This window comes from Schistocerca serialis, chromosome 1 (genome assembly GCF_023864345.2).
Source record: "Schistocerca serialis cubense isolate TAMUIC-IGC-003099 chromosome 1, iqSchSeri2.2, whole genome shotgun sequence".
NCBI classification, from domain to species: domain Eukaryota; kingdom Metazoa; phylum Arthropoda; class Insecta; order Orthoptera; family Acrididae; genus Schistocerca; species Schistocerca serialis.
In genome coordinates, this window is record NC_064638.1 from 799,596,221 (window position 1) to 799,740,399 (window position 144,179).

General features: G+C 41.5%; 1 protein-coding gene across 2 annotated transcripts; it reads left to right on the forward strand.

Annotated features, from left to right (window-relative positions):
• The first annotated feature begins 16,585 nt into the window (after nucleotides 1–16,585).
• Nucleotides 16,586–100,120, forward strand: LOC126483902 (alpha-2-macroglobulin receptor-associated protein). 2 transcript variants are annotated; one of them, XM_050107173.1, is made up of 8 exons: nucleotides 16,587–16,899; nucleotides 36,618–36,759; nucleotides 49,198–49,371; nucleotides 49,653–49,769; nucleotides 58,370–58,460; nucleotides 81,821–81,977; nucleotides 97,119–97,333; nucleotides 99,786–100,120. In XM_050107173.1, coding segments are annotated over exons 1-8 (1,083 nt in total). In that variant the 5' UTR covers nucleotides 16,587–16,713; the 3' UTR covers nucleotides 99,787–100,120. The 2 variants fall into 2 exon arrangements, with proteins under 2 accessions (XP_049963138.1, XP_049963130.1); XM_050107181.1 differs by lacking the exon at nucleotides 99,786–100,120 and having other exon boundaries at nucleotides 16,586–16,899; nucleotides 97,119–97,334.
• Nucleotides 100,121–144,179: the final 44,059 nt, after the last annotated feature.

A 144,179-nucleotide genomic window follows, 5' to 3' on the forward strand; every position in this document is an offset into this window, starting at 1 on the left:
ACTTGCAAAAACCCAAATCACAAGGATCCTAAGTTTTTTCCACCAGCGCCGGCCGCGGTGGCCGAGCGTTTCTAGGCGCTTCAGTCTGGAGCCGCGCGACTACTACGGTCGCAGGTTCGAATCCTGCCTTGGGCATGGATGTGTGTGATGTCTTCAGGTTAGTTAGGTTTAAGTAGTTCTAAGTTCTAGAGGACTGATGACCTCAGCTGTTAAGTCCCATAGTGCGCGGAGCCATTTGAACCATTTTTCCACCAGCATGATCCAGTTGTAGAAAGATTGGGCATGTTAGACAAAACTGTCGGTCTCACAGCATTCCTTGCCTAAGCAAACAGGTGACTAAGGTGCACAAATGAATGTGAATACGGGAAACGCGTACGGGAGCGGTTCTGCCACTGCCCCTCGCTCCCCTATCGCAAAGCGAGTCCAGTAAGAGATGCAGGGTTCACTGAGGTGGCTAACGTAACTCTGGAAGGTAAAATCAACAGTAGACAGTCTACCTTTATCACTGATACATTTGCACAAGTAAGTGTTTTGTTCACTAAATCTTCTCGCGTTTACTATTAAAACCGCCGCGCTGTAGGCTGAGTGGATTGGGAAAAAAGGTAATTTACCCAAAAGGTTCACAATATGTGGAACTGGAAATAGGTGGAAGGAAGTACCAGTTCATATTCGAAGCGGTTTGGAAGGCTGACCACGATTTTGAAGCCATTTTAAGCAACGACTCCCTGCGCCATTTTCAAGCCATAGTTAACTTCCAAACACAAGAAGTGCAGATTGGGGAAATGTCTGCCATTTTGGCCGTGTTTTCGCTAGAAGGACGCGATGGGTCGAGAATGAACTGCCACTTTCTGCTAATACACTAAACGATGTACTACAGCGAAACCGAGAAAATTTTGGGTGGTAGTAGGAAAATCGTTTTGATACAAGAGAAGATATTTTCAGTGGAACCATTAACAAGAAATGAAGCTTTAGATGGTAAGCAGATGCTTGTGAAGGGCAATTTATTTCAGTTGAGTACCACAGACGACGGTACGTTTTCTCCCGTGAGTATAGATAATTTTGGAATAGATGTCAAAATTCCATGGGTACCCATGATCGCCATAGTGTGTAAAGCAGATCGAGACGTATTATCCCGTTCTAGACGAATTTGCGAGTTTGTTTGAAGAAAAGAAACAACTTCTGGCAGCCTCCTTAACGTGCCATGGGATTCATATAGGTGATGCTAAGACTATAGCCTGGAAACTTTAACATTTACATTATTTGCAGCCCGTAGTAGAGAAAAATATTTCAGATTTGCTAGAAGCAGGAATAATTTAATTTTCTTTCAGCCTCTGGTTTTCACCTATAGTGATTGTCCTGAAGAAAATCTGTAATGGAGAAAAAGCTTGTCGCATTTGTGTAGATATGCTAGCGGTCAATAAAGTCACAGAACCGGATACTTGTCCCTTTCCAAGGATTGATGATACTTTGGATCACCTAGGCATATGCAAATTCTTCACTACCGTAGGTATGTACTCTGTCTACCATCAAATACCTAGAGATACAAAATAAATGGAAAAAGACGTTGTTGTGTCCTCTGCGTGTTACAAGTTCCTAACAATGCCCTTTAGACTCCGAAACACTCCTGCTACATTTCAGTGTTTTATTGATTTATGTGGTCTTAAGCTGATCATGTGTCTAATATACCTGAATCACATAATTGTCCTTTCAAGTACGATGAGAAAACATGCAGAACGTCTGAGAAACGTGCAAACTCGTGTTAACGATGCTAATCTAAATCTAAAACTAAGAAAGTGCAGTTTTCTCAGTTACAAAGTGCTCTATCAAAGTCACATAATTACGGCAGTTGATGTGTGACCAGAGCCGTGGTAAACGGGCGCAGTGAACGATTTTCCCGCGCCAAAGAACGTTAAAGAATTGCATTCATTTCTTGGATTAACAAATTACTATCGTCGTTTCTTGGAAAATCATACAGCCATCATGAAACCGTTCACAAAATTACCAAGGAAGGGATTCATTTTGTTTGAACAGCGGATTGCAAGAGTGCCATTATAAAAGTGAAAGAAATTCTTACAAGTTCACCTGTCTTGGCTTAAATGGATTTTGCGCTACCCTATAGCTGTTGGTTACACTTTCAGTGGAATACAAGAGAGTGAAGGGAAACCAACTGGTCACGGATCGCATCAGTTGAATCAGACTGAAGAGAATTACAACACCATGGAAAAGGGACCTCTGGTACTTGTTATTGGTACGCATTACTTTCGGTGTACCTATAAGGACGACAGTTCACAGTAATTAATTTTAAAAGACCACAGGAGCAGACTTGGTAGATGGGCCTTAAAAGTTAGTGAATAGAACTACATAGTAAAGAACAAGACTGTTAAGTCAAACGAGAACGCAGAGTAGGAAAAGTAGGAACCTGAAAGTAAACGACACGCTTGTTGAGGAATTGAAAAGGTCACAAGAATCCGATGTTGAGTGTAAGTTAGGCTACTTCATCAGACTCTGTTACAAGAGATGACGTTTTATACAATGCCCAGTAGGTTCGTGACGTGTGGAACTGGAAATAAATGGAAGGAAGTACCAGTTCATATTCGAAGTGGTTTCGAAGCATGACCGCGATTTTGACACAAGCGTGTGTGTCTTTTCGAACCCTAGCAATCGATGTGGTCCGACCGTTCCCCGTAAAAGCCCAAAATAACAGAAATGCTTTATCTATCGCTGACCACAGCTTCGACAACTTATTATAATATCTGTTGAAGACATTACCGCTGAGACAGTCACGAAAGTATTTGTCAATCAATCAGTACTACCATTTGGAAGTTTAGAGGCTATTATAACAGCCCAAGGAGCAAAATTTATGTCCAATTTTACGGTACAGGTGTGTTGAATACTTAAAATAAAGAAACGGCTAACTACTCTGTTTAGCTCTAAGAGTAATGTCAGGATTCCGTTGAAACTGAAGCGGTATTTTCAACCTCTACTGTAATGGTCGGTTGCGGATGTTTCTCCAGCCGGGTTGCTTGCTAGTTGTAAAAATGTTGTGTTATTAGGTGAACAGCTCACATTCAGATTGGAATAGGCTATTGCAATTTGTAATTTCATTGTACAACACCAGGATACATGAAGAGCGAGGTTGAGTCAAAAGATTAAAGTTTCTTTGGAAGATAATTCAGCAGATCAATGCAACCATGACGCGGAGGCAACAGCTTCGTAATCAAAAGAATGCCACAACGCCATTATACCAAGTAGGAGATTATGTAATGTTAGGACAAACTGCCGTGAAATCGGACAGAACTAAGAAAGTTACGTGGCACAGGGATGAACCATTTCAGATACAACATTTCACGTTGTTCGTCAATGCCGAATTACAGCTCCCAGAACGGAAGATTGTATTTCATTTCGATCACTTAACCAAGTGTACAGGTAGCGATATACCATCAAACTTGTTTTACAAAAGCACAGACCACATTATCGCGAAGAAGACTGCCGCGTTATTTTGAAGAAGATTTGCAGAAATAAGATCCAGCTCTCCGCTGATCAGGAGTACCTACTGTTGAACCGCTGCTGAATAAGCGCAACCTGGCACCACTCCACGTGCCTGGTCTTCGAGTAGACATTGGCGACACACTTCAGCATCGCTTGTGGACTCCTCTTCCTTTTTGGATCATAACTGAAGACAGTTTCTCATTTGTAAAAAATTCAGCTGGTTCCCGCATTTACTGGTCGAATTAACGCAACCTTTGTTCCACGGCATAAGAATGGGCTAATTGTTCGCTGTCCCATATCCTATTCAGCTTTCATCTGTGCATTCAAATCAGAATTTCATTCCCCGCGCCTACCGCGCAATGCTAGATAATGCGGACTTCCATTCAAAGCATTCCGTTACTATACCGTGAGACCTAAATTTCACTTCTTTGCACAGTAGAAAGGAACTTCGAATGACACTATCAAACCATTCCTCTTATTCATCCCGCAATTTAGCTTGTCTCTCAGCGCACGTCCCACCTTATTAGTTCTTTCGGATACTAACAACAATGAATTGTTCAAGTCCTTGGATTAGCTGATGACACAGCAGCATCAACAAATTTCACTAGATCAAGCAGCCGCCCATATCACAGCATTCTGTCATAATTTACCTAATATAACTGTTCTCGTAGTTACTCCCGCCCTGCTTGTACTACGATACTGAGCATGACCATATACTGATGTTTCACACGCAATTTATCTGCCGTAGTAGACCACATACAAAAACTCCAACTGGTCAAGTGCCTTGGCCAAGTTCCAATGCAAACATTATGACAACTTTTATTCGCCTCCCCTTACGAACTATAATTTTCTAATCTCACTTAGAACTGTTTTGTTAAATTAAATCTATTTTTTGTATTTGTCTTACAAATTGGTTGCTTTTGTGACTTTCAAACAGTAGGCTTTTATTACTTGCTTATTTGTTCATTTGATATTGTTTTATTGTCATGGATTGTTTTTACAATCTGTCTATCCAGGTTAACTGGACTGACTTGTTTCACGATCAAGTAAATCTGGATAGAAGGAATCACCCTTCCGGTGTTTGTTGTGAATGGTTTATTATTTGTTTGTAAGATGCACCAATATAATGAAGAGAGTCATATTTTTCAGCTGTTAATTTATAGTTTTATTAGTCAAACCTATTTAATTTCATACGTCATTCTGGTTGAAACTTACAAAGATTTAATCAAGTAGTTGACTTGGCCGCCTCAGCACATTAGTATATTTTCTGTTTGTTTAACTTTTCTTGGGTCAGACAGATAGTTACAACGTTACTTAGAGGATGTAATCGGTGGTGATAAAGGACTCGAAATGATTTTGAATTTTGACTTACAATGCTTCCATCCTCCCTGATTATAGTTAAAACAAACTGTCTTGTTTCAAAATTCTGTTCCGTGATTTCGAGCTGCCTTATCGTCAGGTTGGGAAACAACTGGTGCCACCCTGCTGATTACCAGGTCATAAGGGTGTTCGACACTGTGTGTCATTCTAGCACCGATCGACTGCAATCTGAAGAGAAGGCCTTTCAACGTCACGTGGATTTTATTCTGAAACAAACTACATCTGGTGCACTACTTCTTCCAATAACGTTAGAAATCAATCAGTTATTTCCTTTATTAAAAGAAAAAAAACAGTAAAAGAACTTAAGAACTCGATCTGTAAACGTATACCTTGATGTAAGACTTGGAGAATCCGGGACCACAGGGAAGTTGGTACGATGACTCATTGATTGGCGGTATTTTCCGCATGGAGGAGCACCCCGTTGACGGCCACCAGTTGATGGCGGATGGAGAAGAAGAATCGGTCAGTTTGGGCGCGTGGAGGAGGAAGCGTCGGCCAGCTGCGGAGAACATAGCGGCACACCAGTTGCAGGAGCGGATCTGCGGTCGTCGCTGCGGCCACTCTCTCAGCTGTGACTGGGAATGCAGCTAAGGCATCCTGTATGTCGTCACTGACCTGAAAAATTAGGAGGTCCGACGAATCGAATGCCGAATCCTGGTCGGAGAGGAGCTGAGACAAGACACTGGCGCTGGCTTGCTGGGAGGTGGGCCAGAAATTGATGGCGTACCTAAAACGTGAAAGGAATAGGGCCCATCGCTGCATACACTGGGAAGTCTTCATAGGTAACTGGGTTGATGGGGAAAATAAGGCCCCGAGGGGCTAATGGTCAGTCATTAAGCGAAAATACGTACTATAAAGGTACAGGAGGAATTTGGTACAGGCAAACACGATGGCTAGGGCCTCCTTCTCAATTTGGGAATATTTGCATTGGGTATCTGCAAGGGATTTAGATATGTACAGCACTGGGCGTTCTGATCCATCTAGTAGACGGTGCGAAAGGACAGCCCCAACACCATAGTCTGAGGCGTCCGTAGCCAAGAGTAGAGGAAAAGATGGGTTATATGGCGTGAGACACGCCGCAGAGTGCAACCTCCGCTTTAAGGTTTGGAAAGTCGATTCACAAGCCGGGGACCAATAAAAAGGCACGTTCTTTCGGCATAGGTGACGGAGGGGCGCCGCAATGTGGGCGGCGGAGGGAATGAACTTTCGAAAGTAAGCAATTTTACCCAGGAAAGACCGCAATTGGTGGACATCGTGTGGACGAGGAAGGGCCTCTATAGTGGCGATGTGGGAGAAGGTAGGTGCCATTGTGGGAAATGATGTGACCCAGTTAGGAGGTAGCAGGTTGAAAAAAGGAGCATTTAGCAAGGTTGTATTTTAGACCCACAGTCTGGAAGTGCAGGAACAATTGTCGCAGATGACTGAGATGTTTATCCGTGGTATGGCCAGTGACGATGATGTCGTCAAGGTAGTTGATACAACCTGGCGCATCCCGCAAGAGCTGTTCCAAGTAATGCTCAAAGATAGCTGGTGCACTAGCGATGTCATACATGAAGCAGTTCAACCAGACCAACCCACACGGTGTGTTGACGACGGCCAAGTGAGTAGAAGGCTCATCGAAAGGTATTTGGAGGTAGGACTCGGCAAGATCAATCTTCGAAAAAAATTGTCCTGCTACGAGCTTGGAGAACTGGTCCTTGGGACATGGAAGGGTATAGTCTTCAGCCTGTAGCAGAGGGTTAAAAGTAGCCTTGAAGTCGCCACAAACTCGAAGACGCCCATCTGGTCTCTTGAGGATGACCAAGGGTGTCGCCCACGAGCTATAACAGACCGTAGTGACGATTCCCTCCCTGGTGAGACAGTCCATTTCTTGTTGAAGAGGTTGCTCGAGGGCATGGGGAACCTGCCGGGCGCAGAAATACTTCAGGCAGGCAGACGGTTTCAGCTGGAGTGACGCATGAAGATCTTGAGCACAGAAAATGCTCGGCAAGAAGAGGTCCTGGAATTCCATGCACAATGTATCGACTGCCAGAAACGGAATCTGAGAAGACACCAGATGAACATTGAAATCTATGCCGAAGCCAAAGGCCTGGAAGGTATCCAACCCGAAATGATCCGCCATGGCCACGTTGTTGACCATAAGGAAGATAACTTCCCGGCGAACCGACTTATACAGGATGGAAGCTGCGAACTGACCCAAGAGGGCGATTGCTTGCTTATCATAAGTAAGGAGGCGTCGAGGTGTGGGCGCCATGGGGCGAGGGGGTGGCGCCCCAATCTTTGCATAAGAGAAATAGTTGATCAGTGAGATCGCTGCTCCAGGATCCACCTGCATCTACAGCAGCTGATCGTTGACCTGAACATCGATCATCAGCTTGGAAGATTCCATAGACTGCACCTGGTTGGTGTCCATGGGTATAGGCCCCCGATGGTCATTGGCTGGATGAGGAGGGGGCTGACGATATCGGCAGACTGAACTGACATTTCCGTTATGGGTACACACTGCACAATATGCCCACCTGTCAGGGCAGTCTTCCTGTGCGTGATTCTTAAAGCATCCTGGGCAGAACAGCAGCCAGAGGGGCTGACAGCACTGGCAGGGCACGGGGGCCTCTGTGCATCGACGGTCTGAGCTGGGCCCACGGAGCCATCCAAAGGCACGAATTCCTGGACAGGGCAGCTTCCCTGTCAATGCTGTGCCGAAGAGGATGGTCGGCCACAGTCATCGGAACAGATGGTGGCAATGTCTCCGATCTCTGCCAGCGATGCTACAGGCTCTGAGGCGTTGTGGTGGTGGAGAGCCGCCACTTCTGACCAGGATACCAAACACTTGTAGGCCACCATAGAGACTTTGTACTTGAATGCTAGATCAATGATCTGGTCCAGAGTAGGATCGTCGAGTCTGAGGGCGTCTCGCCAGAAAGCCATGTCAGAGGTGGTCTGGATGAGGTGGTCGCAGACCATCTCGTCTGTGTAGGATTCTTTGGACACTCATGTGTTGAAGTGGCATTTCCCACTGAGACCCTGCAGTTCTGCTGCCCACTGGCGATAGGATTCACCAGCCTTCTTGTGTCACTGGTAAAATTCGACACGGTCATCCAACATGTGGAACCTTCGTTGGTAGTAAGTCATGAGAACCTCACACATCTGGGAGAAACTCAAAGAACCAGAGATCGAGGTTGGAGTTTCATCAAGAGAACATACACTTTGGACTGGATCCAGGACAAAACTTAGGAACGACGAGCAGCCTCTTGGACAACCTGGTGGATTTGAAAATGCTACTGTAGCTGCTTCTCATATGTTTCCCAGTCTTCAGCATCCTCGTTGAAAGAGGGAAACGGCGGGGCGGCGGAACCGGGCGGTTTTGCAACAGTCCCGTAAATAAACGTTCCTGTGTATCCTGAGATTACTTGCAATACTGTTGAAAACCTTGTAGTAAGTCGTGCACACTTTGGACCAGCTGCTGAAGTACAACTTCCGCCATGAGGAAGACACAAGCAGGCACCAACTTGTCGCCACTTGTGTTGTGACTGAAAATTCGCAATTTTTCACAAAACACTACTTTTATTTATGTAAGTTACAAAGTTGATGACTGAACAACAAAAGAAAGGTAACAATAACGATGCCAGTAAAAGTCTCCTAATTGAGGCAAACATAAATTTACTACTAATTTTCCATACAGGTTCGTGACACCACACACACACTAGTAAAACTCCAAATCCTAGACGAAAACGTAATCTTCAGTGATCGATGTCTAGGAGGTCGGCATCCAGAGTGAACTGAACTTCAGGGCTGGTTCTAGCCCCTAAATAGCTGTCTCCAGCCAATCAGGTTTTGGTGTAGTGATACTTCCTGCATGTCGTGGCTCGAGCTCCCCCTGCAGGAAGTAGTGCTCGGAATGTCTGTTTCCATTATCTTGTATGTAAATAACAAGTGTTTACCATGGTGCTTTTGGTATGCCCTGGACGTAGACAACCCCATCCTCTGTGGTGTAATATGGGTTGCCAGCCCTCACTGGCTACCTTGGCTCTAGCATGACACCACCCATCGTTGATTTTAGGTCAGTATTATTTCGTATCGCCAGCAATCGGTATTACACTTAGTAGTAGGGAGTGCGAGATAGGTTCGCCTTGAGCATCAGGCTTATAAAGTATGTGTTTGTGTTCCGACATATACAATGGAAACGACCATGTCCAGTCATAAGGAAGGTATGGATCTGACGTGCAGTACTGTGATAGCAAAGGGAGGAGTATGTCAAGTCATAAGAATGGTACCGATATTTCGATTTCCAGTCCCACAGCCGCCAGCAGGGTGTATTCCCAATACTTTGTTCATTGTCGAATTTCGTTCAACTGCGATTGCAATTGTAACATTTAGTTGCAAGTACAGGGACAAAATATATATGAGGCCAGTTTTTTCCTAGGACGATTCTGTCTATTCATGCTTGGCATGCAGCGCTTGTGATCTGTGGCAAGAATTATTCACATTTGCAATTAACTGTAGGAGCCATCCGAATGCAGAGGTCTGTTGGAGTGTAGAATGTAGCTGACTTAACTGTGTTGACCTCTAGACGGACGAATAGCGAACTAATACCTAGTATCTGTTGGATAGCTTTCGAGATCGTGTGGAAATTTGATAAGATTCAATATGGACGTGCGTTTGCGCTGGACCATTATTTCCTCCCATGTAAATTGTTTGGTTGACTGCTTCTGCATATTTCGCGCCTTTATTTAGTTGAGAGAACATCGATTGTGGTGTGTGCATCTAGCAGGTAAAAGACAGGTGGAAGGCACATTTGCTGATTCTCTAGATGTTGAGAAACACCTTAGTTGACTTTGTAAATTATAGGGATGATTTCGAATCTGTTGCATCACCGACTCTGGTATTCACAAGTGGAAATATCAGTTTCGTCTATTTTTTTCGAGTTCTCACGTACAGGTCTTTGCAGACAGGATAAGTTTCAAGTTACTTAGTGGTTTACAGCATGCTCCACCTCGCTAAAGTTTCGAGTTGTAGAGAAATAATTTCCAGTCTATATCTTCGGAATTATGGTGTGCGAGTGATCAGTAGGATACTGCTGTGTGCTTGATATCGAGAAATACCGTGAAAATGGTATAATATTATGGAAAACCATGCGAAAATACATGTGTTCTTGTAATCCCAGAGTCTGGACATGGGTGTATAAAAGCAAGTAAGCAGGTCCAGACCAGAAACAGTAATGCATTGGTGCCAAAGGAAAATGAGCCCGAATTTGTAGAACAGTTCTGAGAGTGACTTTGGTCCACTGAGGGTGCTCTGGTCTCACCTTGGGAGTGGATGACCACTCGTCCTTGTGGGAAATATCTAGTGCGAGTATACCAACAGTGCAGTCTGTCTTCGCGGTATATGTATAAGTGTCTGGTGTTGATAGCTATACAAATCGTATAAAAGGAGCGATTTTCATATGGCGCAGGATACCAATTGTATGTTTACTACATCAACACAGTACACGGTGATATATTGCTGGGTTGGAGATCAGTTTCACGCTCTAATATTCAAGCTCCTGTCCTTAGTGGGAGAGTAGTGTAATTGAGTAAGAGTCTTTCTGTATTTGAAGACATGTAGGGGCACTTTGCAGGGTTTAATTTTTGGTGCAATACAGCGATCTGTGTAAAATAGCTTTTGCCGCTGAAAGTCTTGTCTGCAAAAACAAAAAAAGGGTGGACTGTGCTTCCACACCGGCAGCATCAGTAATTCGGCGGGTAAATTCAATAAGAAACAATCATAATGCTCCATTCATTCATTGACAAAACATCCTTTGGGCCAGGACATAGGAGTCTCCATAAAGTGGTGAGAGCATTTGCGTATGTTGAAAGCAGGAAGGAAAACGTGATGGACCGGGTGCTACATTAGTACCATGGGGAAGAACGGATTCGACGTTATTCTGCGCTATTTTCGTCAACAGATTCTGTTAGAGCAAGAATTTCCATGCAGACAAGCTGAGACATCATAAAAGCTCCTACAAAAGCAAGTGTTAACTTTTTCTGGGACGCTATACAATTTCCGAATGGTCGACTTTTTTCTTATATATGTGATGTCAGTATAACATTGAGAAACTTTCAGATGGTATGTGGACGTTTCGCGGCGATGCGTCAGCCACCCTGAGCTAGACGCAGCTGGAATGTCCCGTTAGGATCGCTAGGGAGAAAACAGACTGTGCTATTATGGAAAGCAATGGAACACATTTCTGCAGCGTCTGCGAGGGTGAGTCGCTCTGCAAATAGATCTTCACTCCTGTCCTCACTGGCAGAGCAGTGTAATTGAGTAAGAGTATTTCCGTATTTGACGAAATGTAGGGCTCTTTTACAGGGTTTAACTGTCAGTGCTATATGGCGATCTGTAAAAAAGAAAAATAGTTTTTTGTCTATGAAAGTCTTGTCTGCAGAAAACAATGGCGGACGGTGCTCCCACACTGGCAGCAGTTTGACGGGAAATTTCACTGATGAACGGGCTGTCCAGTTAGGATCGCAGCCGAACATATTTCTATAGCGCGATCTGTGCTGTCAGTGTAACATTGCGAACCTTTTAGCTGCTATGCACACATCTCTCTCAGCACTTGACCCCCACCGCAGCTATGCGTAGGTGAACACGTATTTTCGACATGAATTTCTCACATGTCAAGAATGAAAGGGATGCCACCATCTCATGCTTGCAGAACTAGAATGGACACCTATATGTGGTACGGCAGCGGCGTTGGCTTGTAGCGGCGTTGATGCATGCGCGCGTTGTAGCCTGATACATTGTGATTGGCTATAATTCGAAAGCATTTTTTACCTGCGCTGAGTGTTTGTGCAGTGCATTACTTTCGGTTGTTTAAGCGTTGTGAGTGTGTTTTTCAGAGCGTTATATATGCATTATTTCGGTAATTTACGAGTTGATTTCATGTCTGTACATCAGTATACTGCATTATTTAAGAATAGTTTGCATGTCTGTGTGCTGTGTAGTGCGTTATTTGGACAGTTTAGAATTAGTCAGCGTGTCTGCAGAGCGTTTAACATGTGTTATTTCGGTAATTTACAAGTAGTTTGCGGGTCTGTACACTGTGAATTGCGACCCCAAGCACATCAGACCGTGTGTTTTGTATCAGTGTAATAAATAACCTATGTCAAATCCATCCCTAAATAAACTGTTCCACTCCTTTCTCTCTCCAGCAGCCCAGCGCAGGCTGAGTCTTTTTCCCCTCCAGACCACGATCTTGGATTACGTCACGGAACGGATGGCAGCGCCCCTGGTGACTGTACTGTGTACTAGACCCTGACCTCCTGGCGAACACACACTTTCCCGCCATTTTTCCCAACATCTTGAATTATTTCACGGAGTGGATGACAGTGCCCTCTGGTGGCATACTGTGTACTAGGTCAGTTGGATTATGGACCTCGTGGCAAACACACTGGATGGTGGTAGTGCCTCAAATTGTTTAAATAAAGACTGAATGAAAAATAAAGACTTATGTCCAGCACAAGTTGAGTCCTTTTCTTTTCTAGTTCCTCGGAAGAGGTGGCGGTCAGGTGACTTAGGTTAGTAGAGGCAGCCCAAGTGACCTGCTGTACCGCCATTTTTAAGTTTAGTAGAGATAGCCCAAGTGGCCTTTCTTTACCTCCAAAATTCAAATTTCCCTCCAATCCCTAGGAAGTGGCGGCGGTCGGATGACTTAGGTTAGTGGAGGTAGCCCAACTGGCGTATATTCCCGCCATTTTCTTATGTTAGTAGAGGTAGTCGTGGTGTGTTGCATTGTGCTGATAGAATTTGATCTTACCGCCATTTTTTCTGGGGGGGGGGACGGTTGGTTAGGTTAGTGGAGGTAGCCCACCAAAATCTTCCACCTTAGATGACGTCATCAGATGGCGTCATGACCACCTTCTAGGATGACGTCATCGCCGCCATCTTGAATGACAGTACTTGGAATGACGCCACCCATGTCCCCCTACTGCCAACAACATCCAGTATGTATATTCCTGTACAGGGAGACATTTTACTTGAAAGTCACTTGTCTGGTGTCGTGGGATAAGTACAATATTGCAGTGCCTGTGTTATTCCGAATTATGATCCAATACCCCTTCAGACAGGTATGTGCTGATTTCTTCAGCCAATTTTATTACACTCAACGTGCTTGCCTCGTCCAGCATTGCCAGCAATATAACATATCATATACGAGGTGCGACAATAAAGTAATGACACTGATGTGAAAAAAATGTTGATTACCGTTTTAGTCAAGTTTAGTGCTGTCTTCTGATTGCACACACTTTTTCCAGCGCTTCAGCCATTGATGGTAACATTTCTGGAACTGATATTCTGTAATATCCTCTAAGACCCTCGTCACAGCTTTTTGGACATGTTGTGTTCTTTGAAAATTGGTGTCCTTTGACCGCCATTTAGACTCTTGGAAATAGAAAAAAGTCGCACAGAGCGATATCTGGTGAATAAGGTGGCTGTGGTAGTTCTGAAATTTGTTTTGAGGTTAAAAATTGCTGTACTGACAGAGCAGTATGAGATAGCGCATTATGATGACGCAGAATCCAATTACCAGCAATGTTGGCAAGGACACGAAGAATTCTTTTACGAACTCTTTCTAAAATTTCTTTGTAGTAATAATGGTTAACTGTTTGTCCAGGGTGCACCCACTCTTTATGAAGAAATCCCTTGGAACCAAAGATGCACACAGGCATGTATTTCACTTTTGGCTCTGACATACGAGTTTTTTTTTGGTCTGGGTGATCCCTTTGAGCAGCATTGCGAACTTTGGCGTTTTGTCTCCGGATCATACTGAAAAAACCATCTTTCATCATCAGTGATAACACGGGTCAACAATTCTGGATTGATTTCTATTTGCTCTAACACATTGGCTGCCACATTTTTCCATGTTTCTCACTGTTGTGGTGTGAGATTTTTGGGGACCATTTTTGCACAAATTTTTCTCATACCAGGATCTTCAGTTATAACTAGATGCACCATTTCTTGATTGATGTTCAGTTCTTCTGCAATCATTTTCACGGATAATCTTTGAGCAGATCATCTGAGTTCATGCACCCTGGCCAAGTTGACATCCGTCCGTGAGGTTGATGGTCGTCCACTGCGGTCTTCATCTTCAACATTCGTTCTGTCCTCACTAAACATTTTATGCCAATGAAAAACTTGAGCTCTTGACACTGCCTCCTCTCCAAAAGCCTTCTGAAGCTTACCGTAAGTTGTCGTCGCGTTTCCACCCAATTTAATGCAAAAAAAATGGCATATCGTTGTGCAATATTATGCGATTCCATTTCCGTGACGAGATACACAAACACATGTTAACTTATTACAGCACAACTCACGACTGACCAGTTGCATCGATGTGCCGCTTGGACTAGAAGCAGCTTATAGACCAAGGTCAAAGATATTATCCCTAAGCAAGAATGCAGGGTTGCCACATCTTGCAAAGAAAATAAGTCTCATTAGTTCATTGTCGCTCCTCGTACCTATTGTTGCTCTTCTGTGGTTTCAATACAACGTCCGCGACTATAGCAGTTGCCCTAACAGAAAATGGTTCAAATGGCTCTGAGCACTATGTGACCTAACTTCTGAGGTCATTAGTCGCCTAGAACTTAGAACTAATTAAACCTAACTAACCTAAGGACATCACACACACCCACACCTGAGGCAGGAGTCGAACCTGCGACCGTAGCGGTCGCTCGGCTCCAGACTGTAGCGCCTAGAAGCGCACGGCCACTCCGGCCGTCTTTGCCCTAACATCCAAACAGTTTACCGTCACTGCGAATTTTGTGTGATTGTCCGTCACCTGGTTCTTTACAAATGCTAGGTGTTACATTGCTAACCATAATTCTGGCTTCTCTGCCAAGGACCGTGGAGTTTGCACTTTCATGTTTGACTTCACTTTTATATTGTGTTTGTCTGCTTGCCTGTTTACAGAATTTCTGCCGTTTCTCAATGATCGTGGACATGTGTCTCTGTTATCCTGCATTCCTATAATAAGAGCAGCTGCAGCTCAGACTGAGCTTGACTAAACTCTTGATAGATGATACCGCATGACTTATCATAGCATTTTTACGTTTGCGAATTTTTCTGCATTTTCGGAATCACCAATTTTGAGCTATCCTGCATGTGCATCGGGTTAGCAAAACAACTAAACGATACTTTGATTGGTTCAATGAGTTTTATCAACTCATAACTTATGAACTTACACAAACTGCCATATGATGAAAATGTGGAGAGTTATCTCTAACTCCTAAGAGTAAACTTATGACAAACTGAGTCTGTTCCAAGGGACACAAACATACACTATGAGGTTTAAGGTGGTTCCACACAAACAGAACGTCGCCATCACATCAACAGATTCTCTTGACATCAGCGTCATGTCAAGGTTTCTCAGGAAGAATGTTCTGATGGGCCACAGTGTTGCCTACTTGGCGTGCAGCTGTTACGTTAAGTACACAGTGTGAATTAATACGGAAGTATTCTCCACTGAGTGCCATCGCGAAAAGATCTTAATATGTGCTGTAAGACAATACTAAATTAAAGTATTTTGGAATAGCGAAAAGAAAAACGTGGAATACAGCTGATGCGACATGCAGAAGTTTAAAATAAGAATACTAATAAATTAATGATGAACAGCAAATAGCAGAAATATAAGTAAACATAGTTCAAGTACACTCAAACGGCCCATCTAGACATATTGTAGGCAAACCATCAGCTTCTGTCAAGGTGATACTGGACGCCTAAATCTTGAATTTATCTTCGTAATTTATATTTGTATCTTGCTTAACAGTAAAGAAGTGGTTGTTTGGACATTCTGAAATCCTTCACAGTCTCGATTTCTTAACTTTTTCGAACCCAGACTCTTTTTGCTCTATGTTACTCATCTTCAAGTGCAACAGCAATAATTGTAAACTGCTTTAAACTGAATATCGGTATTTTATGATGATCTACCATGAATTACGAAATAGCAGCTCTACTGAGTATTATATGAACCAGCTGTAACGTCATGAAGTTCTTTCGGCATTGAAGTGCTGTGTAGTGTGAATGGTCACGAATTCCTCTGACCGTCGACGTTCAAAAACGTAACGGTTACGTGACGGTGACGTTTCAGTAAGTGTGAACCCACCTTTACTCTGCCAGCAACAATTCCCATACTCATTTAGACTCTCACTTCAGGTAGACATATACACACGATCACATTATATCACACTTTTGGAAAATATAAACGCACGAACACCTGCCAACACTATATCCATCACAATTATTTCTGCAGATGACTCTCTTCTGTGAGTTAGTTCGGCACATTCAAAATTGGTTTACGTAGGAAATTTCGATAACTGTCGATAGTATTTTTGTTAGCGTGTTTGACGCTTCCAAATGATATCAACAAAGAGTGGATTTTCGTATACCATATTTGGGGGCCGTTTCCTCTGTTAACGTTATTGTAGTCTCTTGAGTCAAAGCAGCACAACCACAGTAACATCCTTGTAATTACTTCATTTATTGGCATTTTGCAAACTGTGCTGTGAGAATTTCCGACCGCACGTTTGGCACATTTTCTAACGGTATTATCACAGTGGTATTATTATGGTGACGTATTTGCTAGTTTTCCATGCCTCTGATGACGCAGCTTTTAAACGAGAACTTGTTTTTCAAAGTGTATAATGATCCGTGGAGAGTGTTATATCTTCTTACGCAGACTTTACTACTTCTGTGCACTGTTTACGATTTCGGCGTAAACAAGAGTATAGCACTACTGTACGCTTTAGGAGTTTGCGTCATCGCGGTTCTCATAAGTTGTGTTGAGGACTGTGTGTCCAACTCGGAGTTGTAGAGATGTTTTTACGGGAGTTAATAATTGTTTTAATATTCGGTTTCGTTATTGCGAGTGATCATAACAAATATTCTGCCGGTGCAAATGTGAAATCTGACATTTTAAGTGAATCAGGAAATTACTTTAGAACACTGCAAAAACCATTTAGAATGGCAAAATTAAATATGTTATGGTCCAAGGCACAATTGGTGAGTGTTGTCATCTGCAGTACTAAGATTTCTGTAGCGCTTTTACACGTGACACGAGCAAATTAATAGGAATGATATTAAATGATAGAAGGTTTTATTATAATGTCGCGGGTTGAAACGAAGTATCCACAGTTATTCGTTAAGACGTTTCTCATCATTCTTATCACATTACGGTTACGTGAAGTGGCATAAAATTATATTGTTATCATTCTGCACGTATGTCTACATTTCGTGAGTACTTAAATCGGTGGCTGATGTTCAGTTTTTTTTTCATTTAATTGGATATTGTTTGTGTCCTGGTTCATCCGATCGTTCTCCATTTGGTACACTGCTTGTGCTTTTTTATTGTTTTGCATATGTGGCTTGAAAGCAACAAATTGATTTATGCTTTACTTTTCTGCAATGTTAGTAATTACATGCAGGCACAGCTGCGATACGATGCGTTGCCCAATAAAGCCAGTCCCTGTGGATAATTTCTAGCTGTAATGAATTATAAGTAATCTTGACTAAACGAACATGTATTTTTGTCAGCACTTGTTACGTGTTGGGCGCCCTATTCGTGTAAGAATATATTGTACCCTGTATCCATTCTTTCTTTGAATCAGTAATGCTGAAGAATTTGACCTCTTTGAAAGGAAAGCCACATGCAATTGTGAAATAGTGACACTTTATATGAATCAGGATTTTTGAGTTTTCTGCACAAAAATTTGATTCTTGACTTTATAAATTTTCACGTGCAACCAAAAAAAAAGAAGAAGTAAATAAATTTACTTAGGGAACAGAATTACACTGCAGCTATCAAAATGGAAGAAACATGTAAAACCACCCATGATCACTGCAGTATGGGTCAAAGCTGATGTCTGGATTTGCTGGAGTCATTTGACCCCAAAATATTAGTTTCGATGGAGAATACATCCATCTGCTGGCAAAAGAAAAGAAAAGGTGTAGGGGCTGGGACTATCCAAAGGTGTAGTATGGAGGTCTACGAGAACTTTTGATCAACTGATAGAAAGCAGGACAGGACAACAGGAAATCATATTAAACTATATATTTCATCTTTATGGGACACCCATGTAAATAGATTAGGTTCTTTAGATGTGCTGCCACAGAGTGTTGAAAATGTTAGTGCTACATGCAATTCCAATACTGATGAATGCATCATTTAAATCTCGCTCAATGGACTCAATAAATTTCAAGAACATCTTAATTAACTTTTAAAGCTAAGATTCATCGAGTGATTTTCTGACACTGGCACCAGTGCCCTTGGTGCTTACTTCCATATTACTTGAATGTATATTTTCCCCTCACTTTCTTCACAATTTAGTTGCTTATAATTTTTAGCAAATTTTAGAAGTGATAGCTGTTTCCAAACAACAAATCATGTTCTTATTACACAATACTGTCCTATCCAGATTGCACCAATTAACACCAAGGGCATTAATCTTTGAACTCATGCCTAAAGATAAGCTCACATTACCCATTGTTTTCTCTGCAGCCCCCCAAAAGGTCTTTAATCCTCCAATACCATATATTTATCGCACTGTTTATCTCTCTGAAACCCTTACCCATTGTTTTCTCTGCAGCCCCCCAAAAGGTCTTTAATCCTCCAATACTATATATTTATCGCACTGTTTATCTCTCTGAAATCCATTTCTGTACAAATATGATGTAAATCTACAAATATTTCCAATTCCGTATAACTGTTGGTGACATTCCATTACACCATATTCTTAACATAAATATTAATTTTCCAATTTCATATTTTTTTCACCTTCCAATAATTTGGTTCTCACTGTTTTCCTCTTTCACTGCTCATGTTTTTCACTTGTATGCTTTTGTTTTCAGTCTCTCCTTCTTGCATCCTTTGTTTATTAAACTGCCGTCCATATTACTGATTCATCCTTTGCTAAGAGTTATGTAGTGTCATGGGCCGGAGTGGCCGAGCGGTTGTAGGCGCTACAGTCTGGAACCGCGCGACCGCTACGGTCGCAGGTTCGAATCCTGCCTCAGGCATGGATGTGTGTGATGTCCTTAGGTTAGTTAGGTTTAAGTAGTTCTAAGTTCTAGGGGACTGATGACCTGAGAAGTTTAGTCCCATAGTGCTCAGAGCCATTTTTTATGTAGTGTCCTCTCTCCCCTTTTGCATTTTTCATAGTTGATGTATGATGTATGTATGTAATATGCATCCAAATACTGATTGGAGATTTGTCTAAATTATACAACTCAGCGTTCCTAAATTTTAGACAAAAATGCATTTATTTAGGAATGAGTGTAGAATTTGGCCTACAGTAAAGTTCAGTATTTTACCAGAGTATTATTTTGTACTGACCTAATTGTCACTTTTAGATTTAGTTGAACTGAGTGAGGTAGCACAGTGATTAGCACACTGGACTCGTATTCAGGAGTATGATGATCTAAACCCCCCTTTTGGCCATCCTGATTTATGTTTTCTGTGATTTCCCTAAATCGCTTAAGGGAAATACGAGGATGATTCCTTAATCCAAGAGGGTGTACCATCTCTAATGACTTAGATGTAGATGGGACATTAAGCACTAGTTTTCCTTCGTTTGAATATATTTTGCAGAATTGGGGCAGGGAGAATTATTATCACACTGTAGCTTTCCTCATTAGTCTTGACCTGTTGTGTCAAAACTGACAAAAGATTCTGTGCGACTTTCTCCCTCTTACTTTATAGTCTTGTTTCCTTCAAGCTTTCTTCCTTTTAACTTGTACCAGGTGAAGAAATAAGGGTTAGTAAACATGATACCAGGTGAAGAAATAAGGGTTAGTAAGCAACATGATACCATGCTGATAGACCACCAGTGTCATCCACATGCTGGAAACAGGAGCTTGCATGGGAATATGGATTTTGAGTGGGCAAACACAAGAAAAGAAAGTCAACCTGTTGTATTAATCATATGATCTAGACCAACACAGCCTCCTCACTGGATCATCATTCCATTAGATCTGTATAGAATTAGCACACAACATGAATCAGGCCGCCACCTTCTCAATGGATTAGGCTGTAAACAAATTTTTCATGTCATCATATCCCTAACCAACATTTGTAACAATTGAAATATGAGCCTATCGCAAAATCATGCAAACACCATGACACATACAAAAAGTAAACAGCATACCTTAAACAGGTCGCACAAATGACACCTATTATAGCACTGTAAAAAACATTCACATGACTCCATACTTGAAAGAATGTACTGACTGACAGCATTGTGTGCTAGATCCCAGAAACCACGTATTATTATGACAGCAAACGTTTATTTACGGGTCTATCAGTTGACACTGCTTTGTAGCTGTAAGTTCTTCTCTGTCCCTGTTATTGTGTCATTTAGTGCTTGGAGCCATTTTTGTGGTTTGAGAATTTCCAGAGATTGGAGATCCTTCTGTGTGATTATCAAAATACTGTTAGCTTCTGTGATGAGTGACTGACCTCAGGAAAACAGATGGTTAGTGACGTATTGCCCTGACATATGCGGCCACATACATGAGGTTGTTGTGGCAATTTATCCATGTTGTGTTAGATTAGATTCATTTTTTGTTCCATAGACCCAAAAAATGAGATGATTCTTGTGGGTGTGGAACATGTCACAAAATATAACATAAAACATTTTAATATAATACTTTCTACCCTGATAATTTGTCAGGAGATTGTCAAAATAGGTGAATACAATGTGATAAACTGAAGCAGCTAATATTTACAGAATTAACACACTGTCAGGATGAAACACTGTTATGAACTGTTAATAAATTTATCGTACAGAAAATACCTAATCTTGACTGATGTTATCAAGTGCTATCAAAACTGAAATCTAACAGATATTTTTACTTAAGCTGGCTTAACAGTCTCTGTTAAGATATTCATCTATGGAGTAGCCTATCAGAAAGTCTTTCAAACTCTGTTTAAACCTTGCTTTGTCTGAACCCAAGTTTATAATGGTTGCCTTCAGTTTATTGAAAATGTGTGTTCCTGAATATTAGACCCCTTTTTGGACCAAGATAAGTGATTTTAGGTCTTTATGTAGATTGTTCTTATTCCTAGTATTGATACTATGTATTGAGCTGTTGGTTGGAAATAGAGATGTATTACTTGCGACAAATTTCATTAAGGAATAAATTTTTATTTGTATTATGTTAGTGCTGGGATTCCATACAGATTAATGTAACACACAATTAGAACTCTTAACTTTACTAACAAAACTGCTAATTGTGTGTTTGGTCAACTAAATGTGAAATGTGGTAACATAGACATACAAAGCAAAAGAGAGACTGCTCTTATTTTGTTTCACTTTTCACTTACAATCTACTAGTCACTTCACCAGCTGGTGTATTTACATTTATTCGCACATTTCGTCTCATAGATTTTCATACTTTTGCTGTATAACACTAAGCACTAAAGTTCTCAAAGATTTCAAGAACATCTTTCTCATTCTTTTATTCAGGTCGACAGAAGCGTCCGATCCCACACGTCGGCTTTGACCCGTGACGTAAGGGTGTTGTCGTGTGTGACGTCATGATGGCGCGGTTTGGTTTGTGAGTGTGGCGTGTTTGTAGATGTCGTCGTGTTGTGGTTTGTTGTGCTCTCTGTGGTATGTTCAGGGTTTTCGTTTGTGTGGTGTAATGGGCTCAGTTTGCTTTTGCTCATTATCCAGAATTGTTCGAGTGTCGGCTGTATTTGTAGTGGAATTCACTTCAGTGAGTTAACGATTTTGTGTGAAGGTTTATTTAGTGTTGTTCGCTGTACATCGTGTGGTAATTTTAGTAAAATTAATCGGTTGTTGTTTTTGTTCAGGGACGGATATGACGGATAAAATTAACAGTGCGCAGGACAAGGGAAGTGTTTGATCCCAATGTGTGGCTGTGTATGTTGATATTGGTATCAGTAGATGTTTTTGAGCTATATAGGCCAAGGGAAGTGTTTGATCCTAATTTATGGGATCAGGAGCTGCTGTTGAGCTATATAGGTCAAGGGAAGTGTCCGATTCCAGATGATATTGTGTTTAGTGGTATTTGAGGAGTTTTGTGATGTTGTTTTTTTTTTTGTCATTTTGTGTGGTTTTGTATGGGGGTGGGTGTCTAAATTTGTTTATATTTACTTTGCTCTCAAAAACACCGCATTTCCTGTGCTTGTCCCGTTAGTGTCATTAGGCTTTTTGTGGAAATGTGTGTGTGTGTTTTTCGATGTATTTTTGTCCTCATAATGTGTACGTGCCGACTTTATATGCACCATATTGGAATCGTGGTTTGTTGGTCGTTTCCGCCATATTTGTGACGTCATGGGTCAAAGCAGACGGGTGGGATCGGATGCTTCCGTATTTCCTTTTATTCTCCCAATATTTATCTTAGTATCACTCCTTATCACAGTATTAAATAGGTAAGGTGTTTGTGCTGATAATAGTACTTGTAAGCACATAAGAAGTAGGTGTTGAAAATTATTCCAACACACAGCTACCTAATTTTTCTAGTAAGAGCAAAAACTAGTCAAGTAATTAAGCAAGGAAAGGAGGTCATGGTAGAAGTTCATGGAAGAATTTGTTTCTGTTGTAGAGCCCATTGAGAAGGCTGCAGGGAAATGTCTGCAGAGCCAGTCAGTAACATTAGACAATCATTTGTCATCCCTAGTTAATATTTTCCAAATGATGAAAAATCTTGAGTACATAATTTGTATATTTAGAGAAAGGTTTTCGCATGCAGTGTTGACTGCAATTCACTTTTTGAAATTTGAAACACAGCAGATATAAAATATTCAGGGTGTGAAAGGTTTACGAGAAGTTGTATGGAAACTAGATTGAAGTTATAAGAGTTGAAACTACGTAAAAGGAAAGCAGTAGTTGCGAAGGCAATGAGACAGGGTTGCAGACTATACTCCATCTCATTCAATTTGTGTATTGAGGAGGCAGTTAATGGAACTAGAGAAAAACGTATAAACTGAATTACAGTTCAGTACGAAGAAATAAAAACTTCAAAAGTTATTTTAAGGACATTGTAATTCTGCAGGAGATGTCAAAGGCCTTGGAAGATCAGTTGAACGGAATGGACAGTGCTTTACAAAGAGATTATGAGATACTTGTAGAGAAACAGTAACAAACACAGAATATAAGACTTTGAAATTAGATTAGATTAGATTTACTTTCATTCCAATTGATCCATAGTGAGGAGGTCCTCCAGGATGTAGAACATGTCAGAAAAACAACAATACATGACAGATATTTACAACTCAAACAAGCAAGCTAATTTACCATTTCACAGGTCCCAAGTGGCATGGTCGTCATTTTTTAATGAACGCTATATGGAAGAATCATTTTACAAATACTAATGCATTGAATTTAAAATAATTATATTATTTATTTATAAGTTAACACAATCATACACACAAAATTCAAGCTTTCGCAGCAAACGGTTGCTTCATCAGGAAAGAGGGAAGGAGAGGGAAAGACGAAAGGATGTGGGTTTTAAGTGAGAGGGTAAGGAGTCATTCCAATCCCAGGAGCGGAAAGACTTACCTTAGGTGGAAAACAGGACAGGTATACACTAGTACACACACACATATCCATCCGTACATACACAGACACAAGCAGACATTTGTAAAGGCAAAGAGTTTGGGCAGAGATGTCAGTTGAGGCGGAAGTACAGAGGCAAAGATGTTGTTGAAAGACAGGTGAGGTATGAGCGGCGGCAAATTGAAATTAGTGGAGATTGAGGCCTGGCGGATAACGAGAAGAGAGGATATACTGAAGGGCAAGTTCCCATCTCCGGAGTTCTGACAGGTTGGTGTTAGTGGCAAGTATCCAGATAACCCGGACGGTGTAACGCTGTGCCAAGATGTGCTGGCCGTGGACCAAGGCATGTTTAGCCACAGGGTGATCCTCATTACCAACAAACACTGTCTGCCTGTGTCCATTCATGCGAATGTACAGTTTGTTGCTGGTCATTCCCACATAGAAAGCTTCACAGTGTAGGCAGGTCAGTTGGTAAATCACGTGGGTGCTTTCACACGTGGCTCTGCCTTTGAGTGTGTACACCTTCCGGGTTACAGGACTGGAGTAGGTGGTGGTGGGAGGGTGCATGGGACAGGTTTTACACCGGGGGCGGTTACAAGGGTAGGAGCCAGAGGGTAGGGAAGGTGGTTTGGGGATTTCATAGGGATGAACTAAGAGGTTACGAAGGTTAGGTGGACGGTGGAAAGACACTCTTGGTGGAGTGGGGAGGATTTCATGAAGGATGGATCTCATTTCAGGGCAGGATTTGAGGAAGTCGTATCCCTGCTGGAGAGCCACATTCAGAGTCTGATCCAGTCCCGGAAAGTATCCTGTAACAAGTGGGGCACTTTTGTGGTTCTTCTGTGGGAGGTTCTGGGCTTGAGGTGATGAGGAAGTGGCTCTGGTTATTTGCTTCTGTACCAGGTCGGGAGGGTAGTTGCGGGATGCGAAAGCTGTTTACAGATTGTTGGTGTAATGGTTCAGGGATTCCGGACTGGAGCAGACTCGTTTGCCACGAAGACCTAGGCTGTAGGGAAGGGACCGTTTGATGTGGAATGGGTGGCAGCTGTCATAATGGAGGTACTGTTGCTTGTTGGTGGGTTTGATGTGGACGGACGTGTGAAGCTGGCCATTGGACAGGTGGAGGTCAACGTCAAGGAAAGTGGCATGGGATTTGGAGTAGGACCAGGTGAATCTGGTGGAACCAAAGGAGTTGAGGTTGGAGAGGAAATTCTGGAGTTCTTCTTCACTGTGAGTCCAGATCATGAAGATGTCATCAATAAATCTGTACCAAACTTTGGGTTGGCAGGCCTGGGTAACCAAGAAGGCTTCCTCTAAGTGACCCATGAATAGGTTGGCGTACGAGGGGGCCATCCTGGTACCCATGGCTGTTCCCTTTAATTGTTGGTATGTCTGGCCTTCAAAAATGAAGAAGTTGTGGGTCAGGATGAAGCTGGCTAAGGTAATGAGGAAAGAGGCTTTAGGTAGGGTGGCAGGTGATTGGCGTGAAAGGAAGTGCTCCATCGCAGCGATGCCCTGGACGTGCGGAATATTTGTGTATAAGGAAGTGGCATCAATGGTTACAAGGATGGTTTCCGGGGGTAACAGATTGGGTAAGGATTCCAGGCATTCGAGAAAGTGGTTGGTGTCTTTGATGAAGGATGGGAGACTGCATGTAATGGGTTGAAAGTGTTGATATACGTAGGCAGAGATATGTTCTGTGGGGGCTTGGTAACCAGCTACAGTGGGGCGGCCGGGATGATTGGGCTTGTGAATTTTAAGAAGAAGGTAGAAGGTAGGGTGCGGGGTGTCGGTGGGGTCACGAGGTTGATGGAGTCAAGTGAAAGGTTTTGTAGGGGGCCTAAGGTTCCGAGGATTCCTTGAAGCTCCGCCTGGACATCAGGAATGGGATTACCTTGGCAAACTTTGTATGTGGTGTTGTCTGAAAGCTGTCACAGTCCCTCAGCCACATACTCCCGACGATCAAGTACCACGGTCGTGGAACCCTTGTCCGCCGGAAGAATGACGATGGATCGGTCAGCCGTCAGATCACGGATAGCCTAGGATTCAGCATTGGTGATGTTGGGAGTAGGATTAAGGTTTTTTAAGAAGGATTGAGAGGCAAGACAGTAAATCTTTGACAAGGGCTGTTTGGTTGAATCTGGGAGTGGGGCTGAAGGTGAGGCCTTTGGATAGGACAGAGGTTTCGGATTGGGGGAGAGGTTTGGAGGAAAGGTTAACTACTGAATTAGGGTGTTGTGGTTCCAGATTGTGTTGATTGGAATTTTGAGGTTTTGGAGGGAGTGGAGCTGGAAGTGGGAGATTGAGTAGATGGGAGAGACTGGGTTTGTGTGCAATGAGAGGAGGTTGAGGTTTGTTGGAAGGGATTGGAATGACTCCTTACCCTCTCCCTTAAAACCCACATCCTTTCGTCTTCCCCCCTCCTTCCCTCTTTCCTGATGAAGCAACCGTTGGTTGCGAAAGCTTGAATTTTGTGTGTATGTTTGTGTTTGTTTGTGTGTCTATCGACCTGCCAGCGCTTTCGTTTGGTAAGTCACATCATCTGGGTTTTTAGATATATTTTTCCCACGTGGAATGTTTCCCTCTATTACATCCATATCATTAATTTGAACCCAACAATTATGTTTGTTATTGTCACTGTTGCATTTCGAAATCTTTTCTGTCGTCGTATTTTCTCTCTCTCACTATCCAAATTGAACCCTGCCTGGAACAGTACCGTCCTCTGTCACAGCGGGACCCACCTCCTCTTCCTCAAAATCATCCTCTCCAAACCTTCCAGGAATTTCTGACTTCCAGCCTTGCCTCTCAGTCCTTCTTAAAAAACCTTAATCCTACTCCCAACATCACCAATGCTGAAGCCCAGGCTATCCGTGATCTGAAGGCTGACCGATCCATCGTCATTCTTCCGGCGGACAAGGGTTCCACGACCGTGGTACTTGATCGTCGGGAGTATGTGGCTGAGGGACTGTGTCAGCTTTCAGACAACACCACATACAAAGTTTGCCAAGGTAGGAATCCTCGGAACCTTAGGCCCCCTACAAAACCTTTCACTTGAATCCATCAACCTCGTGACCCCACCGACACCCCGCACCCCTACCTTCTATCTTCTTCTTAAAATTCACAAGTCCAATCATCCCGGCCACCCCACTGTAGCTGGTTACCAAGCCCCCACAGAACATATCTCTGCCTACGTATATCAACACTTTCAATCCATTACATGCAGTCTCCCATCCTTCATCAAAGACTCCAACCACTTTCTCGAACGCCTGGAATCCTTACCCAATCTGTTACCCCCGGAAACCATCCTTGTAGCCATTGATGCCACTTCCTTATACACAAATATTCCGCATATCCAGGGCCTCGCTGCGATGGAGCACTTCCTTCCACGCCAATCACCTGCCACCCTACCTAAAGCCTCTTTCCTCATTACCTTAGCCAGCTTCATCCTGACCCACAACTTCTTCACTTTTGAAGGCCAGACATACCAACAATTAAAGGGAACAGCCATGGGTACCAGGATGGCCCCCTCGTACGCCAACCTATTCATGGGTCACTTAGAGGAAGCCTTCTTGGTTACCCAGGCCTGCCAACCCAAAGTTTGGTACAGGTTTATTGATGACATCTTCATGATCTGGACTCACAGTGAAGAAGAACTCCAGAATTTCCTCTCCAACCTCAACTCCTTTGGTTCCACCAGATTCACCTGGTCTTACTCCAAATCCCATGCCACTTTCCTTGACATCTGTCCAATGGCCAGCTTCACACGTCCGTCCACATCAAACCCACCAACAAGCAACAGTACCTCCATTATGACAGCTGCCACCCATTCCACATCAAACGGTCCCTTCCCTACAGCCTAGGTCTTCGTGGCAAACGAGTCTGCTCCAGTCCGGAATCCCTGACCCATTACACCAACAATCTGAAAACAGCTTTCGCATCCCGCAACTACCCTCCTGACCTGGTACAGAAGCAAATAACCAGAGCCACTTCTCATCCCCTCAAGCCCAGAACCTCCCACAGGAGAACCACAAAAGTGCCCCACTTGTTACAGGATACTTTCCGGGACTGGATCAGACTCTGAATGTGGCTCTCCAGCAGGGATACGACTTCCTCAAATCCTGCCCTGAAATGAGATCCATCCTTCACGAAATCCTCCCCACTCCACCAAGAGTGTCTTTCTGCTGTCCACCTAATCTTCGTAACCTCTTAGTTCATCCCTGTGGCTAAACATGCCTTGGTGCACGGCCAACACGTCTTGGCACAGCGTTACACCGTCCGGGTTATCTGGATACTTCCCACTAACACCAGCCTGTCAGAACTCCGGAGATGGGAACTTGCCCTTCAGTATATCCTCTCTTCTCGTTATCCGCCAGGCCTCAATCTCCGCTAATTTCAATTTGCAGCCGCTCATACCTCACCTGTCTTTCAACAACATCTTTGCCTCTGTACTTCCGCCTCAACTGACATCTCTGCCCAAACTCTTTGCCTTTACAAATGTCTGCTTGTGTCTGTGTATGTACGGATGGATATGTGTGTGTGTGTGTGTGTGTGTGTGTGTGTGTGTGTGTGCGTGTGTGTGCGAGTGTATACCTGTCCTGTTTTCCCCCTAAGGTAAGTCTTTCCGCTCCGGGATTGGAATGACTCCTTACCCTCTCCTTTAAAACCCACATCCTTTCGTCTTTCCCTCTCCTTCCCTCTTTCCTGATGAAGCAACCGTTGGTTGCGAAAGCTTGAATTTTGTGTGTATGTTTGTGGTTGTTTGTGTGTCTATCGACTTACCAGCGCTTTCATTTGGTAAGTGACATCATCTGTGTTTTTGGCACGTCGATAGACACACAAACATACACACAAAATTCAAGCTTTCGCAACAAACTGTTGCCTCATCAGGAAAGAGGGAAGGAGAGGGAAAGACGAAAGGATGTGGGTTTTAAGGGAGAGGGTAAGGAGTCATTCCAATCCCGGGAGCGGAAAAACTTACCTTAGGGGGAAAAAAGGACAGGTACACACCCGTACACACACCCACATCCATCCGCACACACACAGACACAAGCAGACACTTCATGGCATTCAATGTCTGCCTGTGCCTGCGCATGTGCGGACTTACCTTAGGGGGAAAAAAGGACGGGTATACACTCGCGCACACACACATATCCATCCACACATATACACATCCATCCACACATTTACAGGTATATGTGGATGGATATGTGTGTGTGTGCATGAGTGTATACCCGTCCTTTTTTCCCCCTAAGGTAAGTCTTTCCGCTCCCGGGATTGGAACGACTCCTTACCCTCTCCCTTAAAACCCACATCCTTCCGTCTTTCCCTCTGCTCCCTCTTTCCTGATGAGGCAACAGTTTGTTGCGAAAGCTTGAATTTTGTGTGTATGTTTGTGTTTGTTCGTGTGTCTATCGACTTGCCAGTGCTTTCGTTTGGTAAGTCACATCTTTGTTTTTTTTTTTTTTTTTTTTTTTTTTTTTTTTTTTTTTTTTTTTTTTTTTTTTTTTTTTTTTTTGTATATATATAATCAATTGGTTCTACTGAGAAATTCATCAATGGAGTAGAAGGAGTTGGCCACCAATAAATCCTTTAGTCTTCTCTTAAACTGAATTTCATTGGTTTCATTGGTTTTTAAGATTTTTATGGCTGCTGGCAAGTTATTGAAAATGTGTGTTCTTGAATAATGCGCACCTTTCTGTACAAGACTAAGTGACTTTAAATCGTTGTGAAGCTTATTCTTATTTCTAGCATTGATTCCATGAATTGAGCTGTTGGTTTTTTTAAAAAGTGATGTATTTTTAATGACAAACTTCATCAAGGAATAAATATATTGGGAAGCAGTAGTTAGTAATCCAGTTCCCTAAACAGGCTTCTGCAAGATGTTCGTGAGTTCACACCACATATAACTCTTACTGCACGTTTTTATGCCCGGAAAACTTTAGCTTGGCTTGATGAATTGTCCCAAAAAATAATCCCATATGACATTATGGAATGAAAGTAAGCATAGTATGCCAGCCTTTTCATTTTTATATCCCCTATGACTGACACAATTCGCTTTGCAAATAGAGATTTGTTAAGACGCTTCAGCAGTTCTGTGGTGTGCTCGTCCCAGTTGAATTTATTATGGAGCTGTAATCCCAAGAATTTAACACTGTCCACTTCTTCTATCTGCTTGTCATCATATGTTAGGCATATACTCGTGGGACACCCTTTACAAGTTCTGAACTGCATGTAGTGTGTTTTTTCAAAGTTTAGTGACAAAGAATTGGCTAGGAACCAGTGATTAATGTCCACAAATATTTTATTAGCTGACCTTTCTAAGACAACACTTGATTTGCTATTTATTGCAATGTTTGTATCATCGGCAAACAAAATGTACTGGGCCTCTGGTAATGTTACTGGTGAAAGGCCATTGATATACACAAGAAAAAGTGAGGGCCCTAAAATGGAACCTTGTGGGACCCCACATGTAATTAATTCCCAGTTGGATGATGCCTGATAGATTGATACATGTCTCTTTCCTAATAACACCCTTTGTTTCCTGCCAGAGATATAAGATTTGACCCATTTTACAGCATTTCCTGTTACGTTATAATATTTTAATTTACTTTAAGGGATATTGTGATTTACACAGTCAAATGCCTTTGACAGATCACAAAATATACCAGTTGCCTGCAATTTTTTGTCTAATGAATTAAGCACATTTTCACTGTAAGTGTAGATAGTCTTCTCAATATCTGAACCCTTTAGAAATCCGAACTGTGATGTTGACAGTATGTTATTTGAGATAAGATGGTTATAAAGCCGATTGTACATTACTTTTTCCAAAATTTTTGAGAATGCTGGCAAAAGTGAAATTGGACAGAAATTTGATGCTATTTCTTTATCTCCCTTCTTAAACAGTGGCTTAACTTCAGCATATTTCAACCATTCAGGAAATATTCCACTGATAAATGACTGGTTACACAGATAGCTTAATATGTTACTTAACTCAGAATCACATTCTTCAATTAACTTTGTTGATATTTCATAGCAGCATCTACAGAACCTGACAACCCCATCTTGTCAGTAACAGTTATAAAATGTTTGTTAAAAAGTTCTGCAACACTATATACGTCTGTCACCAATGTATCATTTACTCTTAATGCTATTTGTCCCTCTTCATGTCTGGTTCCACCGGTCTCCTCCTTCACTATATCCCATATAGTCTTTATTTTGTTATCTGATATGACTATCTTTTCCTTGTAATATATTTGCTTTGATGTCCGTATTACGGTCTTTAATATTTTGCAGTATTTCTTTTAATGTGCTATAGCATCAACATCGGAACTGTTTCGGATTGACAGATACAGTTTTCTTTTTGTTTTACAAGTACCCCTATCCCTTGAGTAATCCAAGGCTTCTTTGTAGACTTTGCTCTAACCTTGGTAAGTTTTGGGGGGGAAATAATCAATTTTTGGCTTATTGATTACCCTCTTGAGCTCAGATTTAACAGATTTTATATCCTGTTCAGTATTAACATTTAACAGAAGGAACTGCATGTCATGGTCTGAGAGACCATTGACTATTGGTTTTGTAATATGATTTTGTTCATTGGACTTTTCTATAAAGATATTATCAATGGCTGTTTGTGAGCATTTGGCTACCCTAGTGGAGTCTTTTACAGTGGGAATTAAGTTGAATGATAGTGTTACTAACTCATATAAGTTCTTATTGGGAGAGTCTTTAAGGAAATCTACATTGAAATCACCAGCAACCACTATTTCTTTGTTTTTGGTTGTTAAATGAGCCAGTACAGCTTCAAGGTGGTTTACGAACCGATTAAAGTTACCTGCAGGTGCTCAATATTACGAAGGATTTTTTGTGAAATTCTACTTCTGTTGCACATGCTTCCATATGCTGTTCTAGGCAAAATTTATGAGTGTCTATGTTCTTAAATTTATGACAGTTCCTGATGAAAGTGGCAACTCCTCCTTTCTCCATTTCTGATCTACAAAAGGGAGATGCTAAACTAAACCCTGTAACACTTAAAAGTTCTATACCAGTGGTCACCTGATATTCAGAGAGGCAGATTATGTCAGCTGGGTTTGAAGACTCTAATTCATCTATGCAGATAATTAATTCATTAATTTTATTTCTCAGTCCTTGAATATTTTGATACAATAAAGAGAGCTGACATTTCACATTGACTGAGTTAAAATTGGGTAGAGTTAAAATATCTGCTGACTGTTGTAAATTCTTAACCAATAGCTGTTTGTGCTGATGTAATAAGCTAGAATTATGCTTTTTGGTTTCTTTCTCAAACTGAAGGTTTGTCTCAGTTCTAACCTCTCTTAAAATTTGGTTTCTTTCTGTCCTTGCTACCCTAAAAAAGGATCTTTTCTGAACCCTATAACCACTGGTATTTTATCACTCATGACAGTGCCTCCCCCCTTTAACTTTCCTGCTATTTTCCCAGCCACTTTACCCTTCCCCTTCCTGTTGAGGTGAAGGCCATGCCTAGTATAATCCCACCTATTGAGGGAAGCAACAGGAACCACACCAATGTGTGACCCTGCGCCCAACATAAGCAGCCGTTCCAACTCAAAATTAACTCTCTTGACAGAAGAGTTCAAATGAGGTCGGTCATGGGGCCCAAGAACAGATACAAACTCAACACTAGTATGCTTCGATGCTGTTGCAATCTTTGCCTGGTCACACTCTATACTGTACCCAGGATCTCTGTCAATACTGTTACCTGCCCCACCCACTATAACCACGGTGTCTTCCTTAGTGAAATCTTTGCAGAGTGATCCTAAATCCTCTGTCACCTGCTCCGGTCCAGCACCAAGTTTAAAAAAAATTGGTGACCTGGTATTCTGATACTAGTTCATCCTGCAAAAGTTGGCCAACACCTCTTCCATGGGAACTACCTAACAACAACACTTTCTTTCTCTTTACTGATTTCCCTACATTCTTACTTTTCAATTTGCTGCTGAAAGTTTGTTGTGCCCTGTCTATACCTGCAACTGCTTGAGGCTCACCAGCGTCTAACTGAAGCAACAGGTCAAATCTATTTTCCACATTCACCACAAAGCTGTCAGACAAAGTTCTAGGCCTGTTCCTCCTGTTGCCTGTTGCCACTTCCCACCTCTCCTTACCCTTCTCCCTCCTTTACCTATCAATATCTCCCCTGGCCTTGTCTAACTCAGCCTGAAGGGCGGCAATTTTCCTCTCCTGTTCTAGTATCTTCCTGTCTCTACTACAAATCCTACAAAACCACTGATGAGTCTCATTTACTTTCCCTATTCCCACGCCACTACAGTCGCCCACATGGAAAAAAACTACAGCACCCATTACACCAAAGCCCCGACCTAACCATTCTACGGCAAGTTGAGCACTTTTCACTCATGATAAACATAATAGAGTATTAAGAATAAGTCAGTTAAATAACACGAAAATATGGTTCCACAAATTTGGCCTATACGCAACTGTGTGTAAACAAAAACAACAGTGCAAAGTTGCTGGATTGACAACTTAAACTTTACGCTACTTTCCAGAACTGCTAGTTAAATAATGAAGAGGTATGCTACAGTTAAATTGCTGCAGAGAGCAAAGAACAACTAAATGAAACTCTATCGATTTACTGTGGCAAAACTTAAACGGAAAATATGACTGTAGATCTTTTCGCGTTTTCTGCTAAATTACGTAAAGAAAAATGAAACCTTTAATGGTACACTTAAAAGGCACATTAATACACCTATTCACCAAGTAATCAGTAGTAAACTATATGTTTTATAATCTAAAATGACTTAACTTTAAGAGAACATCAAAACTCGCGCTAGTCGCCTGGCTGCAGGGTTGCAGAAGATAGGCTGGCTAGTGTGGCTAACTCAAGAAGACGTATTGAATCAAATCATGGAAAAAAGATTTTTATGGCACAACTTATCAATAAATGAATTGCTTGGTAGGCCACATCCTGAGACATCAAGGAATACTCAGTTTGCTGATGGAGGGAATTGTGGTAGTTAAAAATTGTAGAGGGAGACCAAGGCTTGTCTACAGTGGCAGGTTCAAGTGGATATAGGGTGAGCTAGTTATGCTTGCACAGCATAGACTAGCATGGAAAGCTGTATCACACCAGTCTTTAGATCGAAGACCACAAAAACAACCCCATTGAATGACAATCAGAGCACCACATTCGACGTCAGAAGACTTACCACAGAGAAGGAAACTTACATTTTACTTCAGAAAACTAAAAAGCTTGTAACAGCCCTATTTCCTTCAGAGTCAGTGTCTTATTTATCGCATATGATATGGCATGAAGAACAGATTGGCACTGGATATAAATTACTACTACACGGGACGTCAGATCAACAGAGACAATCCCCGATATTTAAATGAAATATGGTTTGAAGGGCTTCATAGTGACGTCTGTTGGAAGATCATGATGATTCCATTGCTGCTATATTACATTCATTATCAGGTGTCAAAGAGTTGGTTTCACAAGTAGTGTAGGAGAGACCATTAAATGGAATACCAGCCACTATTCTCTTTTAGGGGCTGCATTGATGAGGACCCTATTTTTTATGTTACACTTAGGAGTCATCTTTGTGCTTTACTAATATAATCTTCTGCTGGTGGCTGTGCAAAAGAACTTTAAGTTTGGAAACTTCTAAGTATCTATCTTGGTACTGCAGATCTACAGTCATATTTTCCGTTTAAGTTTTGCCACAGTAAATCATGGGGGCTATAACCTGTTAGCAAAGTGTCATCAGTGCATTTGAAATGAGTCTCTTGGACAGTGGCCTTGACTGTGTGAAGAGCTCTAATTCCTCCATTTGAACCAGTTAAAATGGTAAATCTCAGATACCTAGCAGGAGTCTTGCCAGTACTCTATAATAGTATCAATAAGTTTTCACCATGGTTCAGCAACCACTGTGCCCATGGCCATGAAACATTGCATATCACAGGGATCTGGGAGTAACAAGCTATAACTCACAACCGGATTGAATTAACAATTGTTTTGTTTCATCACCCTCCAAACTCAGATGATTCAGTTGCTGAACAGTTAACAGAAAACTTGAGTCTTATTTCAAAAAGGTACCTCACCCATACAGTTGTAGTTGGGAGTGACTTCGATTTATTCTTGAGCTGTTGGCAAAAAAAGATGTTGAAAGCCGATGGTAGGCATAAAAGATCATCCAAAATTGTACTGAATGCTTTCTCAGATGATTATTTTGAACAATTAGTTCAGGAACCCACTCAAAGTATAAATAGTTGTGAAAGAATACTTGACCTCGCAGCAACAAATAATCTTGAGCAAATAGGGAGCATCCTGTCAAATACAGGGATTAGTGACAAAGCAGTTATAGTGAGATTGAATAGCATAGCATCCAAATCCACCAAAAATAAACACTAAGTACAGCTATTTAAAAAAAGGCATATAAAAATTTGCTCTACACTTTTCTGAGATAGTTCCTGCTATTGCTATCTAGTAAAGCATTCCAAATTTAAAAGAAAATTATGTTCGGTTACCACTTTTATGCTGTTGTAATGAATGTTTATTTCTGGACACCTACTTAAAATCAAGCAACTATCTACGTGTCACAGATTAACACAAAGCTTAAGGAAGGTGTCTGGACATCTAATAAATAATGTGTTTAAGTTGCTTCATCTCTTTGTGCAACTATTGTAACAGAAGCACCTGTTAAGTGAATACTAACACTATGCTCAATCATTGCATGTACCATTCCTCCAGCCGAAAAGAACTGTACATGAATGACAGGCATCATTGTATCTGCCTTGAATGACAACTGCCAGACTGTTGCACCCATTGCAGGCAACAGCTGCTAGTAGGACCTCTTCTGTGTGTCAGATGAGATCTCCCCCCAGTTAGCCTCCCTTCCCAACTTGTCTGCAGTTTCTCTATTAACCATCTGGCATTGGAGTTTGCAGTGACAAGCAATCCATATTTTTGTACAAGTCTGTATTTGCAAGCTGATCAGACCCAACTCAGGTGATGAAGTGGCATATGCTATCTCAGGTATCTTCTCGTCAACCTCCTGCCCAGAGATTCTTGACCCTGGCACTGTCTGCCATTCATCGTTGGCTGACGTTGAATCAACAGGATCAAGTGTATTGTATGCAGCAATGTAAAGCACCTCAGGGTTTTTGATGGCAGCCAACTCCACCTTCATCTGCACACAACTCACACAGTCCTCAGGCAATTTTTCGTAATCAGAAGTAACCAGGTGTGTGAAAGAATCTAAAGAACTGGTAAAGTGTGATGAATTAAGTAAATTAGGCCTGTTGAATGAACAAAGTACCACGGTTGCTGTAAATATTGCTTCTGAAACTCCCTATTGCATAAGCTGTTGTCTTACTGAGTTATGTTTTCGATGGTCACTGACCTATTATAATCAGGCAGTTGTGACTTTCATGACAGTAGGGCTCTACATTACAAAATTCTCATGTGCATCCCTGGCTCTTGTAAATACATAGACAAGCAAAATAGTTTAAAAAGCAAAGAGTAATATGTACACACAAAATCTAGAGATCATACATTTCCAGTTAGAAGTATCAAAAGAAATAAGTAACTTTGCACAACTCAAGTACTACAGCTGTTCTCACCAATGCTGTGAAAGCTGACACATTTTCTTGAGGTGCTTGTCACATAAAACAGTGTAGTGCGTATGTGCAGCTTTTTTATAATGCTATGAATATGCCGAGCATCACCTCCAATTTTAAGAAACCGTAAACTGAATGCAAACTACTTAGCAGAAAATAATTATCTAGTAGAGTCCTGATCTATTATAACTTTTATGCAAACAGAAGCAATTGGAATTGGAGGCCAAAATCATTGTATGTCATATAGATACCTTATATTGTCTCTCGTGATCCAGTCCATTATGCTGTGGAAACTTTATTAACTGATCATGAAACTGTGGGAAATTTTGTCTTGTGTTGCACATATAATTTCCTCTGAAGTAACATTTAGACTCTGAAGACTCGAAATGTATTGATATAGAATTGAAAGTGATGAAGTAATATTAACATATTGAAAGAGAACTGGACTGTAAAACTGAAACTACTGGTAGCTATGTGTTGGGTATTAATTGGGGACTGGAAGTCAGTGTGATGCATCAGACTAGAAAAAAGAAATGTATGTAAACCTTTATCCATTGATGATACCTATTTTTTTAAATATGATTTTTGCAGAGATTAACAGAACCAAAGCTGAAGTCTTTGTATAGTGAACTGAAGATCCATGACAAAGAAGAACTGGTGTGGAAGAAGATGAAAGCAGATGGGTTAGACAAAGATGGCCTAGAAGAAGCAAAAATGAGAAAGCGTCTGATTGGTAAGTGATATTAAAATGGATAGTGCAGACAACAGCATTCTGATTTGCTTGTGAATGAATAATCAGTGGATATTAACGTGCAATTGACCACAACATGTTTGACTGACTGTGGCCATTTCACAAAGCTTGTAATGACCATTAAGAGTCAACAGAGAATTTTTCAGTTGAAGACATATTCCTTGGCTTCACAAGTAGTAACTAAGGTTTATTGACGTGTTGAGTATGACAAAACTGGAGTCAGTAAGACAGCAGGAAGCATTAGGACTGGCAAAACCAAGTGAATTTTATCTCCATACAAGAGCATACTAAGTTATCCAGAATTGGCTGCCCTCCAGGTAAGAAATTTCTCTGACACTAGTGACATGATGATTGTCACACAGCACCACAGTCAAAGCTGGCTAATGACTCCTACCACAAAAAAGAGACTAATTAGCTCACGGCACTCAAGAATAGTGCATTTAATCATTAAAGATTGCAGCTAAATCGCTCTATAAAATAAACAATTCATATGCAACCAACAAAGACTGTTTTCAGTGGCTTAAGGGGATTCTGTTTGTACCAGCATCGCCACCAAAGCTAGATGACGAGAACCGAACTGCTACTGAATTCATTATATGAGGTGGGAATTCAGGCTACAAACAGATGACAAGTGTAAAAGTCTCAAAGACACTGTTTTGAACTTGAGTACCTTTGAATAGTAGTTAGCATTTAGTAGAAGATCAAAGTTAATGACTTTAACTTCTAATCTCTGAAAATTTCTGCATAGTATTCAAGATGAGTTTGCAACTAACTCTTGTTTCTGAAGCTTTCAAGAGTTTTATTTAATACAGAACAGAAGCATTTCCGTTATCTGTCTCTATAAAGTAAACTTCACTTACATAGTTTGATTGCTGTGAGACGTTGAGGGATATAATTTAGGGAAAAGAGATTACTCTTCCTCTGAAGAAGTAATAGATGTGCTAGAAGAGCTTTATATCCATGTAAATTGCCTACACGAATATATGTGTGATAACTAAGGTCTGTAGAAGGCATTTCACCCCTGAACTTCCTCTAATTACTTCATCTAATAAAACCAAGCAAAAAAAAAAAAAAAAAAATATTTGATGGTGCTGAGCCACAGTCATACCATATTATTTGAAAGAATAAATGACCATTTGACTGTATATTACTGTACATTACCTGCTTTGTGCTGACTTTGCCTGATATGATGTGTTAATTTCCTATCACACCCATCTTACAATATCTCCCACTTTACTTCATTAATGTACACTCAGACTTTTCTCTTTGTGGTCCCCCTCTCTCTCTGTGGCATATTCTCTTAGCTCCCTTCCCTCTCAACTCACTCCTCTTCATTATGTCTACACACAGCTTCCCCTGCCAGCTCCAGGTGGACTCACTGTTGCCACATTCTTGTCTTGTTCCCCTACCACCTCTTCCTCCCAGATGTAAGCTTACTTTCCTTCTACCCCTCCATTCCTCCTCCTTCCTCGATCCTTTCAGAAATACCATGGTCTGTATCAGGAAGATCCTTGAACAGATCATCAACTGTTGTTTTAGGCAAGTTCCTAAAACATGGGATCTCAACTCTGTCATAAGAGGCAACTAAAAGGAGTCTCACACTTTTTGGTCCTATAAGTTCAGGTCCCATTTCATAGTTTGACCTGCCACTTTCCAAATTCTACAGGAGTGCGGACCTTATAGGGAAGAAGCCGTACGTGGTGCATGAGTTCCCCATAGTGCCCTTAGATTCGATCCCCTGAACCTCTTGTCATGGCTTTGCATCTCCACCTGCAATTCAACTATTTGGGCGAGGACACTTTCCAGTGTATGTCATCTTCTTCTGTTGTCTCCTGTCCTCTTTCGCCCCCATGACAGTATTGGATTTCTCTGTGCCCATTATCCAGCACTGTAACCAGTCCTATGTGGTGGGGCTGTCATGTACCCATTTGGTCATAGCCTCCTGACAACGTAGGGATCGCACTGCTGATGCCTGAGCTGTAAACTCCACATTGTGTGCCAAGGAGTAGATGTCTGCCTTCCTGGGGCATCAGGACTCCTGGCAACAGCCATCATGCCAGGTGGCCTTTGCTGTGGCTGGGCAGCACCCATGGGGAGAGCCCCTGATCAGAGTGGGTGGCATCAGGGCGGATGACCCCCAAAGCCTCAGTTTGTTGTTGAACACCTTGAGGATAAGTTTGGGGAAGTGACAGCGCTGTCCAAGATGAGAAGTGGTGCAGTCTTGATTCAGACAGTATCCCCAGCCCAATCCCGGGCGTTACTCGCTTGTGACCGGCTGGGTGATATTCCTGTTTCTGTCACTCCCCATAAAAGCCTCAACATAGTCCAGGGGATTATTTTCCACCGCAACCTCCTCTTGCAGTCTGATGACGAGCTCCGCGCCAATCTAGAACGGCGGGGGTGTTCACTTCATCCGGCACATTTACAGGGGACCCAAAGACAACACGGTTGCTATTGGTGCCATCATCTTGGCCTTTGAGGGTGATTCAGTGCCTGAAAAGGTCAAGGTGATGGTTTACTGCTGTGACATTAAACCATACATCCCTCCCCCTATGCAGAGCTTTAAGTGCTGGAAATTCGTGCACGTCTTCCCGCTGCACTTCTAGTGCCACATGTCGAGATTGCGGACGTCCACTGCATCCAGATACTCCCTGTGTGCCTCCTTCCACTTGTATCTACTGCGGAGAGCTGCACTCCCCCTCCTCACCAGACTGCACAGTACTCCAAAAGGAGTGGAAAATCATGGAGTACAAGACCCTGGACTGGTTGACTTACCAAGAGGCTAAACCTAAATTTGAATGATTACACCCCTTTCAGTTGACGTCCACAAACACTGCAGCTACATTACCATCTCTATCACAAATACCAGTCATACCACACTATATGCCACGAATAGTGGGCCCTTCAGCCCTCCAGAATACATCCGCCCCCTTGGTGGTAGGGGGAAAATCTCCTTCCATTGCTCCCAAAGTACCTACTTCGGGAGCAAGGCCCCCCCAAATGCAGGGGACATCTGTCCCCTGCCCCCATCCGGACAAGCAGCAGCCTCCTCCGGCTCCTCTTGTGCGGAAGAGGCCCCTCGGGACCCACTCTCCCAAGTTCTCCACTAATGCCACAGTGGACACTTGCCAGTGGCTAAAGGAACCAAAAGCTGCTGGACAAAAAGCTTCACAGTCTTCCTCCATGACTGAAGCTGCTTCGGAGAAGTCCTCCCAGCAAAGCCCCACAAAAGAGAAGTGAGTGGGCAAGCAAACAAAGAAGTCTGCTAAGAAAAAGGACCCTCTGGTGGTCCCAGCACCACCACTCCCTACCAATTCTGCACCTGTGGATGAGGTGGAGATCTCAGTGTCCCCTGAAGACCTGGTTGTCAGTGATACCTCATCCACAATAGGAATGGATACAAATATTCAAACCGGTGGCAGAGGTGACCCTGAGGCGTAACTTGCCTTCTTGCATGCTTCATGCCTTCCCAACCTCACGGTAATGTCATCGTCCAGTGGAATTTCTGTGGTTTTTTCCACCACCTGGCTGAGCTACGGCAACTGTTAAGTTTAACATCTGCTTTCTGCATTGCCCTCCAGGAAACCTGGTTCCTGACAATACAGACCCCTGCCCTTTGCAGCTATAGGGGATATTATGAGAACCGTAGTGACTATAGTAGAGTGTCAGGTGGAGTTTGTGTCTACGTCCTGAACTCAGTATGCAGTGGACCTGTGCCCATTCAAACCCGTCGTGAAGCTGTAGCTGTCAGGATGAGGATGATGCAGGAAATATCTGTCTGCAACGTATATCTTCCTCCAGATGGTGCATTACTCCTGAATGCATTGGCTGCACTGATTCATCAACTCCCTAAACCTTTTCTAGTTCTGGGAGATTTTAATGCCCATAACCCCTTTTGGGATGGCACTGTGCTTACTGGCCAAGGTAGAGATGTTGAAACTTTTCTGTCTCAACTCTCGACCTCTGCCTCTTAAATACTGCCCCCCCCCCCCCCCCCCCACACGTTTCAGTGACGCTCATGGCACTTGCTCGGCCATTGATTTATCCCTCTGCAGCCCATGACTTCTCCCATCTGTCCACTGGAGAGTCCACGTTGACTTGTGTGGTAGTGACCTCCTTCCCATCTTCCTGGCACTTCCCCAGCACCAATCCCCTGGATGACTACCAAGATGGGCTTTAAACAGTGCAGACTGGGAAGCTTGTACCTCTGCTGTCACTGTTGAATCTCTCCCACATGGTACCATTGATGTGGTAGTTGAGCAGGTCACTAGAACGATCTTTTCTGCAACAGAAAACACGATCCCTTGTTCTTTAGGGTGCACCGAGCAAAAGTCCGTACCTTGTTGGTCGCCAGAAATCACTAAGGCCATTAAAGAGCGTTGGCGAGCTCTACAGCGACATAAGCAGTACCGTTCCCTAGAGCACCTAATAGCTTTTAAATAGCTCCATGCCTCCGTTCGCCAGCTTATAAAAAGACAGAAACAGGAGTGTTGGAAGAGGTATGTCTCGACCATTGGGTGCCGTATGTCACTTTCCCAAGACTGGATGATCAAACGTGTTTGTTGGTACCAGACCTTGAAGGGTGTTACTGGCATTAACATCAATGGCGTGTTATCTACCAACGCAAACACAATTGCCGAGCATTTTGCTGAGCACTATGCTCGAGACTCCGCGTCAGAGAATTATCCCCCAGCATTTCGCAACTTCAGACAGTGGATGGAAAGGAAAGCCCTCTTGTTCACTGAAAGTCCCAGTGAACCATATAGTGCTCCATTTACAGAGTGAGAGCTCCTCAGCGTCCTTGCACATTGCCCTAACACAGCTCCTGGGCCAGATCGGATCCACAGTCAGATGATCAAACATCTCTTGTTCGACTACAAGTGTCACCTCCGTGTCATCTTCAACTGGATCTGGTGCAATGGCCTCTTTCCATCGCAATGGCGGGAGAGCACCATTATTCCAGAGCTCAAACCCGGTAAAAACCCGCTTGATGTGGATAGCTATCGGCCCGTCAGCCTCACCAACATTCCTTGAAAGCTGTTAAACCTTTGGTAAGTAGGCCATTGTGTTGGGTCCTGGAGTCACATGGTGTACTGGCTCCATGCAGGGCCGTTTCCGCCAGGGTCACGCTACCATTGATAATCTAGTTTCCCTCGAGTCTGCCATCCGAACAGCCTTTTCCAGACGCCAATACCTCATTGTCGTCTTTTTTGATTTACGAAAAGCTTATGACATGACTTGGCGACATCGTATCTTTGCCACATTACATGAGTGCGGTCTCTGGCCTGTTCCCGATTTTTATCCAAAATTTCCTATCGTAACGTACTTTCCATGTTCAAGTTGGTGCCTCCCATAGTTCCCTCCATATCCAGGAGAATGGGGTCCTGCCGGGCTCTGTATTGAGTGGATCTCTATTTTTAGTGGCCATTAACAGTCTAGCAGCAGCTGTCGGGCCGTTGGTCTCACATTCTCTGTATGCAGACGACTTCTGCATTTCATACTGCTCGTCCAGTACTGGTGTCGCTGAGCAGCGCCTACAGGGAGGCATCCACAAGGCGTAGTCATGGGCTCAGTTTTCAGCTGCGAAGTTGTGTGTCATGTACTTCTGTCAGCATTGTACCGTTCATCTGGAACCAGAACTGTACCTTAATGACGATCCACTTACTGTAGTGGAGACATATTGATTCTTAGGACTGGTTTTCGATGCCCGATTGACATGGCTTCCTCATCTTCGTCAGCTTAAGCGGAAGTGCTGTCATCACCTCAATGCCCTCTGCTGCCTGAGCAACACCAACTGGGGGTACAGATCGCTCTACGCTGCTGCAGCTCTAAAGAGACCTTGTTCAATCCCACCTTGACTACAGGAGTCTGGTTTATGGTTCGGCAGTGTCCTCATCTTTGCATTTACTACCCAGTGCACCACTGTGGTGTTTGACTGGCATGTTACACAGCACACATTCATAGTTCTCCTGAGCATCCGAATTACCGTCTCCTTTTCCCATCCACAGTGGTTCATCTCTCGCATCGAAGGCCCAGGTCAGGGCTTACAATTGTGGTTGGCATCCAATCTCTTCTGTCTGAAGTGGAGTCCTTGCCTTTACCACCTATACTCAAGGTCCAGTCATGTACACCTTCATGGTGTATATCTAGGCCGAATCTTCGCCTGGACCTTACACATGGTCCTAAGGACTCGGTTAACCCCGTGACTCTTCGCTGTCACTTCCACTCGATTCTTGACATGTACCAGGACCATGAAGTGGTTTACACCGATGGTTCGACAGCTGATGGTCACATTGGCTTTGCGTGTGTTCGTGGAGGACAAATTGAACAGCACTCCTTGCCAGATGGCTGCAGTGTTTTCACTGCGGAGCTGGCGGCCATTTCTCATGCTCTTGAGCGCATCCACTCGTGGCCTGGTGAGTCGTTTCTTCTCTGTACTGACTCCTTTAGCAGTCTACAAGCTATCAACCAGTGCTACCCTCTCCATCCTTTGGTAGTGACCATCCAGGACTCCATCTATGCCCTGGAATGGTTCGATCATTCTGTGGTGTTAGTGTGGACCCCAGGCCATGTTGAAATCCCAGGAAGTGAACTCCCTGAAAGGCTGGCCAAACAGGCTACACAGAAACTGCTTCTGGAGATCAGCAACCCTGTAATTGACCTGCGATCATAATTACGCCACAACGTTTTTCAGTTTTGAAAGATGGAATGGCATAATCTCAGTACACACAACAAACTGTATGCCCTTAAGGAGACTACGAATGTGTGGAAGACTTCCATGCGGGCCTCTCTCAGGGACTCTGTGGTTCTCTGCCGGTTCTGCATTGGCCATATGTGGCTAACACATGGCTACCTCCTCCGTCGCGAGGACCCACCTCGGTGCCACTGTGGCTCACATATGACTGTCATCCACATCTTGCAGGACTGCTCTCTTTTAGCTGCTCGGTGTTGGACGACAATGCCTCAACAGCAGTTTTAGTTTTATCTTTTATTCTTGAGGGGGATTTTTATCGTACCATCCAAGGGTGGGCATTTAGCCTTCTCTCTGAGGTTGCCACCCTCCCTGCATTTTTACTCTGTCACACTTTCTTTGCATTTGTTTGTCTTGGTGATTGTCTTTTCCCTACATGTGTTCATCTCACCTTGTGTTTTTGGGGGTGGACATTTTAATGTGTTGCAAGGTGGCTGGTTCATCCTCTTTTATTATTGTGTTCAGCCAGCCCAGACCATCTGCTCTATGGTTTTAACACCTTCTTCTGCTTTTCCTTGTGGTGTATGTTTTCCCTGTTTGCTGTTTTTTCCATTCGTTTTCTTTTTAGGTGTGGTGGGTGTTTTTGTACCTTGAGCCTTGCTTGCATCAGGAAAAAGGGACTCATAACCCTGTAGTTTGGTCCCTTTATACCCCAAACCAGCCAACCAATCCAATCTCTGAAACACTTCTGGTATTCATCTTTGGGGTAGCTTTCAGCTCTCCAACCAACATATTTTTAATCATATCTATGTGTGTACTGTTTAAAGTTTTCTCTATTTTTGATAACATAAAAAAGTCACCCATGTCTGACGAATAAGGCAGTCAAGGCATAATTACAGCTTTATTTGACCAAAAGTTTATGTACAAGCACCAAAGTGTGAACAGGTGCATTATTGAATGTGCTTCCACTGAGACAGTTAAAATTTGGTTTTGCGTACATAACCATATACCCGTGTTTCATCACCTGTTATGACACATTTAAGTAATTTGGATCTTTGGTTGACTTCTTCTAGTGACTACTGAGAACTTTGCATTACATTGTCAGCAACCTTTCTAATCATGATTTGGGAATCGTTTATTGTCATTTCTTTCATTATTTCCACACTTACAGCAGCTGACGATGTGCTGTGGCATTCAGGTTGCTCGTCATCTTCAACATCTTCAGGGCCTTCTTTCAAATTCTTATACCACTCATAAGTTCTTGTTGCACATATAGCAGATTCACCAAAAGCAATATTTAACATTTTGAAATCTTCACTGCACTTTACTCTGGTTTTGTAGCAAAATTTAATACATATTCTTTTACACACATCTCCGCTGCCCTCCGTGTCTCCTCCACTATATGGTGAGTATCAACTTTCCTTTTCACAATATTTTTACATTCCATCCTGGATTTTCCATTGTTTGACTACAATCAAACAAGTGTGTCAGTGGATAAAACAGTAGTGGTCTAGAGTGAGAGAAAACATTGTTTTTAAATCTTTCAAGAAGCGCAGCATAAGTAACGCTCTTGATGGCAGTGAAGACCATCTTATATATGAAGAGAAAGAAGAAGAAAGTTCAGATGATGATTTTCATGGTTTTTAAGGTTAGGTTAGTTTTATAAATTAAGAATTTTTTTTAAATCCAGCTTTTCAGTCTAATAATAAAAATTTTATTAAAAAAATTGCTTAAAAATTAAGGTGCGTATTGTAGTTCATAAAATATGATACTTCATCAGCTATGAAGCTGCCAGTAAAACTCTCCTTCAAAAGTAATGGAGAAGATAATTGTAAAGCCATTACATTTGGCGGATCGCAGACGTAGAACAGATTTTTTTTTTCTTTTTAGATAAAATAATTTGGAGTATTGGGCCACGTCATTGTAACTACCAAAACAGCTAAATTGCCAACTTTTCACTCTACAGTTTAGCTTGTTTAGTTGTAATATTTGGAGATCCTTTCAGAAAGAATAGTGGTTTGGCTGCTTAGTAGGAACATATCAAAACAGATTTCCATACCCAGCCTCTGTGCTTTACCTGAATTATTGCTTCTTACCATCTGATGATAGCCTCTCAGTGTGCAGAAGGCCACACATACTCTGCCACACATACTGCCAGTGTCAATACCGGTATTTGGTCATCTGCACAATCGATGAACTTGCAGACTCCCTCTGAATGCTGCAAGATGTTACAATGTGGAGTCTGAAAGGCATAGTTATTATATATAATGCAAATGTGTGCTCAAGATTGCTATTTTTAACAAAAATTACAGCTATCTAATGCTGCCAGTGGGTCGTAGAACTTGAGGTTCAGTGTGGTGTGTTGTTAAATGCATTTGGATCTTAACTGATAATGTAGTCAAATGGTCCCTACCTTTTCAGAAAATATCATCTTAAATGACTGCACCTCTGTGTGGCTGCCAATTGACTGAGGATGAGACAAGGGAACGTATTTGTACTCAAAAAAATCCTGCCAATCATGACCACTTGCAGAAACGTTTCCTTAAACAGTAGACTAATTCACAGACAAAAATGTCCAACAAATGAGTATAAAATTATCAAAGAGCAAGAGCTTGAAAGATAGTGTTGTTGTTTTCTATTTTGTGTTTCTGTGCACCATGCACCAACCTTTCCCTGTTTTACTTATGTTTTCATCCACGAATTTTCATTATTGTTGTAAATTTTATTTAGGTGGTGCCCCACAACTTATAAATATTTGAAGAATATCATGATTACCAGATAACCTGCTGTTTGAATAAAAACTTGACTATTTTTTTGGTTGGACATTTCATCAAGTCCCTGTACGACAGAAAAGCATCAATAATATTTGACTAGTTTTGCCATGAAAATAAACCTAATATGATGCCTGTCTAATGTGAAAAGTGATATACATATGTAACAATTCATAGTGTATAATAATGAAAATAATCAGTTTTTGATAATATAATGTAAACGAATAGATAAAAAAATCTACTCGCCAAGTGGCAACAGGGGAACACACTTGCAAAAGGATTTCACTTTTATAAGGTTTTGGAGCCAGTGGCTCCTTCTTCTGCCAGAAGAATTGCAGGGGAAGGAAAAGGGGTGAAGGAAAAGGACTGGAGTGGTTTAGGGAAAGGGGTATTAGAAAAGTCACCCAGAACCCTGGGTCAGGGAAGACTTACTGGACAGGATGAGAAGGAAAGATTGATTTTTGGGGACTGCACTGGACAAGATTTGAAAACCTGCTTTGAGGTTTTCAAATCTCGTCTGGTGCAGCCCCCAACAATCAGTCTTTCCTTCTCATTCCATCCGGTAAGTCTCCCCTGACGCAGGGTTCTGAGTGACTTTTCTAAACTGTACCCCATTCCCTAAACCACTCCAGTCCTTTTCCTTCCCCCTTTTTCCTTCCCCTTCAACTCTTCTGCTAAAAGGAGGAGCCATGGCTCTGAAAGCATGTAAAAGTGTGTGTGTGTGTGTGTGTGTGTGTGTGTGTGTGTGTGTGTGTGTGTGTGTGTGTTTCCCCCTGCCTCCACTTGTGAGTAGATTTATTTTTCTCTATCCATTCACATTAAAATTCATATCTACTTCATGTATATTATAATATGAAGTTAGTAATAAAATGAAGTCAGAGTGGATTTATTATATTCATATCCACTGCTGATAAACAAGAAATGCAAGCTACAACAAAGTGATGGTAAAAACATATTGTGATGTTTCTAAAATTATGTGGATAATAAGTAGAGATGTACATGAGCCACATAAACTTTGGAACAGTATGATGATAAGTTTCTAACAGAATTTTACATGATGTGACTGACCAAACGAAAGTGCTGGCAGGTTGATAGATACAAAAACAAACACAAACATACACACAAAATTCAAGCTTTCGCAACCAACGGTTGCTTCATCAGGAAAGAGGGAAGGAGAGGGAAAGACGAAAGGATGTGGGTTTTAAGGGAGAGGTTAAGGAGTCATTCCAATCCCGTGAGCAGAAAGACTTACCTTAGGGGGAAAAAAGGACAGGTATACACTCGCGCGTGTGCGCACACACACACACACACACACACACACACACACACACACACACACACAGATATCCATCCACACATATACAGTCACAAGCAGACATTTCATGATAACAGGACATTCCTTGTCTGCTCTAATTCCCAGAGACAAGTAAAAGTAGTTGAGCAGATAAATTAGTGAAGCAAATTGAAGATGCTTCTTCTCCAAGAGGCAGTTGCAGATTGTGATATTCTTGTGGGTACTGGTTGCAAGGAAAACTATTTGATAGAAATAAAAACTCCCTGGTCGAAAGTTGAAATCAACTCGAAAGGATGGCCTTCTGGAATATTGTAATATTCTTCTTCAAACTGTTCTCACAGTAGTGAAGCAGAGTAATTAGTCAACATGAAAAGTTAGGGGCAAAGGGAAAAAAAAGGTACTACTGTTAGTGAAATAAATAGACTGTGGTACCTCTCTTCGTTCTCTTATAGGCAATAGAAATGGGTCTCATTTTCCTGTTGTGCCTTTTGACACATATTTTCGTCCTCTGGCATGAAGATTCACTTGGATCTATTACTTGTTAATGTGCTCCATATTTTAATCTCCTGTATTTTGTATGGAGGAGGCCCTTGACTTATTACTCAACCTAATATCCATCTGTAGTAATGATTGGTTAAAAACATATTTTAGGTTTCTGTGCAGGAATAGGTCTGCAGCCAGTTTTGATTGAGAAGCGATTTTGGTGTGGGACCAGATGACTGACTCATTTTTGATTTTGTGTGATTAACCATTCAGATGTACAGCACCTGCATTATTGTTTTAGGTATTTGTTTAGATTTATTCTCTTAGTATGTGCTAATTTGTAATAGATTTGAACATGTTTATGAAAGCACTTTTATGTACAAGGCTATTATGTGAATACAGATGGCATTCTTAGTAGTTTATGGTATATATTTAGGCTGTCTAAAACTCTTTAAACTATATCCATTCCATTACAAACACAAATCTGTGGTGATAACTGTGCTGTTGAGTATCTTAAATCTCATATCCACCAACCATATTCCCTAAAAGCCCTGTAATTTTTTGGTATGGATGGTTGTGTGTAGTGAATTTTAATATTTATTAGTTACAAGTAGCCATCATGAAAAGAATAGACCATATTCAATTTAACAACAATATGAAAATTTTAGATTGCTACTCAGTCTATAGAGGAGGCACTGAGTTGCAGATGCAATTAAAAGATCGCCAAACTTATAAGCTTCTGGACAATATAGTCCTTCTTCCAAAATAGAATATGCAACCACGCTCTCTCTCTCTCTCTCTCTCTCTCACACACACACACACACACACACACACACACACACACACACACACACTATTTCAGGAGGAGGACTTTTTTGTTTGAAAGCTTGAAGTTTATCAATCTTTTCATTGTATTTGTCTGTGAGCCAATGCCTCCTCTGTGTGGTAACAATCTATCCTTTACATGTTGTTGTTATTCCACTTTCAGAATTCACTTCATATATATTAATTATTTATGTTAATAATTTCGTGCAGTAACAGCCTTGGTTGTTTTTTTAGCTAAGTTTTTCTCTCTGCATGAATTTTTAAGTTATTTATTGTACATACAGGTATAATGAGTATGTAAAGTCTTCTTAGACACTTAGGTGACATCAATAATTCAAGAGTTTTCTTTTTTACAGGAATAATGAGTACTTATGGTCTTCTTGAACATTTTGAAGATATCAATGACCCAAAACAGTACAAGCAGCACAAGGCTTTTAATGAAGCATCTGAGGATTATATAAATAAAAGTCTATTTAAGGACAAGAAACTGAACAAGTTGTGGGAGAAAGCAGAAAAGGCGGGTTTCACAGGTGACTACTTGATATTCATAAGATTTTTAAACTGCAGAAAAGTATAGGTATGCTTTTTCAAGGTAGCTGAAAGAGCATTTTACTATCCACTCTCTTACATGGTTGGATACACTTTGTTTGGATATGTTCTTATTTTTTTAAAGTTTTTTGACCGTCTGTAATGTAACTGTTGCTAAATCATCATTACATTTTGTTATTAAAATATTATTGAGCCATTTTCATTAATGTACATTTAGAAAATAATAAATTGCCCTAATTATTTTGCCTCTGCTTCCATACAGCTGAAGAATTACAAGCCTTAAAAGAGGAATTTGGTCATCACCAGGACAAGATAGATCAGTATTATTCTCTCCTGCACGAAGTAAAGGAAGGAATGGCAGCAGACGATTCAGACAGTAGTAAGCCATGAAATTCATTTATTATTCTTTTTCATTCTTTCTTGTGTAATATATGGCAAAAGGTTGGCCCATACTTTTCTTCAGGAGGGGCAAACCATGAGCACTGCTTACATAAACGCTTGAGATTGATAGCAGCACTCATAACATTTTGTAGAATAGATTTCTTTTTCATGTACGAAAGAGAAACCAGTTGGGGGAGGAGCCTCGAAAGGGAGAGCAGGTCATTCAGTTTCTAGACTAAGAGCATCTGTTACGGTAAGGATGAGAGATAATATTGAAGGAAAAACCATCACAGTAGGATATCAAAGATAGGACCTTAGAAAGTGTTATGCTAGCAGTTCAGTAGTGATAAAAGGGACAGAGAAGAATTAAAGATAAAATGAAAAGGGAGGAGACTTCACAATTACCAGAATATAAAGGAAAGAAATAAAGGCAAAGGAGAGGGAATTTTTAGAAGAGAGGGCCAAAATAAATAATTATGCATTAAAGAGGTAAAATTCTAACAAACAACATGTAGGAGAGGAATGTAAGAAAGTGTGGGTTAAGCTTACTTTGAATGTTATCAGTTCTCTCTCCTTGTCTGTAGTTCAGACAACACCGAGCAGATTTTCTCCTCAGATCACCACTGATGGAAGTCTGTATTGTATGTCTCAATAAATGATTCAACAATTTGTTGCTGTTGTTGTTGTTGTTGTTGTCGTCATCATCCTCAGTCCAAAGACTGGGTTGATGCAGCTCTTCATGCTACTCTATACTGTGCAAGGCTCTTCATCTGTGAGTTACCACTGCAACCTATATCTGTACAAATCTGCTTACTGTATTCACCTCTGGTCTCCCTCTACAATTTTTACCGTCCACAAGTATTAAATTGGTGGTCCCTTGATGCCTCAGAATGTGTCCTACCAACTGATCCCTTCTTCTTGTCAGATTGTACCACAAATTTCTCTTCACTCCAGTTCTCTTCAGTACCACCTCATTAGTTACGTGATCTACGCATCTAATCCAGAATGAGATTTTCACTCTGCAGCGGAGTGTGCGCTGTTATCAAACTTCCTGGCAGATTAAAACTGTGTGCCGGGCCGAGACTCGAACTCGGGACCTTTGCCTTTCGCGGGAAAGTGCTCTACCAAGCATGACTCACGCCTCGTCCTCACAGCTTTACTTCTGCAGTACCTCATCTCCTACCTTCCAAACTTTACAGAAGCTCTTTACAAGAGACGAGATACTGGCAGAAGTAAAGCTGTGAGGACGGGGCGTGAGTCGTGCTTGGTAGAGCACTTTCCCGCAAAAGGCAAAGGTCCTGAGTTCGAGTCTTAGTCTGGCACGCAGTTTTAATCTGCCAGGAAGTTTTACCCATCTAATCTTCAGTATTCTTCTGTAGCACCACATTTCAAAAGTTTCTATTCTCTTCTTGTCTAAACTGTTTATCATCGATGTTTCACCTCCATACGTGACTACACTCCATACAAATACTTTCAGAAATGACTTCCTGACACTTAAATCTATCCTCGATGTTAACACATTTCTCTTCTTCAGAAACACTTTCCTTGCCGTTGCAAGTCTACATTTTATATCCTCCCTACTTCAATCATCATCAGTTACATAGCTTCCCAAATAGCAAAACTCATTTACTACTTTTAAGTGTCTCATTTCCTGATCTAATTCCCTCAGCTTCACTTGATGTAATTCAGATACATTCCCCTATCCTTGTTTGGCTTTTATTGAGTTCAACTTATATCCTCTTTTTTAAGACATAATGTTTTCCGTTCAACTGCTTTTCCAAGTCCTTTGCTGTCTCTGACAGACTAACAATGTCATCGGAAAACCTCAGTTTTTTAATTTCTTCTTCTTGGTTTTTAATCCTTACTCCAAATGTTTCTTTTGTTTCCTTTACTGCTTGCTCAATATACAGGTTGAATAACATAGGAGATAGGCTACAACCTTGCCTCTCTCCCTTCTCAACCATTGCTTCCATTTTGTGCCCCTCGACTCTTATAACTGCCATCTGGTTTCTGTACAACTTGTAAATAGCCTTTTGTTCCCTGTATTTTACTTCTGCCACCTTTAGAATTTGAAAGAGAGTATTCCAGTCAACATTGTCAAAAGCTTTCTCTAAGTCTACAAATGCTGTAAACATAGGTTTGCCTTTCCTTAACCTATCTTCTATGAGAAGTCTTAGCTTCAGTATTACTTTGGATGTTCCTACATTTCTCCAGAATCCAAACTGATCTTCCCTGAGGTTGGCTTCTACCAGTTTTTCCATTATTCTGTAAAGCATTTGTGTTAGTACTGTGCACCCATGACTTATTAAACTGCTACTTCATAATTTTCACACCTGTCAGCACTTGCGTTCCTTGGAATTGATACATTTTGCTCACCAGATGGAAGAGTTTTGTCATGGCTGGACCTCCCAAGGGTATCAGTGGCTCTTCCTGCTTATCCATTTTGCACTTCCTGTCAGTGTCAATTTTTAGACATTTGTAGTGCCTTTCGCCTGCTTAATTTATTGCATTTTTATATTTCCTCCTTTCATCGATTAAATTCAGTATATCTTGTGTTACCCAAGAATTTTTACTAGCTCTCATCTTGTTACCTACTTGATCCTCTGCTACCTTCACTATTTCATCCTTCAAAGCTACCCATTCTTCTTCTTCTTCTTCTTCGGTATTCCTTTCCCCTGTTCTTGTAAATCGTTCTTTAATGCTTCCTCTGAACCTCTCTACAACCTCTGTTTCTTTCAGTTTATCCAAGTCCCATCTCCTTAAAATCTTGTCTTTTTGCAGTTTCTTCAGTTTTAATCTGCAATTTATAACCAATAAATTGTGGTCAGAATCCTCATCTGCCCCTGGAACTATCTTACAATTTAAAACCTGGTTCTGTAATCTCTGTCTTGCCATTACATAATCAATACGAAACCTTCTGATGTCTCCAGGTCTCATCCACGTACACAACCTTCTTTCATGATTATTAAACCAAATGTTACCTGTGATTAAATTATGCTCTGTGCAAAATAGTATCATCTACATCTACATGGATACTCTGCAAATCGCGTTTAAGTGCCTGGCAGAGGGTTCATTGAACCACCTTCACAATTCTCTATTATTTCAATCTCTTATGGTGTGCGGAAAGGACAAACACCTGTATCTTTCCGAAAGAGCTCTGATTTCCCATATTTTATCATGGTGATCATTTCTCCCTATGTAGGTAGGTGTCAACAAAATATTTTTACAGTCGGAGGAGAAAGTTGGTGATTGGAATTTCGTGAGAAGATCCTGTAGCACTGAAAAATGTGTTTCTTTTAATGACGTCCAGCCGAAATCCTGTATCATTTCAGTGGCACTCTCTCCCATATTTTCCGATAATACAGAACGCGCTGCCTTTCTTTGAACTTTTTCGATGTACTCCGTCAGTTCTATCTGGTAAGGATCCCACACTGTGCAGCAGTATTCTAAAAGGAGATGGACAAGTGTAATGTAGGCAGTCTCCTTAGTAGATCTGTTACATTTTCTAAGTGTCCTGCGAGTAAAATGCAGTTTTTGGGTTAGCCTTCCCCTCAAAATTTCTGTGTGTTCCTTCCAATTTAAGTTGTTCATAATTGTAATTCCTAGGTATGTAGTTGAAGTTACAGCTTTTAGATTTGACTGATTTATCGAGTAACTGAAGTTTAACGAATTCCTTTTAGCAGTCATGTGGATGACCTCACACTTTTCATTATTTAGGGTCAACTGGCAATTTTTGAACCATTCAGATATCTTTTCTAAATCATTTTGCAATTTGAATTGATCTTCTGATGACTTTATTACTCGATAAATGAGAGCATCATCTGCAAACAACCTAAGATGGCTGCTCAGATTGTCTCCCAAATCGTTTATATAGATAAGGAACAGCAAAGGGCTTTGGGAACACCAGAAATCACTTCTGTTTTCCTCGATGACCTTCCGTTAGTTACTACAAACAGTGACCTGTCTGACAGAAAATCACAAATCCTGTCACATAACTGAGATTATATTCCATAAGCACACCATTTCACTACAAGCCACTTGCGTGTTAAGGTTTCGAAAGCCTTCCGGAAATCCAGAAATACAGAATCAATCTGAAATTTCTTGTCAATAGCACTCAACACTTCATGCGAATAAAGAGCTAATTGTGTCTCACAGGAACGATGTTTTCTAAACCGACATTGACTGTGTGTCAGTAGACCGTTTTCTTTGAGGTAATTCATAATGTTCAAACACAACATATGTTCCAAAATCCTGCTGCACATCAATATTAATGATATGGGCCTGTAATTAAGTGGATTACGCCTACTACCTTTTGTGAATATTGGTGTGACCTGTGCAACTTTCCAGTCTTTGGGTACAGATCTTTCCTCGAGCGAACAGTTGTATATGATTGTTTATGGAGCTAATGCATCAGCATATTCGGAAAGGAGCCTAATTGGTATAGAGTCTGGGCCAGAAGACCTGCTTTTATTAAGTAATTTAAGTTGCTTCACTGCTCCGAGGATATTTACTTGTACAGTACTCATGCTGGCAGCTGTTCTTGATTCGAATTCTGGAATATTTACTTCGTCTTCTTTTGTGAAGGCATTTCGGAAGGCTGTGTTTAGTAACTCTGCTTTGGCAGCACTGTCTTCGATAGTATGTCCATTGCTATCGCAGAGTGAAGGTATTGATTGTTTCTTGCCGCTAACATACTTCACATATGACCAGAATTTCTTTGGATTTTCTGCCAGGTTTCGAGACAAAGTTTTGTTGTGGAAACTATTATTAGCATCTCGCATTGAAGTCTGCACTAAATTTTGAGCTTATGTAAAAGATCGCCAGTCTTGGGAATTTTGTGTCTGGTTTAAATTTGGCATGTTTGTTTCGTTGTTTCTGCAACAGTGTCCTGACCCGTTTTGTGTACCAAGGAGGATCAGCTCCATCCCTTGTTAATTTATTTGGTATAAATCTCTCAATTGCTATCGATACTATTTCTTTTAATTCAAGCCACATCTTCCATATTGTTAATATGGAAGGAGTGGAGATTGTCTCTCAAGAAGGTGTCAGTGCTTTTTTGAATAGGTATATTTTTCGGGCAAGTGCTCTACCATCTGAGCTACCCAAGCACAACTCACACCCTGTCCTCACAGCATTACTTCTGCCAGTACCTCATCTCCTACCTTCCAAACTTTACAGAAGCTCTCCTGTGAACCTTGCAGAACTAGCACTCCTGAAAGAAAGGATATTGCGGAGACATGGCTTAGCCACAGCCTAGGGGATGTTTCCAGAATGATATTTTCACTCTTCAGCGGAGTGTGCGCTGATATGAAACTTTCTGGCAGATTAAATTTGTGTTTCACTCTTCAGCAGAGTGTGCACTGATATGAAACTTTCTGTCTGATTAAATCTGTGTGCTGGGCCGAGACTCGAACTTGGGACCTTTGCCTTTCGCGGGCAAGTGCGCTGCCATCTGAGATACCCAAGCACGACTCACGTCCTGTCCTCTCTGTGAAGTTTGGAAGGTAGGAGACGATGTACTGGCAGAAGTAAAGCTGTAAGGACAGGGCGAGAGTCGTGCTTGGGTAGCTCAGATGGTAGAGCACTTGCCCGCGAAAGGCAAAGGTCCCGAGTTCGAGTCTCGGTCCGGCACAGATTTAATCTGCCAGAAAGTTTCATATCAGCGTACAATCCACTACAGAGTGAAAATATCATTCAGGTATATTTTTTGTTTATTTTTGGAGGATTTGGGGATTAAAATATTCAATCTCACTACGACAACCCAATGTTCGCTAATCCCTGTATCCATTTTGATGCTCATTATTAACTCAGAATTATTTGTTGCCAAGAGGTTAATGGTGTTTTCCCAAGCGTTTACTACTTGCGTGGGCTCGTGAATTAACTGCTTGAAACAATTTTCAGAGAATGCATTTAGCACAGTTTCGGATGATGTTTTATGTGTACCTCCAGAATTAAACATCTACTTTCGCCAACATATCGAGGGTAAATTAAAGTCACCACCAACTATAATCGTATGAGTCGGGTACAATTTTGAAATCAAACTCAAGTTTTCTTTGAAACTTTCAGCAACTGTATCATCTGAATTGGGAGGTCAGTAAAAGGATCCAATTATTGTTTTATTATTTTATTCTAGTTGCCAACAATGACCTCTGCCCATACTAACTCACAGGAACTATCTACTTCAATTTTGTGACAAGATAAATTACTTCTAACACCAACAAACACACCACCACCAACCGTGTTTAACTTATCCTTTCGGAACACCATTAGGTTCTTCGCAAAAATTTCAGCTGAGCTTATCTCCGGTTTTAGCCAGCTTTCAGTGCCTATAATGATTTGAGCATCAGTGCTTTCTATTAGTGCTTGGCGCTCTGGTACTTTCCCAACACACCTACGACGATTTACGACCGTTATACTGGTGGTCCCTGTATCTATGTTCTTCCTATGTTCGGCATGCACCATTTGTGACTGAAGCCCTCCTTGTGTTTTCTCGAGACTCTAACCCAAAAAACTGCCCAGTCCACACCACATTGCCCCTGCTACCCGTGTAGCTGCCTCCTGCGTATATTGGACATGTGACCTATTCAGTGGAACCCGAAACCTAACCGCCCTTTGGCACAAGTTGAGGAATCTGCAGCCTTCAATGTCACAGAACCATCTGAGCCTCTGATTCAGACCCTCCACTCAGGTCTGTACCAGAGGCCTGCAATTGGTCCAGTCGACTATGCTGAAAATGGTCAGCTCTGCTTTCATCCTGCAAGCAGGACCGGCAGCCTTTACCACTTCTGTTAGCTGCTTGAAACCAGAGAGAATCTCTTCTGAGCCAAAGTTACACACATCATTGGTACCGACGTGAGCAACCACCTGCAGTTGGCTGCACCCTCTGCTGTTCATGACATCTGGGAGGACCCGTTCCACATATGGAATGACTCCACCCATTATGCACACTGAGTGCACATTGGTTTTCTTTCCCTTCTTGGCAGCCATGTCCCTAAGGGTCCACCCTCTGTGGTTGTTCGGATCTTGCAGGCTCAGAGGTTTCCTCTGAAACAGGACAGGCAACAGTGTCAGCCACAGACAGCTCTTGGAACCTGTTTATGAGACAAACTGGGGAGGCGTTACGTGCGGCCACCTGGGAAGTCTTTTGCCACCTGCTATACCCAGGAGCCACCTCCCAGTCGACCACACGTGACGGGTCAACCTCAGTGCAAGCAGTAACTGGGCTGGCCACTAGTGAGGACCAATTGGAGGACTCGGACGTGCTGGACATCTGTTGGATCCCCACAGCTGGCCCACAACAGTGGTGCCCATCCACTGCAGCCCCAAGCTGTGTAATGGAAGCTATCACAGCGTGAAGCTGAGAGCGAAGTGTCACCAACTCGGCTCGCATCCGCACACAACAGTTGCAGTCCCAGTCCATACTAAAGACTGTGGAAAACTAAACTATGCAGATAAACGGACTATCGGCACATGCTGCCCAACTCTACAGTAGACCCTGACATAAATGCTGGAACTGTGTCTAATAAATTAGATTGATGCGCAGAGATTCAGAAAACTAACTACCAAAGCACTCAGGTGAAAATAAATAATTTGCCCCTGATTAGGAACTTGTAATATGTCACAAAATTGGTTTGCTTTCTGGCGCAAATGAAAACACGAGAACTGTGGCTATTAGATATTAAATTAACATGCAGAAATTCAAGAAACTAAATTATTAAAGCACACGGATGATGATATAAAATTTGCTCCTGGTTAGGAACTCGTAAAAGTCACAGTATCAGTTACTTCCTTGTAGCTGCTTGTGCCTCGGCCGGCTACAACTGCCTGACCAGGCAGCTTCCTCTTTCATTCCTTTCCCCCAGTCCATATTCACCTCCAAATTTTCCTTCTCTACCTTTTCCTACTATTGAACTCAAGTTCCCCAAGACTACTAAATTTTTGTCTCCTGTAACTATTTTAGTAATTTCTTTTTCTCATCATACAGTTCCTCAATCTCCTCCTCATCTGTGGAACTAGTTGGTGTATAAACTTGTACTACTGTGGTGGGTCTGGGCTTCGTGTCTATCTTGGCTACAATAATGCATTCACTGTGCTGTTCATAGTAGCTTATCTGCATTCCTATTTTGTAATTCATTGTTAAACCTACTCCTGCATGACCCATATTTGATTTTGTATTTATACCCCTGTATGCACCTGATCAGAAGTCCAGTTCCTCCTGCCACTGAATTCACTAATTCCCACTATATCATCTAACTTAAATCTATTGTCATTGCACCTACGGTGCAGCTATCTGTATCACTGAGGCCTGCCAGCATCCCCACCAATGGCAAGGTCCATGTTTCATGGAAGGGGATTCAACATTTATGTGGAAACAATTCACTGGTTGTCTGTGTCCCTGATGTGAAGAATTGTATCTGTATTGCAGACTGAATATGTTCCAAGATTCTAACAGAAAAGTTTATTCAAACATTTCTATTATTTTGATAACTGCATGAATGTGCACTCTTCATATGTAAAGTGTCTAAGATCTCATCATAGTACTGAAGTGTATATTCATTTGTTTTTAAATGTTGATATGTATGCCTTTCTGTCCAACAGATTCTGTAGATAATACATTAGACCGTTTCAATGCTCTTGAAGAACAGGAAGAGCCTGCAAAGGATCACAGGCACAAAGCCAACATGTTACGGTACAGTTTGGTTACAGTGATCATTATTAATTATAATTTTTTAAAATTTTGTGACCTATTTTTTATTTATAATTAGGCCTTCTAATTCACAGCATAGCTTGTTGCTATTCATAAATATTATGACTCCGTCAGGAGCGTCCTTCTAATCTATAATTTATATTTTTTCTTGCTTATTGCATATATTAACTACAAAGAAAAGCCATTTTCTGCAGTAATTGCCTGCTGCCTTACTATTGTTTTTAATTTTTGTGATTCAAAGGGAGTTTGCTTGCCACGAATCTTTTTTTACAAAACAAGTGTTATAAACTCAGAAACAAAAAGATACAATTTGCACAGTAGAAAAGATTTTTATAAGAGGTGATAATGTGAACTGTAATTTAGATAATAATGATGAATGTATTCCAAGTTCACATGGTGCAGAATTTCTGATTATTTCCTTGCTATAAATGTCAAGCCAGTATCACACAGCAGAAGTTTGTTTGATAATGCAGACTAGTATTGGCTAGCATGCAGTGTGGACGGCTGTCTCACCTCCTGAAACTGTCACACAGTGTAAGGTCTGCAGCAGGTTCTTTGGTGGCAAAGTTTTTATTTCAGTTTCTGATATTTGTTGTAATGTTTGAAAGTTACCTCAGAATGTGGGAATGATTTTTCACTACATGTGTCAATTAACACTTTCAACACTGCCCTCTTTACATCCGGCACTTGGCTGTGAACTGGCATATTTAATGAATGTTTGAAATTAGGTTGCAAAGAATAGAAAAATGATATGAATATGGTTCTTGCATCACTTAAAAGGAAAAAGTAAGAGCTTTACATGAATTTGAGCTTATTTTACAATATAAAATACAAATGGGTGTTATAATTAAAAAAGAAAGCACAAAAATATCGTGGATAAAAAAGTTTTACATGATCTCTCTCTTGAGTAATGTCATTATTACTTTATCTAAATTTAAAACAAAATATCACTGGACTGTCTAACTGCAGGTACCCGTAAACTAGAGTATTTTAATAGTTCAGATGTAGTTAGCCTTTGTGTGAAAATCCTGGAAACACCGTGGGACGCAAAGGCCAACACCACAGCCCTTGCACCACCATCTAATTTCCTTCCTGATGCGCTTATCCGTCTCTTTCTTCCCCCTGTCTGTGATGAACATAATTTACAATACCTAGTAGTATTGACCCTGTTTGCAGTGGGTGGGACCTTCTCTGGAAAGTGCCTTGCAAATGTCCTTTCAGTTTGTGAGGATGAAACGGCTTGTTGCTGAAAAATATTTCCATTCTTCTCAGCCAATTTCTTCCCCACTCTGTGAATAAAGTCTGCTAGGGATACATCCTTCCTAGTGTTCTCTTTATATAAAATAAAACTGTTGACAGTTGACACGATAAACAAGTGGAAAAACAGCTTTAACCACCACTTCGAAGTTTTTCGGGTAAACGGATAATAGCTGGAGAAGTGATCTGCTCTGTCAACCCCAGCTTTATTCTTATTGTAATCAATAATAACGTCTGGCTTTACAATTTGTGCTATTCCACCTTTGGCCCCCACTTGAATACTAATGCTGGTAGACTTATGCTTTGTGGAAAGACAAAAAACATCTTGTTTTGACTTCCACTTCACTGCCAAGAGATGGTGTTTCCTTTGAAAAACTATCTTTTTTTAGTTTTAGTGTTCTGAATATTCGTCGCAAACCTTTCCTGTTTTTCATTAGAGTTCCCACTCCAAGAGCTTTATTTTCCCACAACATGTCCAAAAGAGATGGACTGGTGTAGTACCTATCCATATAAATGCAATGTCCTTTGCCAAAGTACTGTGAACACAACCTTTCTACAAGGCCCTGGATACTATTGTCAACACTGCCTGCAGAACCTGTATATACATCACAGTTTAGCATATAACCAGTTGATGAATCGCAGAGAGCATACAGTTTTATTTAATATTTATTGGGTTTGTTTTTCATGTATACTCTGAAGCTTATTCTACCACGAAAGGGACACATTGCCTCATCTATTGTCAGATTCATGCCTGGACAAAAACTAATTTTGCTTTTATTCACAAAGAAATCAAACAAAGGCCTCACTTTGTGAAGTGGATCGTGCTTTTCTTCGCCTCTGCTAATGAACGTAGCATTGTCGTTCAAGTGTAACATCGACAATGTAGCGCAAAATCAATCGCGACTCAACAATTTACTCACAAATCCTGTCTGCAGAAACAGGTCTGTTGACCAATAATCACTGATTTTCAGCAATTTGATGACACACATATGCAAAATAATACTGAGAGACCAGTAAATCTCTTGCAATTTTACTGCAAACCACTTATGCCAAACTGAGTTTATTTTCAGGTTACCTTTGCGTTTCATTGTCGTAATAACGTTACCAGCGTACAGATTCGTTTCACTTTTGATGAACTGAATAAGGTCGTCATCAAAGTAATAACTAAAATATCGAAGCTCCTCAGTGGCATCTGAAAAATGCGATGCTACGCCAACTACTTCCTGGAAATCCGGCAGTGCTGGCTGATCGTCCAGTTCCGACCAATCTTGCTCTTTGTGCTCAGTGAGACACACACGACCAGGTACCACAGATGGTGACTGATGGTCTGTACCATTGTCTGCATAGAACAAAAAATAATGCTAAGATTGGTACTAAAAGGTACTAAATGCAAGTGAAGTAATGAACACTACTCACAATACAAAATGCAGTAATCAACTCTTCACTTTATGAACAATTGAGACAATGCATGCCTGAATAATCACTTGTACTTTCATGTAGAGAGTATGAATCCTCTTTGTCAGAATCATCAATTTCAGATCCTGCATCTCCATAAAGAATATCTAAGATCTCTGCCTCCGTCAACTCGCTGCACGATATTTTCATGATCGTAAACATCTGTGAATGAAGTGCAGGTAACTTCATCTTTGCAGTGCTCACAGCCGCTCCCAGGATGAGATAGCCGATAAGTGCTTGCCTCTTGCAGAAGAAGAATGAAATACTTCCACATTAGTTGACGAAACTGCTTCGGAGACGCGCTAAACACGTTTACGGAGCCAAACAAAGGCTCGCCCGTACGGTATATGGGCGCCGTCGCCAAGGTCAGGGTGGCCGCGCCTGTATGGCGTACGGGCACCGTGCTGTAAGTGTTAAAGCAGTGATGTCTTTACTCCACTGTGGAGCCACCCTCAGTAATCAAAAGAAACTATGAGGTTAAGTTCCAACCAAGTATCTCTCCAGCATGGCTGCACTTGCCTTGTAATTGGTTCAAATGTGTGTGAAATCTTATGGGACTTAACTGCTAAGGTCATCAGTCCCTATTGTAATTGGTATCATAATAAAACCTGACATATGTAATCACTAATAATCAGTAAGAGGAAGGTTTTCAAAGTGACTGAACTCATTAGCTTGTGAGGAATAGCTGAAAGAAATGCCAAGAGGCTCAACAGTTGAAGCTGGCAATGATGATGCAAAAAATAAGGAATTGTACTGTGCTGAGTGACACTTTTGGTTTTCATACCTTTTCCTTTTTTCTCATTCTGCCATTTGACTTGTGTTCTTATCATCCAGTCATATTTTTTATTCTTTGCACCTCTGTTGTTTTTTGCTAACATTTCACTGCCAGACAATTTATTATTGTGATGTCAATAGCTAAATCTGTGCAACATTAGTACCTACTTCTCTATTGTCACTTGAATTTAACTCCTTTTTTTCCAGTAGGTAAATGGAAATGGAAATGTCATGTGGCTAGGGCCTCCCGTCGGGTAGACCGTTCGCCTGGTGCAGGTCTTTCGATTTGACGCTACTTCGGCGACCTGCGCGTCGATGGGGATGAAATGATGATGATTAGGACAACACAACACCCAGTCTCTGAGCGGAGAAAATCTCCGACCCAGCCGGGAATCGAACCTGGGCCCTTAGGATTGACAGTCTGTCATGCTGACACTCAGCTACTGGGGCGGACTTTCCAGTAGGTAATATTGGTGGGTCACTCTTTGCTGTGTAACATCTTCCATTATCGGAAAAATGGAAGGGGTTGGTTGTTAATTGCCACATAGAGGAGGTGTTGAGTGGCAGACAGACACCATGAAAAAAGAATGCTAGAAATATTCAGCGTGTGGACAAAGTCCTTCAGAAGTAGCTGTTGTCTAGGTGCCAAGGCCCAACCTTGCCAATCTATCCCTTCCATATTGTTGTTATTCCATCCTGGATCCCCCATTATTCTATTTATACTGTTTTTTAATGCACATAATCTTTCACATTACTTAAACCAGCTGCGTGCAAGGAAGAATGTATTAGGTTGGTGCATAAGTCCATAGCGTTTTTGTTTCACATGGCACTATTCCAGTTGCTGTTGGTTCATTCAGTGATTGTCATTTTTTGTTTGTAGTTCACTGTTGCTATTTGAGTTTACATATTGTTGTTTTGTCATTTGGAGATACTGAGTGGAGCTGTAGATGCTGGTGGAAAATGGTGTGCCAAGTGGAGAAATCAGAACATTTTCGACATACTCTTCTGTTTGAGTTTAGCAGAGGTGTGACAGCAGCAGAGGCAGCCAGAAACATTTGCAGCATGTATGAGGATAATGTCATTGGACAGAGCACAGCAAAAACATTTTTTTTTTTTTTAAAAGGAGAATTGTTTTAACATTAGTGGCTCTCCATGTTCAGGAAGAACTTTGGGGTTTGATGAAGGTCATTTAAACATATTAATCCACAATGATCCATGTCAGTGTACCTGAGGAATGGCAAATATGATGAAGCACACATCCAAGATGATGATATGCATCTGGTGGAACAGCAACTGTGGGTGTACTAAAAATTGCTTCCCCATGACTCCTGATATTTATTGTCAGCAGCTGAGATGTTTTGTGGACCCAGTCCAATAACAATGACGAGGAAGATGATAAGTGATGCTACTCCATGATAATGCCTGCCCAAATTCTGTTAGACTGACAAAAAACACTGTACAGGAGTTGTGTTGGGAAGTCATTCTGCACCCACTTTAGTCACCTGATCTTGTGTCCTCAGATTTTCACTTTTTCCACTCTCTGTTGAAAAGCCTTAAAGATACTTCCTTTCTGGATGAAACTGCTGTGCTTCACCTCAAACCACATGATTTCTATAGTCACGGAATCAAAAAGTTGCCCTAGCATTCGCTGACTGTTGTAAATAGTGAAGTAGAATACACTATGTGATCAAAAGTATCCGGACACCTGGCTGAAAATGACTTATAAGTTTGTGGCACCCTCCATTGGTAATGCTGGAGTTCAATATGGTGTTGGCCCACCCTTAGCCTTGATGACAGCATCTACTCTCGCAGGCATTCGTTCAATCAGATGCTGGAAGGTTTCTTGGGGAATGGCAGCCCATTCTTCACAGAGTGCTGCTCTGAGGAGAGGTATCAATGTCAGTCATCGGTGTGCCCTGGCATGAAGTCGCCATTCCAAAACATCCCAAAAGATGTTCTGTAGGATTCACATCGGGACTGTGTGCAGGCCAGTCCATTAAAGGGATGTTATTGTTGTGTAACCACTCTACCCAGGCCAGTCGATTACAGGGATGTTATTGTCGTGTAACCACTCTACCCAGGCCAGTCCATTACAGGGATGTTATTGTCGTGTAACCACTTCACCACAGGCCATGCATTATGAACAGGTGCTCGATCGTGTTGAAAGATGCAACCACCATCCCTGAGTTGCTCTTCAACAGTGGGAAGCAAGAAGGTGCTCAAAACATCAATGTAGGCCTGTGTTGTGACAGTGCCATGCAAAACAACAAGGGGTGCAAGCCCCCTCCATGAAAAAACACAACCGCACCATGACACCACCGCCTCTGAATTTTACTGTTGGCACTACACTTGCTGGCAGATGATGTTCACTAAGCATTCGCCATACCCACCCCTACCATTCGATCGCCACATTGTGTGCCATGATTTGTCACTCCACACAATGTTTTTCCACTGTTCAGTCATCCAGTGTTTACGCTCCTTACACCAAGCGAGGCATCATTTGGCATTTACTGACGTGATGTGTGGCTTATGAGCAGCCGCTTGATCATGAAATCCAAGTTTTCTTACCTCCTGGCTAACTGTCGTAGTACTTGCAATGGATCCTGATGCAGTTTGGAATACCTGTGTGATGGTCTGGATAGATGTCTGCGTATTATGCATTATGACCCTCTTCAACAGTCGGCGGTCTGTGTCAATCAACAGACGAGGTCAACGTGTACGCTTTTGTGCTGTACATGTCCCTTCTCATTTCCACTTCACTGTCACATCAGAAACAGTGGACCTAGGGATGTTTAGTAGTGTGAAAATCTCACTTACAGACATGTGACACAAGTGACACCCAATCACCTGATCACGTTCGAAGCCTGTGAGTTCCACGGAGTACGCCATTCTGCTCTCTCGCGATGTCTAAGGACTACAGAGGTCACTGATATGGAGTATGTGGCAGCACCGTGCACATAATAAGAAAAACGTATGTTTTTGGGGGTGCCTGGATACTTTTGATCACATAGTGTATATTATTGATGGTGACTAAAGTCTCTGTGATGTGTATACACGGGGTTTATTAAACTTGTGGAAAGAAACTACGAACTTGAGCATCAACCCAATACTTTTAGCATCCAAGGAAGGATACTCACTACTTTTTTAGCATCAAATGTGATCAGGAATTGGATTACAAGAATTGTGTGACCTGGTGCAGTGATCGAGACACTTCACTCCTATGTGTGATAAGTGTGTTTCAAGTGTCCATATGTCCATCCTTTCAGTGACTTACCCAGGTCACTTCAGTTGAATGCTAGGCCGTAGCCTTCAAAAGGGCCATGCCTAATCTTGCACTTTATGAGCTTATTTTCCATGTCAGTTAACCTCACTATTGAGAGGAATTTTAAGTCTAAACTTCCTTACTTACTCCTGTGGATGTAAATAATAAAATGTCAGCTAGAGTGATCAAAGAAAGTAAGGTTATATGAATTATATTTACTTCAAAAAACAGTATATGCACTAATACTAGAGTGCAATTAAATCAAACAATGGGAAATCCAGGATGGAATGTAAAAATATCACAAGAAGGAAAGTTGATACTCACCATACAGTGGAGATGCTTGGTCACACATAGGCACAACAAAAAGACTTTCACAGTTAAAGCTTATGACCATTGGCCTTCACCAGCAATAGACATGCGTGCGAGCTCTCTCTCTCTCTCTCTCTCTCTCTCTCTCTCTCTCTCACTCTCACACACACACACACACACACACACACACACACACACACACACACACACACACACACAGACGACTCACGCACATGACTGCAGTCTCAGGCAACTGAAACCACACTGCGAGCAGCAGCACCAGTGCATGATGGAAGTGGCGACTGGATGTGGGTAACAAGGAGGCTGGGGTGGGGAGGGGGAGAGATAGTATGGTGGGGGTGGCAGACAGTGAAGTGCAGCAGGTTAGACGGTGGGCAGAGGAGAGGTGTGGGGGGTTGGGGGGGGGGGAAGTAGCAGAAAAGAAGAGAGAAAAAGACTCAGTGTGGTGGTGGGATGACAGCTGTGTAGTGCTGGAATGGGAACAGGGAAGGGGCTGAATGGATGAGGACGTTGGCTAACAAAGGTTGAGTCCAGGAGAGTTACGGAAACGTAGAATGTATTGCAGGAAAGTTCCCACCTGTGCAATTCAGAAATGCTGGTGTTGATGGAAAGGACCCATATGGCACAGGCTGTGAAGTGGCCATTGAAATGAAGGATATCATTTTTGGCATCATGTTCAGCAACAGAGTGATCCACTTGTTTCTTGGCCACAGCTTGTCAGTGACCATTCATGGAGATAGACAGCTTGTTGGTTGTCATGCCTACATAGAATGCAGCACAGTGGTTGCACATATCCAGTATAGTGGCTGTTTTTTCTTTTATCATTTTGGAATTTAATTACTACCATATTTTTTAGCTAGGCTTCCCTACCGGGATTGTCTGTTGGCGAGTATAATTTTGGGACGTGATTTACGCCTTAAAGCTATCAGGCTTTGTTTTGCTAAAAGTGAAATTTTAGATGCAGGATCTAAACTCCTGGAAATTGAAATAAGAACACCGTGAATTCATTGTCCCAGGAAGGGGAAACTTTATTGACACATTCCTGGGGTCAGATACATCACATGATCACACTGACAGAACCACAGGCACATAGACACAGGCAACAGAGCATGCACAATGTTGGCACTAGTACAGTGTATATCCACCTTTCGCAGCAATGCAGGCTGCTATTCTCCCATGGAGACGATCGTAGAGATGCTGGATGTAGTCCTGTGGAACAGCTTGCCATGCCATTTCCACCTGGCGCCTCAGTTGGACCAGCGTTCGTGCTGAACGTGCAGACGGCGTGAGACGACGCTTCATCCAGTCCCAAACATGCTCAATGGGGGACAGATCCGGAGATCTTGCTGGCCAGGGTAGTTGACTTACACCTTCTAGAGCACGTTGGGTGGCACGGGATACATGCGGACGTGCATTGTCCTGTTGGAACAGCAAGTTCCCTTGCCGGTCTAGGAATGGTAGAACGATGGGTTCGATGACGGTTTGGATGTACCGTGCACTATTCAGTGTCTCCTCGACGATCACCAGTGGTGTACGGCCAGTGTAGGAGATCGCTCCCCACACCATGATGCCGGGTGTTGGCCCTGTGTGCCTCGGTCGTATGCAGTCCTGATTGTGGCGCTCACCTGCACGGCGCCAAACACGCATACGACCATCATTGGCACCAAGGCAGAAGCGACTCTCATCGCTGAAGACGACACGTCTCCATTCGTCCCTCCATTCACGCCTGTCGCGACACCACTGGAGGCGGGCTGCACGATGTTGGGGCGTGAGCGGAAGACGGCCTAACGGTGTGCGGGACCGTAGCCCAGCTTCATGGAGACGGTTGCGAATGGTCCTCGCCGATACCCCAGGAGCAACAGTGCCCCTAATTTGCTGGGAAGTGGCGGTGCGGTCCCCTACGGCACTGCGTAGGATCCTACGGTCTTGGCGTGCATCCGTGCGTCGCTGCGGTCCGGTCCCAGGTCGACGGGCACGTGCACCTTCCGCCGACCACTGGCGACAATATCGATGTACTGTGGAGACCTCACGCCCCACGTGTTGAGCAATTCGGCGGTACGTCCACCCGGCCTCCCGCATGCCCACTATACGCCCTCGCTCAAAGTCCGTCAACTGCACATACGGTTCACGTCCACGCTGTCGCGGCATGCTACCAGTGTTAAAGACTGCGATGGAGTTCCGTATGCCACGGCAAACTGGCTGACACTGACGGCGGCGGTGCACAAATGCTGCGCAGCTAGCGCCATTCGACGGCCAACACCGCGGTTCCTGGTGTGTCCGCTGTGCCGTGCGTGTGATCATTGCTTGTACAGCCCCCTCGCAGTGTCCGGAGCAAGTATGGTGGGTCTGACACACCGGTGTCAATGTGTTCTTTTTTCCATTTCCAGGAGTGTATTTTGAAAGCAAACCAAACGTATTACACTGATTGGTGCCGTTAATACACAATCATTCACCAACAGACACTCCCACACAAAGTAAGCCACATTTACTTTTCAAATTCATGAAAAAACAAACCTGAGGAAAAAAGGTATGATTATTCTTAATTACAAATACGATGAAATTAAATAATAGTAATAATAATAATAATAATAATAAACCCCGTGGAGGCCCGGGAAAAGAATAGGCCTCTGGTATGTTCTACCAGTCGTAAAAGGCGACGAAAAGAACAAACCACTAATAGGGCTAACCCCCCTTTTAGTGTGATTAGTTGGTTCAGGACAGAACTAAAGAAGCCTCGGACAAGCGCCATCATGGTCGGGGACGACGCTTGAACCCTATGCCCGCCCACAATGGTAACGACACTGCTAGCCAACTGGAAAATGATTTAAACCCAAATAGAGGTGTTTTACAGGATATGCTTCCTGCAACCACCCTAGAAGGAAAACAAAGACAGAGGATGAGATGGTCAGGTGAAGTTAACAGACACCTCATGTTCTGTTATTACCAAGCAACAAACCTAGGAACCAACACAACTGGATACAGATCACAAGTATACACAACATTTATTACCAGATACCCACAATTAAAATTTTTAACAGAACAACGACTAGCTGATAAGATCTGTGTAATAATCAAAAATAACAGGATACCCCAGTCAGAATTAGAAAACATCAAACAACAAGTACAACAAATACTGGAACAAAATAATGTGCAATCAGAAGAAGAAGAAGAAAATAAAGTAATGGACTCAAACATCCCAGAGCAAACAAACAAAGAACAACACGCATCAATTAAACAGTCAGAGGAAAAGGAAATCTTAAGACAGCCACCAGAACAAGCACAAATAGAACACGAAGTGACACACATATTAGATATAGAAGAAAAATTTCAGCTGACATATATAGAATACAAAGACACAAATACAGACATTAGACCATTCTTGCATAGACCGCCAAATAACCCACAAGTCGAAACAACAATAAAAACTATCAACACAATCATACACAACAAAATAAATGAAAACACAACTATGGAAGAGTTACAACTACTGGTTTATATAGGAGCGCTCACTACACTAAATATACACACTAGGCAGAGATCAGAACCAACCAACACACAGAAGAAACCCACAAAACCAGCATGGCAACACAGGCTACAGATCAGAATAGAAAAACTGAGAAAAGACATCAGACAGCTAACACAATTTATAAGAAATGAAATGTCAGAAAAAAAACGAAAAAGGTTATGTAAAATCTCACAACAAGAAGCGATAGAGCAATTAGATGAAAAGAAGCAGAAATTACAAGCATTGGCCAAACGACTTAGAAGATACAAAAAAAGTGAAAATAGAAGGAAACAAAACCAAACATTCAACACAAACCAAAAGAAATTTTACCAGACTATAGATAACACACACATTAAAATAGACAATCCACCAAACATAACAGACATGGAACACTTCTGGAGCAACATATGGTCAAATCTGGTACAACATAACAGGCATGCAGGGTGGATACAAGCAGAAACAGACAAGATGATACCACAAATGCCTGAAGTGATAATATTGCAATGTGAAGTCACCCGAGCAATTAATTCTACACACAAATGGAAAGCCCCTGGAAATGATAAAATAGCAAATTTCTGGCTAAAGAAGTTCACCTCAACACATTCACATCTAACTAAATTATTTAACAGTTACATTGCAGACCCATACGCATTTCCTGATACACTTACACATGGAATAACTTACCTGAAACCTAAAGATCAAGCAGACACAGCAAACCCAGCTAAATATCGCCCCATAACATGCCTACCAACAATATACAAAATATTAACTTCAGTCATTACACAGAAATTAATGACACATACAACACAGAACAAAATTATAAATGAAGAACAAAAAGGCTGTTGCAAAGGAGCACGAGGGTGTAAAGAGCAACTGATAATAGATGCAGAGGTGACATATCAAGCTAAAACTAAACAAAGAAAGAAATAATAATAATAATAATAATAATAATTATTATTATTATTATTATTATTATTATTATTATTATTTCCTTCACTTTCTCAGATGTTAAGTCCGGTTAAAAATGGAGTGACACGGACCTTGATCAAGCGTCACTTCCTTTTAACTGTACGGTATGTGTTATATTGCATTTAGGAACTTTCGGGTAATTGAACATGTGTCAATAATTACGGATTTCTGTAGTTGTATATATATGTTTGGATGTAGCTGTATTGCATTGATGTACTGGTGGATATTGTGTGGTATGACTCCTGTAGTTGATAGTATAATTGGTATGATGTCAACTTTATCCTGATGCCACATGTCTTTGACTTCCTCAGCCAGTTGGATGTATTTTTCAATTTTTTCTCCTGTTTTATTTTGTATATTTGTTGTATTGGGTATGGATATTTCGATTAGTTGTGTTAATTTCTTCTTTTTATTGGTGAGTATGATGTCAGGTTTGTTATGTGGCGTTGTTTTATCTGTTATAATGGTTCTGTTCCAGTATAATTTGTATTCATCATTCTCCAGTACATTTTGTGGTGTATACTTGTATGTAGGAACGTGTTGTTTTAAAAGTTTATGTTGTAAGGCAAGCTGTTGATGTATTATTTTTGCGACATTGTCATGTCTTCTGGGGGTATTCTGTATTTGCTAGTATTGTACATCCGCTTGTGATGTGATCTACTGTTTCTATTTGTTGTTTACAAAGTCTGCATTTATCCGTTGTGGTATTGGGATCTTTAATAATATGCTTGCTGTAATACCTGGTGTTTATTGTTTGATCCTGTATTGCAATCATGAATCCTTCTGTCTCACTGTATATATTGCCTTTTCTTAGCCATGTGTTGGATGCGTCTTGATCGATGTGTGGCTGTGTTAGATGATACGGGTGCTTGCCATGAAGTGTTTTCCTTTTCCAATTTACTTTCTTCGTATCTGTTGATGTTATGTGATCTAAAGGGTTGTAGAAGTGGTTATGAAATTGCAGTGGTGTAGCCGATGTATTTATATGAGTGATTGCCTTGTGTATTTTGCTAGTTTCTGCTCGTTCTAGAAAGAATTTTCTTAAATTGTCTACCTGTCCGTTATGTAGGTTTTTTATGTCGATAAATCCCCTTCCTCCTTCCTTTCCGCTTAATGTGAATCTTTCTGTTGCTGAATGTATGTGATGTATTCTATATTTGTGGCATTGTGATCGTGTAAGTGTATTGAGTGCTTCTAGGTCTGTGTTACTCCATTTCACTACTCCAAATGAGTAGGTCAATATTGGTATGGCATAAGTATTTATAGCTTTTGTCTTGTTTCTTGCTTTCAATTCTGTTTTCAGTATTTTTGTTAGTCTTTGTCTATATTTTTCTTTTAGTTCTTCTTTAATATTTGTATTATCTATTCCTATTTTTTGTCTGTGTCCCAGATATTTATAGGCATCCGTTTTTTCCATCACTTCTATGCAGTCGCTGTGGTTATCCAATATGTAATCTTCTTGTTTAGTGTGTTTTCCCTTGACTATGCTATTTTTCTTACATTTGTCTGTTCCAAGAGCCATACTTATATCATTGCTGAATCCTTCTGTTATCTTTAGTAATTGGTTGAGTTGTTGATTTGTTGCTGCCAGTAGTTTTAGATCATCCATGTATAGCAAATGTGTGATTTTGTGTGGGTATGTTTAATGTATCCATAATTTGTGTTATTTAGCATGTTGGATAGTGGGTTCAGAGCAAGGCAGAACCAGAAAGGACTTAATGAGTCTCCTTGGTATATTCCACGCTTAATCTGTATTGGCTGTGATGTGATATTATTTGAATTTGTTTGGATATTAAGTGTGGTTTTCCAATTTTTCATTACTATGTTTAGGAACTGTATCAATTTAGGATCTACTTCGTATATTTCCAATATTTGTAGTAACCATGAGTGGGGTACACTATCAAAAGCTTTTTGGTAATCAATGTATGCGTAGTGTAGCGACCTTTGTTTAGCTTTAGCTTGATATGTCACCTCTGCATCTATTATCAGTTGCTCTTTACATCCTCGTGCTCCTTTGCAACAGCCTTTTTGTTCTTCATTTATAATTTTGTTCTGTGTTGTATGTGTCATTAATTTCTGTTTAACGACTGAAGTTAATATTTTGTATATTGTTGGTAGGCATGTTATGGGGCGATATTTAGCTGGGTTCGCTGTGTCTGCTTGATCTTTAGGTTTCAGATATGTTATTCCGTGTGTAAGTGTATCAGGGAATGTGTATGGGTCTGCAATGTAACTGTTAAATAATTTAGTTAGATGTGAATGTGTTGAGGTGAACTTCTTTATCCAGAAATTTGCTATTTTATCATTTCCAGGGGCTTTCCAATTGTGAGTAGAATTAATTGCTTGGGTGACTTCATGTTGCAAAATTATCACTTCAGGCATTTGTGGTATCATCTTGTATGTGTCTGTTTCTGCTTGTATCCACCGTGCATGCCTGTTATGTTGTACCGGGTTTGACCATATGTTGCTCCAGAAGTGTTCCATGTCTGTTATGTTTGGTGGATTGTCTATTTTAATGTGTGTGTTATCTATAGTCTGGTAAAATTTCTTTTGGTTTGTATTGAATGTTTGGTTTTGTTTCCTTCTATTTTCACTTTTTTTGTATCTTCTGAGTCGTTTGGCTAATGCTTGTAATTTCTGCTTCTTTTCGTCTAATTGCTCTGTCGCTTCTTGTTGTAAGATTTTACCTAACCTTTTTCGTTTTTTTTTTCCGAGATTTCATTTCTTATAAATTGTGTTAGCTGTCCGATGTCTTTTCTCAGTTTTTCTATTTTGACCTGTAGCCTGTGTTGCCATGCTGGTTTTGTGGGTTTCTTCTGTGTGTTGGTTGGTTCTGATCTCTGCCTAGTGTGTATATTTAGTGTAGTGAGTGCTCCTATATAAACCAGTAGTTGTAACTCTTCCATATTTGTGTTTTCATTTATTTTGTTGTGTATGATTGTGTTGATAGTTTTTATTGTTGTTTCGACTTGTGGGTTATTTGGTGGTCTATGCAAGAATGGTCTAATGTCTGTATTTGTGTCTTTGTATTCTATATATGTCAGCTGAAGTTTTTCTTCTATATCTAACATGTGTGTCACTTCGTGTTCTATTTGTGCTTGTTCTGGTGGCTGTCTTAAGATTTCGTTTTCCTCTGATTGTTTAATTGGTGCGTGTTGTTCTTTGTTTGTTTGCTCTGGGATGTTTGAGTCCATTACTGTATTTTCTTCTTCTTCTGATTGCACATTATTTTGTTCCAGTATTTGTTGTACTTGTTGTTTGATGTTATCTAATTCTGACTGGGGTATCCTGTTATTTTTTATTATTACACGGATCTGATCAGCTAGTCGTTGTTCTGTTAAAAATTTTAATTGTGGGTATCTGGTAATAAATGTTGTGTATACCTGTGATCTGTATCCAGTTGTGTTGGTTCCTAGGTTTGTTGCTTGGTAATAACAGAACATGAGGTGTCGATTAACTTCATCTGACCATCTCATCCTCTGTCTTTGTTTTCCTTCTAGGGTGGTTGCAGGAAGCATCTCCTGCAAAACACCTCTATCTGGATTTAAATCATTTTCCAGTTGGCTAGCAGTGTCGTTACCATTGTGGGCGGGCATAGGGTTCAAGCGTCGTCCCCGACCATGACGGCACTTGTCCGAGGCTTCTTTAGTTCTGTCCTGAACCAACTAATCACACTAAAAGAGGGGTTAGCCCTATTAGTGGTTTGTTCTTTTCGTCGCCTTTTACGACTGGTAGAACATACCGGAGGCCTATTCTTTTCCCGGGCCTGTTAGAAAAAACATTAAGGTAGTAATTTTTAGGAATCATCATATAGGTTTTTATTATTATTATTATTATTATGCAAAATGAGCACAAATAACAGAATCTCTACTTAACTGCGACCTTACCGGACAATGGCTAATCAAGAAGAGAGAGAACAAAAAGATTGCCAGTCCAGTTTATTTAACATAGATAATGAAATTACAGACAGGTTTTATTGTAATCACAGTGTCTATTATGCACCGATAAAATCGTCTCATCGCTATTGCATGAAAGCACAGAGTCACGAAAGCCGCCAACACTTGGGGGACATTACACAGCCCCCTAAATTTTTAAAAGTTTTTTAAGTCTTTAAGAAAAAAAAATTAAAAATTTACAACACTTCATTAACTTTTAGTCTTTAGATTGTCCATTTTATTTTATTTTATTCTTATTTTTTTCATCTTATTTGTTTCAGCTGGAGCCTGTTTTAGCTTTGCTAGGAATGTAATTTGCCCTCCCATTTGGATGCGATCCTGCCGGAACGACAGGAAAGGCATAGGCATCCAGTACCTTTCTCATAGAATTTAAAAACGTTACACATTGACAAAAGTGATCATTTAGTATGATTAATCAGGATGATCAAATTACATTGTTAGAAAAAACATTAAGGTAGTAATTTTTAGGAATCATCATATAGGTTTTTATTACAGAAATACGTTTTTTTTTTTTTAAACAGTTTACAATAATCAGTCAGTTGAACATTATTCATTCTTGCTCAATGGTTGTGTTGCATACGCCTCCAATTAAAAGGAGGAGAATTTCTTCCATCCCTTTGATCAAATTACATTGTTAGAAAAAACATTAAGGTAGTAATTTTTAGGAATCATCATATAGGTTTTTATTACAGAAATACGTTTTTTTTTTAAACAGTTTACAATAATCAGTCAGTTGAACATTATTCATTCTTGCTCAATGGTTGTGTTGCATACGCCTCCAATTAAAAGGAGGAGAATTTCTTCCATCCCTTTGTCCTAGGTTATTATTACCATTGTAAGATTGAGGCAGACTATCTCCGTTTTTGTTACCATTACTGTTTTATTGTGATATTGTTAATAGTTATTACTGTTGTTACTCGAAACTCGAGCATTATTGCCCCCATTCAATTTCGCTTCTTCATGTAACTGGTCAACAGAATCAAGCGATGACATTAAAAGTTCTACATCTGAATCTGGTACATGAAGTAGCTTTTCTTTAATTGATACTGGTAATTTTGATTTTAAAAGCCATATGGCTTCTTGTTTGGGCATTGGTTCATCCCAATATGCTGTCTTATTTATATACTTCTCAAAATATTTACGCAGTATACCTGCTTTACTGTTGTACATCTCGGGATTATATACCTCACACCTTAAATGTTCTTGTGTTTTTGCTGACCAGTACTTATTTAGAATAGCTTTCTCAAATTCCTCATAAGTATGGCAATAATCTATTACTTCACTCGCCCATAAGGCTCCATCACCTTGAATATGGGTTGTGACAAACTGTGTTTTCTTTTTATTGTTCAATGACTTTGGTAGTATACCATGGAAGCATTTGATAAAAATGATAGGGTGTGGTGTTTTGTGATCAGGTGTAAAATTTTGGAATTGTCTGTATTTTAGTAAACTCTCTTCCACAAGTATGTTAGAAAGAGAACTGGCCACTCACTGTTCACAAGCTACGTGAACAGATTGCAGACTGAGCATTGTTGCCGAACAGCTATTTAGTGTTGCTGCTTTGAGATGTCATGGTCTGTGCCTCTGGCAACTTATTGACACGTAACTCAGTTGCACCTGCTGCGTTTTTTATCACTGCCAGCTCCCTTTTTAACGTATCTACTTCTTGTGTAAGTGTCTGTTTCCATTCAGAAATCTGCTCGGTGTTTTCACCTAACATGTGTGCTGCAGGCAAAGCTTTGTTTGTCACTTTCTTTATGGTTACAGGCAGTTCGTTCCATAAACAATCTTGAAATTCGTCATCTTTCATGTTCAGCTAGTGTACAAAGTCAAGAGTAAACTGATTGCCTTTCTCTACAATCTTCGCTTGTACAGATTTCTCCTGTTCGATAGTGAGTGCCTGTACCTGTGTAGTTATTTGCTGCACAGAATTTTCTAATGTACTTTATGCTGCATTAACTTGCGCGACCTGCTTGGTTACATCATTGACAGCTTCGGGCAAATACTTGAATATTTTTTGCATTTCATCAAATTCATCACTAATATTTTTGAAGTTAGTTTCAATTTTACTGAATTTTCTATCAAGGTCGTCACAAATAAGTGTGGTGACATTTTCTTGTATCTGATGGGCTGTGGCATTCAAATTTTTGTTTACTAATGTTGTTATGTTATTTTGAATTTCAGTGGCCACAGTTTGAAGTTTTCTACTTAAACGTTCAGTCTGGTTTTGAAGTTTTGCGTCTAATCTGTGAGTTACATTTTGTAGTTTTGTGTCTAAACTACCACTCATATTAGTTTTGATTTCAGTGGCTGCAGTTTGCAGTTTTGCATCTAAACTGTTATTGTTTTTCTGAACTTCTGTAAAGTGTACATTTTGTTCATGAACAGCGCGATGTAAACCTCACATCTGTTCTCTGAAAAATGTGAACAGTTCTGCAAAGTTAGTAGGTAATGATTCACTCTGTGTGGGTTCTTCAGTATGTTCGGCCATAGGTGCATTTTCACCTGCCGATAATTCATTATTTTGAGTTTCGTGACTCACCGTGGTTTGCTTGTCACTGTCTACTTCTGATTCTACTATGGGCGGTGTAGCCATTTTAATGTTTCTACTGACTTAGCCCATGAATTTAAAAAAATACACCTCACTGAATTTAATAAAATTGACCCGTTGTTCTAGAAAGCGGCCATCTTGCCGACATTATGTTTTGCAAAATTCACAGAAAAAATTTGCAAGCTATTGTGAGCAATGTTTTTTAGAATTTAACACTCCCTAACTGACTTTTGCACACCAGAGTAAAGGAAAACAGTAATGTCCTTACCTCCTTTTGTACTGCGCTTCAGCAACATCTCGACTCATGGTTTTTTCTTTTAAAGATCGTGCTCCACATCTCATATTACCCAGCTCATTGAAATTGTCTTGTATCTCGTTACAGTGGTTTTTCATGTAATAGATACCAAATTTACAATAATACGTATACATACATATAGACATAAGTCCTGTACTGAGGGAGCCATTTTTATGGTGGCCATTTTTTCTTTTATTTTAGCTTTTTTAAATTAAATATTGAAATTTTGGAATTTAATTACCACCATATTTTTTAGCTAGGCTTCTCTACTGGGATTGTCTGTTGGCGAGTATAATTTTGGGACGTGATTTATGCCTAAAAGTTATCAGACTTCATTTTGCTAAAAGTGAAATTTTAGATGCAGGTTCTATTTTGAAAGCAAACTAAACGTATTACACTGATTGGTGCCGTTAATACGTGATCCTTCACCAACAGACACCCCCACACAAAGTAAGCCACATTTACTTTTCAAATTCATGAAAAAAAAAGCTGAGGAAAAAAGGTATGATTATTCTTAATTACAAATACAATGAAATTAAATAATAATAATAATTATTATTTAAAAACAAAGATGATGTGACTTACCAAACGAAAGCGCTGGCAGGTTGATAGACACACAAACAAACACAAACATACACACAAAATTCAAGCTTTCGCAACCAACGGTTGCTTCATCAGGAAAGAGGGAAGGAGAGGGAAAGACGAAAGGATGTGGGTTTTAAGGGAGAGAGTAAGGAGTCATTCCAATCCCGGGAGCGGAAAGACTTACCTTAGGGGAAAAAAGGACAAGTACACACTCACACGCACACACATATCCATCCGTACATACACAGACACAAGCAGACATTTGTAAAGGCAAAGAGTTTGGGCAGAGATGTCAGTCGAGGCAGAGGTACAAAGGCAAAGAATTTGTTGAATGGCAGGTAGGTATGAGCGGCGGCAACTTGAAATTAGCGGAGGTTGAGGCCTGGCGGGTAACGAGAAGAGAGGATATACTGAGGGGCAAGTTCCCCACAAAATGAGCACAAATAATGGAATCTCTGCTTAACTGCGACTGTACCGGACAATGGTTGATCAAGAAGAGAGAGAGAAAAAAGTTTGCCTGTCCAGTTCATTTAATATAGATAATGAAATTACAGACAGGTTTTATTGTAATCACAGTGTCTATTATGCAGCAATAAAATCGTCTCAGCACTACTGCACAAAAACACACAGTCATGAAATCCACTAACACGTGGGGAACATTACATCAGTCTTTTTAATTCTCTCCTTTTCTGCTTCTTACCCCCCTCCTCACCTCTCCCCTGCACTCTGTCTAACCTGCAGCACTTCACTGTCCACCATCCCCACCATACTATCCCTCTTCCTCCCTGTCACAGCCTCGTCCTTACCCCAACTCAGTTGCCACTCCCATCATGCACTGGCGCTGCTGCTCGTGGTGTGGTTTCAGTTGTCTGAGACTACAGTCATGTGTGTGACTTGCATGTGTGTGTGTGTGTGTGTGTGTGTGTGTGTGTGTGTGTGTGTGTGTGTGCGCGCGCGCATTCACACATATGTATCTATAGTTGATGAAGGCCAATGACTGAAAACTTTGATTGTGAAATTGCACTCTACATACAGTGCAATTAAATTTTGATAAAAAATAGTACTTACCAAGCAGGAACATCAACATGCAGACAAATATAGTCAAAGACATGTTATCTGCCAGAAACAAAGATGCATTTTTTTGGCAAGAGATAAAAAGGTTGGAGGATATGAGACTACACACGACTTTCATTCAAGGAAGACAGCAAAATATATGATTGTAATCAACAATTAAATATTAGTAGCAGATGAGATTTGAAAATTGTAATAGCACTGCAGCCAGGACACCCCCCCCCCCCCCGACACACACACACACACACACACACACACACACACACACACACACACACTTTTCTCAGACAGAGTGTGTGAATGCTGGCCACCAGCCACCCTCATTCCCGCAACCAGGCTAGACCGAAGTTCACAAACTGTGGTTGGACCCCAACACATGCTCTGATTCTTAACAGCCACAACACCACTACATTGTGTGCTACCTCTTCATTTGAAATGCAGTGTTCATCTGGTGCGGCTAAGCCATATTGTGAGAGTGTCATATACTTTCAGGTAAGATGTACAGTACAACTAAAGGTGCATAAATATTTCCCTGTTGCTTGATCAACCACACATTTTCATTCTAGAGGTTAAATGAAAAATTAAATACTATTAAACTTCTACTTGTTCGAAGGAAATAGTAAAGACTTGAAATGCTGAATGACTATCACTCAGTTATTGTGGTATTGAGCTGTATCTCCCCATTGTAGTAATCTTCAAATGAAGGAAATAGGCTCTACATTTGAATGTTACTATTAATGCTTTATCACTGAAAGTTATGTGAGAATTGTTTCCCTAGATTAAAAACCTCTTTCTTATGAAGGAAAAAGCTGAATGACAATGGAATTCCTTTATAATAAACCTAAAGAAAACTGTACTTACTTCTTAAGATAAGTAAATTTTGTATTTTTGTTGTGGCCCATGGTGAGTGGCCTCTGCTGTGGCAAGGTTGAGTGGCACAGTTGAATTGAGGCATTGGATTGTCATCAGGATATTGACCGATGGTGGCTCAAGAAAACATCATTAATAGCACACATTTTATTAGAACACAAGCTGCAGCATTTATAATGTCATTCCATAGTGGGAACGCCCCCTTGGTGTGTTCTGAATGCAGCAAGTGTAGTAGAGATGATGCAGCAGGGGACCAGCAACCTGCTGATGGTGGCAGATCATGCACCATATTGGTGTGACTTTTCAATTGAGGACAGGGCATGCCGACAGATTTGGAAACCCACTGTGATTCACGTAGCAGATGGCAGTCCCAGTGGTGGTGCCCGCCCTTGTGAACGGATGTGTACAGCGTCAGTATGGAGTGGCTGCACCACCCCTCTCATGAAAGACTGCCCTCTGGGGCAGAAGGCTGGCTGCAGCTGCAGTGAGCTGGAAGATGGCCCACCAGCTGGAAGATGCCAAGTCCACTCCTACAGACTTAGACCTAGCAGTAGGCTCTCCCTGGTGGAGCCCAAGTCTTGCAGAGGCTGCTTACAGAACCACGTCATCCCACCGCATGGTGTAGTTCTCAGTCGTCCTCCCATAGATGCTGTTGCCGGATTGTGAACCCTTTAGCTAAAAATGATGGGTATTTACACAGGTTCAATGCGGATATGGTGTGCTGAGGCACTGCTTCCATCCATTTACTCTAAAACAAGACATGGCCAGAAGGTGAAGCAACTGGCCTGCTATTGCTGTGTTTGTCCTGCCTTTCTGCTGTGTCATTGGTATTGCAGGTGCTGGCCCCAGCCTGTAACAATGGAACAGGATGGTGGTATTGATGCATCTGATGTAACGATGCTGTGGTCAGCTCTGCACTTGCAGGCTTCCACAGCCCTTTTGCAACAGCCGTGGCAATGCTGCTGTTTTACTCCATACGTCTGAAAAACGGTGGTAAACTTTATTCTTTATATTTAAAGAGCCTAATAATGCAACAGCAGAGCATACACACAAGGGATCACTGTGTCTGTAGACAATGATTAGATTTGGCACTGTGCAGCAAGTTAACTCTGCCTGCTGTTATGTGGGTCATTGATAGCTGGTTAGACCAGTGGCTCAAACAAGATAGCCTCTGGCAACTGGAGCTTGGTGAAATCAAACCAGTGGTCAGTTAACATATTGCACCAGCCAGCCTGCTTGAGGCAGGCTGGCAGTTGTGATTCACAACTCTATTATTGTCCTTTCATTCTTATCTGGAGCTTAGATGTCAATATGCTGATGTAGAAAGTTTATCTGGAATTTCACATAATTATGGGTCATCTTACAAACACCTCTACTTTGATAGAGTAGATCTTTACTTCCGATGTGTGCTGGATTACAAAGTGGGAGGGTGGCACTTGCAAAAATTCTCACATCAGAGTGCTTACAATGTTGTGAATGCAGTGATGAGGAACTTTGCACACAGTAACAACATTGGAGAGGTTGGTAGAGTAGTGTTTACGGAAGGGGCCTTATGTCCAGTAAAACATAATTTTACATTTGTGAGTCATTCACTACCACAACACAGTACGCAAAGTAAATATTAATTACTCCAAATACACTGACAGTAGTAGCCAAAAACAGTCACAAAATAACCTATATAAAGGTTTTTAGTAAACTATCACAGCCTGCCTCCTTGACACCATGTAATAATTTAAAGTCAAAATATATAATATCTTATCAAATAAGAGCAAATTAGTACCACTTCAGAATTTCACCAAATTCAAAGAAATTATTAGAAATAATAATAATAATAATAATAATAATAATGTGTTCATAATGATCAGGGGTACAATAATGGTTATTTTGTTGATACTGAATAATAAGTAAAATAATCATGACTACTCCTTGGACTGCTTTTGTGAGCTGCACCAGCCTCCTTTCTCTTCCTGTCTAAAACATACTCTTTACAGAGCATTATGCAAGAGTGCTGTGTCAAAAAGTGTAAAGCAGGGCACATTAAATACGCTTTTCCATGCGCTTTATCAGGGGTTGTTTTGAATTATCATCGAGGAGCAGAAGCAACTGTGCTTATAGTCTTGTATATGACCAGTCTGGCAACTGATATTCTCTATTTAATTTATCTTCAGTGGATATTATTAAGAGTAACCTGGGAAAGTTGTATTTTCACAATCTATAAAATTTTTTCTGCAATATTGTGTAAAATTAGGAATGGAGCCTGCAGCAGTGTTGTGTGTAATATGGCGCATTTATATTAATTCTGCTGATATTGGTATATTTAGTCTTTTCTGTTGTTTGTGAGTTTATGTATTATGATGCATAAAATTGTCTCTTGTGGTTAGACTTTTATAATTTAAAACAACACTGTGGTTTTCTAATGTTCCATTATATAATAATTGATTGAATTTTAAAATTAACTGTAGTGAACGGCATCGTGACATCAGAGATGGATACGATCGCTTGCACCGAATAGCTGCAAAGGGCCCTAATAGCAAAGAATTTGTGGAGCCAAAAGTACAAGGATTGTGGCAGATGGCATTGAATGGTAATTTTAGTACTGAGGAGTTGGAGTCTCTTCGGGTAAGACCATCTACAATATTGTCCATAAAAAATAACCTTTTAAGTATCTCATGCATGCAGTTGTTTCCATTGACCTCTACTCCAGAATTTCCTCTCCAACCTCAACTCCTTTGGTTCCATCAGATTCACCTGGTCCTACTCCAAATCCCATGCCACTTTCCTTGACGTTGACCGCCACCTGTCCAATGGCCGGCTTCACACGTCCGTCCACATCAAACCCACCAACAAGCAACAGTACCTCCCTTATGACAGCTGCCACCCATTCCACATCAAACGGTTCCTTCCCTGCAGCTTAGGTCTTCGTGGCAAACGAATCTGCTCCAGTCCGGAATCCCTGAACCATTACACCAACAACCTGAAAACAGCTTTCGCATCCCGCAACTACCCTCCCGACCTGGTACAGAAGCAAATAACCAGAGCCACTTCCTCATTTCATCAAACCCAGAACCTCCCACAGAAGAACCCCAAAAGTGCCCCACTTGTGACAGGATACTTTCCGGGACTGGATCAGACTCTGAATGTGGCTCTCCAGCAGGGATACGACTTCCTCAAATCCTGCCCTGAAATGAGATCCATCCCCCCCACTCCACCAAGAGTGTCCTTCCGCTGTCCACCTAACCTTCGTAACCTCTTAGTTCATCCCTATGAAATCCCCAAACCACCTTCCCTACCCTCTGGCTCCAACCCTTGTAACCGCCCCCGGTGTAAAACCTATCCCATGCACCCTCCCACCACCACCTACTCCAGTCCTGTAACCTGGAAGGTGTACACGATCAAAGGCAGAGCCACATGTGAAAGCACCCACGTGATTTACCAACTGACCTGCCTACACTGTGAAGCTTTCTATGTGGGAATGACCAGCAACAAACTGTCCATTCACATGAATGGACACAGACAGACAGTGTTTGTTGGTAATGAGGATCACCCTGTGGCTAAACAAGCCTTGGTGCAGGGCCAGCACATCTTGGCACAGTGTTACACCGTCCGGGTTATCTGGATACTTCCCACTAACACCAACCTGTCAGAACTCCGGAGATGGGAACTTGCCCTTCAGTATATCCTCTCTTCTCGTTATCCGCCAGACCTCAATCTCCGCTAATTTCAATTTGCCGCCGCTCATACCTCACCTGTCTTTCAACAACATCTTTGCCTCTGTACTTCCGCCTCGACTGACATCTCTGCCGAAACTCTTTGCCTTTACAAATGTCTGCTTGTGTCTGTGTATGTGCGGATGGATGTGTGTGTGTGCACGCGCGAGTGTGTACCTGTCCTTTTTTCCCCCTATATATATAATGGAGGGGAATGGGGTTGTTATCTCAGGTCCGCTGATGTCTTTTATCGTCTTTTTATCGTCTGTCCTACCTCTTTTACCAGGTTTGAGCCTCGTTCATGTGTCTGTGAGTGTTAGAGCAGCATGGTTGAGTACACATTTGCAGAATATACTGACATGATCCTTCTGAATGGTGAAAGCCCATGGTAATGGAAGAGCTGCTCGTTGCTGTTATCAGTATCATTCTGCACAATGTCTGACTCCATCACTTCCCCTTCTCCCCCCTGCGGGTTCGGGGGTTAGAATAGGCCCGCGGTATTCCTGCCTGTCGTAAGAGGCGACTAAAAGGAGTCTCAACTGTTTCGGCCTTATGTGATGGTCCCCTCTCGGGTTTGACCTCCATCTTTCTAAATTCTTCCGAAGAGCGAGCCAATTGGGAAAGGGCGCCTTACATGGTGCACTGTATCCGTCGTGCATTGAGACCTTTAGCCGGCTTTTTCGTCGTTGCACTGGTGTCCCGCTCATTTTCCATCTCTTGGGCGAGGATACATTCCTGGGTGCAATTCCCATGCTGCACTCTGCAGTGTTTCTTTTAACTGCGACGACGACCTTGGACAGTTTTGCACCTAAGATCCAGCATGGTAGCCAGTCCGTTGTGGTGGGGCCGCCATGTACCCTCTTGGTTGTAGCCCCCTGACAACACAGGGATCGCTCTACTGATGCCTGCGCCGTTAACTCCCCACGTATGCCAAGGAGTAGATGCCCATCTCCCTGGGGCATCGGGACTCCCGGCAATGGCCATCCTGCCAGGTGGCCTTTGCTGTGGCTGGGTGGCGCCTGTGGGGAGGGCCCTTGGTCGGAGTAGGTGGCATCAGGGCGGATGACCCGCAATGAAGCGTGGTACATCATCTCTCGCTGGCGGCCAGCCGTCAGCAGTCTCTAAGCGTTCCCAAGCTCACTTTAAGGCTAATGTGTATGACCCCAAATCGTTCCCCTCCCTGGCCACACCATGGGAGGAACGAAAGGCTATGAATGAGAGCGAAAGATATTCGCCCCGGTATCTCGTCTGTACCAGAGCTGACGGGGACTTGTTTGTGTCTGTGAAGCCTCAGTTCTTTGTCGAACATTTAGAGGACAAGTTCGGGGAGGTGGAGGGCTTGTCCAAGATGCGGTCCGGATCGGTGTTGATAAAAACGGCATCCTCCGCCCAGTCGCGGGCCTTGCTCGCTTGTACTAAGCTGGGGGATATCTCCGTCACTATCACGCCCCATAAAAGTCTGAATATGGTCCAGGGCATTATCTTCCACAGGGATCTCCTTTTACAGTCCGATGACGAGCTGCGCGCCAACTTGGAGCGCCGAGGTGTCCATTTCGTCCGGCACGTCCACCGGGGTCCGAGGGATCGTCAAATTGCCACCGGTGCCTTCATCGTGGCCTTCGAGGGTGACATGTTACCTGAGAAGGTCAAGGTGATGGTGTACCGTTGTGATGTCGAGCCATATATCCCTCCCCCGATGCGGTGCTTCAAGTGTTGGAAGTTCGGCCATATGTCTTCACGCTGTGCTTCCGACCTCGTCTGTCGCGATTGCGGTCGACCATCCCATCCTGATCATCCCTGTGCCCCGCCTCCAATCTGTGTGAACTGTGGTGCGCACCATCCGCCTTGCTCGCCAGACTGTCCGATTCTGCAGAAGGAGCGGAAGATCATGGAAATCAAGACTCTCGACCACCTGACGTACACTGAGGCGAAGCGGAAATATGATCGGCTGCACCCAGTGCGCATGACAGCTTCTTATGCCGCAACTGTCACTCCTGCTCCAGTTCCATCTGCTCCAGTCAGCTCTCAGAGTCGAAGTCCCGCACCTGCCCCCTTGATGGTGGGAGGCACTAAACCCACTGTTGCTCCTGCTCCATCTCCTTCAGGAGCAACGCCCCCTCAACCATCGGGGACTAAGGCTTCTTCGGCTCCTCTCGTAAGGAAGGGGTCCCTTGGGGACCTCCCTTCCCAAGTTCCGACCGGTACCAAAGCCGACAGCTGCAAGTGGCTTAAACAACCGCCAGTCCCTGGTCGTCGGAACACACGGTCGTCGTCTGTCCCTGAGACTGACCCAGTGACGCCCTCCCGGCCTGAACCACCAAAGGCACAGCGCGAGAAGCAGAAGAAGAAGAAACTCCCCAAGGCTACCGACATTGCGGTGGCACCCATTCCACCGCTTCCTACAAGCTCTGCGTCTGAGGATGAGGTGGAGATTCTGGCGTCCGCTGAGGACATGGATCTCGCCAGTCCCTCGGACGCCATAGCTGGCTGTTGTCCAGGTGGTGACTCAGTAGCAGCAGGGGTCCCGGAGGCGTAATCTGCTTCCCCAGTCCCTTCACGCCTTTCCCATCCATGGCTAATACCATCCTCCAGTGGAACTGCAGCGGTTTCTTCCACCATCTATCTGAGCTCCGCCAACTTCTCAGCCTTCATCCTTTCCTTTGCATTGCTCTGCAGGAAACTTGGTTTCCAACAACGCGAACTCCCGCCCTCCGTGGCTATCGGGGTTATTTTAAGAACCGGGCAGCTTATGAAAGGGTGTCTTGTGGCGTCTGCGTATATGTCCTTAACTCTCTTCACAGCGAGTTTGTACCTCTACAAACAGCTTTAGAGGCTGTCGCTGTTTGGGTGTGGACGCCACAGGCTATTACCGTCTGCAGTATTTACCTTCCACTGGGTGGTGCTGTCGCGCAGCATGTCCTGGCTGCTCTGATAGCCCAACTGCCGCCACCTTTCTTGTTGCTGGGCGATTTCAATGCCCACAACCCTCTATGGGGTGGGACTGTCTCCGATGACCGCGGTCGTGCCGTGGAGCATTTGTTGGCTCAGCTCGACCTTAGCCTCTTGAATACCGGTGCTCCCACGCATTTCAGTGTAGCCCATGGCTCGTTCTCGGCCATCGATCTCTCTCTTTGCAGCCCCGGACTTGTCCCATCCCTCCACTGGAGAGTGCATCCTGACCTGTGTGGTAGTGACCATTTTCCCATCTATTTGTCACTGCCCCAGTGTCATTCTTCTGGGCGCCTGCCCCGCTGGGCTGTCCACAGGGCTGACTGGCCGGCTTTTACTTCCGCGGCAACCATTGAGTCTCCCCCACAGGGTGACATTGACGAGGTGGTCCGTGTGTTAACCACGTCAATCATTTCGGCGGCCGAGGCTGCCATCCCCCGCTCTTCTGGACTCCCTCGGAGGAAGGCTGTACCCTGGTGGTCGCCGGAGATTGCTGAGGCTATTCACGACCGTAGGCGGGCCCTCCAGCGTCATAGGCGGCACCCGTCTCTCGAGACCCTCATCGCCTTTAAGAGGCTCCGTGCCTTCGCCCGTCGTCTTATTACACGGTGTAAGCAGGAGTGCTGGGAGCGGTATGTCTCATCCTTGGGCTCCCGTGTCTCCCCCTCGCTCGTGTGGTCCCGGATACGGCGGATTTATGGACACCAGACCCCTATGGGTGTCCCTGGGATCTCCTTGGACGGCGCTGTCTGCATGGACGCTGCCGCCATTGCTGAACGCCTTGCTGCACACTTTGCTACACGAGCTCTGCGACTGCAACTTATCACCCAGCTTTTCGCTCTCTTAAGGAGCGAGCCAAGCAGACGCCGTTATCGTTCCGCACGCATCGTTCTGAAAACTACAATGCTCCTTTCAGCGAGAGGGAATTCCTCGCTGCCCTCGCCGATTGCCCTGATACAGCACCAGGACCGGACTGCATCCATGCACAGATGCTGAAGCATCTCTCCAGGGGCTGCCAGAGACACATCCTCACCATCTTTAACCGCATCTGGAGCGAGGGCGTGTTCCCGTCGCAATGGCGAGAGGGTCTTATTGTCCCCATCTTGAAGCCCGGTGCGGACCCACTGGCGGTGGACAGCTATCGTCCCATTACTCTCACCAACGTTTTGTGCAAATTGCTCGAACGTATGGTGGGGCGGCGTTTGTGTTGGGTCCTTGAGTCGCGCGGTCTCCTCGCTCCATCCCAGGGTGGCTTCCGTCGGGCCCGGTCTGCCACGGACAATTTGGTGCGGCTGGAGTCTGCTATCCGTATGGCCTTTGCCCGACATCAGCATCTCGTTGCTGTATTTTTCGATCTGCGGAAGGCGTATGACACCACATGGAGGCATCACATCCTCGCCACGTTGCATGAGTGGGGTCTTCGTGGTCGGCTCCCGGCTTTTCTTCAAACCTTTTTATTGCGCCGCTCTTTCCGGGTGCAAGTCGGTGCCACCTCTAGTTCATCTTACATACAGGAAAATGGGGTCCCGCAGGGCTCGGTGTTGAGCGTCTCCTTATTTCTAGTGGCCATTAATGGTCTGGCTTCAGCAGTGGGGTTGTCGGTGTCTCCTTCCTTGTATGCCGACGACTTCTGCATCTCATTTAACTCCACGACTACGGGAGTCGCCGAACGCAGGCTGCAAGTCGCCGTTCGCAAGGCAGCATCATGGGCTCTGACTCTGGTTTTCAGTTCTCTGCTGCCAAGACTCGGGTTATGCACTTCTGCAGGCGTCGGACGGTCCACCCTCATCCTGAACTTTACCTCGACGGCCACCTGCTTGAAGTGGTGGACACTTCCCGCTTCTTGGGACTCGTGTTTGATGCCCGACTCACATGGGTTCCTCATGTTACTCAGCTGAAGCAAAAATGCTGGCGGCACCTCAACGCCCTTCGCTGCCTTAGCCACACGTCTTGGGGTGCAGATCGCTGCACGCTGCTGCAATTGTACAGAGCCCTTGTGCAGTCCCGGCTTGATTATGGGTGCCTGGCCTATGGGTCTGCATCACCCTCAGTGTTGAAGTTGTTAGACCCCATACACCACTGTGGGGTTCGGCTTGCAACTGGCGCTTTTCGTACCAGCCCCGTGGATAGTCTACTGGTGGAGGCCGGGGTTCCCCCACTGCGGATTCGCCGCCATCGACTGCTCGCCGACTATGCTGCCCACGTGCATTGCTCGCCAGGCCATCCCAATCGTCGCCTGCTTTTCCCTGCCATGGTCCTCCATCTGCCGAAACGGCGACCTAGGTCTGGGCTTTCCGTAGCTGTCAGTGTCCGGTCCCTGCTGTCGGAACTGGGGTCATTCCCTCTTCTGCCTCCCTTCCGGGTCCGTGCACCTACGCCTCCCTGGTGTTTGTCCCGGCCGTCTGTCCGTCTGGACTTGGCACAGGGACCCAAGGAGTCGGTTCCGCCTGTGGCCCTCCGTCGCCGTTTTCTTGCGCTCCTCGCCTCATTTTCGGACTGTGGACTGTGAGACGGTCTACACAGATGGTTCCCTGGTTGATGGTCGCACTGCCTACGCTTTTGCTCACGCTGCCCATGTTGAGCAGCGCTCCTTGCCGGCTGGCTGCAGTATTTTTACTGCAGAGCTGGTGGCCATATTGCGCGCTCTTGAGCATGTGCGTTTCTGCTCAGGTAGGTCCATCGTCATCTGCAGTGACTCCCTGAGCAGCCTTCAGACCATCGACCGCTGCTATCCCTCTTCTCCTCTGGTGTCCTCTATTCGGGAGTCTGTTTCCGCCATTGCCTGTTCTGGTCGTTCGGTGGTCTTGGTTTGGACGCCAGATCATGTTGGCATCCCGGGGAACGAACGTGTTGACAGGCTGGCCAAAGGGGCGATCGACGCCCCAGCTTTGGGGATCGGCCTCCCGGCTCGCGATCAGCAGCTGGTGTTGCGCCGTAAGGTGCTTGGGATGTGGTCTGCTGAGTGGCGAGGCATGACAGCGCCTAATAAACTGCGGGCTGTCAAGGAGACGACCGATGTGTGGCGCTCCTCCCTGCGGTCTTCTCGCAGGGACTCTGTTATCCTGTGTCGCCTCCGCATCGGCCATACATACCTGACGGACGGCCATCTTTTGTGTCAGGAGGATCCCCCCCTGTGTCGGTGTGGGTCCCAGCTGACGGTCGCCCACATTTCATTGGAGTGTCCCCGACTGCGCACCCTCCGGCAGTCTTTTAATCTGCCGGGCACTTTGCCTTTGATTTTATGCGACGATGCCTCCATGGCTGACAATGTTTTACATTTTATCCATGCTAGTCCTTTTTATGGTTCTATTTAGGGGGTCCTGCACCTTTCCCTTTCTGTGTCTTTTGTCCTCGCGTCTCCCAATATTTGTTTTGTTTTGGTGTGTCGTCGGATGGTTGACTCTTTCCCTTTTTTTTGTTCTTGTGGTCAGTCAACCAGTCTCCGGCCATCTTCTTTTCTTCTGTTTCTTTCTGTCTGGTGTTCGTCTGTACTCTTCTTTTCTGTAGTGTTCGTCGCCTAATTTGTGTTCTTTAATGCCTTGGGGGGGGGGGAGTCTCCTCCCCCTTGGGGTTTTATCTGCTCCGCGACTTTATGTCTCGCCTGTTTTTGGAATGGGGGACTGATGACCTTAGCTGTTTAGTCCCCCTTAAACTTCCCAACAACCACCACCACCACCACTTCCCCTTCTTGCAACAGTTATGCAATGATTTTGAGGAAAAGTATCTCCATCATCAGCAGGTGTGATGGTGGTACTCCAAGGAGATACCGCATACCCAAATTGGAAGAGGCTGTAATGCATCTCGTTGAAGAGAACCCATCAACGAGTACACAAGCTATTTCTTTGCCATTAAAGAGTGGAACTATAAAACAAGTGATTTATTGGGTCACATCCAATCAGTTAAGTTACTTGTAAAAGTGATCGCATTTCCAACATATTTTCAAATGGTTGTAGCACGGAGACAGCGCATTTTGATGCATGGGTCCCAATTCTTCTTCTTAATAACGAACTGAAGGTTAAATTACAAATAGCCATTGTATGTTGCGTGGTGAAAGGTTTTATATACCAATATTGAAATGATGAATATTGAAATACTGTCCCATCCCCTTCTCTAATTGAACAAGGGAAACATTCCATCTGCATGCATCAATAATTGTTCTAGTCTCTCTTAATTTTTTTCGTGACTCCTGAGCAAGATGTATGTTGGAGGTAACAGAATTTTCTTCATTGTCTTTAATGTACCGTACAGAATTTCATGAGAACATCAGTGACCTTCTTCCAATGGTTTGTACTTTAAGTTCCCTCAGCATCTGTGCTACTGTTTTGTGTGGAGTGAATACTCCTGGCATCGAGTGTCTCAACTAGTAGTGTGAATAATTTCATAACATCTTTGTTTTACAGAACCACCACACTTTCCCAGAAACCTTCCAACAAATATCAGGATTTCATTCACCGTCCCTTCTTTAATTTTACATATTTGTCCGATGTCATTTCACTTTGTAGTATTATCCCTAAATATTTAAATGATGTGATGTGCACCAGAAATTTACCACTGATATTGTAACTGGATACTATCAGATTATTTTTCTTTGTTATGAGCATTATGACAGATATATCCACATTTAAAGGTAGCTCCCATTCTTAAGGTCAATGGAAGTACTAAATCATTCTGCATGTCCTTTTTGATCATCAATTTCCTGCTGAAAGTAACATCAGCAACAAACAACCTGACATCTTGGAAACACAAGTGGTTCTGTTAATGATTCCTTCCAGAACACATGATGTTACTTATACTCTGTATAACATATTGGCTTCGGTTTGCACAAAGTCTTGAAATCAATCACATATTTGTGAAGGCATTCCATACAATTGTCTCTTGGTATCAGTCATTGGTGTCATATAGTATTGAACACCACTCAGAAATATAGAATGTGCTGACCAGCTGTGAAGAATGTAAGCAGCAGCAGACTTGAAGATGATGGAGTGAAATACAGATTACCAAAATTCTGCTCTACTATACTCAATGAAATTGGGGAAAATCAAACATCTGGACAACATTTAGAATTTCAGGTCTTTATTGTCGTAACAGTTAATGTGCTGTATGCATTAGATAAGCACATGAAAGAGTACCATCATGTGTATAGTGTGTTTGGAATACTCTAGCAATTTAAGTCTTTAACAGCAGAAGGCATCTTGAAAAGAACTCCAGTTATCATCAGTGTTTACCCAGATGATTTTGAAGAAAGCCTAAGTGATGAACTGGTGCAGTTTGCTGAGCTGCCCAGAACAGATGTGGCTGCTGCTATTGGCAGCAGAGACACAGGCCCCTAGAACAGCAGTATTATGAATAAGCTTTTAATGGATGATTCATAGAATTGTGTTTCCCAAATGTGGAAATATTCTTATGCATTTACTTATCTTTGATGATCACCAACTGCAGTGGAGAACATTCTTTTCCAACTTTAAAATACATAAAAATTAATTAAGGAGCACCATGGGACAAGAATATCTAAATGACCTCACCTTAATGAACATAGAATGCAATTTGATGAGAGACATTGATTTGACCATTTTTATCTCTAAATTTGTCCAAATTAAATTGAGAAAAGTTTTTTTGTATAGTGCTGTTTTATTTTATTTCCTGAACTTTATGGTCTAAAGCAAACCAAGGGCCTCATCTTAAAATGTGCTATGGACTCTGCACTGGCTTAATCTGGCACTCACACATACGCTGTGGCTTACAAAACAATCATTCGGCCTATACTTGAGTATTGCTCATCAGCGTGGGATCCGTACCAGGTCGGGTTGACAGAGGAGATAGAGAAGAGCCAAAGAAGAGCAGCACATTTCGTCACAGGGTTATCTGGTAAGTGTGATAGCGTTACGGAGATGTTTAGCAAACTCAAGTGGCAGACTCTGCAATAGAGGTGCTCTGCATCGCAGTGTAGCTTGCTGTCCAGGTTTCGAGAAGTTGCGTTTCGTGATGAGGTATCAAATATATTGCTTCCCCCTACTTATACCTCCCGAGGAGATCACGAATATAAAGTTAGAGAGATTTAAGTGCGCACGGAGGCTTTCCGGCAGTCATTATTCCCGCGAACCATACGTGAGTGGAACAGGAAAGGGAGGTAATTACAGTGGCACGTAAAGTGCCCTCCACCACACACCGTGGGGTGGCTTGCAGAGTATAAAATGTAGATGTAGATGTAGGCTGCCGTGTAGTGAGATACAGTGCAGGGAGCTATTGAAATGGGCACAATTATTGTTAAATTCATACTTAACATTTTAATGAGATTAACATCACATTCAATTTGATATTTTATCTGAACCATTGCAAAATGTACATCAGTATCAATATTTTGATACTATTGCACAACTTTGTGCACTGTTGCCCAGAGTTATCATTTGGAATCCATTTACTTGTTGTTAAATGATTATGGTTGTGGAAGATTCTTACTTCTAGTGGAAAGTCTGTTTCTATACAGCCTTCAAATTTTCCAGACAAACGTAGACAGGACAGTGGTTCCCACATTCAGTGATTTTACGATACTTGTTCTTTCAAGCCATATTAACATGTTATGTATGATAAATAAGTACAGCTAATTAGAATATTAATTGTATTTCATTATAAAGCTTTTTTGTGTTCTTTTAACATGCCTTTTCTTGTTTTACTTTTTTTTTTTTTTACACAAATGTACTGTATGAATCCTTCTTTGCATCAAACATCTTGTTTATTTGATAATTATCATCAACAAATGCAGCTCAAAGTTACCAGTTAGCAGTTTTTGATAATCAGAAGCTGTGCATTCTGTTAAATAATTACGCTAGGTTTCGACAGATGGCACTAACTTAAACGGCAATTCTGTTAAGTATTTATGCTAGACTGTGGCGGGTGCTACTCTCTTACAGGGTAATTTCCATACAGATTTAGCACCTTAAGGCACTAGATGGCACACTAGGTTAGATCCCTATAGTCATGTAATATGCAGAAAACATTAAAAGACCGATGACCTCAGCAGTTTGGTCCCTTGGGGGGGGGGACATTAAAAAATATTGTATGACATTCTAGGCTGTGTCATCACAGTCTTCCTCCACTTGTGTATTTTGAACAGTCTATTTGCTATTACTAGATGAATTTTTTTGCAGAATCAAGGGGGGTCTCTTTCTTATCTCATTCCTATTTCTGAGCCTTTATTATCATGGAACTCTACCTTCTATTCCTTCCTCTATGATATTTATTTCAATTGCCCACCATTTTTTAGATTTTCATCTCTCTTTACATTATACCCCGTATACTATATTTATCTCATGATCTTCTTCTTGTGATGTTGACTAGTGTACCTTAACTATTGTTAGTTTTGGTTTGCTGTCAGTTCTGATGAGAATAATTCTGTCACTGCTGACAGTAATCTTTCCACCATTATAGCATTTTCTGTTGGTATTGACATTATGATCAATTCATTTGACCAGAAACCTTAGTTTCTTTCCAAAATCACTTCATTGAGCCATACTGCATCTAGATTCTACCCTTGTTTTTCCCTTTTCAGATTTTCTAACTTTCCCATTACATTAGACTTGACATTCCATGTTCCAGATCATATAATGTCACTACTTTATTGGTTTCTCAATCTTTCGCTCCCCTGGTAGCCTTCTTCTAGAGATCCAGATGAGGGACTAATCTGGAATCTTATCTTTTGCCAATAGAGAGAGCATCATGACACTTTTTCAGTTGGAGGCCATGTTTCTTGTGGATATGCACTGTGTGTTAATGTAGTGGTTTCCATTCACTTCTACATTTTCATTATTTGATCATTGCTAATTCTTTTGCATTTAGGGACAGTTTTCCACAACAAGAGAGTGCTGTAAACTTCTGTGTGCTGCTGTGGCCCCATTTGATAAGGCTGTGGCCAGAATGAGCACAGATCCTTATATCGGAAGCCGTCAGCCTCCATAGCTAATGATTTTTATCCACATTCTAAGCATTGACTGACTTATGGACTTCCCTGGCAGTGTAACCTTTGTTCGTGCAGCCCCCTGGCCTAAATCTCCAGTAGTCCCTGTCTTCCAACTCTTCTCACCTCCTTCCTCCCATCTCCCCACCCCTAGCCAACTCACCCCAGCCAAGCTCACTTCTTGGAACTTTCTGTAGCTTTTAGTTTGTTTCTCCTTCTCCGGATCCTCCACTCTCCCCCTGTTCTCTATCTTTTACTGCATGTCTGGATCTTTCGGTATTGTCATCTAACCTGCTCCTGAACACATTTCCTTTTCCATCCCAACATGATCTTTTGTAACACCACCCCATCTTTGTCTTCCCGCTTCCAACTCTGTGCCCTTCCACTCTCCGCAGCCAAGAACACTACTCACCCCAGTCTGGCATCACCATTAGAGGACAGTAGTCTCTCTCTCTCTCTCTCTCTCTGTGTGTGTGTGTGTGTGTGTGTGTGTGTGTGTGTGTGTGTGTGTGAGATTGAGAGAGAGAGAACACTCAATTTGTCTGAATTTTCTGACCATTATGTGCCTGTATGTTGCTCAGTGCTTCGTCAATTTGACAAATAGTGCTCTGTGCTCATATACGTTTATATTTCACCTTTGATTTTATGTCATTATGTATTGGTACAGGGTGATCAATCCCTAAATTAACCTCCTGGTGGGAATTTTGTTACCCTGCTGGTAGCCAGCCAGCAGCAGCACTCTTAGGGGAGTACATTTCCCCTCCACTGCAAGATCTCTGTGTGTAGAAATCATGCACCGGTAGCAGGTGTTCACTAAATGACACAGTACAGAGTATTGAGTGAAAGTGCTTCAATTGAAATGGTGAAATACAAGTATTGTATTTGCCATATGATATTTATGTACGATTCATATTTGCGTACAGAATCAGCACATCCAGTAATAGGTTATTTCAAGAGGAATTTCCTGATGTTCGAGTTCCTAATCGGAGCACAATTCACTGATTGATAAACAAATTTTGTGAAACAGGAAGTGTCCTTGACAGGAAATGTAAATAGTACTCACAGAAGAAACTCTGGATAATACTGGGTATGCTATGGAAAGGTCTCCTAGAAAATCGGTTTGATGTCTTTCTCAGCAAATGGAAAATTCCTATGGGTCTGTTCAGACAGCTACAAAGTTATGAAGTTACAGACCTATAAAACAACTGCAGTACAAGATCTTAAACTGGGTGACCCTGCAAAGAGGCTGCAGTTTTGTGAATGGATTTTGGATAGGGTGCATGACAGAGAAAATAACCCTCACCTAACTTTCTTTTTGGATGATTCATGATTCTGCCTAAGTGGATACATTACTTCATAAAATAACCATTATTGGAATTCTGAAAAGCCTAACATAATACATGAGGCACCTCTGCATGATAAAAAGTGAGTGTGTGTGTGTGTGCTATTAGCAGTGAAAGAAGAGGCCCCATTTTTCTCCAGGAAACAATTAACAATGAGAGATACGTGGAAAACATTTTGCAGCCTTTTTTTGGCCAATTGACTAAGAGAGAACGTGCTTTCACAACCTTTCAGCAGGACTCTGTGATGCCTCACACAGCCAACTTCTCATTACAGGAAATCCATGACATGTTTCAAGATACGAGTTATCAGTAATATCATGCAACCTTCTCGTTCACCCAATTTAATCCCCTGCAATTTTTATCTCTTGGGTGCATTAAAAAGGAAGGTGTACAAATCAAATCCTCACACTTTAGATGAACTTAAAAAGAAATTGATGCCATCTCTCAGAGGAAATGCAGAGTGTAACGAGCAGTTTCCTAAGCAGTTGTCAGAAATGGTTGAATAATGAAGGGAGGCAGTTCCAACATATCCTTGCTTAATATGCAAGAGTAATTTACTTTTCTTTTTTAGTGTTTGTTAGATATGCTAGAAATAACATACTTGACAAAGCATACTATATTTACTGCGTACCTTGTCACCTGCATCGCAGGCAGAGCAGCCTGTTGGCCATATCCCAGAAAAGCACTTACATCTTTTGCAACTTGATAATATAACAGTTTTGTTATCTGTATTTGAAGTTCTGAATTCATGTAATGTTTGGGTAGACTATTCCACCCATATCTTGTATTAATTTTAAAGGTACTTCATAGTGTGAAAAAGCCTGCTCTTTCCTTCAGAGTAACTAAATTATGTACTATATTTCAGTTATATGCTTGTATTTATAATTCCACTAACAGTCAAGCAAATTATATTTTACTACATTAATTATATATTCAAAAAATACCAACCCTTAAATTTGAAAAACCAGCTGTTCAGCTGACGGTAACGAATTAAAATTGTAAGTAAGTTTAAATATCGTGGTGAAAACATACCCTGGTAGTCAAATGAAACTAATTTGAAACAAGCACAATGGAACAGCTGGCCAGCTACAAGATGAATTATCTCTCAGTGAACATCAAATTCAAACACTAATACTCCATTGTTAGACAGAAGCAACATTGACAAGCAGAACATTATTCAGGTTGAATATCAAATCAACAACAGATAAATTGTAGAAGTCCAACAGAAAATGTCATCAGAACAGTCATCAACAAAAAAACACCAAATAGAGGGTCATTAGCGGTTGGTGCCAAACGAAGTGGTGTTTTGGGAAAGCGAATCAGTAATAGATACAATGTGCAAAAAGATATCACCTTCTTTTGCCATGTATCAAGGTTACCAGAAACTGAGCTAGTGAAACAAATATTCAACTGCTTTTGGAAAAATAAAACCAATAATAACTGATTATGCAATGAATTGAAAACGGGGAAAAAAGAAGATTCTGAAGAACAGAGACATGTGACTTAAAACAAAAATACTCAGACATATATACCATGGCTTATGAAGAAAGGGCAGCCAAGTTGGAAAGAATGAAAAAGTTTTGGGAGCATAAAATTTCTACTTGGAGAACTCAAATGGTCGAATGTTGATGTAAACTAGATTTAAAAATAATCTCTGTTGGCAATAGCTTATACTGTGAGCAGAATGTAGCTACACTTCTTAATTAAATTAGTACATTGTGAAGACTCAAATTGGTGACCTTATAGTTCCTTCTGACTAGTGCATATTTGTATTGAAGGTGGTTTAAGCCTAACAAAACTTGTGTTGTAGGTGGAGTTGATGCACTACGAGAATCGTTTGCTGAAACTGCGGCACCTCCAAGCTGAAGCTGCACTTGGCGCAGGACATAGAGCTACTAAACCAGCAGGAGAGAAACCTGCAACACTGGAAGACTTGGAAGACAGCATCAAGAAGCATGCTCGCAAAGCAGACAAGCTGCACGCACACCTTGAATCCAAAATAATAAACAAACACATGGAACTTTAGTAAGTTGTCTAATGTATGCTGCGCATTTAATTTCTAGCACAAAGTCTCATTGACTTCCATAGAAGTGGAATTTTTTTAAATTGTAAAATTCTTGATTTAATGTTAGCTGTACTTGTTGAATAGTAGTATGATAATGATATGAGTTCTTAGAAGAAATGAAAAAAAAGTAAAGCGAGTTGTTATTATCTAGGAAGACAGAGGAATATTACCCAGTTGTAACTATCACTAAGCCTGTCATTAAATAACTCTTGTAGAATGAGGTATTTTTCTCCTTTTTTCTATAAAACTTTTTTTGAGTACTGCAGTGTCACTTGAGGTACTGCCTAGTAAAATGGTTAACATTGGTAGAATTATTTCAGTAAATACAGAATCTCAGTTATTGAATATAGTGAGATGACATGCTCTTGTAATATTTTATAAAAACTGGATAAGAAACAGATTCATAGGAAATATTTCTGGTGCACTGCTTGTCTTCCTTTTTCGTATACAATTTTGGAAAAAGGTAGAATTTTTTTCCTGTGTTTTCATAGACCTACAACCATTTCTTTATCAAATGTTTTACACAAACAAACAAATAAATAAATAAAAATAAAAACTCCCACACTCAGGTGAAAGAGAATAAAATTGCTATATAGTTTACGTATGTATTCTTTTATAAGGATGTAATATCTGCTTTTCAGAATGAATATTTTATGATTGCAGAATAAGTGTCATTTACACAAGCTGTGATTTATTTGTCAGCTCATTTATGTAAATCCTTTTATATTTTAGCAGCATGGAACATTTAAGAAAATATCTTCTTATTTGCAGACACGTACCATAGTAGTTAAGACCTAGGACTTATGTTTGGGAAGAAGGTTTTAAATCCCTTTCTAGCCATCTTGATCTACATCTAATGTAGATTACTCGAACAATATCAGTCGCTTGCTTTAGTGACTCTTTAGACAAATTCTTTTCACATTTCAGTGGTCATCATCTGGTACATTTCATTCTGTTCTACATTATATAAAGTATATGTCGCAATCATGTGTGACTTTTATCTGGCAGCCATTGATGAGACACTTATTACACATGCCATAAGTGCAGTTCATAGTGTAAAACACACTGAAACCCACCTTATGACAAGCACAATGATGATGATGATGATGATGATGATGATGACAGTGTGACCATTGAATCATATAGTGACTAAAGCAGAAAAAAAATTTTATTTGTGTAAATTCCAATACAACTCTCAAAAAACCATACAGGGGTTTGGTAAACCGTTCCAGCAGATTGTTAAGATGGTTCCTTAGTCAGAACCACAAATTATATTCTCTGCCCCATCTTCATTGTGTTGCTAATGACATTGACAACAATGAACAGTTGAATTAGAACTTACTTTCGAAAGACTCTAAAATCCTAAAACTGTCAAGAATTATATAATCCCCATAGTGGGTTTCATTATTTTCATTAAAGTGTTTATTAATGATCCTGTCAACAGTTACAGTATTTATATCAGGCGACTTACTGATTAATTTTCAAGCCTGGCCTACTGAGGACACAAAACTGGAATTGTAATAAAAAGTTCAAATGTAACAAACGAATTATTTGAATACAAACATACCTGAGTGACAGTGACTGATCTTAATAATAAACATCAAAGTGACAACACGTGCTTCATAAATGTTTTCAGAATGAATGCCACAATTCACATGTGCCTCTTATCAAGTCAAAATCAAACTGGAGGTCAACATAGCCAACATCTACAGGAAAATTACAGTGGTGCTAGCATTGCACCTCATCTACAAGCGCATGTCCACAGACAATGGGCATGTTGCGTTTTAAATGTGAATGTGTCTAAGCACCTTTATTAAACCTCATGTCAGTACAGTGAATGACAACAAAAAAGTATAAGTAATACACAAATACAAATGTTAGTGTCGCATGGACCTGTTACATATTTTAACATAAGACAAGAATTTTATGTTAGAGTGCACGTCCACGGCTAATAGGCGTATCAAATTAAAATAGAGGGTGTTGCAGCACATTATTAACCAGCCATGTTTAATATAAAGTTTCTTTGCTTTTCTTTCAATTATCCATTTAGCTCTCCCTTTACCTCTTTCATTGCTAAGTGTTAGTTCCCTACAATTTGAATTTAGGCTGTTGAGCCATCATTAAATCTGATTCTTTCCTCACTTGGTGGGTCTCTCTCTTGATATTTAATTAGGAACAAACATTTTTCCCTCCACTCCTTTACATATGTCTTTTTTTTCTGCTGAATATAATTTTAAATCAACTGGAATATAGAGATTTCATTGTAATTCTTACTCTGTGGTTTCCTTATCAGCCCTGTTCCAGTTGTTCCCACATCAATGTTTGGAATCTTAGCACTTCTATTCTGTATCAGATATGTTAATTTTAATTTTATGCCTTAATTTTGATTAATATTATATATTTGTTTCACAGGTTTACACTTTTCTTATCAGCTTGATGTCATTTTAGGAGTGTTGACATCAGTATACTTGTAGTCACTACAGTGAGACAAACGCAATTAGTGACATGTAATTTATGAAATACACTTTCTTGTAGAAAGTGGATCCCAATATCTTGCATTTATGAAGCATTTTCGTGGACTGGTTTGTAAAGGATAGAGACAAGAGAAAAATAAGAATATTTGTTGTTTTATTATGAGGTATTGCACACACGCACTAAGAATGATCCATATGAATCTCATAGTGCAGATTATATTAAAATTGTAACATATTTATATATTTTAAATAAAGTTTGTAATTTTGTTTGTATTTTTCTTGGTTTAGCCAGGAGATGGTATTTCCATTTCCAATTTTTCTCCTGATTATGGGTATATATGAACTCCCCTCAGCCATTCTTTTCCTTACGCATTCATGAAATGTTGTACAATGTCTTGTATTGCAGATAATACTATTTATTAACCTTTTACTGAATTGGTGAGCTGTGGATACCTTAAAAATAATAGCTGCCACTTTTCCGTTTATTTAATGAGCAAATTTTTCTTCATATCAGACAGTTTTGATTTTTTATTTTATTTTATTTTTTTCATGGAACATTTATTAACAAATCTGTCACAGTTGCAGTACATCTGTTTCAAACCAACATCTGTTTCAAACCAACATGTTCATTCTCAAACCTGATCTTCTAAGGAGGCACTGAAAGCACTTTATCTTAAAAACAAACATCAAAATCAATACAGGCCTTATAAAGTGATCCCAGATGACTGTCACAATCAACACATGCTTAGTTAGCAAGTCAGAATCCAATATCACTGTATAAAGCATGAATTGCCATTTTGACACTTGTTCTTTGTTTTCAGTGCAGCCTCAGTAGATCAGGCTTGAGAATGAACAAGTTGGTACCAAACTACTTGCCAAACATGTTTACTGCAACTGTGACAGATTTGGTAATAAATGCTTCATGAAACATTAAAAACATTGCTATTCCTGTATCAACAAAATGTTGAAACTGAAAAAAATCAATGTAATGCTTTCGAATTTATGTTTAGCACTGCTGTTTATTTATTTATTGCAATACATATTCCATAGATCCACACATGGATGTGGAATGAGTTAGAACACTTAATTCGTTATTACATTGCTTCCGTCGGAACAATAAACAAGATTAAGAATACAAATTGAAAGAATCCTTGTACAGAATAGTAACTTTTTTCAAGCAAGAACTCACTTAGCTTACCTTTAAATAGTACATTATTACGTTATAGACACTTAATACAGTCAAACCTCCATTTAACGATTACCAATATAATGATAAACCCAGGTACAGTGACAATTTTTATGGCCCCAGCTGATTTCCTATATGTACTATGTTAATTACCCCTCATTACAACAGTGAATTAAATTTAGCAGCAACCTGTTATAACGAAGACAAAATTTCAAGGAATTTACTGTTTCCTACTCCTAAGAAGCTCACTATAGTGGTAGGTATTCCTTATTTGGCTATTAGACTTTCGGCACTTTATTTCCAGAAGCTTTCTTACATACTACAGTACTGTGTTTATTCTGATGGTAGAGAGAATAGCGTACAGCGTGGGCAAGTGGTGCTGAGCGGCAAATGTCAAAGAGCTCTTACATCTGAATGAGTGTTTAGCTTGTCCATTGTTGAATTCAGTAGCAGACAGGAGTGTTTTGTTTGGCTCATATGCAGCTTATCGCCATGATTTTTGTAATCTGTGAATGTTTTTAGTTGATGTAAATGCTTTGGCCTTCACCTAAGATTTGAACAATGGCTGGAACTCAGAAACAATAAGGTTGAAGACAGAAATGGAGGTTTTCGAAGAAATTGGTAATGGAATGAAACAAGTAGACATGGTGAGGAGGCATGAACTTGCACAATCAATGTTAGCAACATTCCTTAAAAAATGAAAAGAAATTGAAGAAAGTTTCGTAGGTGGCATATTAACCCTTCAAGAAAAAGAATGAAGATGGCTCCTGCTGATGATGTGGACAATGCTACACTGCGGTGGTTTGATGAGATGCATGCGCAGAATGTACCAGTTAATGGTCCGTTGGTTTGTCAAAAAGCCTTAGATTTCGCTGAGTTGCTTGGAAATTCTAATTTTATGGCAAGTAACGGGTGGTTGCAAAGATTTAAGGACAGGCATGGGATCATTTTTAAAGTGATTTCAGGAGAAGAAAAATCAACCCCTTCAGGTGATGCAGAATTTTGGAGAAAAAACATCATGTGTAAACTGTTAGAAAGATACAGTCCTGAAAATTTGTACAACGCAGATAAGATGGGATTGTTTTATCAGCTGATGCCAGAGATGATGATAACCTTTAGAGGAGAAAATTGTGAAGGAGGGAAGCAGTGTAAAGTACACCTAACTGTTCTCTGCAGCAACACATCAGGGGCACACAAATTGACGTCATTGGTGACTGAACGATCAGCAAACCCACGGTGCTTCAAAAATGTAAGAAGCTTACCAGGCAAGAGGGTACATACTTTTTATTTTACTTTCCTTTAATTTATAAGTTAATTCAGTACAGTATAGCTTCAGCTGTAAAGTTTTGCTACAGTCATATTGTAAATGTGATTTCCTTTATTGCAGTCAATTACAAGGCAAATCGAAAAGCATGGATGACGTCTACTCTTTTTAGTGAGTGGCTGCTTTCATTTGATAAAGAGATGTCAATGAAGAATAAGAAAATTGCATTGCTGATAGATAATTGTAGTGCACATAACAACATGCCAGCTTTGAACAACATTGAACTATGCTGCTTCCCCCCGAACTGTACTTCGATTCTTCAGCCACTAGATATGGGGATAATTAAGAACTTGAAGACAAAATACCATTCATGTTTAGTTCAGCACATGATCACAAGCATTGAAAGAAATGTAAGCAATCCCTACTGTTCCAATGTGAAGCAGGCTTGTGACATGATTGCTAGTTCCTGGAACAGTGTACAGCCAAATGTGATTGTGAACTGGTGTGAAAATGCAAGAATTTCTGAAAGTGTAGATACTGGTGAGAATGTTGTGGTGGATGAAATAACGCAGGATGGAGATTTATTCAGCAGTTACTAGTAAAACTGTAGATGCTTCAATAGTTGAAAACTTGTTAGTGGATGATGAGGCATTGATGTTTGAAGCATATACTGAAGAATCTATCATCTGCGAGTTAAAGAGTAATTTGCCTGTTGAGGATTCTGACGATGATAGTGTTGTAATAAGTGTGAATCCCACCCTCTGATGGAGCTAATAGGTCTGTTGGAAACCATCAGCAACTAGCATCTTCAATCCCCAGTGTTTCAGCATGGCAATTGATTGTGTTAGAGGAGATAAAGACAATATTCACAAGAGAGTCTTTAAGAAAAAAGAAACAAAGGAAAATAAGTGAATTTTTCTGTACACAAAAGTAAGATATTCTACAGGTACAGCATTAAAAAGTGAAGTGAACAAAATTTTGTTTCATTATTTGTCTTTTAATGTTATTTTTCATCAGAAAAGTACTACAGTAATGTACTTCACAGCCACGACGACGACGACAGTGACGATGATGATGATGATGATGATGATGATGATGATGATGATGATGATGATGTTTGGTTTGTGGGGCACTCAACTATGCGGTCATCAGCGCCTGTACAAAGTCCCAATTTTTACACAGTCCATTTTTTTTCACAATACCATCGAGCCATTGTCTTGAATCATGATGATGATGATGGAATGATGAGGACAACACAAACACCCAGTCCTTGGGTGAGAAAATCCCTAACCCAGCTGGGAATCGAACCCAGGACCCCGTGATCCAGAGGCAGCAACACTAGCCCCTAGACCACCTTCTCAGCCACAAAAACATGGCTCCTTGCTCCGAGTCATGATAACAAAACCTTATTATAACAATAACCCTGGTACAACAATTTAATTTTCATGGACCCATGAAATTCGTTATATCAAGGTTTGTCCATATTACATGAAACTGCATTGAAGATTTTTTGTGCTTGTGTAGTTTACATCTTTTGCACTAGAGACAAATTTTTTGGATCACAGTGTATGTCACATTTCCTACTGGTGTTATGATGGTGGTATGTTTCATTCATTTCATATTGACGATTGTGAAGCATGAATGTCATGATTAAAAAGAGGTTTTATGAAGTAATGGTTAGTATTTCTATTTGCTTAAAAAGGTTGTGAGATGAGGTTCATGGAGGCACTCTACACAAAATTTGGTCAACCTTTTTCTGACTTGCTAAGACTTTTCGACAGTGGTGAATTGCCCTGGAAGATTATTCCACAACACATAAGTTAATGGAAACAGCCAAAGTAAGCAGATTTTGAGACATGTCTCTAGTTTTTGCGATAATCTGGATGGCAAATGGTGCTGAACCAAGCTTTTTCAGGGTTTGGTGGATGTGGTGTTCCCAGTTAAACCTGTTATCTATATGTATGCCCAAAAATTTCAAAAAATCTACTCTCTGTATCTGCTGTCTCTCATATGCAATGTTTACCTCCTGTGGGCTTTTGTAACAGAATCGAAATGAATGTAATTGGTTTTGCTGATGTTTATTGATAGAGAACTTACTGTGAACCAGTTCAGAACAGCCTTAAGTGATTGGTTGGCATTTAATTCTATGTCAGGGGATGTCTTATTCTCTGTCACAATACTTGTGTCATCTGCAAACATTGTAAAGTTGCATGTTTTGTTTGAGGATAAATGTAAGTCATTGATGTATATGAGAAATAGCAGGTGACCAAGGGTAGAACCTTGTGGAACTCCATAATTTACTGTCCCCCAGTCGGACTCTCCCCATTTTTGTCCTCAGAGTCCATAGTGGTTTGCTTTCTCTATAAGCATTCAATGATTGACGAGTTGAAGGCCGTAGACAGATCGCAAAATATGCCCACAGGCAATTTCTTCATGTCAAGTCATTCCAAAACGTTATTGGTAAATGAAAATATAACTTCAGTTGTGGAGATACATTCTCTGAATCCAAAGTGGTTTTTACTAATTATTGTGAAGTTTTCTAGGTGACTGATTATCCAGGCATATATTAATTGTTTGAGGACTGTAGAAAGTGCATTCAAAAGAGAGATGACACAATAGTTTGTAACATCTGAGGCATTGCCATTTTTGTAGAGGGGCTTTACCATAGCATACTTGATCCTGTCAGGGAAGATACCTTGTCTGAAAGAGGCATTGAATGTATTTGCTAGGACTTAACTGAACTGACTGCAGCAGGCTTTTAGCAGTTTGTTGGAGATGTAGTCTACACCAGTTGCAATTTTGCTTTTTAAAGAAATAATGGTTTTTCTTACTTCATTTACTGTTATAGGGGTATACCTATCTGCTATACGGAATTTTGAAAATGACCTTCCAGTATTTTTGAGACCTCTTCTAAGGAGCCATTATGTCCTGTTTTCTCAGCAACACTTAAAAAGTGCTCATTAAAAATATTTGACACAGTCTCTTTATTTTGTATTTGTCAACCTTCATTACTGAGAACAATGTTTTGGGACCTACTGGGGAATGTTTTGGGACCTACTGGCGCAATTTGCACCAGTCTCCCTCCATATCACTTCCCATACCGTTTTGATTTTGTTACTATAATTATTAATTTTGGAGCACAGATACAAACTTTTTGACTTGTGAATAAGTTTACTTAGCATTTTACAATATTTTTATAGTGATTTGGCTAGTTGTGGTTGTCTGAATTTTTTGTGAAAATGTACAGCTTTAGTTTCCATTTGCACGAATTCTTAATACCAGTGGTTATCCAGGGCTTTTTGGCATGTTTTGTGGTTTGGGTCTTTGGGGAGGGGGGGGGGGGGGGGGGGGATACTTTCAAATATCAGTGCCACTTCATTAGTGAAAAGAGTGTACTTGGAATTGGCACTTTCTAAATTATACCCAGGTCTCCATTTTGTGGCATGGAGATGTGATTTAAAATCTGGATAGTTTCATCATTAATTGTCCTAGTTGTTTTCCTATTGGAGCCACTATCATTTTCATAGAAACTTGCACTATTTGTAGTGAGTGATTGTCCATCATCATCAGAGAGGCCATTCAGGACTTGCCTGGTAGTTGAATCACCTATTTACGCGTGGTCTATAAATTTATTATTGATCAGTGTCCTTGAACATGAAGTTATTCTAGTAGGGAAGCTACTACAGAAACAAGACTATATGTGGACATGAAATTTTCTAGGTCTGATCTGTCTCTGGAATTTATTAGAAAGTTTACATTGAAATCCCCAAGCACTATCACATCTCTTTTGTGTTTGAATAAGTATATAAGGAGAGCATCTAACTTCTTAAAAAGCGACTAAAGTTCCCTGAAGGTGCTCCGTACACGGTAACTACTGATATATTGGAGTTATTCAAAGACAATTTTATGGCACGTGCTTCCAAATATTGTTCTAAACAATAATTCTGCACATCAATTGCTCTACATGTGACAATTTTTTAACATAAGTGGCAATACCACTTCTTCCTTTACACTTTCTACAAAATAATGTTGCTAAGTAATAATTGTTTATCACAAGTTTTTCTATACCAGAATTAATATGGTGCTCACTAAAGCACAGAACATGGGCATAATCTATACTTTGTGGCTCATGGATATTGATTATAAATTCATTGATCTTACTGCAGAGGCCTCTAATGTTTTGGTGACAAACTGACAGTTTTTTAGAAGAAGCAGTTACATTGTTTTCTCTAAAAAAGAAGTTTCAGTTGAAGGTCTGGGCAAAATATTTTTGACTGTACTTTTCTCCAATTTGGTCTGTTTACGCACACTGACTGATTGGGTAGAAGCACTTTTACCTCGTTTTTTCACCAGCCAGTTGTCCAATGTTGTCTGCCTACACCTAGCCCTACAATTATCTCGTGTAGTGGTACACTCTTCATTCAGATCTGATTTTCCTGGGTTGATATTGTGCGTTGCATTTGCAATTATATCACAAATGATAGTCGGTAAATGATTTTTCCCATGCCAGTTTATGTGAAGGCCATTAGTGGTGTAAAGTTGTGTACCAAATTTGTGAGCTTCAATCCTATGAATATTCACAAAACTGCTGCAGATTTCTGCCTAATGTCTATTTTCAGCTATTACTGCCTTGTTTATACGAGAGGATTGTATTAAGCCATGCCTGTGTGGAATATCAACTACAATTATGTTAGAATGCTTCAGGTGATGTTAGAGCTGTTCGTAACACATTAGCAGCATGCAAACCTTCATTGTGTGCAATGTCATTTGAACAACCACAGATCACAGAGTAGTCTTTCTTTGTTATCTTTTAAGAAGTATCTGTTACTGTTGATAGTATTTGGTCAATGCGAGCACCTGGTTTGATATAACGTAGGGCACATACCTCCTTGTTAATGTTTTTTTATTTCTTGGGCAATACCTCTAAGATGACTATCACCCAATAAAAACACTTTTCTTCCAGAGGAATTTGTTGTGTTAGTTACATTTTTCGCCTTCTTGAGCGTTAGAAATGTACTGTTTTTATTTTCAAGTGCCAATTTCAGCTGGAATGGACGCACGAGTTGTGTAATTTTTGCAATCTTTTCCTCTTGGCTTATGGTTTGATGGTTGTCTGATAAAATGCTTTGATGCAGCACATGAGAATTTTTTGCCGTGGATGACACAGTACATATGCTATGATTTGTGTAGCAAGCAGCATGCGGGGGAGTAACGGTATTATTAATGTTATTTTCGGCTGTTGTGTACACTTTTTCTTTGTTACACCCACTTTCAGCTTGTTTGGTGGTTTTCAGTTTATTACATTCACTTTCAGTATTTCTCAGCCTATCAGCTAGCACTCTGTTCTCCTCAACTGATCTGTGCACAATTTCTTGCAGCGAGTTAATAGTTTCAATTAGTTTGGATTTGTCAGGGTGCACATCACACGTTACATTCTTACATTTTGTATTGGATAGTTTTTTGCTGTAGTTTTTTTTGTGTAGCACGAGACTTGGAACTTTGCAGAGCATTGCTGTTGTATTTCTTTTTACCCTTGGTGCCTGATAACTTCCGAGAATTCTACAAAAACTGGATGTACAACTTAATTTAACTCTTTACTTGTCACCATCTTGAGATTGATTTGAATGGAATGAACTGTCTAATGAATATGGAATAGTGACTGAGAGTAAATTGAAGAAAGACGGAAATAATGAGAAGTATCAGAACAGAGAAGAGCGAGAAACTTAAAATCAGGATTAGCGATCACAAAGTAGACAAAGTTAAGGAATTGTGCAACCGAGGCAGCAAAATAACCATGACATGACAGACAGAGCAAGGAAGACATCAAAAGCAGGTTAGCACTGAGAAGGACATCCCTGGCCAAGAGAAGTCTACTAGTATCAAACATAGGTCCTAGTTTGAGGCAGAAGTTTCTGAGAATGCACATTTGGTGCTCAGCATTGTATGATAGTGAAACATGGACTGTGAGAAAACTGTACAGAAGAGAATCGAAATGTTTGAGATGTGGTATTACACCGCCGGCCGCGGTGGCCGAGCGGTTCTAGGCACTTCAGTCCGGAACTGCGCGACTGCTATGGTGGCAGGTTTGAATCCTGCCTCGGGCATGGATATGTGTGATGTCCTTAGGTTAGTTAGGTTTAAGTAGCTCTAAGTTCTAGGGGACTGATGACCTCAGAAGTTAAGTCCCATAGTGCTCAGAGCCATTTGAACCATTTTGTGGTATTACAGAATAATGTTGAAAATTAGGTGGACTAATAAATTTTTAAGGAATGAGAAGGTTCTCTGCAGAATCAGCAAGGAAAGGAATGTATGGAAAACTCTGACAAGAAGAAGGGACAGGATATAAGTACATTTGGTGAGACATCAGGGAATAACTGCCATGGTACTAGAGGCAGTTATAGAGGGTAAAAACTGCAGAGGAAGGCAGAGAATGGGATCCATCCAGCAAATAACTGAGGTTGTAGATTGCAAGTGCTACTCTGAGGTGGAAAGGTTGGCACAGGAGCGGGATTTGTGGTGGGCCGCATCAAACCAGTCAAAAGATTGATGACTCAAAAAAAGGGGGGGGGGGCACTGCTAGATGGTGTAATTCAGTTATGCTACTCATTTCACATTAGTTAAATTTTTCTGTAAGTTAACAATTTAAATGTCAGCCTAGATTCAGGTGAAAAATGTGATGGTCATTAGTTGAGGCTGAGTGTATACTCAGAAAAATGTGTTTCTCTTACTGTTGTCACTGTTGTTAACACTAGATTTGTCTGTAAACAATAGATGTAATTCTTATGTCCTTTTCTCCTAACATTTCATTGGTTTCTGTCCATTCACCCACACCAGACTTCTCATGCTTCTTGCGTCCTCCTCCTCCTTTTTGTAATTTCTTACACTGAAGAAGGAACCTGTGGTTGTGAAAACTAAGAATACATCTTTTTATTTGCATATTTGTGTTGCTGTTGGCTGACCTGAGAGTTGACTCTGTTGAAGGTAAGTATCGGTCCATTCATCTGTATTTTATTGAATAGTTTGTGTAATAATTATACCAATAGTGGTACTGATTATGATGCCGCCCCCCACCCCAGAAAGATGGGAAACTGTTGTGAAGGTGTAACAGCAAACTAGCAGTCAGGATAAACAGAACCAAAATGAAAAACTTGATTTCAGATGAAGAGTATTGTGGGGAGCAGTCAAATGAAGACCAAACACCTGCCATTACCAGACTAGGGAACGATTCCATTGAGAGGGAAGGAATCACCGTACACAGTAAGAAATTTATGCCACTGTGAATAAGATGATCGATTCCTGTTTCATAGAATGCGGTTGGCCACTATCAGGCCCACAACCACTCTTGCACTTCCTCATTCGACTGAAACTGACATGTGTGTCTGTCCTTCTTCAGGTCACCAAAGATGTGAAATCACACTGTGTAAGATCCAGGCTGTACGGAGGACGTTGCAGTGTTTTCCAACCAAATCACTGAAGTGTAGCCTTTGTTCAGTACGCAGTGTTGGCACATATTTTACTGTGCAACAGGATGATTCTGTCCAACAGCATTCCAACAGTCTGAGAGCAAATGGCAAAGCCAACAGTTGAAACATCCCATCTCCCCTGCCAAAGAAATCAAAAGCTGTTTACACACTAGTACCAGTAAGGTCATGAAGACCACCTCCTTCTTCCAGGTATCGAAACAAGATTTTCTGCAATCCATAGTATTCAAAGGAGCACATATCAAACAATGGAAAATCCAGGATGGACTGTAATGCTATTATGAGAAGGAAAGTTGCTACTCACCATATAGCAGAGATGCTGAGTCGCAGATAGGCACAACAAAAAGATTTTCACACTTAAAGCTTTCAGCTAGTGTCCTTTGTCAGCAATAGACACACATACGCGCACACACGCACTGACACAAATGTGAACCCCCCCCCCCCCCCACACACACACACACACACACGACTGCAGTCTCAAAGGAGCACATAGTGTTTTGTATGGATAATGGTATTAGCCAAGATATTGAAACAAGAATTTTTTTTTTTTTTTAAATACATACAACCATATATTTTTCATAACTGCATTCAGTAGCTCTTGGAAATACAATTACAGTGATACAGCATTTGTCAGTATTGACACTGAAATATTTTGCAAAAGAATCTCATAAAAGTACTAAAATTTGAAAGGAATGCAGACAGAGTTGAATATTGTGGGTAAATACTGCCAGGTAGAGCTCTCGTGCCAGGCTCCATCATTATATGTTTCAAGACGGGTGTATGCTACTAAAATATAAGATAAACTCTCATTTCCCACATGACATAGATACAGGGTCAGCTATGATTCTTGTATATGGAGCACTGGCATTTGCTAGCTGGGCCTTAGGAAAACTATTTCAAGTGTGTATACGTTTCCAGATTTTCGTGGGAACAACTACAGTTTCGTCAGGTAGTTTTTCATTTAAACCGTCCCTGTTCCTGCTTACCTGTAAAAACTGAAACAGAAATGTCAATCATTCTTACTTTATAATGATGAACTGCCCAGTTCATGGAAAACAAGATATTACGTAATTTTCTTAGATTTGGAAAAAAAGAAAGGAAAAAACCTGACTCGCCTTTGCTTGAAGTATTCTTAAAGTAAAATACCTGCTGTTGGGCAAATGTGTCAATAGGTACTACTGAAAATTGTGATTAAGATGGTATACACTTTTCGGAATGACTAACGACATTCATCCATAAAATAAATATTGTTCTCAATGTAAAATAGTTTTACATTTTACGTAAGCATTTTCTCAATTGTTTGCCATTGACTGCAACGCACATTTGCAGTCACCGTTTGAGAGATAAATGAACAAATAGAAGTACATTGAATGATATGTAGGCGCCCCGGTGGTCCCGGTCGCCTACGGTGGAGTGGAGGCCGAGTGGTGACCTCGCCAGTTGTCAGGATGCTAGGAAATGACTGTGGACACGTCAGAAATGCCAAAGAAACATTATTAATTCGTAACACCTTTATTCCTGCCGAGTAAAATGTGACTTGGTGATATCAGCGACCTTCCCCGAGTCCTCACTGACTCGTAGCGATGACACCAGTTCCGGGCCGCACAGTCTTGCTAGCGCAGCGCCATGTGCTGTGACATAACAAAGGAATGTCCTTACTTCGTACTTTGGCTGCATGTGGCTGGTGGCACCCAGCTGTCCGGCCGGCTCGGCTGCGGACAGCAAGCTGCTGCACGTAGGAGGCTTTGGGCTGGAGTCCCGGCGCTGTCGGCACGAGAGGCGTTCTCATAGTGCGGAGTGTACTCTATCCCACCCCGTCTTCTTCCCTGCTCCTCCTGGTGGACGGGCAGAACGGGCTGCAGTCCCCCAGCGTCGTTGGCTAACCCGGTTGTGATGGCGGATGCACAGGGCCTAGTCCCCGCACGATCTCGACGGCGGCTCACTGATGTGGTCAGCATTGGCAGCGAGCGAGTCTGCCACGATGTCTGCTAATCCTGGGTTGATGATTGACAGCGGCAGCAGAGAGGACCAGAGCTGTCCCCTCACGTCTGCTGCTGGATGGGCCGCCCTTACTGCAACATCTCCTTAGTAAAGATTAACATGTTGATCACCGAGCTGAGCACTACAAGCGACCCAGTACACGTCTAACTGCAAGTCTAACTGTGAGTGCCCTGTTGCTATCAAAGCTGGCGTATTTAAAGGAAGCACGAGCGATGTCCTGACGTCATGCTCGTTTGTAATGAACGCATTCGTTCCACTTATACTGCTGATTCATCTGTCATACTCGCCTCTTAGGTGTTCTTGCGACAGAGTTACATGTTGTTACGACAAACTTACGCGAAGTTGTGTAATGCAGTACAGCTGACGCTATACCTCTGTCTTACACTCTACGAAAGTCTCCGTCTAACATAAACCCGCGTGCTAAGCAATTCTCTCTCGCCTGTTGTGTGTAACCAGGCCATTGCCCCTGCGTGACGACACATTCCATACATGTGCAATCCTCTTACCTCTTGGCTAACCTACTGCCTCTGGCTCTCGGCATAGGCAACGAAACTTTGACAATATTCCACATTTCCAACTCTTTACTATTCCGCGACACTACACATCCCCCTCCTTTAAGTAAATTCGTCCCAAATTTTACAATTCTGGACTTACTGGTTGTGCACACCATACTTCCTTATACTCTACAGGTATAATACAACTACTCCTTCAACTCTGTCAAACTTTTCTTATCCGCTAATAATCTATTTACAGTTAATACTGATTCCAATCTTATCATTGGTTATCTATTTATATTACGTTCCACTATTCCCGATCTGTCCCATAGGTATTTGATGTACGGTTGTTATTTCAGAACGAGACATCTTTTTCCGTATACAAAAGTAAGTTGCACAAATAAACACTAGAACTAAGATTATGCTAGTTGTTGACACACCAAATATAATTGTGTTGTGCTTACGTTTCTCCCGATATTGCTGCACGTGCTGCAGTATTTGATTAACTGAGATCTGTTCTTTTTCTGAGATAATCAGGCTATCTAAAGATTGTAGCAATGTGGGATCCAATAAACGTTAGGTTCTGGCGAGGCATTATATGTGGTGGTTCCTCTGGATGATACAAGATAGGCTGTGTCACGTTAATCATTGTTGTACCTGTGAAAGAAGCTGGTAGGTGAAAATTCTTCCCCACTATTTCACATCCAGTGCCATTAATGAATAACCCACTGCCCTGCAATTCAAGCTTTGATATATCTGTCAATCTACCATTTCTGTAACAAGTGGCAACTACGGTCTCTAGTTCGAACACAGAGTAAATCCAATACTCCCCAACTTCCTGAAATTTTGGTCTGGGAAGTAACACCTTCTTTTCGCATTCTAAGGTTGCCATATTCCCCAAGAACAACTGCATCTCACACGAATGATTGTGGGTTGCCACCTCCTTTGCTGGACAAATAAAAACACTTCCCCTGAAACAGTCTGTCAAATCTTCTGTAGACATTACCACATGAACACTCCTCCATCTTGATACTAACAACACTTCCCGAGTTTGCACTTGCACCCACTTCCCAAGTGCACCCTATCTAATTGGATACGGGTGTACTGTATAACACTGGTACCACAAATTGATACCCATCACTGGTGTTTGCACTTCTACATGTATACTCGCCTGATCCGTAATTACTCTCACTTTAGACATGCGATAGAATAACGGTAAATTCCGCTTCGCCGGAGGCACGACATGATACACTCCTTCTGAGAATTCTTTCTGCGCTTTCAGCAACGCCTTCAGCATCTGATCTGGACCTAACAAAGTGGCAGTCAATTGCCCATGCACTGCGTGACACATAGCTTCATATAACGCTTCCAATTCAACACGCGCATCATCCACCCTGTCTGCTAATGCCCTCAATAAAGCTGCTACTTGTATTTTCCCGTCTATTCGGCTCAATCTCGCCTGTATAGCCTTTATATCCCCATTCAAAGCTTTCCTGGTATTTGCTGCATACCGTTCCAGGTCTGACGTCAACTCTTGCACTGTTTTAGTGACATTCAATATCCCCTGCTCCATGTTACCTATACATGTTGTGTGCCAATCCACTTTCGACTTTGTCTCCTCCGCCAACTCCTGCACCTCCCCCACCATACTATTCAAGCTCCTTATGTCTTCCTCGTCCGCGGTTCCAAACACTGTTTTCAGTAATTTTCCCTCTGCATCCAACCACCCTCGTTTTCTGTGAACGAGCATTTGCAGGACCACTTCCATTACTTGTTGCAGCTGCCTTCTCAGTTTTTCGTATGAGAGCTTCAATTACTGATAATCATTCCGTATGTCCTGAAACAACCCCTCCTTCTCTGTGGCCGCCTGTAGCGCCGTATACCTATCCTGTAGTGTCCGTACACCATTCCTCACTCCCCAGATATTATACGTGAACACAATTGTCCACCTGCGGCTTGACAATACCACATCTAATTGTCTTACAAACAAAATTCCCTTATCTAGTGGTTGCACCTGCACCACCTCTCCTCTGCAACAGTGTAGCAGTACCAGACTGACGAAAAGTTTCCCGGGCCACATCCTGGCACGGCACCTGAAGAAAAAGGAAGCCATGTCAATCGCTCCCTTCCTTACCATGTCTAAAACACACAAATGATAAGTAAAAACTACACATACCCTATTACCTAATAATAATAAATGTTACATGTTCCTCCCCGAGGACACTTATCCGTAGACCTAAGTGCGTAAGGAACGTTCCTCTGCTGTTCTTTTAGCTTCGGTACCCTCACACCCTTTGTTGCTGCTGGAGGAATCTGCGGTAACGCATCTACTGCACCCTTAAACGGCTTAATCCTGCTCACATGAACTTCTGACGACTTGGTTGGTAACTGCAACTTTACGTTCACTGGAGACACTATTTCATTTACCTGATATGGTCCAGAATATTTCGTCAAAAACTTCTTCATTTTACCCTTCGGAACAAAAGGATTAGCCAACAATACCCATTGACTAATTCTGTATTGCGGCAGTTTACCTGTTCTTTGCCCAATACTCTCTTGTTTCTCCAAAGCTTTAGTATTAGCACTCTGTACTCTTTGCCAAATCTCTCTCAATTTCTTGGCGAAATTCTTCACTAACTCGTCCTGTGAACCTACCTGAGGTTTGAGCACATCAAATGGTGAGGCATTTTCCGACAATAAATTACCTCGTACGGAGAGAGTCCCGTTCCTGTATGAACTTTCGCGTTATATGCACTTGTCAACACATTTAAATACATGTCACAATCCGTGTGTTCTGAATTTACGTAATGACTAATCATCTTAACTAACGTCCTAAGAACCCATTCTGTTAGTCTGTTCGACTGAGGATGAAATGGGCTTGTCTGCAATTTCTTAACTTTCAATAAATGGCATAACTGCTTCATCAGCTCCGACATAAAGTTACTACCCTGATCTGTAATTATAGTATCAGGCACACCATACTTCAGCAACCAGTTATTTAGTAAGGCTTGCGCAACAGTGCTTGCCTTCTGATCTGGAATAGCTACCATTACCAGGTATCGGGTAAAATGATATAATATTGTTAATACGTATCGATTACCCGCTTGGATCTTGTTAAATGCCCCAATTATGTCTAATCCTATGAATGCGAATGATCGATCCACTTCAGGTAGTCTCTGTAACTGAATTTTCTGATGACTTACATCTGCTCTCTGCGCACACAGTATACTTCTTTACATCATTGCGACGTGTCTTCCACCAAAACCTTTCAGCTACCCGTCTATCAGTCGTTCTTTTACCACCATGACCCGACAATATATGGTTGTGCGCTTGTTTCAACACTTCTTCCCTCAGCGACTCCAGTACTACGAGGGCGGTTCAGAAAGTAACCTCCGATTGGTCACAGTGCGGGTTGTGGGGGGAGTAGCGACGCCATCTGTGCGTTCACGCACTCAACAGGTCAGTCGGCATCAAGCCGTGGTCGAGTGAACGTCGTACCTGCGCTAGTTTAGTTTTTGTGGCAGTTTGAAATGTGTGCTGCAATAGAAAACCCCGCCAAATGTGAAGTGCATGCTGTCATAAGGTTTTTTACAGCCAAAGGATATTCTGCAGCAGCTATTCATCGTGAGCTTTGTGCCGTGTACGGACCAAGAGTTATGAATGAAGGAGTTGTCCGTGAATGGGTACGTTTATTTAAAAGTGGACGAGAAAACGTTCATGATGAAGAGAGGAGTGGTAGACCATCATTGGTGACTGACGAACTCGTTCAGGCAGTTGATGCAAAAGTTCGTGAAAATCGACGTTTCTCAATGTCGGAGTTGTCTACTGGTTTTCCACAGATTTCTAAGACTCTCTTGTATGAGATAGTGACAGCACGATTGGGTTACCGTAAGTTCTGTGCATGATGGGTGCCCAAAATTCTTACCGACCACCACAAAACTCAAAGAATGGCCTCTGCATTAGACTTTCTGTCACGTTATGAGGACGAAGGAGAACCATTATTAAACAGAATCGTGACCAGTGACGAAACCTGGATTAAGTACGTGAACCCTGAGACAAAAGAACAATCAAAGATGTGGGCACATTCAAATTCGCCTACCAAACCAAGAAAAGCCTCGCAAGATTTTTCTGCCAGAAAACTGATGGCAACGGTGTTTTGGGATGCCAAAGGGGTGTTGTTGGTTGAATTCATGGAACGTGGTACGACCATTAATCAAGACGTGTACTGTGAAACAATAAAAAAGTTACGACGGGCTATACAGAACAAACGCTGCGGTATGCTGACTTCCGGTATCGTTTTTTTGCACGATAACGCCCATCCTCACTCTGCTCGCAGAACAACGGCCCTTCTTGAGTCCTTCAAGTGGGACGTTATCAATCATCCACCTTACAGCCCAGACCTGGCGCCAAGTGATTATCACCTCTTCATGCATTTGAAGAAATGGCTCGGGTCACAGCGGTTTGATGACGACGAAGAGCTCAAAGATGCGGTCACAGGCTGGCTCCAGGCACAAGCGGGTGATTTTTATGCAGAAGGAATTTCAAAGCTTGTGAAGAGATACGATAAGTGCCTCAATCGCTATGGAGACTATGTAGAAAAATAGTGCAAAGATGTAGTTGTAAGATGTATATATTAAAATATTTTTATTTAACTTGGTGTATTTTTTTAAATCAACCGGAGGTTACTTTCTGAACGGCCCTCGTACAATGCGTAGTCCGCACTTCGTCTTCCTGCAAAGCAACCCATCCTGCATTACAAACTGTGGTTGGGCATTCGGAACAATTGGCACTCTCTGTCAGTGGCTTGCGCCTTTATCCACTCCTTCTCACTTATGCCCACAAATTGTACAGCTGCTATTTTTCTACTAAGCACATCCGCATTCGTATGTTTTACCCCTGGTTTGTGAATTACCTCGTTGTGAAATTCACTTAGTTTCAGTGCCCATCTCAAACGACTTGAAGGATCTTTCAACCCCAACAACCACTTCAATGCTGCGTGATCTGTAATCACCTTGAACTTACAGCCATATAAATAACAGCGAAAATACGAGATACCATAAATCACTGCTAACATATCTTTCTCTGTAGCTGAATAATTCTTCTCTGCTTTATTCAGCTGCATGGAAGCATAAGCCTCTGGATGTTCCTGTCCATTAACCCTCTGAGAAAGAATACAACCTACAGCAATATTATTAGCATCACAAGATAGTATGAACTCTTGTTCGAAATCAGGAAGTATCAACACTGGGTCTGATGTTAGTATCTGTTTGAGCTTCTCGAATGCCTCCTGACACTGTGCTGTCCATTCAAACTTAACACCTTTCTTTAACAATCTCGTTAATGGATTTGCAATGTCCGCAAATCCCTTTACATATCGTCTGTAGTAATTACATAAACCGACATATTGCTGAACTTGTTTAGTGGTCTGTGGTACGGGAAAACCACGCACAGCCGACGTTAGACGAGGATCCGTTCTTACCCCATCCTGACTGATAATATCCCCAAGATAAGTCACTTGCGTCTGAGCAAACTGACATTTCTCGACATTAAGCGTAAGATTTGCCGCTATTAGCCTACTAAATACTTCGTTCAGTCGTTCCACGTGCTCTTCTATATTACGCGAAAAAGTAACAATATCATCGAGGTATACCATAGCAATCTTCGGTTTCAGTCCCAGAAGCACACCATCTAACAGATGCTGGAAAGTAGCAGGAGCATTTTTCAACCCAAATGGCATTCTGCAATACTGAAAGTGACCAAGGCTTGTTGTAAAGGCCATCTTCGGTCTGTCCTCGAGACTTACTTCTATCTGATGGTACCCACTCTCTAGATCTAGTGTCGAAAAATATTTACACCGAACTAGGTTGTCCAATGTTTCTGTGATGTTCGGTATAGGATACGCATCTGTTATAGTTCGTGCATTCAAAAAATGATAGTCACAACAAAACCTATACTTTTTAGTACCATCCAATGATTTCTAAGGAACTACCACTATGTTGGCAGACCACGGGCTTTCACTGTTCTCTATAATACCGTCCCTTAGCTGTTGATTAATAAATTCTTCCTCTAGTGGTTGTAGGTGTTTCACTATCCTGTATGGTTTTCTATAGACCGGCGGACTATCGCCAGTCAGTATACGGTGCTGTGTAACAGGAGTTGCTGGTAATGGGCCTTCTGAATGAAACAAATCTAAATACTAATAACAAAGCTTCCATAGGTTTCCGATCACCATTCTCCAAATGAGGAATCTTATCACGTAGTACAGATGCCTTGACAGTTCGCTTGACGTTATAATCACCTTGGGATTCACAGCTGTTGTACTCATTGAAAACAAGTTTCCACTAAGTTCAACTGTACGCTGTGAAAGATTAATTTTGGCATGGTGTTTATCAAGGAAGTCCAGTTTGAGAATCACAGAATACCCTTGCCCCACAGTTGGCAACACTTCCATTTGCTCTCCGAACTCTACAGCTCCAATCTTAAAAACGAGCTGTGTTGTACCCAATGATTGCAGCTCATTATTCCCTACTCCACGTAATCTATACCTAGGAGTACCTAGTCTTCTCCTACCCACGAGGTCTAGACCAGCAACAGATACATGTACCCCTGTATCAATCAAAAACTTACATCTGTTATTCCTTACAACACCCATCAAGCAACAATCCACCTCTGTACTAGTTTTCACCGTACTTCTGCTTACTGGGAACGTTTTCCGACGGACGAAACACTCCCGTTCCCATTTAACGCTTTTTCATGTTTATTCCTGTTACCATTCCGCTTACTACAACACTCATTCGCCTTGTGACCGTAGTGTTTACAAGCATAGCGGTGTGGCTGCCTGCATTGAGCCTTCACGCGACCTTTCCTCCCACAACGGTAACAATTCCTCTCCGACGCAAAGATGCATTTATCATTGCGAACCCTTGTTGCAATGTCTATCTCCTGCAGATGCATTGCAATATGCAGTGCTGCAGCTAAATCCCCAGGATTTTCCATCCTAACCCTACGAGAAAATTCTGCAGGAATTCCCCTGAGGAATACATCGAGGGCTCTGTTTTCTGCCTGTCATAGTAACACATGATCCGCATAAGGATTACCCGATAATTGATAGGTCTGCGAATTAATTTTCCGTATCTTATCTGAAAAAGACTCCACTGTCTCATTGACCTTCTGTGTCAAATTAGCTAACTTCTCCCTAAAACATCTTGCACTATTCTGCTTACGATATCTTTGTCATAACCCATCTGCCAATTCTTCAAACGTGCTTGCCTTACTAAGCGTCTCATGGTACATCACGAACGTCTTGGCTTCCCCTGCAAGTCGCAAATTTGCCACACGTAACGTAGTTACGTCCGACCAATTGCTCATTGCAGCTGTTGCCAAAACGTCATTAATGAACGCTGTGACATCCTCTGTTGTTTTACCCGAGAAAGGCATCATCAGGTTATCTACTGAAGGATATATTGCAAGGTTGGACATTGCTACTGACTTGCAATCACTTGAACCTGTTTGCGACTCTTGCGCTGAACGCAAGGTCTCCATTTGCGTCATTAATTCTACATGATGTAACTTATGCTGCGCTTTCCCTTCTAACAATTTTGAGACTTGCTCCGTCAGAGCAGCTATACTCACTTCAGTACTAACAGATCTTGTTTCCGGCATGATTTGTGCAAATTACCAACAACTTACTCTATACTGAATTTACTCCTCAGAATAATAACTACGCTAGCTACTCAACTCCTTTGTCACAGTTGAGCACTACACACAAGAAGACAAACAAGACTCACAATACACAACTAAACAAAATTAATTCTTCTGCCTTGTTATTGCCCAGCGACACTCTCTACAACTGTGCGCTGTGTGACCAAACCGTCTAGTTATTGAACATTCTACTGGTACAAACTTCGTGCATGGCTCCCCATGACCCGTTAAATTACACACAGTACATCTGACTGGTACCAAGTACGTTTCCCAACTGTTTCCCTTAAACTCAGATAAATATGCTGTTTCCGCAGGTCTCACAAAGTGCACTCCAAACAAAGAACGTGCATCCATAGTTATTAACAAAAATCGCCTCGTGCACTTACCACTACACCAAATCTGTAGGCGGTGGGTGTGAGGACTTCTGACACCAAATCTGTAGGCGCCCCTGTGGTCCCGGTCGCCTATGGTGGACTGGAGGCCGAGCGCTGACCTCTCCAGTTGTCAGGATGCTAGGAAATGACTGTGGACATGTGAGAAATGCCAAAGAAACATTATTAATTCGTAACACCTTTATTCCTGCCGATTAAAATGTGGCTTGGTGATATCAACGACCTTCCCCGAGCCCTCGCTGACTCGTAGCGATGACACCAGCTCCGGGCCGCACAGTCTTGCTAGCGCAGTGCCATGTGCTGTGACATAGCGAAGGAATGTCCTTACTTTGTACTTCGGCTGCGCGTGGCTGGTGGCGCCCGGCTGGCCAGCCAGCTCGGCTACGGACAGCAAGCCGCTGCACATAGGAGGCTCTGGGTTGGAGTCTTGGCACTGTCGGCATGAGAGGTGTTCTCGTAGTGCGGAGTGTACTCTATCCCACCCCGTCTTCTTCCCTGCTCCTCCTAGTGGCTCATCCACGCTACAAGCGACCCAGTACACATCTAACTGTGAGTGCCTTGTTGCTATCAAAGCTGGCTTATTTAAAGAAAGCACGAGCAACATCCTGACGTCATGCTCGTTTGTAATGAACGCATTCGTTCCACTTACACTGCTGATTCATCCATCGTACTCACCCCTTAGGTGTTCTTGCAACAGAGTTACATGTTGTTACAGCAGACTTACGCGAAGTTGTGAAATGCAGTACAGCTGACGCTATACCTCTGTCTTACACTCTACGAAAGTCTCCGTCTAACACAAACCCGCGTGCTAAGCAATTCTCTCTCGCCTGTTGTGTGTAACCAGTCCATTGCCCCTGCGTGATGACACATTCCATACATGTGCAATCCTCTTACCTCTTGGCTAACCTACTGCCTCTGGCTCTCGGCATAGGCAACGAAACTTTGACAATATTCCACGTTTCCAACTCTTTACTATTCCGCGACACTACAGATAAGTTATTGCATGCCATGACAATTAGCCAGTGCATATTGTCTGATGGATTTGGTGCTTCACAATGAACTACATCTTTCAGTGCTCCCCAAAGAAAGAAATCAAGATAAGTCAAATTGAGAGAGTTGGCCAGCCATTGTACTACAGCATTCCATCCTATCCAGCGGTCAGGAATCTTTTCATTCAGTAATAGTGTTGCAACATAGAAAGAGTGAGCTGGGCAGCAGTCATGTTGAAACCACATACATTGTCTCTTCTAGAACAACAGAATGCTCGCAAAAAGTGTTTGTACACATTTCCATTTAACTCCTCTGGAATGAAGTGAGGTCCCACAATGGAATTTCGTATGATGCTGCACTAAATGTTTACACTCCATGGTCATTGGTATTGTTCCTGATGAAGTGGGCATGGACTTTCAGCTGCCCAGTAATGCATGTTATGTAAATTTACTGAAATGTTGTTCGTAAACATTGCTTCGTTGGTAAACAGCACCTGCTGGAAAAATGTAGTACCGTCTCCCAGGTGCTGCAGAGCAAACCGACAAAATACAGTGTTTGAAATCACATTCTCAGAGTGGCTGATGTAGTGACACGTGATAAGGATGGAATTTATGTTGATGAAAGATTCAAATTACCCTCTTCTGGTTGACACCACATTCCTTGAAAATACACCACCATGCAGAGTGATAAGCATCATAGCCAGAATAGTTTCCTCTAGTGCACTGTCAGTTGCATTCTTCGTCCTCGTCTTCTGACATTGAAGCTGTCTGTCTCCACTAGTGATCTAATAAGTCATGCGACCACCTGGCACAATGGATGGCAATGAGCACGATAGTCATCCCCATACCACCGCACCATTTCAACAGCATTTCTGTGCAAATCACTGTGTAAAAGTAGCACATCTAACTTCTCATTGGTGTGCATGTCTGTTTGCAAGGAATGTTGATATAGAAATATCTGCTGATAGATAACATTGTTCCTGCTAGTTCTCCAGTGGGCAAGTAAACAGTCAAAATGCTTGATAGAATGATGTAACCTAGCATGAGGATGTTTACAACACAATAGCAGATTTTGGCTGACCTTCCTTACAATTTTAGAATATTTCTCTGATTATTTTGTGAAGAGTTACAACCTCAAAATGAACAAGTGTTGTATCACTGTACTTATATTTTCAAGTGCTTCGGATGCCAGTAAAAAAGGTATATCATTTTATACAATAAATCATACTTACTTCAAAATCTTAATCGATACAAAAGTTAAGAGTTTATCATGTAACAAAACTACATGCCCCTTGCGTACTATCATTTGCTGAAAACCTCATTTCGACATCAGAAGCTGTTCCTGAAATAAAAGGAGTGTATCTTATGTGACTAGCCCTGTATAATGTGCAGAATTCATAAAACAAGATGCGTATGTGAGAATGAGATGATAACTTAATGAGTATTGTCATTGTCATTAACCCTTTGCACTCCATCCCTGTGCAATCTTATTTAAATCGTTTCTCCCTGGGCTGTGAGTGCACCACAGACAATTGCACAAGTCTTTACGTGAAAACAATGAGGGCTCTGACCAACAGATGGGTTACACATTGAAACAAAAAGTGCACTTTCATTCAGATATACACTGACGGGGAAAAATCACAACACCAAAAATAATTAATTTAGGGTAATGAAATTTCAGGAATACATTTGTCTAGTTAACATGTTTAAGTGATTAACATTACAGGATCACAGGTTAATGTAAGTGTGAGATAAGCTGTTACAAATCTGAAATACTGGTACATTAATAACCAGTGTAACTGCCAGAATGTTGCATGCAGACATGAATGCAATGTGTTGTACAGGTGCTGGATGTCAGTTTGTGAGATGGAGTTCCACCCTGTTGCATTCAGTTGAACAAAACAGGGTTGGTTAATGCTGTTTGTGGGTGATGCTAGAGTTGTCATCCAATGGTGTCCCATATGTGCTTGATTGGAGACAGATCTGGGGATGAGGCAGGCCAAGGCAATCTGACAGCACTCTGTAGAGTGTGTTGGGTTACAACAGTGGTATGTGGGCGAATGTTATCCTGTTGAAAACCACCCCCTCAAATGCTGTTAATGAACTGCAGCACAAAAGTTCGAATCACCAGATTGAAGTACAAATAAGCAGTCAGGGTGCATGGGATACCCATGAGAGTTCTGCTCTCATACGAAATTGCAACCCAGACCATAACTCCAGGTGTAGGTCCAGTGTGTCTAGTATGCAATGTGTTTTCACTTGAAACTGCTGAAGTCGCAAATGGTGGTGGTTTGGGGTCAACGGAATGCACACTACAGGGTATGTGGCTCAGAGCTGTCCCTGAAGTAATCAATTTGTGACAGTTTTTTTGTGTCAGTGTGGTGCCAACTGCTGCTCAAATTGCTGCAACAGTTGTAGTATGATGCACTAGAGCCATACACAGAGCACAATGGTCTTTTTCTTAGTAATGCCACGTGGCCATCCAAGCGTGGTCTTCTTGTGACTGAACATTCTCATCACCTTGTGAGTTAATGAGCATTTCACTCTCAATTAAGTATATGGCCAAAAGAGTCAGCCTTCAGGAATTGTGAAATGAACCCTGTTGTCCAGGACCATGTGTCATAAAGAGCGCAGATTCGCCACAAGATGGGGAAATACACAGACGTCTCTTGTGCTGAATGAGGTCCAAGCACTGTAGTGTGCGAATGAGACAGATGAGAACCTACATCATAGGGAAACCCCATAGAAGCTGTTTGTGGCAAGGGAGATGTAATAATCTTAAATTTAGCAGACCGAAGATCGGCAATAAAGAGTAGCATTTATGAAAACTATTTAATTCTGTAGTAATTCAGGGAATGAAGCCACAGTAATTTTAAGCTACTATCCTTCATAAATTTTCATGGTGATGCCAATAAAACCTGAATATTGATCATATCTATAATAATTTAGGATTTACTGTTAAAGTGTAATTAACAAGTCTTGCAACAAAGACCTGAATGCTAAAATCTGAACGCTTTGGTTGATCTTTACAATCAACATTTCATATAGGAGCACATCATTAAAATGACAAATGTTTTAAATATCAACTCTGTAACTTTATTTCTTTAAAAGATATAGTAAATTTAAATTATCAGTATTTTGAGTTAAGCATGAGATCATCATTTCCTCCACACAAAACACATTGAACGATGACAGCATGACACCTTATTGAATCATTGGGTTATAGAATATTTGTTGTAAAGTTTAGTGCATAATAGTTACTTTTGTTCTTTATTTATTTATCAGAAAGCATAGCGGTGCAAGGCTACTGGCCTCGACATCCAAAGCTAAGAAGGAAATTGTAATGGTTTTATGTAAAAGAATTTAATATTTATTATGTAATGGATATTATTGTTACTTAAGTTAGAATGTGAAAGTGATTATTTAAATATGTTAAAATGTAAAATAATGTAGAATAAGCAGTAGCCAATCAGATGGATGGCGTCAGGAAAGGGAACTACCCTAGTCAGTTGAGCGAGTATGTTAGGCGCACGGGAAACGCAGCCGGGAGACAACCAGAGGGACAGTGCTGGTGGAGACATGAAAGCAGATGGTTGGTCTTCAGGTAGCTAGGAAGTAAAATGACTTAGAAACATATGCGTTGTGTGATATCACGGGACTTAGTCTCTGAGCAGTGAGCAGCTGTGCGCCTGGTGTGAACTCTTAACTTTTCGCATAAATAACAAGGTGGATTATTGGACTTGCGTTTCAAGGTTGAGATTGTGAATGATCAAACTGTCCCAAATGAATATGTGCTCGAGTGTAACAGTAACTCTAAATACAACCACTTTTGCTATTAGTTTGCTTTCTGAATAAACATTATTCTAACCAAATCACAACTGTGTGGCCCACATCATTTATTGGCCGTTAATTTAGCTCCCAAAATTATTATTACTGTTATTACATGTTATATTAACATTGTATATTTCATATAATTTCACAAATTTGCCAGCAGCCAGACAATTTAACAAAAGTGTCACAAGTGCCTAATTTAGGGTGTGTAATGTGACATGTGTGGTTCAACCACTTGGCGAGTTTGAGCCAAGACATTTCGACAAAGAGGAACTGCATGTGAGCCCGAACATATTTGGGATGTTAGCTCGCAACCTTCCCTGCCAGCAATCATGTACGTTGGCTACATTCCTACCAAGTCTTTCTGCAGAATTGCAGAAGAAACATCCAGCTTCATGTAGCCCTGTTACGCAAGCTTGTTCAAACTCAGGGGTGTTAATAATGTCCTTGTCAATTCAAAGGCATTCTTGACTAACATCAACTCACCATATGCAATCTCTAAGGTACATAATGCTCATGACACTATAGTGGCTATTTAAAACAAACCTGATTTGCATCCTCAAAGTGGTGCTTCTAGCACCACTCTTAAGTGACCGGCGCTAGATCAGAATACACATAAACTTTCAGGTGTAGAAACATGCCTACCAACTTTTGTTTATGTTGCACAATTCCTTCTTGGTGTTGATTTTTTTTTTTTTTTTTTTTTTTTTTTTTTTTTTTTTTTTTTTTTTTTTGCCTTCAGTGTATTTAAATAAGCATTACAATACATAACTTTTCATTGAACGATATTTTGTGAAACATTCTTCAGACTGGAGAGTTGGGTTTTGTTAGAATGTTTAGCAGTAATACATATTTTATGCCTCCCACCTTTCTTTTTTCTGTCTGAACACATTGCACAATTCCTATTCTTGTTCCCATGAAGCTAATCAATTATGTGAAATTATTTAAGCTTCCTCATTATCAGAAGTTGAAAGATGTCTTTTCTGACTTATCTTCTTTCTTCACCAAGTTTCTTATAACACTTTTACAAAATTCTTTGTGGGACAGTATTGTCAAATTTTTGGATTTATTTTATTTATTTTTAAGTTTTTATTTCTCCCACCCTCCAATGTGATTCTTGTATAGCAAATAGCTGTTTCCATGTCCTACCTCCAACAAACAGAAGTACAATTTTCATTACCACTTGAGACTTTTCATTATAATCCATAAGTGGAAATAATATGATGAGATTGATCAGCTCTGCCCTTCTTTGAAGTATAATCAGTAATCACATTGGTTTTATTATTTGTTCCATTTCCTTTCTGTTCCTCTTTTCTGTAAGTGACGCTAAATTATTTGCCTTTGTACAAAGCATGAGAACAGTTCACGTGTCCTGCCATGCCAGAACCATCATATTGTTATTGTGGAAGCATTTTATTTCATGCTTCTTTAAATATAGAATTCCTTTCTTGATGGCAGCTGGAAGATTCTTGTGATTGGCCTGGTTGTTCCTGTGAGGTGCATGTTATGTTTCAATAGTTCTTCAGCTAATATGACACCTATGATATATAAAAATGGTCAAGGTACAAATGATACCATGATTGCCCTGTAGTATTTCTTATGTTATCCAGGAATTGGAGAACTATTCCTCCAGAATAGTTAAAGTGTTGATGAACCTATGACTCTGTTGTTATAACACCAAAATTAGGTATCACACTGCAGAGATAACCTTTTGATGAATCTGAAATTTTATAATTTCTGAATCCCTATTTTGTTGGTTTTTGAGGATTGTACATTTTGTGTAACATAGGACCTTTAAACAATACTGTAGATTTTTCCGCAGCTGGATACTTATATGATCTATAAATGTTGAGAAACCTGCCAGTATTATCAAGTTTTTGGGTTTATTTAATTAATTAATTAATTAATTTGTAACTTTTCACCCCCCCCCCCTCCCGCCGCAAGGTGACTCACTTTACTCGTTTACTCAGACTTGACTGGAACCTGAGTGTTAAAATTTGAAGCACCCGCTGGATTAGAGACATGAAACATTCAGAAAATCTGCATGGATCGTATGTGACTAAAGTAGTCAGAAAAGAAGGCAAATGATTGTAACAAGTCTCTTGAAAAAATATGCTGCAAGTTTTTACAGTCTTGGAACACCATGAAGCATTTCATTTTTGCCATGGTGACATTCCTCCAGCCTACCTTGCAGATTGTTGTGGAAGTGATGTCACACCCCATATTTTTACTGTAGTATACATGTTTGTTTCAGCTGCTGATTGTTGATACAGGTTGTTTGTAAAAATTAAACAAAAGGAACTAACTGGTGATGATGGAACATTACTAGTTTCACTGTTTTTTTTAAAACTTCGAAAAGAAAATCTACAAATTCAGTCATTGTCACTCCATATTCACCGTGAATCTTCAGCTGGATCAGTAGAAACATGAATATTTTCACTGTTTTTGTCATCATTTTCAAGCAAATTGTTTACAAATGAATTAATATCATCATCAAAATTATTGTTTCTCTTGTTTTCTGTTAGAGATTCCTGTAAAAGCTCTACAGTCTCTTCCTCAAAAACGGCTGTACATGAAGGGCTAATCATTTTCTGCGTGCTAACTTGAACATAATAATTACCACCTTTCTCTCAGCACATCTGCTGCAGTTCGACACGAAGTTTACACAGGGCTTGTTAGATAGCAGTACTATTCAGCATTCATGCCAGTACAGTCAGATTTGGGTACGGAGCATAAGGGAGCTACGAAAAATCATGACAAACGTGAGGCAAGACATCAGAGAGGAAAACAAAATTCACAATGTTGAATGCCGCTTGCCATTGGAGTGGCAAGGGTCAAGTGTACAATTTTCAAATTGTTTCAAAGAAAATAGTGCGATGTGTTCTAATACTAGTACATTTCTTTCATCTGATATTTCCTCTGTATCATTTGTCTTCTGATTGTGTAGCTTAATGCAACCACATTGGCAGTGATGTTTGTTTGATGAAATGCTTTCCTGAATTATTTAACTTCAGTTAGGAAAATTCTCTCAGCATTGGGTAGATTATTTTACCATGCACTTCGCTACATCATATGTAATGCATATTTTTTATTTACTAGATAGTTCCTATACTTTATGTTTCAAATAAAGCTTAATGCCTCATATGGACAGGCTTTAATTGAATCTTTTTTTTTTTTTTATTGGAGAGGAGTGTGTGAAACTCCTAATGAATATAGCAGCAAAAATCCTCATATGAAGTTCCCTTTTTATTATTTTTTCCCTTTTAAGTAAGATTTCCATGGTACAAAATAAATAACTGCTCAGTCATAAAATGAGGGCAGTAAGCTAGATTTGTGTTCAAATATTAGCCTACAAAATAAAATCACCCTCTCTGGTCTTGAATAGGTGGAAAATAGCCTGACATAGTAATAAAAGTCTCTTAGTTCTAGTTAAAGCAAAATTACTAATGAAACATAGATCACCAGACATTCTTGTGGTTTTGTGAGCTGACCTGTTGCCAACTAATCATGATAGTTATGTTAAAATTGTAAGCTTGTCCCCTCACAAATAATTACCATGGTTTCATGGCTATTACATTATGTGCTGATGTTGATAACAACTCACATGATGAATTATGGGAACTGAATATGTCGAATGATGAGTTTGTTATCAGTAGCAAACGAAAATTCTCATTCAAAATTTGCTATGGTTCATAAATAAATTTAGATGGTGTTTTCTTCTTCAATAAAATTCTTCAGGATATCAGACCGCATCGTCATAATTTAAAATGCGCCAACGTTTCGGCCAGCGTTGCAGTTAGCCTTCATCAGGGCCTTACGTTAACTGCTAAATGAACACACTTGATTCCTTAAATAGCTGCACGAGAAAACCGTGTCGTTACTTGATTGGCTGTAAAGGGAAGAGGAGGAGGGGTGAAAGGTATGCTTTATTGGTGTTTCCTTTATTATCTGTCATTGGCTGAAATAGCTGTTTTCTATTGGTCTTTATATTAATCCACCCCATTGGAGGAGACGGACGAATAGCAAACAGGTGATGGCTGTGACGTCACACTGTTTCCATGCTGTCCAGAAGCCGGCTGCGGCGTCCCATTGCTCTGTGCGCTCGCGACCACTGCGGCTCTCCGCGTGTCTGCATGGGCCGCCACGGCTCTGCCGCCGCTCCGTAGCCCTGCTATTGCAGGCAGCCAAGACCTCGGAAGCTTGTACCCGTCCTCTCTATTCATGTTGGCGGGTCTTTTGGCTATTTCTATCGCCTCTCTAATCTTTATTTTGAAAGTGAGAGGCTGTTTCGCCAGGACGCGGGCTTCTTGAAAAAATATTGGTTTCCCGCACTTGTCTCGGTGTTCCGCCACTGCTGACTTAGTGTGTTGTTTCAGGCGGATATATCTTTCATGTTCCGAGAGCCTTGTGCTAATCGGACGTCCCGTCTCACCTATGTAGACTAATCCACACGCACAACCAATTTCATACACGCCAGCTGTGTGTAGTTTGTCAACTGCATCCTTGGTAGAACCGAGCATGTCTGATATTTTGTTTCTGCTTCGGAAAATTGGTTTGATGTCGGCTTTTCGTAGAATTTTGCCAATACGTTCGGTGACCCCTTGTACATATGGTAACACAGCAATGCTCTGTGCCTCCTTATCCTCTTCCCTATTAATCTTCTCCCTTGTCGACATGGTGCTGTCTATCATCTGCTTCCCATAGCCATTAGTTCCGAAGATGGACCTGAGGCGTTCAAGTTCTGTCTTCAGATGTTCTTCGTCGCTTATCCTGTACGCTCTCTTCGTTAGCGTGTGCAGGGCGGACTTCTTCTGCGTGGGGTGATGGTGGGAGGAGGCGTGAAGGTACCTGTCCATATTGGTTGGTTTCCTGTACACTTTGTGGCCAAGTTTACCATCAGGTTTTCGATAAACTTCCACGTCGAGAAAAGGCAGCACCCCATTCTTCTCTGTTTCCATTGTAAACTGAATTTTCCTATGCTGTTGGTTAAGGTGCTTGTGGAAGTTCTGTAACTCCTCTTCTCCGTGGGGCCAGATGACGAAAGTATCATCGACATAGCGAAGCCAACAATTTGGGCGTAATGGTGCGGACTGGAGGGCTGTTTCCTCAAATGCCTCCATGAAAATTTCTGCTGCGATAGGCGATAGGGGTGAGCCCATAGCTACACCGTCAGTTTGTTCATAAAATTGACCTCTCCACTTGAAATAGGTGGTCGTCAGACAGTGGCGCACAAGCTCACATATATCAGGTGTCACGCGTTCTTCTAGGATGTTCACAGTATCTGACACTGGGACATTCGTGAACTGGGATTTGACGTCGAAACTAACCATCAGATCTTGGTCCATAACACGCATTTCCTTTAGGAGAGACACGAAGTGAGTGGAATCCTTAACGTAGGACTCGGTTTGGTGCACTAGGTGTCGGAGCCTAGGTGCCAGTTCTTTCGCTAGGTAGTAGGTCGGCGAATTTATACTGTTTACTATGGGCCTTAAGGGGAAGTCGGTTTTGTGTACCTTCGGTACACCATTTATCCTTGGTGCCTGTGTCACTTGCGGGATGAATCTTCTGGCCTTGTCGAAGTTGATTCTAGAGTGCTTGAGCAGTGCCTGCGTCGTTTTGATTACCTTGGCCGTCGGATCTCCCTGAAGTTTCTTGTAGATAGGTTCTGCGAGAATATCTTCCATTCGTTTGTTGTAATCAGTTGTGTCCAGGACGACAGTGGCGTTGCCCTTATCTGCCTGCACCACTACTAAGTGGGGGTTGTCCCTGAGTTCCTTGATGGCACGGTATTCCTCAGCGTTGATGTTTTGCTTCGGTGGCTTTGCTTTATTCAGAACTCTGACCGTTTCCTGCCGGATCTTCTCCGCCTCGGCCTGTGGCAGATGACGTACCGAAGCCTCTACGGATTCTATGATATCTTCTTTTGGAACTCGCTTAGGTGCGACTGCGAAATTCATCCCCTTGGCCAGAATTGCTGTGGTTGCTTCGCTCAAGGTGTGGCTGGAGAGGTTGACCACTGTCCGTCGCCTGTCCAGCGTCAATGTTTCGTCCGTGGCTTTCTGTTGTAGTTTGTCGTACTTTCTCATCTGTCGGTTAGTAATACTATTGCTGGTCCTTGATGCTTGCTGAAAGGTTAACCTGTCGACTTTATCCCAGTCTTCCATCTGAAGTTTTCCGGCCAGAAATAGGTGCAGATCACACAAATTCCTGTTGTGAGCATCGAGACTTGTGCGGATGTGGCGGATCCTTTCCCGTAGCAATGCTTTACTGGCTTTAACACAGATATTCCTCGCCTTGTTCGTTTTTATGTGAGACGTCAACCGCAAAGAATACGGCACAACACTCGTGTCTCTGCATCTCTTCAAAAAAGCAAGGTCATTCAGCAGTTTATATCTTTTTAAACGCAGTGCTTCTAACTTCTTGATGTTTCCGTGGATTTCCTGCCCATACAGGTTGGTTAAATGTAAGCGTAGGCTTCCGCGGCCGTTGTCTTCTTCAATAAAATTCTTCAGGATATCAGACCGCATCGTCATAATTTAAAATGCGCCAACGTTTCAGCCAGCGTTGCAGCTAGCCTTCATCAGGGCCTTACGTTAACTGCTAAATGAACACACTTGATTCCTTAAATAGCTGCACGAGAAAACCGTGTCGTTACTTGATTGGCTGTAAAGGGAGGAGGAGGAGGGGTGAAAGGTATGCTTTATTGGTGTTTCCTTTATTATCTGTCATTGGCTGAAATAGCTGTTTTCTATTGGTCTTTATATTAATCCACCCCATTGGAGGAGACGGACGAATAGCAAACAGGTGATGGCTGTGACGTCACACTGTTTCCATGCTGTCCAGAAGCCGGCTGCGGCGTCCCATTGCTCTGTGCGCTCGCGACCACTGCGGCTCTCCGCGTGTCTGCATGGGCCGCCACGGCTCTGCCGCCGCTCCGTAGCCCTGCTATTGCAGGCAGCCAAGACCTCGGAAGCTTGTACCCGTCCTCTCTATTCATGTTGGCGGGTCTTTTGGCTATTTCTATCGCCTCTCTAATCTTTATTTTGAAAGTGAGAGGCTGTTTCGCCAGGACGCGGGCTTCTTGAAAAAATATTGGTTTCCCGCACTTGTCTCGGTGTTCCGCCACTGCTGACTTAGTGTGTTTTGTTCTATTAGGTTAGAATTTAAATATATCATTAGAATTTTCAACAAAATCAAAACATATACCGGTATACACAAGTAAGTTATTGTGATGATGAACATATATATTGGACTATACTACACATCAGTCTATTCTACCAATTGTATTTTGATGTGGAGATTCTGTGGCTTTGCCATATGACAAGCACATTGTCCCATTCCAACCTAATCAAGGTCTTGTGCTTTGCTATAGGTAAGTGTGTCACCATATCTAGTTTTTTTCTGGTTAGCAGAGGAATACAAAAATCAGTAACCTACCTTAAAACTCATAATAATCAGACCAGTGAAAATTATTGTGGCACTCTCCATATGGAAAACAAATGTAATCTGTGGTGTCTTGCCCCACTTGTTGCTAATAGGGTGCCTACAGGATGCAGTATTCTCGGAATGCTATACAACAATTCAATCAAATAACATTAGTAGTTTTATTCCCAGAAAGCAAATTGACAATTACTTAACTCGTCTATAGCAAATGTTGCTAGCGAGAGGTGACATGAAAACGATACAGTCTGATTGTGAAGCACTAAAGACATTGCAGGCTCGGGCCGATCCAAGTGGCCGAGGCTAGCAGGAGCTGCGTATATATTCACTTGCTGCAGGAGGCACATGTGGTGCAAAGCAGTCCAATTCTGTGCACCATTAGCCACCCTTTCATCAGCAGCACCTTCTCTGCTCCTGCGTGCCGTCTCTTTGTTCCAGTGTTTGTGGTTGTGCCAGAACATCTCCCCCCCCCCCCCCCCCCAAAGGCGACAGACCATCATCATGTATTCAGTGTGACAAGGGCAGGGGATGTGACAACGGCAGGGGATGCAGAAGGGTGGATGCCTCTGATGGGCTGGAAGCTGTAGCTACAGGGGATGACTGGCTTCCGGCCATACCCCGCCATCCAGCCTACACTCTGGTGGAAACATCCCCTGGAAAATGACCAGAAAGGTACGCATGCACCCCCTGCCGCCATGAATCAGATGAAGAAGGCAGCAACAGCTGTGATGCGGGCAGGTCCATCTCCATGGGTAGGATGAGAGGTGGCAGAGGAGGCAAAGGCTCCGTCTCCTTCAGGTCATCCCGCGATGTAGTGCTGACACCCTCCGGCAGCTGCTGTGACCGCACTGTCCTCTGCTCTGAATCTGTGAATCGGGGAGGGGGGGGGGGGGGAGACTGAAAGTACATGGCAGAGGCGAAGTTGATTTTGATGGTGGCAATGCAAACCATCTGGACCTGAAACAAGATACATGCAAGCACCAAGTCGACAGACAATCTCACCTTGCGCCCACCGTCTGCTGCTGCTAAAAACCCTGTAAAAGACAATATCACGTGGCATGAAGTGATACTTGCAGCCTTCCTGTTGCACTGGGTGCTAAGGAGGATGGAGCAGGAGGAGCAGTGTGCAATGGCAAGTGGCCGTAAAGCAATTCCCCCAGCGATGGTCCATCTTGTGGGTGTGAATGATAGGAGGCAAGAAACAGCTGCAATGCTTGATCCCTGATGTGTGCAGAGTGAAGTTTGGCCCTCTGCTGCTTGAATGCTCTGACAAAACGTTCAGCTTTGCTTTTTGACTGTGGGTGGAATGGTGCACTACATAGATGCTGTCTGCCATTACATTCACAGAATGATTGAAATTCATGTGACGTGAACTGAGGTCCATTGTCTTACACTATTACTTCAAGTAAACCTTCTAGGCAAATAGTCAAAGACAACACCTGAGTTGTGCTTTATGTTGTTGTTGAGTTCATGGGCACAGCAAAAGGAAACTTGCTATATGAGTCAACCACAATTAACCAGTGAGTGTTCCAAAAGGGGCCCGCAAAATCTATGTACACAAGTTGTCATGACGATTGCAACTCAGGCCAATCAGAGAACTCTTGTGGTGGAGCAGACACATTTGCTGCATATGCGTGACACTGTGAGTCATCTGTTCAACTTGGGCATCAATTCCCTGCCAAGTACAGTGTTAACGCACTTCCTGTTTCATACGAACAATCCCCCAGTGTCCTTGGTGAAGTAACTGCAACACTTCCTTTAGCAAAACTTTAGGGATCAATACATGTGACTATTCATTGTCATTTTGAACAAGAATCACACCGTTTTGTACAGTGAGGCTATGCTGACATGCAAAGTATCAGTGCACTACAGAGTTCTTTATGCTATTCAATGAGTAAGGCCAAGATGTGCAAATATAATTGAGCAAAATGTTCACATCTGGATCAGCTTCCATGGCCTGTGCAATTTTCTTATAGTTCAGTGGAAAAGCCTGAAGCAATTCAGAATCTTGACCGTCAATGTGATAACAAGACGCAGCAGAAGCATCAAAGTCCATGTCAGGGCCAATCAGAAGGCGTGAAAGTGTGTCCGCATTACCTCGTTGAGCTGTCGGGCAATACACAATCTCGTACTGGTATTGAAACAACAACAAAGCCCATCTTTGCAATTTTTGGGCAGTTCATACAGGAACTGGTTTCGTCAGATGAAACAATGACTGCAATGGCGTGTGATCCATTACTAAGTAGAATTTTCTGCCATACAAATAGTGGGGGAATTTTGTGATACCATACACAATAGCCAATGCCTCTTTTTCAATTTGTGAATAGTTACACAGAGCTTTGGATAACACTTTTGATGTGAAAGCAATAGCTCTGTCTTTATCACCAATTCTGTGCAAAAGCACTGCACCTAATCTGTAAAAGAATTAAGGCACCTACACATAAAAAAAAGTCTGTGGCCGGCAGAGACAGAGTTCCGTGATAAGACTCGTCACCAGTTGTGGTGCCTTGCTCCACTTATTGCTAATAGGGTGCCCAAGGGAAGAAGCATTCTCGGAAAGCTATACAACAGTTCAGTCAAATAACATTAGCAGTTTTATTCCCAGAAAGCAAATTGACAATGGGTGCCCAAGGGAAGAAACATTCTCGGAAAGCTATACAACAGTTCAGTCAAATAACATTAGCAGTTTTATTCCCAGAAAGCAAATTGACAATTACTTAACTTGACTATAGCAAATGTCACTAGCGAAAGGCCACATGAAAACAATACAGTCTGATTGTGAAGCTCTAAACACGTTGCAGGCTCGGGCCAATCTAAGTGCCCGAGGCTAGCAGGAGCTGTGTATATATTTACTTGCTGCAGAGGGCACGCCTGGTGCAGCGCAGTCTGATTCCATGCACCATTAGCTGCCCTTTCTTAACCACCTTCTCTGCTCTTGCATGCTGCCTCTTCACTCCGGCATTTGTGGTTATGCCAGAACATAATCAGTTCACATCTTCCATTGAAATAAACCATTAGATTCAGCAATCCTCATTTGCACCATATACTGTCACCCAATCTTCATGCAATGCAAGAGCCGCGGGCAGCGTAATTGCACTTCAGCCACCAGTTTGGTCCATGGGTGAGTCATTGTCACTTTGTATTCTGGTTCTTATCTTTGATCATTGTCTGATATTATTGGCTAGCTGTTTTCTCAACCCTTCTGTACTCTGTAAGCTACACATCAAACAAAATATAAAGCATTTTGTGTGAAATGTGGTTTACAGTTTCTCATACACTTAAATTTGCTTTTGTATGTTCCTATGCCATTAAATCTTCAACACTCTCGATGTTCCTCTTCATGACTAAATTGTTTTGTTAATGTTTTTCTTCTATGAAGTGAATTATTTGTTGGTATAATTTCTTCCCCAGTAATGTTACATTTCAAAACGATCATGGTGGCCCAAATCTCAGCTACATGGGACAGTGACTGGCATGTAATGTCACATTTGAAAATCTGTAAAGAAGTGTTTTACATTGTGCATTTGACTCACAGCACCATAAAAATTTTCCAGATGGGAAGTATTTGTGGTTGTTGTATCAAAGATAGTTGGGAAGACTGCACATCACTGGGCATCCAAATTGAAATGAAGATTTCTTCATGCATTGACCGAGATGACACAGTGGTTAAGCTGTTTGGCCATATACAGGGTTATTGCAAATGATTGAAGCGATTTCACAGCTCTACAATAATTTTATTATTTGAGATATATTCACAATGCTTTGCACACACATACAAAAACTCAGAAAGTTTTTTTAGGCATTCACAAATGTTCGATATGTGCCCCTTTAGTGATTCGGCAGACATCAAGCCGATAATCAAGTTCCTCCCACACTCGGCGCAGCATCTCCCCATCAATGAGTTCGAAAGCATCGTTGATGCGAGCTCGCAGTTCTGGCATGTTTCTTGGTAGAGGAGGTTTAAACACTGAATCTTTCACATAACCCCACAGAAAGAAATCGCATAGGGTTAAGTCGGGAGAGCGTGGAGGCCATGACATGAATTGCTGATCATGATCTCCACCACGACCGATCCATCGGTTTTCCAATCTCCTTTTTAAGAAATGCTGAACATCATGATGGAAGTGCGGTGGAGCACCATCCTGTTAAAAGATGAAGTCGGCGCTGTCGGTCTCCAGTTGTGGCATGAGCCAGTTTTCCAGCATGTCCAGATACATGGTCCTGTAACGTTTTTTTTGCAGAAGAAAAAGGGGCCATAAACTTTAAACCGTGAGATTGCACAAAACACGTTAACTTTTGGTGAATTGCGAATTTGCTGCACGAATGCATGAGGATTCTCTACCGCCCAGATTCGCACATTGTGTCTGTTCACTTCACCATTAAGAAAAAATGTTGCTTCATCACTGAAAACAAGTTTCGCACTGCACGCATCCTCTTCCATGAGCTGTTGCAACCGCGCCGAAAATTCAAAGCGTTTGACTTTATCATCGGGTGTCACGGCTTGTAGCAATTGTAAATGGTAAGGCTTCTTCTTTAGCCTTTTCCGTAAGATTTTCCAAACCGTCGGCTGTGGTACGCTTAGCTCCCTGCTTGCTTTGTTCGTCGACTTCCGCGGGCTACGCGTGAAACTTGCCCGCTCACTGCAGGCCGACCCGTTGATTTCCCCTTACAGAGGCATCCAGAAGCTTTAAACTCCGCATACCATCGCCGAATGGAGTTAGCAGTTGGTGGATCTTTGTTGAACTTCGTCCTGAAGTGTCGTTGCACTGTTATGACTGACTGATGTGAGTGCATTTCAAGCACGACATACGCTTTCTCGGCTCCTGTCGCCATTTTGTCTCACTGGGGTCTCGAGCGCTCTGGCGGCAGAAACCTGAAGTGCAGCTTCATCTGAACAAAACTTTATGAGTTTTTCTACGTATCTGTAGTGTGTCGTGACCATATGTCAATGAATGGAGCTACAGTGAATTTATGAAATCGCCTCAATCATTTGTAATAGCCCTGTATTCAGGAGGAATGGATTTCAAATCCCTGTCTGACCACTAAGTTATTTCATTCAAAAAGTGTTCAATCCAAGCTTTTGCTACATCTATAATAAATGAATATCTCTGCGTTGATCAAATGTTAAACACAAAAATTCTTCTTTTCTTCTCCACATATTGCTGTAATATCTACTTACGAATACTAGGCCATTAGGCACACAGAATTTTGATGACAGTTCCTGTGCACAGTGAAGAAAGAATCCACTCAGACATAAGGCCGACTGATGGCTTTTTGAACTTGTCAGAAGGAGTGAGTCTGTGAGCCCTTCTAAAAATCTGTCAGGATAGTGTTTTTAGAGATAGTCCTTAAAGGGCTTGTTTTCAATGGCATCTAGCACTTGCTGTTTTGAAGTCCTACATCCAGGTATAATGACTAGGTCTATGCTCAGTGCAGCAACTCTGTTCTTTACATCAGGTGTGCAATGACCATAGAAGTCATCCAACACTGGGTTAGCTCCCTTACTGAGCAAGGTCTGTGGCACTAACCATTAGTTAGCCAAGCCATCAATAATTCTGTTGTCATGCACATCTCTTGGCAAAAACCAGTAACCAGTAGGAAAAATATCCTTAGCCTAAGTTTTAACTTACAAACAACATGGAGGGGCCAGCTTTTCTGCCTATTCTATGACTTAAAACATCACAGTAACGTTAGTTCTTCATTTCCTGTTATTCTTTATGAGATACTTTTTGCTCCTTTATAGTCACCGGTAAAATTGCTTGGTATATCCCGAATGGTGGGGTTGTCTTTGCTCCTTTATAGTCACTTGTAATGTTTCTTGGTATATCCCAAATGATGGGCTTCTCTTTGGTGTTACTGATTTGGTGTAGAGGGTAAGAGTATTGCATCTGTATTTGGATTCCACACATCTGGAAGTTGACAAATCTGTTGGTAAAATCTTTTGGCGACCCCTGTACTAGTGAAGTAATTTGTTGGATAGCGAGGTCACTCTACACCTCAACCTGTAGCATCAACAGATACGCATATGGAATTCTGTGGGTGATACAAGGGTGGTTTGAAAAGTTCTCGGAACGGAATAGAAAAAAAGGACTTACATCACTGAAACTTTTTTAATTTTTCAGTGTAGTCTCCTTGTAGATTAATACACTTGGTCCAACGATGTTCCAGTGTCTTGATCCCATCTCGAAAATGACTTTCCTCTTTGTTTGAAGTGAATCTTCGTCCACCATGAAAAATTTTCATTTTTGGGGAGAGATGGAAGTCTGATGGAGCCAATTAAGGTGAATAACCAGGTGTGGCAACAATTTGTACCTCAGTTCGTGTAATTTTGCCACAGCGACGGCACATGTGTGCGGGCGCGCATTCTCTTGATGGAAGATGACTTACTTCCTTGATAAGCGTGGCCTTTTTTTGCGTATCTTTTGTTGCAATTTGTCCAGGAGGTTACCATAGTATTTTTCAGTAATTGTGGGGAGATAATCTACAAATAGAATCCCCTTTGCATCCCAGAACACTGATGCCATGACCTTTCCCACTGAAGGAATTGTCTGCTTTCTGTGGTGGTGGAGAATCAGTATGTTTCCACTGCTGTGACTGTTGTTTTGTCTCTGGGGTACAGTAGTGCACTCAAGTTTCATCTGTGGTCACAAACCAGGGCAAAAAATCTTGTTCGTTTCTCCTAAAACAGACCAAACATTGTTCTGATATGTACATTCTCATGAATGTTTGATCACGCGTCAAGAGTCGTGGCACCCATTTTGCAGATAATATTTTCATTTCTAATTCTTCAGTTAAAAAGTCACATACCCTTTCAGATGACATCTGGCAATCGTGAGCAATTTCACGCACTTTCAATTGGCGATCCTCTGTGACCATTTTGTGCACTTTTGCAATGATTTCTGGAGTAGTGACACATTTTGGCCGACCACTGTGCGGATCGCCATCTAAGCTCTCCTAACCAAATTTAAATTCATTTGTCCATTTGGCAACAGTTGAATATGAAGGAGCAGAGTCTCCCAGTGTATTCTGGAAATCAGCATGAATGTCCTTTGCTTTCATACCTTTCTTTATGAAGTACTTAATCACTGCTCGAATTTCGATTTTTTCCATCTTTGCAAATCACTAAGCGAGAACAATAACAGAGCCGCTCTACAGCTCTCTTCCAAGACCACTGACACTGCACATCTTTACAGGCAACAGTCCAATGAATATTTTGTGGTTGTGTAGGATGTTACGTCTTTATATCGTTGCATCATACAGTTTTAAAAGTTTTTTTATAATGGAAACAAATGACCCAAGAGGATAAAAATGTTACGGCACTTCATTGGGTCATCAAAAACGAAAGTGTAAGGCTGACACAGACAAAGCTGCAAAAAGGGACGACATTGTTAATCAATGTGTCACTCGCAACATAAACAGTATTTGGGGAGTCAGAAGGATGTGGAGATGACATTGGAGCTATAATAATTGATAATGAGCGCAGTCAGGATTCTCAGATACAATGTACGTCCTTACCTGGATGGTTTCACTTATAACTTATTAAGGTTGTTTTGGTGTAGTACTGAAGAACGATCCTCTGGTTCAAAAATTAGTGCAGTTTTTCAAAATTTTGCAGATGTCGATATGCAAGAAAGACGTTGTTTAGAAGCATCTGTGGCATCAGTGACGCAGAGGTGGAACCACGTTGATCTAGAGAGAGAGATGTCAGTAAAGCCCGTTCTACATGAGTGACTTTCTGGTCAAAATCGACTAGTCGAAGAGCGTGCACCTTTTGTACATGCGTGTAAATCAGCAGTCAACCACCTCAGTAGTGTGTCAGTGACGTCAGTAATCTATAGATTCTGCTAAGTGTGGAGTTCAAAATTTCCGAGTACAGTAGGACCTTGATAATCCGGCTTGCTTGGCGATCTGTAAATACCAGATTATCAAATACAGCGGACTATTAATGCTACGTTTAAACAACTGATTTAAAAAGAGATATAAAATAAGTCTAATGCTTCAAGTTTTAGAAAAATTCAATAGACATTATAATTTTGGTGTGCCAGTTAAGAAATAAAATAACCACCACTGAACTGAAAAGTTCAGAAAAAGCTAATTAATAAAAATTGATACCACGAATTTGGTGTAGTATAATTGTCTTTAGTAATAGTACAGATATCTGACGTTGTAGACGGTGTGCAATATGTTGGACTGGTAACTGCCACTGACGGTTCAGCTGAAATTTTCATCTCAGCCCTCTGGAACGTTATAGAAATGCTAGCTAGTTTATTGGATTGATCTCTTTCTTGACAAAAATTATTTTGCATGATATGCAGAATCAGAACTTCAGAAGCATTGTATTGTCTGCTACTCTCAGTGAATTTCACAAAGGTGTTTAAGGCACCTGAAGCCTCAGCCCAAGAGAAGCGAGCTGTAGGCGTTCCTTCTTCTGGTCACAGTCTCTGGTGACCCCTATGGGTTGAAAGCGTTTTGTAATATCACGTCGTCAGTCACTTCTTCAATGGCTATACTTTTGTCAATTGAGACGCAACAGTCCATTGAAACCCATTTAAAACACGTATTTTTCGATCCAGTTTGAAATAAACAGGAATCACTGATGTAAACAAAAGATAGTGGTCTAGATAAAACTATATGTATAAAAGTGTTACAATGACACTGGTTACTAAATTATAATTGTATTGAAGTATATAGGTCCTTTAACTGGTAGAAATATTTAGAATTAACGTAATTAGGTGAAATCTGGAACAAATGATGTAGTACAATGGTCAAAGTCATTTCTTTGAAACCGAGATGGATTTGTGTTAAAACAGTCTCTAAATTAAAGTCTGTGGTATTTAAAGGAAAAACCACCTGAGAGAATCAAAATTGATTAGAAGATTAAAATGTAATCAGCGAAAATGTTGTACGTGGTGTGTAAACATAGGTAGTTCTTTAGGTGTTTTGTCAATTATAAATAAAAGACCTATTTTGCTACATTCAGTGGGAGACTTGGAAACATATACATTGGTAGGAACATTTTCCAAACCAATTATCTTTTGAATTTAATAAAAAAAGTAAAAATATTGTTAATACTTCATATTTTGAGCATTTGTACACTCGTAAAATGTTATACGCTTGAAAATTCATGTATGTATTTGCTCTATAAGAGCTAGTGTAACTGTTGAAATGAGTCATTAATTTTGAGGTAAAAGTTTTAATTGTAATTTTGTTAAAAAACCCTTTATAGCAATACTGAGGATTGTTTGGAGTTGTATATAAAAGGAGCAGCCATGTTGGCACAAAAAGAAGGCAGTACTTTATGATCATTTGATGGAGTAAAAACGTCAGTATCTTATGAAATTTTGTGCAAGAAGCATGTAATTGCTTATGTGAGTAATTTATGTATATTCGTGCAGTAAGCATGTCAGATTTGCCATATTGTATGGAATATGTAATAAGACTGATCTATCATTACACCAGTGTACATGAAAAGGTTAAAAGCTAGGTGATATAAAAAAAAGAAGTTCTGAAACAATGTTCAATTTAGTCATTCTTGGCGTAAAACACCAAGTTACAGTGGACACACAGTAACTCAGTGACTGTTGCAACAGTGGATCGACAAAAAGGACCAGATGAGTACAGCCCCCAATATTATATGAATTTTAATATTTAATTTTGCAGTATTTGGTTTGACAACTCGTTTTTTGAGATGTAGTGAAGTTGCATTATTAGCAAATAGTAGTTGAAGTGGAAGACCCCGGCAGGCAGAAAATTTCACATAATGGCAGTCAATTCATATACTTCTTCTTATCACTTGTATAATTTCAGGGCGAGCAGTTGCCGAATCATCATCATTTACATGGCTTTCCATCTCGGCTTCTTCGACCAGCTCAGGCCATAGTTTTCTCTAGGCCCCGTGCAATGTTGTATTTTTCACAGAGGTTCAAGCAACTGCAGCTATGAATCTAGCGTGTTTAATGTTAAAATTGTACTGGAACTCTTTGATGCTTGAATGTGAGTTGAGCAGTTTTTGTACAAACGTACCTCGGTACCGGCACCTGAAATTTTGTGTTCTTGGTTCAAAAGTTGGATTAGTGATGTAACATTGGCAGGAAGAAATGTGCAATAAATGTTACCTGACACAAGTTCTGATTCTTGGGGGTGAGCTCGGCAGTTGTTCAAAATGCGAACTTCTCTAGAATTTGTTGGTAATCGTATTTTCTCGAAATTTTCTTTCACAGCTGGAATGATTTGGTGAAGGAATCAGGCCTTGAACATCTCAGCTGTCGTCCAAGTATGTGCATGTAGATACCCGGCATATGTGAAGTCACTGATGACAGTGCCACTAAAGCAGAGTAATTAAATATGGTTTTCCGAAACTCCTTCCCCAAAGAAGACGAAGTAAATATTCCTGCATTCCAATCAAAAACAACTGCCAATATAAGAAACACAGAAGTAGATATCCTCGATGTAGCAAAGCGGCTAAAATCACTTAATAAAGGTTGTATACCAGTTGGGTTCCTTTCAGAGTACGCTGTTACAATAGCTCCATATTTAGCAATCATATACAACCACTCGTTCCCAGAAATATACGTACCTAAAGATTGGAAAATTGCTCAAGTCACACCAATACCCAAAAACGGAAGTAGGAGTAATCCGCTGGATTACAGGCCCATATCACTGACGTCGATTTGCAGTGGGGTATTGGGACATATACTGCATAGTGCATTCGAACATTATGAAGTACTTCGAAGAAAACGATTCATTGGCACATAGTCAGCACAGATTCAGAAAATATCGTTCTTGTGAAACACAACTAGCTGTTTATACTCAAGAAGTAATGAGTGCTATTGACAGGGGACGTCAAATTGATTCCATATTTTTAGATTTCCAGAAGGATTTCGTCACCGTTCCTCACAAGAGTCTTCTAACCAAACTGTGTGCCTATGGAATATCGCCACACTTGTGCGACTGGACTCTCGATTTCCTGTCAGAAAGGTCACAGTTCGTAGTAATAGATGGAAAGTCATCGAGTAAAACAGAAGTAAAATCCGGCGTTCCCCAAGGTAGTGTTATAGAACCTCTATTGTTCCTATATTAATGACATAAGAGGCAATCTGAGTAGCCGTTGTAGATTGTTTGCAGATGATGCTGTCATTTACCGTCTTGTAAAGTCATCAGACGACCAAAACGAATAGCAAAATGATTTAGATAAGATATCTGTATGGTGCGAAAATTGGCAATTGACCCTCTGAATAAAGAAAAGTGTGGAGTTATTCACACAAGTACTAAAAGAAATCCGCTAAATTTCGATCATGCTATAAGTCACACAAACCTGGGGGCTGTAAAATCAACTAAATATAATTACAAATAATCCAAATTGGAACAATCACATAGATAATGTTGTGGGCAGAGCAAACCAAAGACTGTGATTCATTGGCAGAATACTTAGAAGGTGCAAGAGGCCTATTAAAGGGACTGCTTACACCATGCTTGTCCTCCCTATTCTGTAATATTGCTGTGCAGTGTGAGACATGCATAAGGTGGGACTGATGGGTGACATCGAAAAAGTGC

Excerpts from the sequence above, each read along its gene's own strand:
- LOC126483902 (XM_050107181.1), top strand. The coding sequence starts at position 16,714 with ATGTTTTTACGGGAGTTAATAATTGTTTTAATATTCGGTTTCGTTATT. Across the intron at positions 49,372-49,652 it reads AGAAAAGGCGGGTTTCACAG|CTGAAGAATTACAAGCCTTA; the intron begins GTGACTACTTGA and ends GCTTCCATACAG. Across the intron at positions 58,461-81,820 it reads CACAAAGCCAACATGTTACG|TGAACGGCATCGTGACATCA; the intron begins GTACAGTTTGGT and ends AATTAACTGTAG.